General features: G+C 35.0%; 2 protein-coding genes across 8 annotated transcripts; both read right to left on the minus strand.

Moving 5' to 3' along the window:
- Positions 1 to 15,045: 15,045 nt before the first annotated feature.
- Positions 15,046 to 68,018, minus strand: LOC131146351 (uncharacterized). 7 transcript variants are annotated; one of them, XM_058095921.1, is made up of 11 exons: positions 67,856 to 68,005; positions 67,653 to 67,755; positions 67,197 to 67,523; positions 47,345 to 47,579; positions 46,917 to 47,086; positions 25,616 to 25,758; positions 25,212 to 25,389; positions 24,465 to 25,038; positions 23,933 to 24,045; positions 15,669 to 15,912; positions 15,046 to 15,484 (listed from the first exon to the last, which is right to left on the minus strand). In XM_058095921.1, the coding sequence occupies exons 3-11, from the start codon at positions 67,385 to 67,387 to the stop codon at positions 15,263 to 15,265; spliced, it is 2,070 nt and encodes a 689-aa protein (XP_057951904.1). In that variant the 5' UTR covers positions 67,388 to 67,523; positions 67,653 to 67,755; positions 67,856 to 68,005; the 3' UTR covers positions 15,046 to 15,262. The 7 variants fall into 7 exon arrangements, with proteins under 7 accessions (XP_057951904.1, XP_057951909.1, XP_057951905.1 ...); XM_058095926.1 differs by having other exon boundaries at positions 15,046 to 15,525; positions 67,856 to 67,991; XM_058095922.1 differs by having other exon boundaries at positions 67,197 to 67,513; positions 67,856 to 67,983.
- Positions 68,019 to 74,776: 6,758 nt separating this feature from the next.
- LOC131145906 (uncharacterized) lies at positions 74,777 to 75,280 on the minus strand. The gene has a single exon (XM_058095084.1). The coding sequence runs from the start codon at positions 75,278 to 75,280 to the stop codon at positions 74,777 to 74,779; it is 504 nt and encodes a 167-aa protein (XP_057951067.1).
- Between the last annotated feature and the right edge of the window lie 68,899 nt (positions 75,281 to 144,179).

Consider the following 144,179-nt stretch of genomic DNA (forward strand, 5'->3'; position numbering starts at 1 on the left):
CTTCCTCGTGAGCCATGTCAACAAACCTAATAGTTTAAAAAATCCCACTACAAACCATCGGTAATATCCTACCACATCCAAGAAAATTCTAACCTCATGCACAATCTTCAGTCTTGCCCAATCAACTACCGCTTCTATTTTGCTCGGGTCCATTGAAACACCTTTTCTGGACACTACATGTCCCAGAAATGCCACTTGCTCTAACCAAAATTCGCATTTCTTAAACTTTGCAAACAACTTTTCCCCTTAAGTACCTAAAGTACCAACCTCAAATGAGTTGCATGCTCCTCAGGACTCTTCGAATAAACCAGGATGTCATCAATGAATACCACCACAAACTGATTTAAGTATTCGTGGAACACCCTGTTTATCAGGTCCATGAATGCCACAAGACCATTGGTTAATCTGAAAGGCATAATCAGAAATTCATAGTGGCTATACCTCGTACGGAAAGCTGTCTTTAGTACATCCTCTAATTTAACTTTTACTTAATGATACCCAGATCGCAAATCGATCTTGGAAAAGACCTGTGTGCCCCGTTAATGGTCGAACAAATCATGAATTTGGGGTAACGAGTATTTATTCTTTACTGTTACTTTATTAATCTCTCTATAGTCGATGAACATCCTCATCGACCCATCCTTCTTGTTTACAAACAGCACTAGTGCTCCCCAGGGTGATACACTCGGTCAGATAAACCCTTTATCAAGAAGTTCTTACAGCTACTCCTTTAACTCCTTTAGTTCAGCTGGAGCTATTCTGTATGGAGACTTAGAAATAGACGTTGTCCCTAGAAGCAACTCAATGACAAACTCCAGCTCGCGAACAAGAGGCAATCCCAGTAAATTCTTTAGGAAAACATCTGAGAACTCCCTTACCACGGGGATATCCTCCAGTTTAAGTTCCTCATTTGATGCTTCTTTCACAAATGCTAGGTACCCCTGGAATCCCTCCAAAAGTAGCCTCCTTGACTAAATGGCTGAAAGGATTTGTGGTGCAGTGTAACGTCCCAATCCTTTACTTGGGCCCAGAGTGCTACTAAAATATAACATACACATTTCTCTGATACCATAAATAAATATAACCCGACCTAATAAGGGAAAATGGGTGTTCCATCCCCATCATCATATGCATACATAGTAGAACAATTTCTAATACATCAAACACATACCAGAGTTTCAAACTATTTCTAACTACATAGTAAATCCATATCATAATATTACAAACCCCAAAAGCATAAAAACTGCTATCTATGTCTCACCAGCACTAAGAATATCTAACAACTATATATCACCAGCCTGGTGGTATGCTAGACTCGATCCCTCTAAGGACTTGAAATATTATTTGTACGATAGGGTGAGACACCTCTCAGTAAGACGAATTACATTATTATCAATGTGTGGCTAGCATGAGTTTTGTGTAAACATATTAGTGATAACATTTAAATACATTTAACTGGCATTTTAAAATTGTACTCAATTGTACATCTGAAAATACATAATTTCTGAGTGATATACTGTTAGCTCAATATAGCCCATTCTATAATAAATATGCTCATATATGCCTAAAAGATACAACTTGAACTGTTGAATTAGTGTCATCACGTTGTCACATACTATTACAACATGCTTCCCCCCATGAGGGGTTGTGTGGCCCGTAGGCTAGACTTAACATATAGTTGGCCGACTATAGCAAATTCAAACTAAGTAGTAAGTACGATTGAGCCTACCCTATACCTGAAATTCTGCATCAGAGGGTCACCTAGAATTCTACATCGAATGGGGCCCTGGAATTCGACATCGGGGAGTACTCACAGAACTCCAATTGACTATCCAATACCAACACTCTCTTTAAGACGTGTGGTTGCACTATCTCCCAACATATAGCTATGGTACCATGATCATAACATAAAATCATATTCACAAGGCTCTAAAATCATATATGGTAATTTACATCATAAAACTGAAATCATAATTCATTTTCATAAAACTATATAAAACATATAGTGTTCGTAATTTTGTGGAATATTTATCATATAATGTTTCAGTATAAAATTGGCATATCAAACTCTGCATTTAGCCGTCATATCACATATCGGCTTATAGTCGTCATATCACATCTCGGCATCTAGTCATTACAATTCAGTATTACACAAAACCTGTTCATTCATGCCAAATAAAACTGTACTCATACCACACAATTTTCACCTGGTAAATCATAAATAAAATAACTGCTTGAGAAAATAGACATTGTACTGAAAATAGGGATATGAGTATCTCCAAGTTGTTATTTTACTAAAATATAGATACGTGGGTAAGTATAGGAAAAACAGAGATAATCAACCCTACTGCCTTTGGTTCATATTAAAACATGCCTAAGGTTTGAAATCACAAATTCCAACTGGTGAAAACGTTTAGAAAGCCCCGTACTTTAATCCAAAAAATTCATATTCGAATTTAATTGGTTGGTTTTGAGAATAACATCGGTTAATTGAACCCTAGGCTCGAAAATCCTAGAAAAAGCCATAACCATATACATATAAACATATCCTACATTTCAAACAATTAAAACTTGCAAAAGTAACTGACATAATATAATCCCCTTACCTAGCTTGCAAGAAAGCCCTAAATCTCCGCCCTACAACGTTTTGAAGATCAAACTTTTGGTTTTGGAGTGGTGCCTGAAAAGTACCAATCAAAAATCCACTCCGCTACACTTGTAGAGAATTTCTCCTAGATCCTCATAGCAGCTTTCAATCATCGAATTAGAAGAGAGAGAGAGAGAGAGAGAGAGAAACTAATTTCTTAATCACTAAGCAACCAAAAATCCTATTTATAAGTCATTAACCCAATCACATTCATCGACGAAATGGCGCTTTTGTCCACGAACTGTAGAAGAACGTACGTCGACAAAAGAAGACCTTCATCGACGAACTCTAAATCTGAAATTTTAGTTGTTCAGGATTTCTTCATCGACGACGCCCTGACTTCGTCGATGAACAACAAAAGAGCCTTCATCGAGAAAAACAGGCGATTCATCAACGAAGCCTACTGAAATTCCATTTTTAAATTTCCTTTTCTTCTTTTCTTATTTATTTCTTTATTTTTCGAGTTCGGGTGTCTACAATATCCCCCCCCCCCCCCCCCCGGTTATAAAAATTTCGTCCTCGAAATTTGCTAATTGTTTTTATCACATCCACGGAACTATCACTAATCTAACTCTGGGAAGAGCCGATTGCCACCCACATAGCAGCCGCGTCCTAAGTTTATTACCTACCCTCACTTATGGCGGAGGAATACCGTGGTTACATACAATGTCTTGGGAGATTACAATATCCATACAAAACTCTCCTAAAGGCCAAACATACACTTAACTATAAACAAACCTACTCTAAATATTATACATACAAACTGATACTTACTTACTATTTTACTCACCTGTCTAGCTCTGAGCGTCTCTAAATAACCGTGGATACTTCTGACGTATCTCTGAATCTGACTCCCACAAAGCTTCCTCCACTGCATGATTACGCAAAAGTAAATTTACTAGCGAAATCCTCTTAGAACGTAGCTTTTGCTCCTTACGATTTACGATCTGAACTGGTATCTCCTCATATGCTAATGTGTCCCTGAGTTCTAAAGACTCATAATTGATCACATATGAAGGATCTGGAACATATCTCCTAAGCATGGACACATGGAACACATCGTGGATCCTAGATAGTGCTTGAGGTAATGCTATCCTCTATGCCACCGGACCGACTCTTTCCAAGATCTCGAACAACCCAACGTACCTAGGGCTCATCTTGCCCTTCCGACCAAACCTCATCACCCCTTTCATCAGAGCAATCCTCAAAAATATTGCAGCACCTATATCAAACTCCAACTCCCATCAGCGTGTATCTCCGTAGCTCTTCTGCCGACTCTGTGATGTTTTAATCCATCCCCTAATGAGCTTGACCTTCTTAGAGGTTTGCTAAACAAGCTCTAGCCCCAAAATCTGCTGCTCGCCAATCTCATCCCAATACAATGGAGATCGGCACCTCTGACCATACAGTGCCTTATACGGTGCTACCCCGATACTGTTCTGATAACTGTTATAGTATGCAAACTCAACCAACGACAGATATTTAATCCAACTGCCCCTGAAATCCAGTACACACGCCCATGACATATCCTCTAGAATATGGATGGTCCTCTCTGATTGACCATCGGTCTGTGGGTGAAACACAGTACTGAACATGAGTTGAGATCCCAATGCTTCTTGTAGACTCTTCTAAAATCGGGAAGTAAACCATGGATTTTTATCTGACATTATAGACACCGACACCCCATGCAATCTGACTATCTCTTGAACGTAAAGTTTTTCCAGCTTATCCATGGAATAATTGTCTTTAACTGGAACAAAATGGGTAGTTTTCGTCAGTCTGTCAACAACTACCCAAGTAGCATTCTACTTGTGAAGTTCCGATGGCAACCCTATGACTAAATCCACAAAAATGTGTTCCCACTTCCATTTAGGAATAAGAAGTGGTTGCAATGGTCCCGCCAGCCTCTGATGCTTGACCTTTACCTACTGGCATGTAAGGCACTCCTCAATAAAATAGGCAATCTCTCTTTTCATATTAGACCACCAGAAAGATTCCTGCAATTCCTATACATCTTCGTACTCTCTGGATGCATAGTATAGAGCGAGCGACTTGCCTCCTTTAGAATGACCCATTTAATATCAGCATCATTCGGTACGCATATCTTGGTGTGAAATCTCAACACCCAGTCATCTGAGATATTGAAATCTAGTCTCAATCCATTCTAAACTCCCTCTATAACTTCTACCAACTCTACATCTTTCGTCTGAGCTATCTTGATCCTTTCCCGAAAGGCCGGTTGCACAACTAAGCTAGCAATGAATGCCTGGTGATTTCCTTCCACCATCTTCACACCCAACCTTTCTAGGTCCATACTGATATGATGTTGAACTCCCACTACCGAGATTGACGCATCTACTGACTTCCGACTCAAAGCATCAACTACCACATTAGCTTTTTCTGGATGGTAACTAATGGTACAATCGTAGTCCTTTATCAACTCAAGCCATCTCTGCTGCCTTATATTTAACTCCTAAGTGAAAAAGTATTTAATCCTTTTATGATCCATAGAAATCTCGCACCTTTCACCGTACCAGTAGTGTCTCCAAATCTTTAGTGCACACACTATCACTGCAAATTCCATGTCGTGACTCAGGTAGTTATTCTCATACTCCTTGAGTTGATGAGAATCGTAAGCGGTATCTTTTCTTTGCTGCATTAAGACACACCTGAGACCCTTTTTAGAGGTGTCACTATAAATCACAAATTCACCATATCCTGATGGAATGGTTAATATAGGAGCAGTAACCAGCCACTGCTTCAATTCCTAAAAACTCTGATTACACTTATTGGTCCACTCAAACTTCATGTTCTTTCTTATGAGCCATGTCAGTGGACCTGATAGTTTAGAAAAACCCGCTATGAAGTGGTGGTAATATCCTGCTAGACCCAAGAAACTTCTAATCTCATGCATATTCTTCGGTCTTGCCCAATCAACTACCGCTTCTATTTTGCTTGAGTCCACTAATACACCTTCTCTAGACACTACATGCCCCAAAAATTCCACTTGATCTAACCAAAATTTACATTTATTAAACTTCACAAACAACTTCTTCTCCCTAAGTACCTGAAGTACCAACCTAAAATGAGTTGCATGCTCCTCGGGACTCCTCGAATAAACTAGGATGTCGTCGATGAATACCACCACAAATTGATCTAGATACTCATGGAACACCCTGTTCATCAAGTCCATAAATGTTGTAGGAGCATTGGTCAATCCGAAAGGCATAACCAGAAATTCATAATGGTCATACCTAGTATGGAATGTAGTCTTTGGTGCATCTTCTGATTTCACCTTCAGCTGATGATACCCGGATCGTAGATCGATCTTGGAGAAGACCTGTGTACCCTATAACTGGTCAAATATATCATTAATTCATGGTAACGAGTATTTATTCTTCATTGTTACTTTATTAATCGCCCTGTAGTCAGTGCACATCCTCATCGACCCATCCTTCTTCTTTATGAATAGCACCGGTGCTCCCCAAGGTGATACACTTGGCTAGATGAAAACCTTGTCAAGTAACTCCTGTAACTGCTCCTTTAACTCCTTCAGTTATACTAGGACCATTCGATACGGAGCTTTTGAAATCGGTGCCGTCCCTGGAGTCAACTCAATAGAGAAATCCACCTCACAATCAGGAGGCAATCCTGGTAAGTCCTTTAGGAACATATCTGAGAACTCCCTTACTACAGGAATATCCTCCAATTTAAGCTCTTCCCTTAATGCTTCCTTCACAAATGCAAGGTACCCTTGGCATCCCTCTAGGAGTAACCTCCTCGCCTGAATAGCTGAAAGGATCTGTGGTGCAGAGCGCACACACAATCCTACAAACTTGAATTTCTACTCCCCAAGAGGCCTGAATACTACCTCCTTTCTATTACAATCGACACTTGCATAAATGACAACTAGCCAGTCCATCCCCATAATGATATCAAAGTTGTGCATATAAAAAACAATTAAACTGACTGGCAGCACTCTCCCCTAAATCTCCACTGGAAAATCTCTAATCACTCTACTACATACTACTATTGACCCTGACGATGTAGCCACCGCTAACTCAACACCTAATAATTGTGCCTTTACCCCACATAATTTGACAAACCCCCAAGAAACAAACAAATGTGTCACTCTTGAATCAAATAAACAACAGCTTTATTTGAAAGCATGTAAATGTTACCTGCCACTACATCTCCTGCATTCTCAGCATCGCCAAGAGTTAAAGAATACACCCTCGTCTGGGTTGTACCCCTTTGATATTTGCCTCCTAGTGCCTGATTACCTCCCCAATATGGCTTCTATGGGGGTGCATTGCTCCTCGGTAGGCAACAGTCTCGCGCCATATGCCTAGGTTGACCACATTGGTAGCAGACACCTAATCCATCTATGCACTTTCCTAGATGATGCTTGTCATAAGTAGGACAAGCAGGGTATAATGTGATACCCTGAGATGCACTACCACCCGTCTCTCGTCGTTGGCCTCCACCACTACCATATCTCTTCCAAGGACCCTGCCTCACACCTGTATGAAAAGTAGAAGGCATTGGCCTCTTCTTTGAGTTATGAGCCTCTACATCCCCCTGCAAGCTCGCCCCTACCATGGTAGCTTTATCTACTAGTGTAACGAACTCCTGTACCTAACGCACCACCACCTAATTTTTAATCTTTTTCTTCAAACCCCTCTCAAAATTCCAAGCCTTCGTAGACTCGTCTGCCACCATGTAGGGAGCAAATCATCACAGCCCCACAAATCGGGCAGCGTATTGTTGAACTATTAGTTGTCCCTGAGTCAGGTTCAGGAACTCCTCTACCTTCCCTTTACTGATAGAGGTTGGAAAATACTGATCAAAGAACACTTCTCTGAAATGGCTCCATGTCATAGCCATCGATACTAGTGTTTGCTCCTCTAGCAGCTTTACCGCTTCCCACCGTCTCTCGGCCTCTCCGGTCAACTTGAAAGTTGCATAGAACACTTTATGCTCATCAATGCAATGCAGAATAGCCAAGATCTTCTCAATTTCTTGAATCCAGGTCTATACTCCTGCAAAGGTAAGAGGCTTCAGTCAGGTGAATTGATCAATAGAACCTCCCAGCTCAGTGGTGGGATGGTCCTGCCCCCTAGAACTCCGCATAACCTCCACCATAAACTACTGGATGAAGTCCCGCAGTACCACCATAGAGTCACTACCAGCCTCATGGCCAGCCCCTTTAGTGCTACTCCCTCCGGCATTAGCAGTATTGTCCATGGACTCCATCCTAAAGAGACAACCGAGAAAAATTTTTAGAATCTTGATGTCCTACCTATTTGTTATTACTACAATACTATAAGACTTACTTTAATAAATTAATGTCCCTAATGATGACATACTCTGCCAACTTAATACTCCTATTATAGCTTAAGTTCCACCCCTTCACTAGGAAATAAAATCGTCAATGGATTGCCATGATTTTCTGAACCCGTCGATTGATTCCGAAAAACACAGAATTCCATTAAGGAATTTTTGCCTCCAGACTTACGAAGAAAAACTCAATATTCCTATTCTACCCATTCCTATATTTCTATATTCTGGTATGACCTCCTAACCTCGTCTAACCAACTTTACAAGACCTAACAACCTGGCTACTCTGATACCACCTGTAACGCCCCGACCCTCTACTCTAGCCCAGAGTGCTACTAAAATATAACATATACATTTTTTCTGATACCATAAATAAATGCAACTCGCCCTAACAAGGGAAAATGGGTGTTCCATTCCCATCATCATATACATACACAATGGAAAAATTTCTAATACATCAAACACATACTAGAGTTTCCAACTATTTTTGACTACTTACCAAATCCATATCACAATATTACAAACCCTAAGAAGAAAAAACTATTATATATGTCTCACAAGTTCTAACAATATCTAACAATTGTCTATCCCCAGCCTAGCGGTACGTTAGACTTGATCCCTCAAAGGACTTGAAACATGATTTGTATGATAGGGTGAGACACCTCTCAGTAAGACGGACTATATTATTATCAATGTGTGGCTAGCATGAGATTTCGTGTAAACATATTACTAATAACATTTAAATACATTTAACTGGCATTTTAAAACTGTACTAAACTGTACATCTGAAAATACATAGTTTTTGAGTAATATACTGCTGGCTCAATATAGCCCATTATATAGTAAATATGCCCATATATGCGTAGAAGATATAACCTCGACTACTGAATTAGCATTGACATGCTGTCAAATACTACTACAACATGCTTCCCTCCCATAATGGGTTGTGCGGCCCATAGGTTGGACCTAGCATATAGCCAACCGACTATAACTAAGTCAAACTAAATAGTAAGTATTATTAAGCCTACCCTATTCCCGGAATTCTACATCAAAGTGTCACCTGGAATTCTACATCAGATGGGGCCCCAGAATTCTACATCAGGGAGTACTCCCCAGGACTCCAATCGACTATCCAATACCAACACTCTCTCTAAGATGTGTGGTTGCACTATCTCCCAACATATAGCAATGGTACCATGTTCATAACATAACATCATATTCACAGGGCTCTAAAATCATATATGGTGATTTACATCATAAAACTGAAATCATAATTCATTTTTATAAAACTGTATAAAACATAAACTGTTCGTATTTCTGTGGAATATTTCTCATATACTATCTTGGTATAAAATTGGCATATCAGACTCGGCATTTAGCCATGAATGGAAGGCCATTCACACTAGTACCCCTCACATGCTACAAAAATGTGAAAATAGGCTTAATTCACTAAATGAATTTTGATTGTGACCTTTTGGTTCCTTAAGCCTATACATTCAAGGTTAAATATAAAATTATTGAAAATTGAGGGCATAAGATAATAAAGAGTTGGTTGCATTATTTAGGGGAGCAGTAGCAATTTTGAAATTCATCGAATAAACACTATAAGGCATTGTGCTTATTTTAGGAATATCTTTATGCTTTATGCCTTTGTGAGAACTGCATATCACTATCCATATCTTACTAAATGTTTAAATATATTTGATGGATGGTTAATATCGTTTACAGCATGAACTATTATTTAGATATACTAAATTGCATACTGTAGAGATTATTAGGGTACTTGCATGCTTGAGATGAATGTCATCCGCATGGCTAATGCAAATACTTGTGAATTGTATGCTGGTAGTTAACTAGGATCTTTCATGTGGTCTTGAATGATCATATACTGTCATACATGCCAACAAGTTGATCAAAGATATAACTTCATAAGATTGATTTTAAATACAAAATTATTTTGTCTTATGAAGTATCATAGTTGTGACAATGTTGAACTTATTGTTTTAACCTTAAATGGTCACTTAAACTGTTGCTTATGGGGTGGACATTAGGATTACATTTATTGAAAAATGCATGCAAAATCAATGGGATAAGTTGGTACATGTTGGATCCTATATGCTTGGCACTAAATTGAAATACATGTACAAATTTTCAAATTCTATGAATTTTCCTATAGTGCCATAAAAACTTATGCAAATTCTAAGTCTAAAAAAATCTAGTTCATGGACACCACTTGATCCAGATCTTTGGATTCTCACACTCATTGAGTATTTTGAGTTGTGTTATTTTTCGTAATTGAACCCTCACAACATAACTATTGCATAAATTCTTAAAATAAGCCTTGATTGGCTATCATACGATGGCTAAATTGCAAAATGTCATGTTTGTGTACTAAATGCATAATATTTGCTACATGCTAAAAATCCTTTGAAGGATGAATATATGATGAATGTGTGAAAATTGAACATCATGCTTGTCTGAAAATGCATTCATGTGTGCATACAAATATACAAGGGAGCTAAGCCCCATCATTAGAAAGTGAAATAGAGTTTTATTTTAGCATTCTCCTAGATTCATATGCATCATTGTTTTTGTTTTTTAGTCTTAAGCTTTAATAAAAACCATGAACATCATATCCCGCTTTTATGGATCTATAATTTGATATGGATTGTTCTTGGGATGTATGGACGTCATTGTAGGACTTAATTTCAAATTTTCTAATGCATGTGTATTCTATAGGGATTTTACTGGTCGATAAAATGGCTTAATCTTTATCTAGCAAAATATTTTAAATTTGTTGCTTATACTGTTTAAACTCTCAGTAAATTTTCACAATTAGTATCAGTATAAGTAATTAATAACATCTAAGCTAGGAGTCAAATTGAAAGGGGAAGCTTTCGAACATAAAGTTATATTTTTTTGCTCACCAAATTATATTATTATTATTTTATTGGCTTAGATCTGTATTGAGCTGTATTGTGGCATGTGCATTAAAGTATGATGATTTTTCTTAAAAATCTTGAATTAAACATATTTTTCTAGCCACAATGTCTTCAAATTTTCCATATGATCTCTGTTTTAAATTTTTTTGATATTTTTTGGATCTATATGGGTGTATTTTTCTGGTTAAAATATTTTATTTGTACGTCTACTATAAAAATAAAGCTTGCATGATCTTTAAAGTCTCTTTTTCAGTAAGCATAATCCCCAATACTTATTGATAATATCCAAAGAGAAATTTTTTTAATCTTTATGGCAAGAAATGAACCTTTAATAGATAATATTTTGTTCTCTTGTTTCAAAATTTGTAAGCTTAAATTCATCATGACATGTGCTTTTGTAATGTTCTTAATATCAATTGTGTGTCATGAAATTTTAAAATTCAAGGGCTTTATTTTTAAATTGCATTCTTATCATAGAAGAAATTTGTTAGCCCTTTTCCTGATGACAAAAGGGGGAGAAGTATTCAGAGCAAAACTAATCATATAAATTGCATCCTTTTGCCCTTTTGTAAATTACAAAATGAAAAATGAAAAATGTGCTTAATTGAATATTTTTTAAATTAGCTCCACTATAAACTAGATATTAAACTAAACTGATCTCAAATGCTCAATTTATTGAATATTATTTTAAATTATGTATTTTGTAAGGGGGAGTCTTGTCAGGCAATCCCAATTTTGTTCATGTGTTTGTCATCATAAAAAAAGAGGAGATTGTTGACTTTTTGAGTCTGATCTCTATTTTGATTATGACAAACCACAACATCTCATTTGTGTGTTTAGTCTTTGAACATATTTATAATGCAGAAGACGCAAATGAGGGATGCAAAATGGAAGCCAATTAGTACCTAATCGAACACAAATTTTGGCATATTCCATGGAGTATTAAGGAGCGGAAGCATGAAAATTTTATTTATTCTTTAAGTTGTAATAGTAATTAGGTTTCAATTTATGCATGCATAATCATATGATTTGAATTGAAGCTCTCACAAAATGACCAAAACCTTAGATTGACCTTAGGTGCATAAACTTCTCATGAAAACATTTTTCCCAAAACAAGTTTTTTTTTTTTTTAAAAAAAAACCTTCCTATTTCTTCTGTTGCATTGATGAGCACATTTCTCTATCAATAATTTTTTATCTTAAAAAGTGTCCAACATAAATGTTATGGGATTTTCCCTTAGCTTTCGGTTGATATCAAGTACGTTCAATTTGGAGTTATATAGTAAAAGTTATGTACAAAATAATGAAGGGTGTTTGCAGTAGAAAAATTTCCTTCATATTTCTTCCATCTCATTTATGTGCAATTTTATCAATAAAAAGCTTCTTATCTTAAAACATATTCAACATAAAAGTTGTGGATTGTTCTCTTAGCTTTTTTTTGATACTAAGAACGTCTAATTTGGAGTTGTATAGAAAACGTTATACTTGAAAAACTGAAAGATGTCCGCGCAGAAATCTCCCTAATGGCTGACAAACAACTAGTTTTTAAATTAATTCATATTTTAATACCCCAACAACCATAAGATGGTCATATCTCCAATTTGCCTATAAATACCAAGTTTATATACTTGGAGGAGACAAGAGAGACACTTGAAAAGCCTTGTTGAAAATTCTTTCATTTTTATTCATCTTTGTACTCTTTTTGAAGATCAAAATGTATTTTCTCCTACTCTTTCTTTTTGAAAATCTTTTTGGGAAAATTCTTTTTAGTTATACAAGTAAAACTTGAGTATATATTCTTTTCCATATATTTTTCTTGAGAGCCTTCTTGCTATTTGTTTTTAGAGGTCAATCTTGAAGAAAATATTCTTCTCCTACTCTTCATTTTGAAAAATCCTTTGGAGAAAATATTTTGAATTTTACAAGATAGCTTTGAGCAAATCATTCCACTCTTTCATTTTTACTTAAAAAATATTTTTGAGAGGAATATCCTTACTCTACCAAGTTTCAAATATTATAAATCATTTGAGAGTGCATTAAGGTTTTTACATTGTACAACTCAACTTATTGAGAAGCATTTCATTGTACGAAAAATTCATTTCTTATATCATTTGTATTTACGATTCAGATTGTGAATCGTGGTGAGGTAGCTATGCCTCATGTGGAAGCATCGGATTTTAAATAGGTAGTTACGCCTCATGTAAACAGCGAATTGTAAAGAGGTAGATACACCTCGTGTAAGCAGTGGATTGTAAAGGGAAGTTTCGTCCTGGCAAGAAGCGGATTTTAACGGGAAGCTCCATCCCAGTTTTAAGGAGCGGATAGTGGAATTCTTGGATAGTTTGCCCAAGGCGAGGACGTAGGCGGGAGTTGCCGAACCTTGTTAAAAATTTTGTGTTTGCGCTCTCTCTCCCTTCTCTCTTTATTTTCAAGTATTTGTATACTTATTTTTAAATTGTTGTGATTGTTGTATTTATTTTAAATATTTGCATACATTGATATTTGCGGTTTGAAATTTCTTAAAAAGACCTTGGGTTTGTGAAATACTGGTTGTGATTATAATTGGACATGTCCGAACTAAAAATATTTTTTTAAATACCTAATTCACCCCCTCTTGGGAATACACCATAACTCTCAAAGTAATAAACTCAAAAGAATATATATTAACACAAACCCTATATGCACTCATGCACCATTGCCAAACATCTTTGGTGGGCCTTTTGGTTCAAGTTTATCCTACTTCTAAACTTCTCAATTTTTGGATTTTGTTGTATCATGTTAAATCAAATTTATATGTATTTATAATAAAACATTTTTAACATTGTCCATAGTTCATTTTGTACGAGATAGCCCACATTTCCTTAAGGAAAAACCCTAGCTCCCCTTCCAATTTTTAATTCTAACCACCAACCCCAAGTTCAAATATCCTCTCCTCATTCTTTCTCTCCTTTCACCATTTTTGCCCCCTAATTGTAGCTTTCTATCCCTTACCACTAGCCACAACTTGAGACGTCACCATGTTTACTACATAACATTGTTACTGTCGTCTTTGTGCCACTATCATGCTTTCCCTCCCCTAGTACCCCAAGTGCGTGCAAGTAAAATAAAGCTTACATAGAATATTTGACAAGTTTGAATCTCAAGCCCAATGAGACCAAAGATACTTTGGCCTAAGACATAAAGCAAAGCAACAAATGAAAATCTTGTCTTGAGCTAAAGATGCTAATGATGTGATTGAACACAAAATAAATGAAAATAATTGAAAAGCGACCAAATACTTGACAAACTAGGCAAACAATGGGACCAACCAACATAGCATGGCCTTGGGATGAATAAACTTGTCTCCATGGTTAATTGTCCCACCAAGAAGCCTATTGTCAATGACTAATGCCTACTACTTGGAGGACGATGCACCTTCATTTAAAGGAGAAACCCAAAAAATGTTAAGCCAATCCTCAATATATTCCTTCTTGCTAATTTCATTAGTTCTTTCAATCACCTTAACCTTTTTCTTCTTCTTTTTTTTTTCAAATTATATAATAAAAAAGAAATCAATGATGTAACATTTATAAATGTTTGAAAAAGACAATTGGATTTGACTTCATTTTGTTACCTAAACATATTTCGGGAGGTCATACTACCATCACAAGGAAAGGTACGATCTATTGCATCTCTCCATCTTTTCGACCAACGCCACTGAAACCCTCCCTCCTTATTGCCGCCTTAAACACATAACATAACCTTATTTAATGTAATCTTATTTGCTCCGTCATCCCAACCACTTTCAAATTTACATTCATCATCCTAAAAAGTGCTAGTTGTCGAGATTCTCAAAACTTGGGGCACATTTGATATGTTGCCATAAAATGGTTTTCATTTCTACACATCTCCATTCCAATCTTATTCCATTTTATATACCACGAGGTTACAATTCTTAGAACTTGATGCCTGTTATAGAATAGTGTTAATTTCTACATGTCTCTATTGACATTTGTATTTCATTCCAATCTCACTTTATTCTATTCAATGTACCAAACGTGATGCTACTCCTAAAGGGATATAAAGCACGATCAATATTTAATAAATAAAAAAATTAGATAAGCAGCTAATATACAAATTATAAAAGCTACAAATCATTACCACAAAATTAAATATAATTACATGAAAAATGATAATTACAATTATAGGAGTTTTCTTCTTGGGCAAATAACTTTACCATTTATTTTAAGTGTATATTTGGGTAATCCTGTTCCGTACTTTATAAATTTAGGCTCCCACAGAATAAAGCACACACCCATCACATTACGTGCACAAATATACAAAATGTTACAGTTTCACTTTCTCTTCTTTTCTTCCTTTTCAAGAACAACGGGAGCTGCCGGAATACTGAACCACCATTCTCTCAATCTCCTCATCCATCTCTCTGTGCTTGCTTTCCTTGCAGGTGAATACCTTGTAAAGGTATCCAGAAAAATCAGTAGAACTATGCATTTACTGGGTATGAACGCCAGAATCATAGCTAGAAGCAAAAGTGCAACTGCAAACTTCTCACTTGCCTGATTTATCATATCAAAACTGGACAAGTATTAGGTGGTACCTGAATAACATTTACTGACGTAGCTGAATTAAAAATGTAAAAGGTGGTGTATTATAAAGGAGATAAATACAACAATTCAATTGCATATAATATAAATAAAGAATAAAGGAGCTGCACCAAGCATAGAATGAGCAGAACAAGACCTGCGGGAAAATGGATAACAACAGAGCCCGTAACTTGAGAAGAGTAATATTTCCATCCTGAAGAAGCACCTCAACCCGAGAAATTGCATTTTGAACTGCCAAAAGCTGATCCATTTTGGTCATTGGAGGCGGTGCAATTACCTGGAGCTCTACAAGAGGCCTCCCTTGGTTGCAGAATCGCGTTAGCACCATGAAGATTGGTATGAAGACGAGCACAACAGCAAACGCATAGTGCAGCCATCCCCTGAAAATACATAAATTTCAGGAGGCACCTACTAAATGCATGCATCTAAGGAGAACATCAAGATTATAATATCAAGCTAATTTTCTATGATTCAATTAACTATTTAATCAATGTTCCATCAAAATCACAACTACAAGGTTAAGGTGGCAAGGTAATTAGGAAAGAGGATATAATGTAGAGACCTCTTAAAAACCTATTGTTAAACAGCTCTTCCTCTTCCATAAGGCTAACAACCCTTTACCGAGCCCCCCTCCCCCTCTTTTTTTTTTCTTTGCCCTTTTTCCCTTCTCCTGTGCCCTCAAAAAGAGGTGGAACGGGCTTCTCTCTCCCTCTCTGTTGGCCTAGCTAGACTTACGACTCTTGATTTTGATGATAACAAAGTAAGGCTATCTAATTTGCTTCAAAATTGTGATATTTCAATTAATAGAGGCAAAGTGGATTTCAGATGATTAAGTGACAATCCTGAAAGCTCATGTCAAAAATCAAGGATCAAATGAAGCTCAGACCTTAAAATGACATATCTTGAAAGCTCACAAGGATCAAGGTACATGGAAGGCTCATATCAAATTAATGATCCATAAAGCTCAAAGAAGATTGAAAGATCAAGGATCAGCAACAAAGAGATAAAAAGTCAAGAAAGTCAATAGGAGATACATTGTAAGTACTTCAAATATAATTCAAGTATGGATTTTCATTTTGAAGCTCATTACACAAAGACCTAGAAATCTTGTTTTTAAATCTTGGAACATATTTTTCAAAGAAAAACAAATTGATATTCCAAGAATGAATAAGCAAACAAGAGAGAAAAAAAATATTTTAAAACAAGAAAAAATTACTTGATAGGCGACTGACTACACATGGTCAGTCTACTGTCATGTTAAGAGTTTTAAAATATATAAACAGAAACATGACAGTCAACTATCTAGGAATTGACAGGCAACTGACAGTGTATTTTGAGACGACTGACTAAGTTTTTTCAGTCAACTGTCACCCTTCTGCTTGTTTTTAAAAACTCAATTATTTAGTGACAGGCACCTAGCCCCATATTGATAGGCGACTGTCACCCTACTGCCTATATATTTTATATGAGTAATGCATTGATAGGCGACTGACTGAAACCTCAGAGTCAACTGCCGCGCGGAAAAATTTAAAATGCATAACACTTGGGGCTCAAACTTATTTAAAACTTGGGCCGTACTCCAAGTGAACTTGGGGAACAAGCTAGATACTTTTCCACTTCTATAAATACACCCAAGTTCAATTGATTTAATTACCAAGAATTAAAATTCAGCATTCAAATCTCTCTCACTTGCTCTCAAATTCTCAAAGTTCTCTCTTGCTCTCAATTTGCACAAAGCTTACTAAGTTTTTGCTGATTCTCACTCACTGATATTGTGCTACAAATACTAATTCTTTCATCCATTGAAAGAATCGCACGGTAAAATACTTTTAGAACTTCAATCTGAATTTTATATTTTAAATTGCATTGAAGTATATAGTTTTGAACTGTACTAATAAGCTCTTGTAGGAGCAATTCTTGTACATCTTGTTTCAAATATCTTTTGTAGATTCATTGACGGTTCGAGTGTTGAATCGTTGGACCGAACAAGGGTATATCGTTTGAAGAGGCGGACTCTAACCTACTTGAAGGAGTGATTGTAAAAAGTGTTGTTCCGTCCAGTAAAGGAACTAAGCTAGTGGAATCCTTTGGTGGTTTGTCAAAGGCGAGGACATAGGCTGGGGATAAGCCGAACCTCGTAAAATCTTGGTGTCTTCTCTCTCCCCTACACTTTTATTTTCTACACTGTATATTGTGAAAATCGCTGATTGCAGGGCTTAAGTAAGAATTCAGAGAAGACTCTTAATTCTAGAAAGTACGTGTTAATTAATCTTTTGCGGAAATCTTGGTTAAAATAGTGCATTACAAACATTAAAAACAAGGCTTGCATATAACCACAAGGCTATTACCAAAAGCATCAAGTGTTTGATAAATTGATTTCAATTTTGTTGATTGATTGGATTGTGTATATATATATACATGAAAAAAAAAATGCACATATAGAAAATATATAAGAATAGAAATAAAGTTTACGAAAAATATAATTAGTTACAGAGATATATATGTATATATTAAAATATTTAGAGGGAAAAATATATAAATATCCATATCATAGAAAATATATAAAAACGATTTATGTATTAAATTATCATACTAGAGCCAAGCCAAGCTGAGCTAAAACTCATCTAGCTCTATCCTACAACAGCAGCAACAGCATCAAAAACAGCACCACCACCACCACCATGCCTTAAGTCTCACTAAGTGGCATCAGTTACAAGAATCCTCTTCCATCATTGTCAATATTCTCAGAAGGTTGGAGTGTCATCAAATCGTTAGTCTTAGTCCAAGTTATTCTAGGTTTACTTCCTCCTACCAGTAGTAACAACCCACTCACCCTTCTTCAACCATGATTGGCTGTAACTAATCAAGTGCGCAAACCATCTTAGTCGCAACAACCCCCCCTTCCTCAATGGTGCCTCCTCCTCTGGCACCATTGGGTGCAGATTTGGCAAATTTGGCAGTGACTATTAATGTAGGGAATTGGGATGGATTATTACCTACTTCCTGGGTAACAGTGACGCTCCTAGTAGGCCAGAACATCAGTATCCGACACATGTAGGAAATTAATTTTGCTGTTTTTTTTATATACAAAAAAATATAAAAAAACAAATTTCAGACATATATGGACACGCCTGGAGGAGGTTAGTGCACAGGATTATAGGCGCTCAAAAACTTCTGAACGAAATGGTGGTTTGAGGAGCCTGGAGGGAATGAAGTTCAGTTGGATGGGGGCCAAGCGAAAAGCGAATAAAAGTCAGCTGGAACTGGAAAGACTTGAGAAAATGGCTTAAAGAGGGGTTTTCTAAATTAGGATTGGCTATTTTTTCACTTTTAGTTTCTTTTTTCTTTCTTTTTTTTGGATCTCTTGTTCTCTCCTAGCTCGTAATTCTCTCTTTTCTGTCTCTATATTTATTTTTCTATTAAAAAAGGAAATTTGGGAAAATTATAAATAAATAAAAAATGAAACAAAAAATACAAATGTGATATTAAAATTGCTTGCTGGTCATTTTAAGCACAAAGTTAATTTCATTGAAGTAAACAGTGCCAAAAGATAATCATAACATTACAAAGTCCAAATTATGTTCAAGACCCAAGACAGAATTCTCAATTATTTTGGAAAGCTTTAAGTTGAGGAATTATAGAGAGTCACCAAGATAAGAGCACTCCTTAATCCTTCAATATATACATTTGTTTAGTTTTGCCACACGTAGCTAACCATATCTAACTTAAATTTGCAACCCCTGGATGTGCTAACGGTTGAACAAACACTAAAGGCACACCTTTTGCTAAAAGCAGAAGCTCTAATGTACTATGTGCTTGTTTTTTTGGGATTTTTCTATTTTAGATCATTCCTCAAGGTGTTTTGGACATATCCCATTGTAAAGGGAGCCTCAATTGTGCCTAATAAAGCATTGATCTTAACTGATCAGTCTATAAAGCAAATCCTTCAAACATCAGCCAACCCAGCCCAGTTAGCCAAATGATGACCAAAGCTTGGAGAGTTTTGACATTCAAGTACAAAACACAAATGACTTTAAAAGCCCAAGTCCTCTCAGATTTTATCGCAAAATGCATGATATTAGAGGAAGAGAATCACAATGCAAAGAATGAGATCTCAGTTTTTTTGGCGGATGACTCATCCAGACGTGAGGCAAGGGAGCTGGCCTCAAATTGATTCCCTAGACCAACACACCATATGCTACTTCCACAATGATAAAGTTGACAGTAAGGCCCTCTTAGCTGGGCACAACTCATCAAGGCATACAATGACAATAAACTAGACCACCTACCATCTAATTTAGCCAAACTAAGCCAGGTCTCACAAATCTATTCTCAATTAGATGGATCTCAACTAGATGGAGAGTATGAGGAGGGATCCTGATATTCTGAACTCACTCAATATGGGCCTTTTGCTTGTTGCACCATCTGGCCTTGAGGCACCCATCCTTAGATGGCTTGGGTAGAATAGTTTGACACTGTTGGCCCATAACCTAACAAGCTTAAATTTGTAAGTAGTTGTCATGGCATCAGTATTTTGGTTCCAAGAGGTCTGGCCCAGTGTTATCTGTGTTTTCAACTGTTATGTCTGTCATAGTGCACTCTGTTCTGTTTGCATTTGTGCACTTGTACAAATTCAAAACCATTTGTCACTTCACTTACGGGACGGGGTCGCACAAGAGAGGGTGGTTGAGTAGTTTGATATAGATCTCAGCCCAAAACTTCGCAGAAGTTGTTGTTTAACAGCTTGCATCACTTACTCCACACTGACCGCTCCTCATCACAGAGGGCAAAGATACAGTAGCTCATTCAATCATGGATGGTGACTACATCTAGCACAATTTTCTTTTTGAGCTTGCGACATTCATTGGGCTCAGGAATGATTAAGGCTATTTGAGCCTTAAATGTGGTAATCTTGAATCAACATCGAATGTCCTCAACAATGAGTATGCAAGGAGCAGCCAGAGGGGGGACCTGAGCTTGCCATGGACCAATAAGTGCACTGCCCCTAACTGAGCTCAATAAAGGAAGAGAAAGAATACCTCTCAACAGTTTTGAGGACCTCCTTTTGGCCAATATCCTTTCCTTCACACCCAGTTTTTGAGGTAGCACCCTGCAAAAAAGATGCCAAATCATCTGCAGTCTAGAGATATAACTCTTGAAGAACAGGGAAAGGGAATTTCAGAACCTACATGATGCAGCTCTGGAGGAGAAGGTTTCCTTTGAAATGGTGGTAGGAATGCAAGAATAACACCAGATGAAAAAAAAATAATAATAATAATAATAATAAACCAAATTAAAACAAAAAAAGAACAAAATAAATAAAAATAGGGAATGCAGAAGACAGTAAACCTTATTTCTAGAACTCAAATGGAGTGAGATTCATTGGCAAAAGGAACACACCTCAACCAAACGAAGAAAGGAACTTCAATAGATGATTAAGGGAAGACGCATGTATTCAGAGTGAACAAAAGAGCTCTCAATGTAGAAGCCTAGGAAAAAAGATATCTTCGTTGGGTAGACAATGAACAAGCTAGATCCCTTGAGATCCAATGAATGTGATGAGTGAAGCTTCAACACATGACCAGAAGGGTGCCACACATCTTAGCGTCCTTCGGCTAGCGTGCTACACCAAAGATGTATTAATGCTTCAAAAAGCTTAATGAAAACACTAAATGAGCAAAGGGAATAGTAAGGGTATGTGTTTGGGCCTCATAACCTGAATTTATTCAACCTGATGACTTAACAAACTCCACATCAAAAGCACATTGAGTGATGTTGGATATAGAACCCAAAATAGTTTACTCCTTGGTTCCACTTGCTATGTGTCACGGAACCCCAAGTTAAACTCAATTAAAGGGCTGTGCAGCACTCATCGAGGCTCTCCCTCGACAAAGTCAGCCAACAACTAACCGTTCGAACCTGCATTTGTGAGCACCAAAGAGGTTTCGAAAGCCACTCGTAATCATGAAATATTAGTTCCAACAATATTGAATCATGAAGGCAAGCAACAATCATACTCAATGACAAGTGGAATTATTTGTTTTATTCAATCAACAAGACACCCACACAACACATCATCTGAGTAATTCGACACCCAGTATAAAAATCCCTGGCGAGGACAGGAAAAGCCATCTCTCCTGCCCATTTAACCGAGATCAAACTGTCAGCCCCTAACACTCCCCAACTCACTCTATAAACTTCCTCGTCGATGTACAGTAAGAAGTCTTCCCACTATTGCTGTTGACAACCTTCGTCATTGACTACTTGTCTACAAGGCAACATATTTAGTCTCTACTCTGTAGACTCATCCACTGTGTGAGGGAACTACGACTACCGACTTGTAAAGAGCTGAAAAGGGGCACGACTCATCCATTGTGTGAGGTCACTACGACTACGGACTTGCATAGAGCTGAAAAGGGATACGACTCATATCCACTATGCGAGGTAACTACGACTACTGACTAGTAAAGATTGAAAAGGGATACAACTCATTCGTACTATGTGAGGTAACTACGACTACTAACTTACAAAGAGCTGAAAAGGTATACGACTCATCCACTGTCTAAGGTAACTACAACTACTAACTGGTAAACAAATGCAAAGGGACACGACTCATCCACTCTAGTTGGTTGTCTTTTGGGTATTGAAATCTACCAAATCTCGCATCATACCATCGTTCAAGTCATCAGAGGCTTTCAAGTCCTTCACGATATTAACTGGCTAGAGCGTGCAGCGTTCACCTTGTCAACCCCTTTAGCACTTGGCATGGCACTCTGCCTACTCTCTTGGGTGCTTGGCATGAATCATTACCTTTTCTCTGCCATGTTGACTTACTAGAGCGTGCAACGTTCACCCTTACCTACTCTTTAGCACTTCGCGTGGCACCCTGCCTATTCTCTTGGGTGCTTGGGGTGAACCATTACCATCTCTCTTTAGTCTCTACAGGAAGTCCTTTGTCCACTTACCCAACAAATTGTCATGGATTCCTTTACATTCTTTGTAAGCGCAACATAGCAATGATCTCAATTAACTCCTGTAGGTAGGCCTCAAGCTCTATTGGCCCTACCCCTTGGGATTATAGATTGCTTCATGACCACGATGTGTTTCAACCTATTCAAGGCTTCCAACAGCTCAATTTTCTCTGACAAACCTCAAGCTCTATTGGTTTGTTTCCCGTAGGAAGGCCTTAAGCTCTATTGGCACTACTATTTGGGATTATGAATGGCATCATGCCCTCGATATGTTTCAGCCTACTCAAGGCTTCCAATAGCTCAATATTCTCTGACAAACCTCAAGCTCTATTGGTCTACTTCCCGAAGGGAGGCCCCAAGCTCTATTGACTCTACCCCTTGGGATTATAGATGGCATCGTGCCCTCGATGTGTTTTAGCCTATTCTCAAGGCTTCCAACTGCTCAATCCTCCTCTCGAAGACCTCGAACTCTGTTGGTCTTTCTCCTCCATGAGATGGGAGAGATGGCATCATGCCCTCAATGTGCTTCAACCTATTTTCGAGGCTTTCCACTACTCTGTACTAGGGATTTTTATACTCGGAGTGAATTATTCAAGTCCCACAATTCTATTTTCAAAATCAACTACACTATAGAGGTTCACTCCTAGTGTTTTCTCTTTGGCGGCTTCAAACTCTGATGGCACACCTTTCTCATTGGTCATCCCTTCACTCACATGCTTCAACATTGTCCGTCTTTACAAAATTTTCAAATTCTCATTTTACAACTCATGGTACTCATAATCATCGTGCTCTGATACCAACTGTCACGGACCTGCAAGTTAAACTCAATTAAGGGGCCGCGGCGCACTCGTCAAGGCTCTCCCTCGACAGAGTTAGCCAACAACTAACCATTTGAACCTGCAATCGTGAGCACCAAAGAGGCTTCGAAAGCCACTCGTAATCATGAAATATTAGTTCCAACAATATTGAATCATGAAGGCAAGCGACATTCATGCTCAATGACAAGTGCAACTATTTGTTTTATTCAATCAACAAGACAACCACATCATCCAAGTAATTCGACAACCAGTATTAAAATCCCTAGTGAGGACAGGTGAAGCCATCTCTCCTTCCCATTTAACCGAGATCAAACTGTCAGCCCCTAACACTATGCAAATTGCAAACAAAGGAGCAGGTGGCAACTAACATGGGATATTTCAAGCTCCCAAGAAGAGGCCATTTGCCACATGATGCCACAAGGATGTGCAGCCCAACATGGAAGAACAGCATGTGCTACAATTATTGTTCCCATGTTCTTCACTATCTCCAGGTCTTGTATAGCTAAAAAGTAACTGTCTCAAACCTAACTTACTATCATTTTTTTTATGGGAAGAATCACTCTACTAAAGACCCACACTAGAATAAATATCAACGTAGATAAGCACCTTACCTGCAGATGATGTAAGTTAAAACTGTACAGAAAACCACTGACTTAACGGGATCATCCCAGTATGCCAAATCCAGAAGCCACTTTCCAAGTTCCATAACAGGAAAAAGTAACTCCTACAAAAAGAAAGCATAAAATATTTAGCAGCTACAGCTTTAAAATTTTCATAATAGCAGGAAATAAAGTTTGGTTTGGCTAGGAATGAATTATTAGTACAATTTATGCAGCCAACCACAAATATTATAATGTAAAGAATCTTAATTTATAAAAAATCAGAATATTCATCCGATATGCCACCACTAATCAGTAAAACTAAGGAAAAAAAAAAAACTGTCTGTATCTCTATACTTTTTGTGTATGAATGCAATACGACAAGCAAATTATTTGGGTTAGTAACCTGAAAACTTGTTCCAACTTTTCAGTACATCAAATACCTGCCTCAAACAAACTCATAGAAAGAGAAAAAAGAATGGTGGATCAGAGAAGGGGATCAAACAAACTAAGAAAAAACTCCAATTAAAAATGTGAGCACCACCTTCATCACTGCTAAATTTGTATCAATGCCATCTACTTTAACTTCATTAACTGTTGCTTGTGCTAGCACCACTTTTTTATAGCTCCTTTGAGATTCTTTGACTGCTCTTTGCAACTGAGTGATATCTCCCACAGCTATCTCACCCACAAGAAGCCCAGCCTCGTTAGGAACACTTGAACTTGTTCCCAACAAAAATCCTAAGTTAGAAACCATGGCCAAGGCAGACATTGAACACATTCCATCTGGAGAATTGTTAGTCCGATCTGATTCCCTTGAGGTTGACATACCAACCAGTGTTTCCAGTATTAAATCCCCTCCAGGAAGTCGATCACAAAGACTGAACATGAGAAGAGCCTTACTGTCGAAAGAGACCGAGGAACAAATTTCTTGAATAGCTTGTAATCGCAATATTCCAAGAACAGCCTTTGAGAGTATGTCAATCCGTTCAGCTCCCTCGATCTTAAATTTCCGTATAAACCTATGAAGATACAAAACCTCTTGGATAATGGCTAGCCAATAGTCGCGACGAGTGTGTCCTTTAAGTTCAGGGAACTCAATCACAACAGGTTCTGATCTACAGGGGGGGGGGACACAACAAAGGTAAATAGCTGAGAAATCAGGAGGGAAGCCTTCAGATTACAAAGAAAGTTAATGGCAGAATAGCAGCACATGTATGAATTTGACACATGACATTTCAAATTAAAAATTTATCAACTATATAAGAAATAAATAAGCATTGTTCCTTACAAGGAAATTGATTTATATGAAACTGCTCTATCGAAAAGTCGAGTACCCCAAGGTCCAGTCAACTCAGGTTTGACTACCTGCTTAACATCATCAGATAAATCGTATCTTTTTGCCTTATCATAAGATACAAGACGAAGAGCTTCAAAGTAGAGCGCCTGATCAGTCAGGGTTAATCGACCTGCAGTTCACACATATAAACCAAAACAAAAGTAAATAAATAATATCAACACTAAATTTTTGTTTCTTAATTCAAGCATCTCAGCATCTATCGCATTTCTCCACTTGAAAATGCTGCAAACATGATCAACATAACTTTTAATTTACAGAGGATGATACTTAAAATATATGCAAACTGGAAAGAATAATAAGACAACTTAACGATAAACACCATCCCTGGAACCTACCAGGCCATGTAGAAATTCCTACATGCTGAAGAACTGGTTGGGTGGTAACTGTTCCATCCACTTCCAGAATCTTTTCTCTGCTTGATGACCGCAAGGATGCGAGAAGAGGTAACTCTGACTGGGTTCTGAATTTTTTTATTGCTCTGTAGATAACAGCAGTTCAAAATTTTGTAAGTGAATTTGCAACCCTTACCCTAAATTGACATGAATGATGCCAAAATCTACAGGACACTAAAGTAAAGAAAATGTGTCAAAATCAGACTATACCAAGGAAATCCTACAGATGTTAAAGAGGAATCAAAAACAAACTGATAACAATGGTTGTAACAATTACTTAGTAGCATTCCTTTAACCTGACAGTTAAAAAAGAGGAAAGATGATACAAATGAAAAAAACAACAAATTCCAAGGGTCTGTTAAGAATTCAAGCTGTTTGGCGCTTTAACGCTTTGTCTTCAAGTTTCTAAATTGTTTCCATTTTGAGGTTTTAAATAATGGCTGTTACATAGCCTAGTGGCCATTACATAACAGAAAATCAAGCTGCCGATACCGTTGTGGACCGCTATAGCAGTTTGGAGAAAATTCACAGCCATAACGGCCCTTACGCTTCTGTTATGGGCTGTAATGGGTCGTTACGCCCCATTACGCCAGCTGCACCTTCCTACAGCCTTTAACTCAAAACTACCTCATTTTTTCCCATTTTTTCTGCCTTCTGCTGCATTTCTCCCTTTCCCCTAGCTCGTCCAGCTTAGATCTAGTGATCTACAGCTGCAAAAATAGAAGTTTGTACTTGAAATTGCTGTCCAAGGGTCGAGTGTGTGCTTCCCCTTCCTTTTGTCAGAAATTTTATCCATTTGAGAAGAAATTTGTTGTTGTTTGTAAATGTTTTTGGGTAGATCTGAGTGAGAAATCAAGTTGGAAGCTTGAAATTTGAGTGGATCCAAAGTGGGTTTGAAGAGGTGACCGGAATCCTCCTTTTCTGGCTGCTGTGAGTACTGCCGCTGCTCTTCGTCAGTTCGTGGGTTCGTCCAGTTGACTCCAGTGTCCACTGCCAGGCTGCCAGCACGTACAATTTATTTAACCAACATTCCCCCGACAACTCTCTCCCCCGCTCCCCACCCCCCCCCTTCTCTCTTTTTCTGCTTGAGCAAGTTAAGCAGCTAAAAGCTTAAGCCTAATACCAAAAATTAATTTGATTTATTTTAGATAATCACATTTTTAAGATAATTAATACAAAATTCTAGCTAACTAGGTTTTTAAAATTTACTTATTTAACTTAGTTACTTATATTTTCATTTTTAAAATATTTAATTTCTTAATAGTTGGTGCTTAAATGCTAATTTTCTATGATTAATATTACTTATAGCTTAACTAATTAATTTGCATAATGGACCTAAATTTCATAATGCGTAATAAAATTGCTATGCTTAGTTCTTGTTATTTTGAATATTAAATTTTCAAAATTAAATTTGCTAAAAAATACAAAATAATATATATATGTAACTATTAAAAACAATGATTACAATGTATGAAGACTACTATCTATTTAGTATTAACTTACTTAATGAGCCTAAATTTCCCACTTGAATTGTAATATTATATTGATATTGTATATATGTATATTCATTTTATGTCTTTAATTTATTGGTTGTCAATTTCAATTTACATTTTTAAATTTTTTAGTCATTAAAGTAGTGATTGGTATAAAGAATATACCCTTTATGTAAATGGCGCACTGAAATTAATATAAAAATCATGTTACCTATTAAAAAAGTGTTCGTAGGTTGAATAAAAGCAGTCAAAACTCACTAAAAAACATGTTTTAAAGGATTTTATCATTATTCTTCAATTTTGACATATTTGTGCATGCAAGAAAAAAATTCACAACCGCTTCCCATTACATAACGTCTGCTTCTCCTGCATCCCGCAACACCTGCAACTGTTACGCAATTTTACCCACGACCATGATCTAAAACCATGTTCCATTTGAAGCTTCAAGCAAACTCCAGCAATATGCATAACTATTAGAAGCCTTCATGTCTGGAGCATTATGCAGTTTGCAAATCTTCATATGATTTCATACAAATATTCCCACTAATTGGAGAGACAAAGTTCCACATTTTCAAAAAATTTCCAAACTTCAGTGTCTCCATTAATTTGAGATTTTAAAACAAGATGTATAGCAGTGAAATCACATATCTTGAGCCTATTTTTGTTAATACAATATACAGTTATTCTGAAGGGGAGAATAGACACAATGGTAAAGTTATGGTCGTGTGACTTGGAGGTCATGGGTTCAAGGCCTGCAAACAACCTTTTGCAAAAATGCAAGGTAAGGCTGCGTATATAGACACCATCATGGTCTGCCCCTTCCCCAGATCCCGCATTCACAGGAGCTTTATGCACCGGGCTACCTTTTTTTTAATATATAATTATTCTGGCATACTCTCTCTCATGGTGGGAGACAAAAAATGTACAATGGTAGTCGAGAGGACGACCTTCAACCTGGTTATAGGACGCAAGATCACAACATTCTTAGAATCAAGGAATACCGTAGAGCAAGATGGAGCTCCATTTTCATGGAGTCTGAGGAGTTTGAATGGTTCCTCGTAGTTTGGTTGAACGAGGAACATGAACAAAACCTTGTCATTGCAACTGAAGACAAACAAATATGGCAAATACCTTGCCCTAATGGGGATCACCAGTATCTGGAGAATCTTGGCCTTTCCAGAAGGCTACAACTTGAAGGGTTGGGGAAGGTTCTCAGTTTTGGCTGTCGAGCTAGGTCAATGAGTGTTTCCCCGATTGAAATGAAGGCCACTGTGCACAGAAGGCTACTATCAACCAACTCTGAACCAGCCAGTGTCGGTGTATTCTTGTCCCATTGTCGTAATATTTGAAGTTAACATTGAGCAATGATCAGACACAAGACACGCAGTGGTTGGAGAAGACAATGTAGTCGCACACTCTTTTGCAAGTGTCACTGGAAAGAGAAGCAGCACTCCTGATCACTTGTTTGAATTTCCTGGGCCAGATTCAGAAAGGCCCAAAAACTTTTCTTCCTTCGCGGATGCTGAAGTGGGCCTCGAATTGGGCCCTGGCAACACAAACATGGCGGCATTTCTTTTCGGCCTCTCAACCTCAGAAATAAATATGCTGCCCAGCCCAGCTCCTTCACTTCCTTCAAACTCCAACAAGGTCCAGGCAAGGTCATGAAGAATTGGTTTGTTTCGGGGAGGCTGCTCCTCTGCAGGATCCCCCTCCCCTCAAGGCAACGGCAGCTGATGAGGAAGAGGAAGATCTGGAGCTGGAATCCTCCCAATCTCAGGCTATTGATAGAGGTCTGGCTTTGGTTCCAGCCCCCAATAACTACATAGAGGCTCTGCAAGTTAGTCCCAGCCTGGAGGATATGCAGGATAGCCCCAATATTCAAATGTTAAATGGTCTGGACCCAAACAGCACCTACTTTAAGGAGCAGGTTTCTGATTGGGTTCTCTGGAAGGTGAAGATGGTCAGTAAAGTCATCGGTGTGTCTTTTGATAGTTTCTAAGACAGGGCTTTGAGATTGTTTGAAGAGATTGAAAAATAAATAAATAAATAAAAGGCGCCAGCCATGGTCTTAAATTTCCAAGAGATTGTAAAAATTTCTGCTTTCCATCACCCTTGAAATTGAAATGGCAGTCCATTTCCATCTTATATAATTTCCATCTAAATTTCAAAGAATCATCTGAAATTTATTGAAATCCCAATATTTTAGAGAAACTTGTTGAAATTTCAATTATAGAATGAAATTTCCTTGGAATTCAAATGCAAGATTTAGACACGAAGTGAAATTTCACCCTTAATTTACCTTATTTTTTATTTATCCATTCATGTCCATATTATATTTATTTGTATAATATATAATATTTAATTAATTTATAAATTTCATTTATATTAACCAAATATTACAATATTGCACCTCATACACAACATAAATGTATTTGCAATATACTAGTCCTAAAACTTACATTATAATTTCTATCAACAATTTCTAAAGTTTCATTAAAGAATTCCATGTTTTACAACTAATATTCATTGTTTTATCAAATCAAAGTTGAATTGAAATCAGAATCAAAATTTTCATCAAAATTTTTGTACTCTTGGGGCTTTGAAATTTAAGACCTTGGCGCCAACTACTAGAAGTGATAGAAAGTTGGATATCAACAGGGAGTTAAAACAATTGGAATGTTCAGTGAATTACAAAAAAATGGGTGGATGCCCAAACGTGGTGGAGGCATGGAGCTACTGGATCCACCCAAACGTGGTGGAGGCATGGAGCTACTGGGGTCCAATTGTTAAATCATGTTTATAACTCATATCTTGAAACATGAGGGGACTCGATGACAGATCTAAACAGAGTTTAATCAAGTCCTTTCTCAAGGATTAGAGAGGCGAAATTGTTTGCTTGCAGGAAACTAAAGTGGAGATGATGGGTCAGCTCTTATACAAAGATTTACAGGAGTTGGGGCATGTGGTTGGGTTACCATTGGAGCTGAGGGCAGTGCAGGGGGTATTCTTTTCTGGTGGAAGCATAGAGCAGTGAAATTGCTGGATCACGCCATTAATTCCTACTCATTTTCATGCTTTTGTATGAATCTGGATGATAACTTTCAGTGGTTCCTTCTCGAGTGACACTCTTCACACGGCCGAAAGAAGGTGAGTATAGCTGACACTATTGGAAGTGCTCCTTTATTGAACTCTAGGCGAAGCTTCTTCCTTTCACCCGCTGACCATAAAAAGTTCCTTTCAAGAGCTTCTATTTTGTTAGTTGCTGCTGCCAGGATTTTGAAGCAGCTAAGGAATGAATTAGTCATGCCTGACATGACTGACTAGATGAGTGTAACTCTTTTGGCAAAGCTTAATAATTTACTCTCCCATTATTCGATTCTCGCTATCATTGACTTCAGGTGGTCAGCTGTGATGTGTCCACTCACTAGAGGGATACCCTGGTGGGTTTTCTCTAGTGCACTTGAATTCACGAAGAAATTCCAAATTAAGGATCGCTTTTTGTCCAATTCCGTGGCTGTTGGAGTCCATTCAAACCTCTATGAGGCTTCAAATTAGAATTCTCAATTCTCTACAATGACCTCGCGATAAAATATTTTCATAAACAAGCAAATCATAATGATTTCCGTCTGTACTTTCAGTCATCCTTTGAAAACGAAAGAAAGTCTCTTTCTACAATCACCTATAGCGTTCTTAAAGTCTTAGAAGGAGAATAGTTCTATTCTTGAAACCAATTCACTTGAGTGAGATAGTGGAGAGTGGAATTTTGTGTGTAGGGGTGAAATCCTGAGATATACGAACTCCTCATAAGCCCACAGGGACGGAGTCGATGCTCCCACATCCATAGAATGAGTAGTTAAAGCAAGTGAATGATTTGAAATTTGAGTTATTTTACGGAATAACACTCATATATATTGAGCTCGTAATGGTGTACCTCGCAATTTAAAAATCTATTCTAAATGACTTTTTAGCATTTGATTCCGTACCACTGAAGGATTGAGTCACACACTTGAAAGGTAGCCTATAAAGTCAAAGGGATGATTGGGATGCTCTTATCAGTTATCATGTTATTGCAGAAAAGAAAAACCGAATTACTCTATTTGATGTCGATTCATCCAAAGACCATTGAAAGTCTTTGATTTATCAATTATTATCATTAAGACAAAGAATATCCTTTTCTGGATACACTTGAAAAAAGGGCTAGATTATGTAATGATGAAACTGAAAAAGAATACTTCCCTAAGATATATGATCCTTTCTTGAATGGACCCTATCGTGGAACAATCAAAAAATTGTCTTCACCTTCAACCATAAAAAGAAAGTGGGTCTAATACCTCCTACCAATCCTGCGAGGCCTCTCCTTCTTCCCCCTTATTTGCCTAAATAAAAAAAAGAAGTGGCCTTTTGGGAGCAACCCCTCACTCTAGACAACCTCACCTTCTGGAAGGGGCAGATGGATACTATATTACACGACCCATTGCCGCCAAAAACACAATATCTTTGCAACCACAAAGAGCGTGCAATGAAGGTTTTGCAGGAGAACAAGGGGGCAAGGGATTTAATAGTGGAGAGACTGTTCTCTCCACCTAATCCACCTCTCTGCCTGCAGGACTGCCAGGCTATCTCACAAGACTTACTTCAAGATTACTGGCCGACATGACGCATCATAAAATTCTATGGAATCATGAAAGATTCTTTGAACCTAGTCATACTATTACATTATATCGACAATTTCAAAAAACGGTTCATACTCTAACTTCTGCAATGTCCTCCCACACCTTTTTATATTTAAAATATAAGACAAACTGAAGGAAAAGACTGACCCATTCGGTGACTTTTGTGGTCACCCACACTGAACCAACTTGAATCTGAAATACGATTCAGATCAAGTTTTACCGAAATCAGATTTCCTTTTCATGCCATATGCGCTTAGACTTTACCATACCAGACGCTCACTAATGAGTATCGCATGTTCAAAATTGTAACCTTCCCATGGCATGTGAGCGACTAATACGTTTTTTCCCAAAGCGAGTTCACCGCCAACTGTAGCGGCACCATCAGATAAAATTTGTCGCTTTTTAATGCATTTATCCCATTGAAAACACCGTAAAGATCAATTAGTGGGGTTTTGGGCCGATACAATAAAAATTGCTTACTTATGTCATGATATGAGATAAAAGTTAGGAATCAACTTATGCAATAGTCAATCCACTAAAGGTATTAAGCAGTGGTGTAGGATCAGATCCCAAAGATAGTAAGTATTTTCTTTCTTATCATGCCATAGCAAGTAAAACCATCATCCTTACAAGATAAATATCATGAAAATTTCCCAACTAAACAAGATATGAAACTATGATAACCAAAGAAACATATATGTATTATGCAGCCATATCTAGTAATTAGGATTCAACTTTACACAAGTTTCTACCCTTATTTCCTTTAAATACCCAAAATCCCTAGGTAAATAAATGAAAATTAAGAACACCTACCTTGATTTTCAGCTTCTTCAACTGAGTCTAAGTTTCCCTCTGAATTTCCTGTATTTTCTCTTGATTTTCTCTAAATTTCCCTGATTCTCTCTCTCTCTCTCTCTCTCTCTCTCTCTCTCTAGAGTTTGTGGTATTCTTTTCTATGTTCAGGTTGCTCCGCAGGGCTGGAAAAGTCAAGACAGCAACTGGACACATGGCAGGACCATAGCAGCTAGTGGCAACCGGGTTCCTGCATTGCTTGACATCTGTGCACTAAGTGTCTGCTGCTGGTTTTTCAGAACTGCCACGTGGCTGCTGCTGGTTTGTAGTGCTGCCAGGTGTCACACCTGGTTTTGGCATGCCCCATCTTCTTCTTTTTTCCCTCTCTCTGCCCCAACCCTTATGCTATTTATGTTTTAGCTTGACCCTCATAATTTGCATTCATCTAAGCCCCTCCTACCACTAATAAGTCAAATGGAATTTCCAATATCAGTTAACACAACTCAGATAAATGAATAACATGGCTAGTATGAATAAGTTTATTGCAAAACAAAGCAAGTCATGGTAATTTAACAAAGTAGTTTAAAATTACCATGGCCTAAAGGGTGTTATCACATAAACTACCCCACTTCTTTCATGAGGATAAACAAACAATGTTGGAAATATGCTCCAAAGATTCAAGGAGCATCACATCGGCTTCTAATCTCCAAGAGCTCGTTCCAGAAAAGTTGTCTATAGGGTCCTTCATGTAGGAGAAATCCAGAGTCTTACGGCTCAAATACTTTATTTATTCATCGGACAGCAAATGCTCAACACCTTATCCAGCATTGAAATTGGGTGGGAACACCTTGACTTGGAAAAGGAAATTAAACGGAGCATTTTTTATTTTTACAAAGTCTTCCATTCTGAATCTGAAGCCTGGACACAAATAGTGGGTGGAATCATTTCCTGATCTCTTAGTTCTTCTATTGCAGAGTAGCTAAATAGATCCTTTGAAGAAGCAAAAATCATGCAAACCATTAAAGATTACAATAAGGAGAAAGCGCCTGGCCAGGATGTTTTTTTTTTTTGCCTTCTTTTAGACAAACTGGAGCTTTCTCAAGCATGACATTCACAACATCTTTGAGAAGTCCAATAAATCATGCAAACTTATGACTTGTAATAATGCCACCTTTGTCAACTTGATTCCAAAGGAAGTAGAGACAGCGAACATCAAGGATTTTCGCCCAATTAGCCTGGTCGTTAACATCTATAAGATCCTTGCTAATGTCCTGGCAGCAAGGATCAAAATTGCCATTTTGGGAGTCATTGGGCAGCACCAGCGTGCCTTTGTGACTGGCAGAAAGATACTGGATGCAAGCTTGAAATAAAAAAAGCCTTTGATCACGTCAACCGGAACTTCCTTCTGTATCTACTCAGAGAATGGGCATTAGGGAGTTTTGGTGCAATTGGATTGCACAATGCATCAAAACTCCAAGCTTCTAAGTGCATATAAATGGTTGCCCATCTAATTTCTTTCACTCCTCTAGAGTCTCAAGGCAAAGGGATCCTCTATCCCCTTCTTGTTTATTTTGGTGAGTTAAGTCGCATATTAAAGAAGATTACCGAACAAGGGTTTCTTAATGGTCTCAAAGTGGGCAAGAATGGCAGGTTCATGGAAGTTTCAAATCTTCTCTTCGCGGATGATACCAACATATTTTGCAAAGGTGACCCCTTCCATATCCTCAACCTTCGATGCATTTTGGTAGGATTTGAGGTTGTCTCACGTTTGAAAGTGAATCTTGGAAAAAGTGAGCTTATTCCAATTTGGTGATGGCACGCCAAGGGGGATTTTTCTTGCCGATCTTCTGGGTTGTAAGATGGGAACATTCTCCATTAAATACCTCGGTCTCCCTTTGGGGCCAAATTCAAAGATTTCAGAAAAGTGTGGGGCCCTCATTATCAAGAAGTTTGAAAAAATTTGGCAAGCTAGAAAAGGAACTTCTTGTCAAAAGGTGGTGGACTCACTCTCATCGGGAGTACCTTGACAAACCTTCCTATCCATTCCATGTCTCTTTTCCTTTACTAGACTCAATTGCCAAGAGACTTGAGGAAATTCAAAGGAAATTCCTTTGGGGGAGCTTGGGGTAGGAATTGAGATTCCACCTTGTCAAATGGGGAATGGTTAAACAAGCTATTTGTTCAAGAGGATTGGGATCATAATCCCTCCACATTTTCAATAAAACCCGTCTTGGGAAATGGTTGAGGAGGTTCATGAAGGAAAAAAACCACCATTAGCAAGGACTCATTTCATCTAAATACAGGCTTGAGCATAACAAATGGATCACTCATGCTGGTAAAGGACCCTATAGCATGGGGTTTCAAAATTCATCAGCACTTAACAACCCTATCTAAACATTGTTTAGATTAATTGTATTAATAAAGCTATTTTTATTCTTTTCATGTTCTCCTTGAAATACTTGTAAGTGGGAACCTTTAATGGGCTGATGCTGCGCAAGAAAAGTCATGGCTTATACCATCATGGCTACATGACTTTTCATGTTAACTTTATTATGTTTACTCTTTCTTCTTATGCATTATCAATATTTCTCTCAGTTTTTTAAAGAATAAACTAATAAAAATACGTCTCGTATATATGTTGCATTTATGCGATCATTTGATATGCTTGTATTCAATTAAGAATTTTGACACCCCCCCTCCCTCCCATCACTTTCTACAAGTTAATTTGTTCTCGATAATTTTTGCAAGATGCCATTTGATTAAAATTGTAATGCAACTTATTGATGAACTTTTTTCTTTTCAATTAAGAACCATATGGTCGCACTTATGCAATTTAATTTTATTCTCTTAATTAATACAACGCCACAACATTTGTGAAGGAACACCAGAGAAAGAGGAGAGACATAAAATTACAAAACTAACACGGAATATTGAAATGGATGAGTATGACTTGATTCATTGGCGTCAATCATTTAAGAAAAAAGAAGCTCATACCCATGGGTGTTAAACTTGTTCTTACCATATCATACATAAACCTGGGCTAAAGGTTCTCATGTTCTCTGCCTCAAAAATCAAATGTGCAACTTCCCGTTTCATCCCATAAACTTTGGTATTTTTCATTCTTGGCAATGGAATCAATTGTAAAATATCACTTTTAGCATGTTAGGTGTAGTTGATTGTTCATTGTCTACAAGGGAAGGGGCATGCTTGTTGATGGTTAGAATCAATGATTATAGGAGGTTAGTTAGGAACAACAGCAAAGATGTGATTAAAGGGTATAGCTAAACAGATTAACAAATTGCAGAGGCCTTTTAATATCTAATTATTTGGGCTTCTTTCTCTATTTTCTTATTAGTTATTTTCGTTTTTTAGATGTTTTACTCTTTTCATTCTCTCATTTTCATTACAAGAGAATGAAATTATTGCATTTTTCACAAGTTCTGGTCTTTTTTTTTGGGTGGGGGGGGGGGGGGGGGGTGAACTGCTATTTCTCTATTGCTACATAGCAAACTATCTTCATGCTTCTGCTCTTCAAATGCTTTTCTTCTCTTTCCTTTTTATAAAATTCAGGCATTTTAGGTAACCAAAATGGAAGTGTCAACTCTTGTAAAACCTAAAGTGCAAGGCAACCCACTTATTTAGGTGTCTACATTGTCTTTGGATGTTTCGAGAGGAAATAATGATAATTTTGAATCAAAGGCTTTGATTGGAAAAGTATCCTATGGAAAAGAGCATTTTTATGCTTCAATCGGGAATGTTTGTTCAATGAATTTTGATATATTTACTTTGAATGATATTTTTATGTATTAACAATAATAGGCAAGTTATCTTTAGACATTATTAGGACCCATGTTTACTAGAAGCAAGCAATTATACCTTAACATGTGAAGCAAAGCTAAAATTCTTATGCCTTTTTATTTAAGAACATTAAGCACATTTTGTTGGCATCTAGTTTTATTTTGGAGTCATAATGAGTTTTTGAGTTATAAAATTATTTTGGTGAAGAATATACAGGAAAAAGAAATACAAGAGTGCTTTAATACTTTCTTCAAAACTATAAGTGGATATGTCAAATTGTAGAATGGTAATATTTTTATTTAATTTTTTATTGTTATTTTTCCTTTGAGTGTTGAGAAAACTAAGAAATACAAGCAAAGAAAAAAAACACACACACACGCTTTTTCTTGTTATAATTTCAATCCTTTCAATGGAAACAATTGCTTTACTAAATAGAAACTATTAGTAGAAAATTGTTTAATAAGCAAGCGAAATGAAATATGTTCAGCACACATCTCTATAAATCCTTGATATATGTAAAAGTTTTTCCTCTATAATTTTTTTCTTGAAAATACCCAATTTCTATGTCTCTTAGTTACAGAAACATTATTGTTTTGATGATATGAATATATGTGTGTGTGTGTGTGTGTGTGTGTGTGCATAGATATGCTCTAACATAAACTAAGTAGCATCAAAATTGCGCTAGCATTTGATTAAGAACGTGTTATATGTCAATATTCACTACACATATTTGTGTAATAGTGAATCAAAGATGCGTATTAATTTTGTATGTGATTTATTAATCAATATTAGTATTTCTTGAAAGGAAAATGCTAGTCATTTTATAATTTTTTTTATCATTTCTATTATATATTGTTATTTTTTTGTTAAAACTATATAATGTCACATATAAGTTTTTTTTAGATTAAAAAAAAATTATTATCATTCTCATCAAGATAAATTGCATTTTTGCTATCAGCACATCTTTTGGTTAGGCTTTTATGTTTAACCATATTATGTGTTCCATTCACTATTATCTTAATATATAATAGTTATCTATGTTGTTCAAAACATCAAAACAAATAAAAAGTAAAAAACCTCTTTAACTCCTAATCCCCTTTTTTCTCGGTAGGCAATGAATGTGCAAAGGTGACAAATTATTGCATTATTTCCAACCAAATTTCGAAGAGCATGTGGATTAAAAAAAAGTTCGTTGCACACTAATGAGATGAAGTTTGATAATACCCCATGCTAGTTATCATTAAAATTATTGACAAGGCATTCTCATTTTTTTATAAATTTTTTAAGGGAAATTATATAAGGCTATGTTGTTTGAGGAAAATTTTATGCCAGTTTACAGTTTGCTTGATACCCTACAAAGCAGCGGGTGAAAAGATACACACGCACACATTTAGTTGAATGAGCTGAACCAAAACAAACTCATTGACCCAAAAAAATTGAAAATTCTGAGCTAATGCCAAATCAAAGAAATAGTTAACCGATTTTTCAGTTTAGTTTTGTTTGATTTTCATATTTTCTTGTCCACCCTAATTCTTATGAATATCTCCAGAGAAATGCAGCCAGAATTTTAGTAAAAAGCATTTTCAAATTAAATCCTTTTTATTGGAATTTGACACAACAAACTAAAATGTTAAAATATATTTGTTTATATTTTAATGAAATTCTAAAGATGTTTTGAAAATTTTTTCCCGTGCTCTTGCAAGTTTGTTCTTGAGAATTACTTATACATCGGATATATTTTTTTTCTTTTAATTTCTATATTTTTTCTCATTATCTATATTATCAATACTTGATTTTGCCTTTTCTCCTCTTTTCCACCAAAGGTTTCAATTTAATAATTTAAGTTTTGTTTGGTGAATTTCATGACAGCGTATAAGAATTTTTATTGGCCAATGATTTGTCATTTGTTTACCTCTAACTAGGGTCAGAGTTGCACAATAAATGAAAATAGAATGTAGAGTTATTCCAACCTTTTTGATATTTTGTGTATTTGTGGGTAAAACTATCATTTGCATTTGATATATAAAATGATGAGGAAAAAATATTGAGAATAAGTTCCTTTTGATTTGTGTAGGTTAAGTTTAATCCCATTTTAAAGCAAAATCATCATTGAAAAGTGACATATAACCAAGTTCCAAGTTTGATTAGACCATTATACTTTGCACCATATCTTGGTGACATTACCATTTCATAATTTAATTTCCTACTTCTATTTTGAAGTATTCCCGTTAATGCATGTGTAAATTATTAATTTTGTTGGCCTTACAAGGCTTAAAATCTTGTTTTGATGATAACAAATCAGAAGAACTTAACATATTTGGTTAAGTGATGATATTTCAGAACTCAAGTATGTGAATACAAGGTCAAGTGCACACAATGACTATTGAAAGCTTATACTCCAAAGAAAGAAAATCTCATAAAGCTTATACTATTAAAGCATGGATTCAAAGATGATTTGATGAAGCTTAAAGTGAATTGAAGTTGGAAGTCAAAAAAGACTCAAGAGATGGAAAAGCATGAAGACTTAAGTGCTTAGAATGTCAAAGTCAGAAGAAGTCTTTATGTAAGTACTTCAAGCGATTTCAATATGGATTCATGAAGCTCTTAGGTTAATTACTTGGACCTAGATACCTTTTAAAATACTTGGAAAATATTTTTATCAGGTCAAAAGTTATTTCAAAATGGTTAAAATTATTTTTGGAATGAAAAGCACAAAAACAAGATTTTCCAAATTATGTTATTTTTTCTAGATCCACATTGATGTGTATTTTTCTTTATCAAAAACTCTTTATCTTAAAAAGTGTTCAACATGAAAGTTGTTGGATTTTCTCTTAGCTTATGTTGATACCAAGAACGTCTAATTTAGAGTTGTGTAGAAAAAGTTATGACCAAAATACTGAAGGATGGTTGAAGCTGACAGCACTTCAGGCGACTGATCAGGCGCCTAAACAGCAGACAGAACCACTTCAGGCGCCTCACCCTTGCAACCTCAGGCACCTAACCCTGTACTGGCTTCAAAAATACACTGAATTTCAACTTCAAGCGACTGACCTGATGAGTTCAGGCACCTGAACCTCGTAACTGCTATTTTTTAACAGCTAATAAAAGTTTTCAAAAGTGATTTCTTAGGCTCCAAACTTTCTATAAACTTGGAAAACACTCCAAGTCACTTGGAGAACACGAAATAAATTTGATTTCTCATCTATAAATAACCCCTCAAGACTAAGGATTAAACACACCAAGAAAATATAGCAATCAAACTTTCTTATTCTCAAACCTTCAAATTCTCTCAAAGCTCTCTTGTGCAATAAATTTATGAGTTTCACTACTGAGGTTTGCTGTGAATTTCTCACAAAAATTCTGAGCCTACTCCTAATTCTTTCAACCTAGAAAGAAGACTTACGGTGATATCTTCTTGAACTTCATCTTTCCATATTGTGATTTTGATTGAAGTATATAGATTAAAATTGTACTAATCTACTCTTTTGAGAGTGTCTTTGTACACCAATAATTGTTTCTTATTTTGTAGACGGTTCAGGTTTTTGAATCGTTGTTAGACCGAGCATAAGATATCGCTTGGAGAGGCGCACTCTAGTCTATTGAAGGAGCGACCGAGCATGAGGAATCGCTTGGAGAGGGGGCTCCACCCTAAAGGAGGGATTGTAACAGTTTGTTCCGCCCGTAAAGGAACGCTATAGTGGAATCCTTAAGTGGTCTTACCTAAGGCGAGGACGTAGGCTAAGTATAAGCCAAATCTCGTAAAAAACTCGGTCTCACTCTCTTTACTTTTCTGCACATATATAACTGCGTGGTTGTTTATTTCAATTCTATAAATTGTGTGAATTGGATATTAAATAAACCAAAAATTAATTTGACTTTGGGATTGCGGAAACCAAACGAGAGTACGTTGGTTATTAATACTTTTTGCGGAAACCATAAAGGAGTAAGTTGATTAATTAACACCCAAGACTCATTAATTGAAAGTTTATTTAAAATTTGAGTTTTGGAAAAGTGTTGGAATTTTCAATTGTGCTTCATTAAAACGGGGCTTTTATCAAACTCTACTTTGAGTTACTCAATTGTTGAATCTCGGAAGCTTTGTTGAATTCATTCTTTAGTGTGAATCTTGTTTTGGTTATCTTGTTGAGAAGATTGAATTATTCAAAAGCTAAAAGCTTTACATTGTGAATCATTGGTTTGTGTTGGTTGAATAAATTTATTGGTTAGGTGTTAATTGACATTACTGCAAGATCAAGTTGATTTACTCATTCTTAAAGTTTTAAAAGTGAATATTGATTTCTAACTGATATTGTAATTCAAATTATCCTTGTTTGAGTACTAAACTTACAATAAGTTGAGAATCTATAAAAGGAATTAAAAGAAACTTTTAAAACCCAATTCCCCCCCCCCCCCTCTTGGAACTACACTTTACTTTTCAATTGGTATCAAAGCTAAATTATAGAAAATCTTAATTAGAAGTTATATAAAGATCTTTATGGCACACCTAGGCGTAGCTCCCTTTGCTGAGGGTCAATCCTCATATAAACCTCTCTTTTGCAGAGACAACTATACTTTTTGGAAACAACGAATGAAGATATACCTGCAAGCCATAGATTGGAAAGCTTGGAAAATTGTCATACATGGTGACCTTGTCCCTACCAAAAACATAGATAACAAAGAAATACCTAAAGAGGAAAAAGAGTTGACTGACATTGACCATAAATTAAATTCAAGTGCTATGAATGCTTTATATTATACTCATGATGTAAATGAATTCAATAGGGTCATGACATGTAAATCAGCTAAAGAAATATGGGATAAACTAGAGGTAACCTATGAAAGAATGGTTGATGTTAAAGATAATAGAATCAACATGCTCATAAGCGAGTATGAGACCTTCAAGATGAATCCAGATGAAACCATTACTAGTATGTACACTGGATTCACCCATATAATAAGCTCTCTCAATGCCTTAGGAGAGAATTACTCAACTTATGAAATGATTCGAAAAATTCTTAGAGGACTTCCACTGATTTGGGAACCTAAGGCCACTGCAATAATTGAAGGAATAAATTTGAAAAACACCTCCCTAGATGAATTAATAGGTTCTCTACTCACTTATGAGATGGCAATAAACAAAAGAAGTGGAAAATCTAAAAACAAGGAATCCATTGCATTTAAAGCCTCAAGTGAAAGCTCTAGTGATGAAGATGAAGAAGAGATGGATGTAAATGAAATAGCTTTCATAACCAAGAAACTTGCAAAAATCCTTAGAAAGAAGAATAAATATACAAGAAAAATCCGGAACTCAAACTCAGATGAAGATGAAAAAAGGAAATCAGTAAGAAGAAAACAAAGGCTGAACTTCCAACATGTTATAATTGTAAGAAAGTTGGACACATAAAACTGGATTGTCCACAACTTAAGAAAAACTCCAAAAAAAAAAAGGGCAATGAAAGCCACTACATGGGATAATATCAGTACAAGAGATTCAGATAGTAAATAAAGTGACCAAGAGGTTGCTTGCTTTATGGCATGGGACGATGATGAAGAACAAAGCTCCTCATCCAAATCATTTAATGATTATAGTGATGATTCATCTAATGAATCCAATGATGAGAGTATGCCATCTTATGAAGAACTACAAAAGGAACTATTCAAAGCTCATAAGATTTTAGTTAAAGTAACTAAATGATATACTTCATTGAAAAATAAGAATGAAGCTGAGATAAAAGAATTAGAATATAAAAATCTTGCTGAAAGAGAAAAGGATCTAAAAATCAAGAGATTAGAAAGCAAGAATGAAAAGATGATGAAAGAACTAGAAGATTTAAGATCTCAAGCTTCGATTGAAAAAAAAAAAAAGACCTAGTCATTGATGAACTTGAAAGCAAAATAAATCAGATGACGAAAGAACTAGTAAGGCTACAAGCTAACTACAAAGGAATTAAAAATTTAGAAATACTTTGCCTTGAAAAGAAAATTGAGGATCAAAATAAAATAATTTACAACCTCACTAGAGGAAAAGAAAATCTTGATAAAATGATTCACGCACAAAGAATGTCCTTGAATAAAGAAGGTATAGGATTCAATGGAGTTGAGAATACAAGGAAAAAGAACCTCTACATTATACTTTGCAAAAGCCTCCAAAGATTATGCTAGCACCTCCTCAAATGCTTACACACATACCACATGTTTTCTATGTAAGGAGAAAGGACACATTAAGTTTGAATGTCCATTAAAAAGAAAGGGTACAAAAATCAGACAAGTTTGGAGAATAAAAGAATCAACTCTTGTTAAACCACCCGGACCCAAGAAAGTATGGGTACCTAGATAAAAAGCCTAGTTCACAAACTAAGGACTCCAAAGATATTAGGATTAGTCATTCCCTTTTTAGAAATTAAGAAGGATAAATCTATACTAAAATGAAAAGGGATGCCTCCATAGCCTACAAGATTCAAGATAGCCAATTCAAATATAAGAAGAAAATTTCTCCTTGTTCAATATATGGAAAGCTACTTAATCCAAATTTTAGGATATTGAACTAGTTGAAACGGAAAATCTTAAAGAAGAGTTTATGAGCTTATTGACGACTATAACATTGAAACAAATGAATACAAGAATGGCATTGTTGGCCACAAATCAAGAAAGCTTGGATTATACAAGGCTTAACTTAAAAGAAAAATCATCATTGAAAAGTGACATATAACCAAGTTCCAAGTTTGATTAGACCATTAAACTTTGCACCATATCTTGGTGACATAACCATTTCATAATTTAATTTCCAACTTCTATTTTGAAGTATTCCTGTTAAAGCATGTGTATAACCTATAATAATAATAATAACAATTTGTTTTAAGCACAATAAATTATTAATTTTTTTGGCTTTACAAGGCTTAAAATCTTGTTTTGATGATAACAAATCAGAGGAACTTAACATATTTGGTTAAATGATGATATTTCAAGACTCTAGTATGTGAATAAAAGGTCAAGTGCACACAATGACTATTGAAAGCTTATACTCCAAAGAAAGAAGATTTCATAAAGCTTATAGTATTAAAACATGGATTCAAAGATAATTTGATAAAGCTTAAAGTGAATTGAAGTTGGAAGTCAAGATAGACTCAAGAGATGGAAAAGCATGAAGACTTAAGTGCTTAAAATGTCAAAGTCTTAAGAAGTCTTTATGTAAGTACTTCAAGCGATTTCAATATGAATTCATGAAGCTCTTAGGTTAATTACTTGGACCTAAATATCTTTTAAAATACTTGGAAAATATTTTTATAAGATCAAAAGTTATTTCAAAATGGTTAAAATTATTTTTGGAATGAAAAACACCCAACCAGGATTTTCCAAATTATGTTATTTTTTCTATATCCACATTGATGTATATTTTTCTCTATCAAAACCTCCTTATCATAAAAAGTGTTCAACATGAAAGTTGCTGGATTTTTTCTCAGCTTTCTGTTGATACCAAGAACGTCTAATTTGGAGTTGTGCAGAAAAATTAATGACAAAAATACTGAAGGGTGGTCGAAGCTGACAGCACTTCAAGCGACTGATCAGGCGCCTAAACAACAGACAGAACCACTTTAGGCGCCTGACCTTGTACTGACTTCAAAAATACACTGAATTTCAACTTCAGGCGACTGACCCGATGAGTTCAGGCGCCTGAACCTCATAACGGCTATTTTTTAACAGCTAATAAAAGGTTTCAAAAGTGATTTCTTGGGCTCCAAACTTTTTATAAACTTAGGAAACACTTCAAGTCACTTGGGGAACACGAAATAGACTTGATTTCTCATCTATAAATAACCCCCCAAGGCTAAGGATTAAACACACCAAGAAAATACAGCAATCAAGCTTTCTTCTTCTCAAAACTCCAAATTCTCTCAAAGCTCTCTTGGGCAATAAATTTCTGTGTTTCACTACTGAGTTTTGCTGTGAATTTCTCACAAAAATTCTAAGCCTACTCCTAATTATTTCAACCTAGAAAGAAGACTTACGGTGATATCTTCTTGAGCTCTATCTTTCCATATTGTAATTTTGATTGAAGTATATAGATTTCAATTGTATTAATCTCCTCTTTTGAGAGTGTCTTTGTACACCAATATTTGTTTCTTATTTTGTATACAGTTCAGGTTCTTGAATCGTTGTTAGACCGAGCGTGGGGTATCGCTTGGAGAGGGGGCTCTACCTTAAAAGAGGGATTGTAACAGTTTGTTCCACCCATAAAGGAACACTATAGTGGACTCCTTAGGTGCTCTTACCTAAGGCGAGGACGTAGGCTGGGTATAAGTTGAATCTCGTAAAAAACTCGGTCTCACTTTCTTTCCCTAAACTCTCTTTACTTTTCTGCACATATATAACTTTGTGGTTGTTTATTTCAATTCTATAAATTGTGTGGATTTAATATTAAATAAACCAAAAATTAATTTGACTTTGGGATTGCGAAAACCAAACGGAAGTACGTTGGTTGATCAATACTTTTTGCGGAAATCATAAGGGAGTACGTTGATTGATTAACACCCAAGACTCAATAATTGAAAGTTTATTTAAAATCTGAGTTTTGGAAGAGTGTTGGAATTTTCAATTGTGCTTCATTAAAACAGAGCTTTTATCAAACTCTACTTTGAGTTACTCAATCACTGAATCTCAGAAGCTTTGCTGAATTCATTCTTTAGTGTGAATCTTGTTTTGGTTATCTTGTTGAGAGGATTGAATTATTCAAAAGCTGAAAGTTTTACATTGTGAATCATTGGTTTGTGTTGGTTGAATCAATTTATTGGTTAAATTGGTTGGGTGTTAATTGATATTACTGCAAGATCAAGTTGATTTACTCATTCTTAAAGTTTTAAAACTGAATATTGATTTCTAACTGATATTGTAATTCAAATTATCCTTGTTTGAGTACTAAACTTACAATAAGTTGAGAATTTATAAAAGGAGTTAAAAGAAACTTTTAAAACCCAATTCACCCCCCCTTGGGACTACACCTTACTTTTCGAATTTAATAATATATTAATATGTAAGATGTGACCCCATGTGCAACGCACATGACTCACACTAGTATACATAAAATTGTGTGTCCTTGACAAAAATTCACAATCGTCACATCTGATTCCTATTATGTAACATCCACTACTTGCACTTCCCACTACACCCATTACCATTACGCTATGCTACCCGCTACCCCTTTTTAAAACCATTTTATGACATAGAGTTTTGTTCTTGGGATATGAAGTCTCGTTCACTGGGAATTAAGGTAGACCATTCCAAGGTAAAAGCCATTGTGGATTGGCCACCCCTCATACCATTAAGAAAGCCAATTTGTTATCTAAATGGAAATCATATTGTCCCACTCTTCAAGTTCACAAGGTGGATCCCCAAAACAAAAGCAGGGCCAAGGAGGATCTTTTATTTGTTAGAAATGCTGATCTGAGAGGAGTTTAAAATCTTAATGTCACACCATATTCTTCAAATAAATTTCTCATGCACCATCCTAGACAATTGTTTAATGCAATGTCTAAAAACAATGCAGTCCCAAGACATTTCATAATCAACCAAATGTAGTTAATATTATATCCTGTACCCAAATAATATTAAAAAAATGTGTCTTTTATTAGCCAATGCCATGATGCATCCTGATTCCTAAGAAACGCCTTGACTGCTCTTATTGATCAATTAAAGCTGTTCAATAGTTCATTAAACAGCATTGCAATGCACGAAATTATTTCGTCCAAGCAGTAAACTCTCTTGCCTAATATATATACATATATATATATATATATATATATAATCCAAATCCTTAATAATGATATTTTGGAATACCACATAAGTTGTGTTCAATAAAAAAAAAAAAATTGACAGAAAAGTATTAATAGTTAAGGAGATGAAGATAATATAATATTGGTTATAAGAATATTGACAATATAAAAAATTTAAAACTCATACTTACTTCAAATACTCTTATGAGCACTAACCCTACATTTGATTTGCAAAATGCCTATTCCTAGGAAGAAATTATTTATAATAGTTTAATTACAATCAGTTACACAAAAAATTATGTTAATACCATAAAGCAAATAACAAATGTGAAACCTTTTATGAGTCCATAACAAGGAATAGATAAGGAATAACTATTTTCAAATTTCACCATTGGAAATGTCTGTTCCTTTCTTATTAAATCTTGAATGATATAATAAGAAACATACAAGGAATAGCTATCACCTACATTCCCAAAATTTTCACCATATTCCATCTTATTCCAGGGATAGCTATTTTGCAAACCAAACAAGCCATAAATGTTCAAAATACGCAATCCCCATGCAATGCCATATGAACCAAAGGGCCAGCACATGTAATGGACTTATATTAGATAAATAAACTACAAAAGAAGTAAAGTAAGCTATCAATTACTTGATAAATTCAGCTCCACAAAAGGAAGGGCCAAAGAAAAGGAAAATAAGGTAAGAAAAATTTACTAACCTTTCTAATGCAGTAAGATACTTCTCATAGACAGAAAAGTAAAGCCGACCACCAGTTGATGCTGTAAGCATCTCAAAAAGATTATCACTTATAATCACATTGGCAATGACAGGAACTGCTGGAGCAATTCGAGAAAAGGCCTCTATCCCAACAGTAGCATCCTCATCCACCTACAATAATGAAAACAACAAGCACAGAGACCAACATGAAGCATCCAAACACTAAGGTATTTAGGATATGGCCACATAAGGAACATCTTTTAGTAAAAAAGTTGCCAATATTGCAGCCTCATAATGCATACAAGCATATGCACAAACACATAGGGGAGGCAGGATCAGGAAAGGTGCAGAGACAGCCACTACAGCTCCAACAACAATGAAGTGTATCTGAATAAGCATGTTTCCTCCAAAAAAATAAATAGAACTTACAGTTAGCAAGGGTTGACTTGAAGCAGCTGGAGCTTCCCAAGCTAGCATCATATCATAAGTTAGACGCCGGAACTTCCTGTCAGCCAAATGACCTACTACTTGTGTACACAGAGCAAGTGCCCTGAAACAACAATATTCCAAAAGGTTCCGTGCATATTGCGATGGATGCTTTATGGAATCAGAGGCCTCTCCATCAAAGTTATCTTGAATATGACTAGTAGAAATGCCAAGGATTCTGCAACATCCATTTTTTCCCAGGGAGGGGTGCATAAGGAGACAAATAATGAATGGGAGAAAAAAAAAATACCTAGCTTATGCAGAAGAAAAATAAGAAACCACTATTCTTCCTCATATAATCCAATAATGCAGGGAAATTTAGAAAATTCTTATTACCTCAAAAGAACAATTTCTAGGAGTTTGGGTGCCATTAGTAGGATTAAACAAGGACTCTTTCATGGAATATGCGGGGATTAAGGGACGGTGGTAAGCGGATATTGCTCAAGGAGTTAGTCAATAGGGCTAGTCTTGATGTTCCATCTTTACAAGAATATAAGTTAGAAAAAGTGGATGCTTTCAAAGTTAACAGCATTTCAGATATTAGGTTTCAAAGATTGGGTTTCTTTCCCTTCTTCAAGAGCGTCAGAATGACAGCTTGTGGTTTGGGATACAAGGGGTAGCTTCGCTTAGGAAGTGTATGGCACGGTCCTTTTCTTTGACAAATTTGGTAGAAATGAGGGGTTTTGTGGGGTGGTGGTTAACATTTATTTATGGATCCCCTCTATTATATAAGGACTTCCTTATTTGAAGAGTAGCTAGTGTTTTTTTTCCTTGCAGTGCACATGGGTAGTAGGGTGGATTTCGAGCAGTAGGTTGGGAGGGACTAGGGTGACTAGTAGCATAAGGAAGTTTTGACTTCGAACTAAGGGATATTCCCTTGAACAATGGGCATTTCACTTAGGTGGAGTTCAATAGGAGGATTTGTCTTCTTTGTTAACTTTATTGGACGAAAGTAATCTTTCATTGAGGAGGGATGTTCGCTCTTGGTCCTTGGATAAGTTAACAGTGTATTCTTGTAAATCTTTTTTTGAATTCTTGATCTCTTCTAATTATTCAATTCCGCTCTTCCTATAATATGGAAGGCCAAGGCGTAGACCTGGCTAAGCAGATTAGGTCGAATAATCCGTGGCAGATTAGGCAGACTATCGAATGAGGATATTACAAGCCATATCCAACTCATTTAAGTTGCGTATTTATAGCGGTTCGAGTCGAATAATCCATGGTGGATTGTGGATAATCTGCCATTCCCATCCCTAATAATTTTTTTTACCATCCAATGAACAATTTATTTTATAACATAATAACTAAAGTTATTTTTAAAATTATAATTTGATAATAACGGATTCGAGACGTGGAAATAGCCTCTTGCAAAAATGCAAGGTAAGGCTACATACTATAGACCCATTGTGGTCCGCCCCTTCCCTAGACCCCACATACACACGAGCTTTGTGCACCAAGCTACCCTTTTTTTCATTAAACATTTAATAACTAATCACAAAATTATAAATTTTTTTTTAATTAAGAGGCTTTTGTTTTGATCACGAGAAAATGAGTATTTAGGCTTGAGTTTGAATGTGGGCATAGGGCAGACCCAAAGACGCATGCAGTAGTGCAAGAGTTGGGAGTGAACTAGGCCTTGGTCAATAGAGCTTATGCCAATTGAACTGATGCCTATAAGCATGGGAATATGGGATTATCAATGAATTTAAATATTAGTTGTTAGCGGATAGGTATATCCATCGGATAAAATCCTAAATCTGCCAATCGACTCATTTAGAGGTAGATAAAAAAAGTTTAAACCATATTCAACTCATTTAATGTACGGATCGGTTATGAGTCAGTTTAAGCAGGTCATATTCGGTTCAGATTAATAGATTTTTATCCATTTTGCGAAGTCTACCAAGGATCCCTCACAAATCAAGACTTTCACTAGGTTGGCTGTACTTAATAAAACAAATACTAACAACTTGTTGCAAATTAGAAAACCTTCGAAGGCGCTTTCTCCCAATGTTTGTGTGCTCTGTCTCAAGGACTCTGAGACAGCTTCTCATCTCCTTTTGCATTGTGATTTTGCTTGGGGGCCTTGGAATAATCTGTTTGGTATTATGGAGGAGAGTTGGGTATGCCCTGTATCAGTGGAAGACTTACTAGACATTTCTTTTCAACGTACTGATAGAAAGAAGGATAGGGCAGCCTTATAGAGATGTGGTCTATTTGAAGTTTTATGGCGGATATGGATGGAATGTAATGTATGGATATTCTTTGGGGAAAAAATTAATTTGGGAGCTAGTCTAGGATAAGATCGAGTATTTAGCATCACTGTGGTATGTCACGGTCCGCCTTTTTCACACCGTTGTGAAGGGCCGTGCGGCGCTAGCTAAAGCACTCTTGCTTAACTAGCCAGCCTTTTGTTTACCAACATTCATCCACGGAACACTTTCATTAACATTCAATCAGATAGCAGCGGAAATTATAATCAATTCATGAAAGCCGTGGCAACCAAGCAGTAAATATCGAAGCAAACGTAATTCATTAACAAATCCTCCGTTGACATGTTGTACTTAGCGAGGGAGGCAAATAGGCTAAGCACGTTGACAATTGCTAGTGAGTTTTACAATGATTGATGAACACTCACCCTCCCCCTAAAGAGCTTTCTAGGCCATTCTCACTCTAGCACTAGGAAACATCAAAGTGACCGAGGAGTCATACTGCCTTATTTGGCTTACAATGAAAGAAATACTAGAAAATAACCCTACACTAGTATTTACATGATGGAAACCCATCCCAAACACACGAGATAAGCGGTCATAGGCAAGCATAATGCCCTGAACAAGCTTAGCCCGTGACATTCTCCCCCACTTATGCGGTCGACGTCCTCGTAGACTTTTGGCGGTAGGTACACTTCAAAGTTGTCCACGAACAGTTGAATATCTTCCGCAAAATCCAGCTGATTTCTTTGTCATCAAGGCATTTCCACTCCACTAGGAACTTCTGCCGCTTCTTCCTTGAGGATATGAACATTCTGTCTGCAAGGATCTCTTCAACATCATGTCTGTCAGGTGGCACTGTCTTCAACTCTACGCTGTTTGACTGACTCCTGCTCAGGTTGTTGGTGTTGGCGTTGAATGGCTTGAGGAAGTTGACATGAAACTGCGGTCTTCTCTCCTGTTCTGCCCATTTCTTCATCTGCTTAGAAGCTTTCTCCAGATAGGCTTGGGCAAAGTCTGCATTCTGTCTCCCTTCACTGGTGAAGATGTACGCCTTAGGACTCTTTCGTCTGTACGGCTCGCCCACTGTGTGAGGTAACAGCGGCAGCTGGTCTGTAACAAGCTCAATAGGGCTCTTGTTGATAGTTGAGCGCCTTTGGGCGTTGCCACAGAATGGAGCCACATCAAGTAGTTGCACGCCATTCTTCTGGTTGTCGTTGACAAAATGGCACAAGTACTCATCTAGCAGCTCTCTGAATCTCTTCATCTGTTCGTCTGTCTGTCGATGATAACTCGAAGAGATGTCAAGGTGTGACCTGAATATCCTGAAAAACTCTGTTAAGAAGTTGTCAGCGAACATTAAATCTTGGTCACAAATAATAACTTGGGGAAAACCCCAATGTTTCACAACAGTCACAAGGAACAATTGTGTCGTCCCCTCTGCCGAACAGTACTTTGGTGCGGCCATGAAAGTACCATACTTCTTCCGCTCCCCCTTGTCTTGTTGGCAAGTGAGACAAGTTTTGGTATAATCAACCACATCATCCCGCGTGTGCGGCCAATAATACCTCCCCAGTAGTCCTGTCATTGGAGTCATTCTCCGCGAATACCCCTTAACGAACTTCCTGCAGTAACTAGTAAGGCCAAGAAAGGAACTCAACTCCTTCACTGTTGTGGGGATCTTCCGTTCTTGAATCCTCCTTACCTTCTCCATACCCCTCCGGATACGACCTTGTTCAACGACTTGACCAAGGAATTTGTTGCTCCACCGAGCGAAAGAGAAATTCTCCTTCTTTACATTCAGACTGTTTCCCTTCAGCCTGTCGAACACCTTCCGTAGATGCTCTTCATGTTTCCTCTGAAACGACACCGATACTCCCAACGGTGTTTTGGAAGGGCGAACACATCCCGCTTCCACTTCATCAAGCTGTTTCCCCAACTCTACTATCTCTCTAGGCGCAATCCAACATGGCCTTTTAGCAGGTGGTTTCACTCCTGATAACAACTTGATCTCTTGCTCCACAGTCCGTCGTGAAAGCAAATTTTGAGGCAGCTTATCCGGCAACACCTCCTTATCCTCATCCAACACCGCTTGGATGGTTGTAGGCTCCAGCTCTTGGCCTACTTCTTTGTCTACCACCACCGTGGCTAGACGTGTCTGCTCACCCTGACCCAATCCTTCATTGAGTTGTATGGCTGAAAGGGACTTCCCTTCGTCTCCTTTCGTTGCAACGACTTGCACCATGCACGAGTGATCTCCCATCAGACACAGGGAACCAGCCGAAGGCATCAGCACTGCCCTCGTTCCCATTAGGAACTCCATTCCTAGAATGACTGGATAGTCATCCAATGGCACCGCTGTGAAATTCGCGTGACCTTCCCACTGTCCAAGCTTTATCACCACTTGCTTGGCTACTCCCAGAGTAGGCTGGGCTACAGAGTTAACTGCTTTCACGCGTCCTGTATCCTTCTCTAAGGATAAGTTGAGTCTTCCTGCTTCCAACTGCGAAACAAAATTATGAGTAGCTCCCGTATCCACCATAGCGCGAGTACTCTTCCCATTTATCCTCAAGTCCACAAACATTAACCCTTTTGCTCGTGTAACTTTCGGTATTTTGGCCTGCTTTTCCAATGCGTTCACTAACCGCACTGAACCCACCCTCGGGGCTTCATCCTCTTCCCCATCGTCTTCCACTGCCTGTTCTACAATGGAAGCCTGTAAGGCATTAAGTGATGCTTTGTGAGGGCACTCAAAAACTCGATGAGGACCTCGACACAAGAAACACTCAATTTTACTTTTCCCCTTTCCATTGGGTGTGTTGAACCCTCGAGACGACGAAGCTTCCTGTGAGGTTGATGAATTAGGGTCGGCTCCCCCACTCTTGGGTTTGCCATTCTTGAAAGACTTTCCACCGTTTCCCTCTCCGCCAAACCGTTTGGACGAAGCGGTCTCATCACCAGCGTAGTCTGTCAAGCGTTCTGCAGCCGCTTGTGCAGTTGACAAGTCTTGAACCCTTTGTCTATGAAGTTCAGTTCTTGCCCACGGTTTCATCCCCTCTAGAAAATAGAACAACTTGTCCTTCTCCGACATATCCCGAATATCCAACATTAAAGCAGAAAATTGTTTCACATAGTCACTGATTGACCCCGTATGCTTGAGATCTCTCAGTTTTCTCCTTGCATTATACTCAACGTTCTCAGGAAAGAATTGGGCCTTGAGCTCTCTCCTCAAGTCTGCCCAACTATCAATCACACAGCTTCCATTTTCAATTTCTCTGTACTTGGTACGCCACCACAGTTTGGCATCACCAACCAAGTACATGGTCGCAGTATCCACCTTTGCCTGTTCTGAGGCCATCCTCACAACGCGAAAGTACTGCTCCACATCAAACAAGAAGTTCTCTAACTCCTTGGCATCTCGGGCACCCCCATATGTCCTGGGTTCTGGCACCTTGGTCTTGCTAACTCCCGGAGTGTTGGAGTTCCCCATAGCAAGAACCATCAGATTCACCTTTGCATCTAGATCAGCCATCCGGGCCTGCAAAGTTTCCACAGTGTGGTGAAAGTCCTCTGACATTTCACTTGTCAAACTTGCTTGATGTTGCTGTGATCCCATCACCTCATCAACAAGTCCCCTCAGTTGGGCCATCTCGTTGGCCATATTGTTGGTTGTCTCTTCAACCTGTGCTTCCAGTGCACCAAGTCTCTCAGCAGTGTTTGGTGCCATGGTCAACTACCAAAGCTTCCCAAATCCAATAACGAAGGCAATCGAATACACGTAGCAACTCAACCTTGGGCTCTCACCAAGTGTCACCGACTTAGCTCTGATACCAAATGTCACGGTCCGCCTTTTTCACACCGTTGTGAAGGGCCGTGCGGCGCTAGCTAAAGCACTCTTGCTTAACTAGCCAGCCTTTTGTTTACCAACATTCATCCACGGAACACTTTCATTAACATTCAATCAGATAGCAGCGGAAATTATAATCAATTCATGAAAGCCGTGGCAACCAAGCAGTAAATATCGAAGCAAACGTAATTCATTAACAAATCCTCCGTTGACATGTTGTACTTAGCGAGGGAGGCAAATAGGCTAAGCACGTTGACAATTGCTAGTGAGTTTTACAATGATTGATGAACACTCACCCTCCCCCTAAAGAGCTTTCTAGGCCATTCTCACTCTAGCACTAGGAAACATCAAAGTGACCGAGGAGTCATACTGCCTTATTTGGCTTACAATGAAAGAAATACTAGAAAATAACCCTACACTAGTATTTACATGATGGAAACCCATCCCAAACACACGAGATAAGCGGTCATAGGCAAGCATAATGCCCTGAACAAGCTTAGCCCGTGACATGGTACGTTGGAGTTGGGCTTTTTAGAGGAAATAGTTTCCAAGAGATTCAAAAAGGTTGGAGGAATGTGCTGGCTTGCTTATTTTTCTCCTTTTTCTGTAGGTTTTAGTTGTTTTTTTCTGGTTTGTTCCAAATATTCTTTGGGAGATGTCTCATTCTCCCTCTTGTAAATTCATCTCTCATTAATATAATTTCTTTTTCTATCAAAAAAACCAAAAATAAATAAATAAATTAGGTAGGCTTCTTTTTGTATTGATAGATTTTTGTTTACCAGTGTTTGGGCAAGATTTTTTCTAACGAAGTTTAGGAGGTTCTAGATGAAGCATATTTCAGATTTGGCATGCATCGTTGCATCCTTCACTCTAAGAGTTTGTCAAGGACTCAAGGAGTAAAGAGAAGGTCTTTTTCCAAGGTTGGGAGGGTTTCATATTTATGAAAAATCTGACTTTCATGAAAAAGATACTAGGAAAATGTGGAATAAAGAGGATTTTGGAAAAATTAAAGAGAAAAGAAAAAGAAATCCTTACTGACATTTAAAGTTTGGATAGGTTCAAGAAGTGTGGGTTGTTGGGTGAGGATGATAAATATAGAAGGACCCTTCTTAGTAATCATTTGGAGCAGAATCTTTTGAAGGAGGATACTAGTTGGCAGCAAATATCAAGGGTAACTTGCGTAAATGAGGGGGATTGTAACTCCAATTGTTTCATAGGGTGACCAATGGGAGTTGAAGGAAAAACTTTATAAGAGTTGGAGATAGATTTAGGTAGTATTGCGAGAGATCATTAGCAAATGGGCAAAGTGATTATGATTTTTTATAGAAAATAATATATTGAGGACCATCAGCATACATTGATGATAGGACCCAATTAGAGTCCCATTTTTTTGGGGAAGGGGGAGGGGAGTTAAAGCTCTTTGATTAAAGAGGCCTTTTCTTGTTGAGGAAGTTAACGGGACAATTTGATACAGTAAAAAAAAAAAACTGCAAGACCTAATGGTTTTAAAATTGACTTTTTCAGTCATTCAAAAGGATATACGAGGGTTTTCAATGAGTTCAATCATAACAGGGTGTGGGCAATAGTGTGGATTCTACCTTTATTACCCTCATTCCTAGCAAGGAACAATCAAGATGCGCAAGAGATTTTAAGCCTACTAGTCTATTATTAGCCTTTACAAGATACCAACAAAGGTTTAGCTGTTGGAGGGATATCCCTTGCTATTAATGAAGCTGTTGTTGGACTCGCTTTCAGGTTTTGGGGGATATAGTGACCTTAGCTCAATCTACTTTCAGTGAAGATGAAAGCAATTTTAGATGAAGAGATGTGGATAATAAGGTGGTTGAAGATGTCAAGAGGATGAGTGTAAGCGTGTCATTTTAAAATTGTATTTTGAAAAAGCCAATGTTATAGTGACTAGGTCTTTTTAGGATAAGGTGTTGAAAAGAATCATTTTGGGTGAGTTTCAAGGAAATGATTAAGGATGTTTATCTTCAACAAATATGGATTTTAATTGTGAAAGGAAAGCATAGGGAGTGGCTTAGAGCTTCTCAGGGGTTCAAGGCATTATTCTTTCTTGCAACCGCTTGTTGGGTAAGAATCATTTCGGTGTGCTTCAAGGAAATAATTAAGGATGTTTATCTTCAACAAATATGATTTAATTGTGAAAGGACACCTAGGGAGTGGTTTAGAGCTTCCCAGGGGATCAAGGCATTATTCTTGCCTGCAACCACTTGCCTAGTGCATATGGTATGGAGAACCATCATGTGAATAATAGTGTAGGTTTTATTCTTTGAGTAGGATAATGCCTCAGTCAAAAATGAGAGTATGACTCCTCAGTCAATTTGATGTTTCCTAGTATAAGAGCTAAAATAACATAGAAAACTCTTTAGGGGAGGATAAGTGTTCATCAATCATTGTAAAATTCACTGGTCATTTTAAATGTGTTTAGCCTACTTGCCTCCCTCTCTATATACACGTGTTGCATGCGGAGCTATGAATAATGAATTGTGTTGCTTTACAATTTTTTGTGCGAGTCTCTTTTGCTTTCATGTTTGCTTACTACTTCCATTTCATTTGCATTCGATGGTTGTAGATTTGCTCATGCTATGAAACTGAGGCATATTTTTGGCAAACTAGTTAAGCTAGTGTGCTAAAACTAGTGTAACACAGCCCTTCACAAGGTGTGAAGTGTTCAACCCATGACAGTTGGTATCAAAGCTTGGTTAATTGCTTTATGATTCAACTGCCTTCGCATCATGGGATTGTGTGAAGTGTCTATAAGAGAACGATGCCGCACACTAATACCAAGAGAAGTGAAACGCTAGAGGTGTAGGCTAAAACAACCAACAATGTAGCTGTAGAGATAGCCCAACTAGTTGAACATGTTAATGTATTGGAGGGATCACAAAAATATCAATAGGATTCCATTGTGGAATTGTCCAAGTAATTCCGTGCTACGATAGAAGCACCACAAAACTAGATGGGTGAGCCCGCCAAGATGAACATGATGGTTCATGCTGTCGGGAATTCCAACTCTACAGTGGTAGGGTATGGAAAAAAAAACAGTTCCAAAACCCAAAGCTATAGGGGCGCCCATGATGCTAAGGAGTTGGAGAACTTCTTATTTGACATGAAACAATACTTTTGTGTGGTGAATACTAATTTGGTGGAGGCAAAAGTATTTATGGAAACTATGCAATTGAGTGGTGATGGTACCTATGGTGGCGGACCAAGTACAATATGATTCAGAATGGATGGTGCGCAATTTGATAGTTAGGAAGACTTGAAAAGAGAGATCAAGGCCCAATTCTTTCTTAAAAATGTTAAGAGTACTTGGTGTAAATTGAGGGATCTTAAGCACACTATTACAGTAAGAGAGTATGTGAAACAATTCTCTACTTTAATGTTGAATATTCGGGACATGTCAAGGAAAGACAAGTTGTTCTAATTCATTTAAGGATTGAAACCACGGGCAATGGCTAAAGTTCACCGATGAGTTCAAATCACAATCCTTGAGTGAGAGAGATATCTCGCTCTCTCCTCTCTCTTCCTATCCCTTTTGCAATACGATTCATTTCCCCTTCACATGTTCAATCGTATGGATTTTCTCACGGTAGATTATGTTGAACGATCAATTCAAATCAAAGGTAAATCCTTCAATCTGCAATAGACAAGAATGGGGAGAATCGGTTTTTGCTTGTGGTCAAGAGTAACGTCTCTCAAACAGGTGGGTTAGGTTTTCTAGAGAAGCGGGGGTCTGGTTTGCTGATGGTTTGTCTTCTTTCAGTCAGATGCAAAGGGGAATTCATAATTTTGGCAGGAATTCATGAAGTACTAGATGTCAATAAGGAGGACAAAGGTGGGAAAGTATTTGGAATTAGGGTTGGGTTGGAAGTGAAAGAAATGTCAATGTTTATTCCTAGAGGTGCTGAAGGTGATGGGTGGCAAATCTTTGCAAGATAGCAAAGGTTTTTCATGAGGATTCAGGAGGTGATGGTGCTAACAGTTCTTCGCACCAATGGTCATTGAGTCAAGTAGTGCTGGAAGGCAAATGGAGGGAAAGAGAGGATGCAGTAGCCAATTTTATCCTGGAAATCATGGTATGTTGGCTGGAAAAGAAGGATTATGTCATCAGTGTGGAGATGCGTTGCATCTAAACAATCCTAGGGCCATTGCAAATCGATTAGAATCAATCAACCAAAGTGTGAAGGATTCTAGGCTCTCAAATGGCGTTGCAAACATATCAGAGGCGACTAGGATAGTTTTCTAGGAGGAGGCTGCAAAAAGAATTGGATCAGGCTGTATGTTACTCTTTTGGACCTAGCCCAAGTAATTGAAAAAGGAGGCTTTTCTTTTTCGACTAAATTGGTCCAGTTATTTGAACAAACCCAATATCTTGTAAAGTCTGATTCTATGGATCCAAAGGAGGGGTATCTTGATATGGGTTCCAGCGGAAGGGTCGATATGGTATTCAGGCCCAAGTGTACAGTAATAGTGACTCGAGTAGCTCCTTATTGGTTCTGGGTAAAAAGGCAGGTCCAAAACTTTGCTCCTGGATATCAGAAAATGAGTATAGGCATGGAGGACTCTAAAAATCCTCATATTGGAAATTTGGAATCCAAATCCAGCATCCAAATTCCCAAGATTTGAGTCAGAATGACCAACAAATTCAAAATTCTAGCAGCTTAGTTTCGAAACAAGATGGTGTTGTTAAATCGTGTGAAGATTCGAAGATGTATTACAAGGTGGTGTGGAAAAGAATAAAAAAGAAGAAACTGGGTTTGGGGAGAAATCTGTTGATCATCGTCTTACTGCCAATAGATTTTATGGTAATTAGGTTTATCTTCGCAGCATGGAGGCTTGTATGGGTGCTAAAATGAAGAAGGTTTTTGAAGAAAACAAAGAAATTTCAGGTCAGTGCCAAAGTTACTAAAGAGAAATTCTAAAGGAGATTTAAGTATTATGGAAGACCCCCAAATGCTAAGAAGAAGACTGGATGTAAAGTAATGATATCAGCAAAGGAAAGATGGTAAAGAAATGGGGGGATTTTTTCAGATTCAAAAAGTGATGACATTAGCAAGTTTGATTGTGGTGGATGGTTCCTATTGGACGAGATTCGAGAACAATACGGGTACATTCTAATTCCTGCGAGGAAATACAGAATTTATCATATGTTCATCCTCCCCCATTAGAAGGTTTGGCTATTTCTATTTTTTATAATGATGGGTTGGTGAACAAGTTACAGTGCAGGGATGGAATTCTACCTACATCTATGGTGGAGATTCCTAAGAAGGATTTAGAAGCACAAAATCCTATAGATAAAATGGATTTAAAATTGAGTGACATTATAGGAAATGAAGTGCGTATGGATGGTGGTAAAAGTTGAACAATGAAGTGGTAAAGGGAAATAGCAAATTTGAAGAGCTCAACAAACTATGGTGGAAGGGGTTTGTAAAGGGGATTCCTTGGCTAAAATTGTTTAGGTTTATTTTGTGTTTTTTTTTTTTTCCCTTTCCTTTTTTTTTTTTTTGTTCTACTCCTTGTTCCTGCACATTGTACCTTCTCTTTATCAAAGATATATCTTCTTTTGTTATCAAAAAAAACCTTGCCTACTTCACCAATTGCTGAGGCACACTTGACTGACTATGCTGGAAAGAGTTCCACCATGTCCAAAGAGAGTGGCACGTGGGATGGAAACAGTGGAAAGTCTTTCAAGAAGAGCAAACCCAAAAGTAGGGGAGCCAACACCAAGGCATTAACTTCAAAGGCAGCTTAGTCATCTCGGTCTTTCAACACATCTAGTTGTAAGGGTAAGTTGGTGTTCTTCTTGTATTGAGGCCCTCACAATGTTTCTAATTGCCCTAAGCCATCGCTTAATGCCTCAAAAGTTTCCATCGTGGAAGGGACACAAGGGCTAGAATATGTTGATGAGGAATCCCGAGGATGGGAGCAATGCGGTTATTCAACGCGTTAGAAAGGAAGACAAAAAGGGTTAATGTTTGTGTACTATGAATCAAAGAGAAAAGCTCCTGTTTTATGGTGTACATCAGGGCTACTTATAACTTTGTCTCATAAAGGGAAGCACAGCGACCTACCTAAACATAGAGAAAGACTCGGCACGCATGAAAGCAGTTAATTCCGCAGCTTAGCCTACTCTAGTAGCCTATCAAGTCAATGCAAAGCCTAAACGGTGGGCGGCACATGCGAATTTTAGAGTCATTCCGATGGATAATTTTCAAGTGATACTTGGACTAAAATTCTTAAAGGAGGCTAAGGTGGTACCGATATCATTTGTGGGTTCCCTTTTCCTGATGGAATATCACCCTTACATGGTGCTAGTCGTTGCAAAGAAAGGGGACAACGAGAAGTTCTTCCCAACAAAGCAGCTAAATGGATGGTGGGTGAAGAAGTAGAACATGAGCAGGTTCCATCCAAGATGTACTGGAGGAGTATAAAGTTGTAATGTCTAATAAGATACCACAAAACGTGTGCCCACAGCTAGGTGTAGAGTATGAGATCAAGTTGTTACCAAAGGCGAAGCCTCCTACTAAAGGGCAATATCAAATGGCGCCTCCAATGTTAGCAGAGTCGAGGAAGCAACTTGATGAGTTCTTGGAAGCAACTTATATACGTCCTTCCAAAAGCGCCATTTAGAGCACCGGTGTTATTTCAAAGGAAATATGATGGGAGCATGCAAATGTGTGTAGACTAACATGCACTAAACAAAGTGAATGTGTGCAACAAGTAAACAACTCCACTGATTGCTTATTTGTTTGATCAACTAAGTCAAGTACTTCACCAAACTTGACTTGCAGTCAAGCTACTATCAAGTGAGAATAGTAGATGGTGATGAGCCAAAGACAACTTCATAATACATTATGAGGCATATGAATTCTTGGTGATGCCCTTCGAATTGATGAATAAGCCAGCAACTTTTTGCACACTGATGAATTAGGTGTTTTATGACTACCTCAACAAGCTTGTCATGGTATGCCTAGATGACAGTTCTACTCTAATGGAACATGAAGAGCATCTACAAAAGGTGTTCAATGGACTAAAGGAAACAACCTTTATGTGAAGAAAGAGAAGTGGTTTTTCACATAAATAGCATCAAATTCCTTGGTCATGTGGTTGAACAAGGTCGTATCTGGATGGATATGGAAAAGGTGAAAGCTATTCAAAATTGGAAGACATCAATCAAGGAGCTACATTCCTTTCTTGGACTCGCCAACTAATATCACAAGTTCGTGGAAGTGTACTTGAGGAGGATTGCCCCATTGACACAATTGCTAAGGAGAGGTTATAGGTGGAGCTAAAGAGGAGTGCCAGAAAGCCTTTGACAACTTGAAAGAAGCCATGACACAAGATCTAGTACTTGCTTCCAAACATCATAAAGTCCTTTTAAAAACAAACAAATGCATCAAATTATGCCTTTGGTAGATTTTGGTTATCGGACGGGCATCTTATTTCATATGCTAGTCATAAGCTTAGTGACGCAGAGCGGAAGTACAAGCATGTGGCAGCATTACCTACTTAGGCTTAAGTTTGTGGTGACAAATAGGTTATTCAACTATCAATCATTTCTTTTCGCAATCGTAATTATCCCCTAAATAGGCCCGCTAGCAAGAATTTCTAACGGAGTTTAATTTATCTCTTCTGCAAAGGCAGGAAGGATGAATCGTCACAGATGCACCAAGCAAGAAGACCAAGTTGGCAGCCTCACAACTTGTAACACACTTGACATTAAGTAAGGTTTACCATGACAACACTTTAAGGAAAACCTTGTCAAAGATCCAATTCCCCAAAACCTCATGAAGTTGGTGGAAGAGGGCAAAGCACACCAATTATCAATAAAGGATGGATTGTTGTTGAAACATGGTAATCAGCACTTTGTGCCTTGAGTTGGAGACAAAGGAAGACAATGTTACGAGAGTTTCATGACACCACATGGGGAGGCCGCTCAAGATGGCATCGGACTTTGGCATCAATAAAGCATAGGTACAACTAGCCACACATGCGTCATTTGTAATGAGATTGAAATTAGGATAGCTTCCCAAGAGGGGGGTGAATTGGGAATTTAAAAACTTTCTTTTTAATCCCTTTTAAAAATACTTAACTTCTTTTATTATTTATCTAATTCTTTTACTTGTTTGTTTAATTTGTCAAACACACAATAACTTGGTTTCTTTTTTATATTCAACAACACAAGCACTTAAACAACTAAATCACCAATCAACCTTTCAATTAATCACACTATCCAAACTAACCAAACACAATTTGAAGGCAAACAAAGAAACCAAAATTAAGATATACAGTAGTAAGAAATTAGGATGGTTGTTTGTTTATGTATGCCTTATAAATATGAATCAAGCCTTGTAGTTGAATGATATGCTTGTTAAAATAAATTTGCTTCTTTCATATGATTTACAACCACACATTCACACTCCTCCCAAAATTCAAAATTCAAATAAACTCTTAGTTAATTTTCTTTAGGTGTTTTAACCAAGTAACGTACTCCCGTATGGTTTCCGCAAAGTATGGTTTAACCAACGTACTCCCTTTCGGTTTCCGCAACCCAAATCAAAATTAAACTTTAAGTTTGTTTGATTTCCAAATAAACGTAGTGTATATGATTTCAAATTTAAACCATCCACGCAATATAAATATACTGAAAATAAAGAGTAAGGGAAAGAGAGAGTGAGACACAGGATTTTACGAGGTTCGGCTTCAACACAGCCTACGTCCTCGCCTTTGGCAAAATCACCAAAGGATTCACTAAACCTCTTCCTTTACCAGGTGGAACAATACCTTTATACACTCCTTCAGAAGGCTAGAGCAGCACCTCTCTAAGCGATAATCCCTTGCCTAGCCAACGATCCAGCAAACCTAGAATCGTCACAATCTACAAGAATATAATATAAATTCAATGGTTCGTTTAAAAGAGAAATGGAATTGCAACCCAGAACCGAACTTTGATTTTTTCAATCTACCAAAGTTGTAGAATTCCTCTCCAGCAAAAGATGTGAGCAAAGAAGAGCTTCAGAAGAATTTCAGCACAAGATGAATTTCAAATTTTGTCTGATTTCTCTCTTTTCTTGTGTTTTCTAGTATTGTATTTTTTCATTACCCAAAGAGGTATTTATAGGCAATTTAAAAGATCAACTTCTACATCAAATTAGGTAAACTTTGAAAAAACATTTAATTTTGAATTTCAAAATTTTGAAAGATCAACATTCACATCAAATTAGGTAAACTTTGAAAAAACATTAAAATTGTTGACTAAATTTTGAAATTCAAAATTTTGAAAGATGTTGTCCATATTAAATTAGGTAAACTTTGAAAAAATATTAAATTGTTGATTAAATTTTGAAATTCAAAACTTTGAAAGATGTTGTCCATATCAAATTAGGTAAACTTTGAAAAAACATTAAATTGTTGATTAAATTTTGAAATTCAAAACTTTGAAAGATGTTGTCCATATCAAATTAGGTAAACTTTGAAAAAACATTAAATTGTTGATTAAATTTTGAAATTCAAAATTTTAAAAGAAGCTTCCCTTTGAGATTTAAAATTTGCTCCATGTGGCAGTCGTCTGCCATGACATGGCAGTCATCTGTCATAGTTAAAATTTAAACCCAAAATACTTTTATTAAACCCTTTAACTTGCCAGTCGTCTGTCCATAGACAGACAGTCATCTGTCAGGCGCACTGCTTATCAGAAATTCAATTTTTATTTTGAACACTTTCCTTCCTTTAAGACCTTTGTTACTTTAATTTCAAAAACATGTTTTAAGCTCTTTAAAACAAAGTGTTTCTTAGTTTCTTTTGTTTTTATAAGAGCTTCACATATCTAAATGACATTTGGTTTTGAAGTACTTACAACAGTTCTTCTAATTATGGTCTTCTTAAATCCTTCAGCCTCCTTCAGCCTTTTGAGGTTCACTTTTGACTTTGAGTTTGCTTGCCCTTAAGCTTCTTCATTTGTTATTCATTGCCTTCAATATTCTGAGGCGCTTTCACTAGATTAACATTGAGCTTCAATTTATCAACCTTGAGAGTTCTTTTACCTAAAACGCATCACTTAACATTATATGTTAAAGTGCTCTTCATTTTGTTATCATCAAAACAGGATTGAAAAGTCCAGTTAAGTCAACAGAGATGGTTGAGTATACCGAATTTGTCTCACCTGCTCGTAAAACAAGGTTGAGTGGAATAAGATCGCAAAGTTGTTGGTGCCTCTTCAAGTACCAACAAAACCATGGGAAAGTGTCTCACTTGACTTTGTCACCAACCCGCCCAGAATCAAGAATGAAAGGTAATAGGGTATACTTGTGAGTTGTGGCAAAGGAGAAAGCACAGTTGTTCTTCAAGCACATCATGAAGAGGGGTGTTCCCCAACACACTATAGAGAATTAGACACAAGATTCACAAGGAAACTTTTAGACAACTTCTCAAAATCCTCTATTCATAGCTTAACATCTCTTCGAGCGATCACTCGCAGATGAATGAGCAAATAGAGAGATTCAATGGGCTACTAGAGGAGTAATTACACCAATTCATCACGGCAACCAAAAGAATTGGGCGCAACTACTCGATGTGACTCAAATACTTCAAGGGCCAAAAGAACTCAACAAACAACAAGAGTCCTTTGAGCTTGTGACAAACCAACAGTCATGGTTATCGCACACAATGGATGAGCCATACGAAGGAAAGAATCCAAGAGTGTACATCTTCACCTAATAATGGAGACAAAATGCAGAGATTGCCCAAGCTTAACTCGAGAAAGCTTCCAAGTGGATGAAGAAGTGGGCATATCTAGAAGAAGACCATTGCACTTTAACAGGGTGACTTGTGTATGTTAAATGCCATCAAAAACAAAGTAAGCCACTACAAGGTCGAGCTAGGAGACTACTTCGCAAATACGAAATACCAATCCCCATCTTGGCCAAAATTGGGGAAGGTCTCTTACGAAGTTGATTCTTCGACTTGGATGAACGTGTTTTCTGTGTTTCATGTCAACTACCTCAAACTATTCATCGCTCAGTCTACTATAGCACCATTGAAGATATCACAACTCAACAAACAAGAAGTTGAAGAAATCCTTGTAGACATAGAATTCACATCATCAAGGACGTAATGGCATAAGTTCTCAGTGAAGTGGAATGGCCTCCAATATTAAGAAATTAGTTGGATATCAATGGAAGAAATGGAACCGTTCATGGAAAAAGTTGAAGAGTACTGAGCGTCAAAATCAAAAGAACATCGACCACATAAGTAGAGGAGAATCTCATGAGCCTTCAGGGCATTATGCTTGCTTGCAACTGCTTGTCTTGTGTACATCAGATGGTTAACCATAATGTGAATAGGAGTGTAGGTTTTATTCTTTGAATAGAATAATGTCTTAGTCAAATATAGAAGTACGACTCCTCGGTACATTTGATATTTCCTTAGTGCTAGAGCTAGAACAACACAAAAAACTCTTTAAAGGGTGAGTGCTCATCAGTCATTATGAAAATCACTAGCGATTTGCAAACATATTTAGCCTACTTGTTTCCCTCACCAAACACATGTTACCTACGAAGGTGTGAATAATAATTTTGCTGCTTTATAGTTTATCTTGTGACTCTCATTTGCTTTTACGTTTGCTTACTTCTTTTGCTGAATTTGCATTCGATGGTTGTGAAACTATTCAAGTGGTGAAACCGAAGTATACTTTCAACTCTTAAGCTATTGTGCTATAACTAGTGTTGTTCGGCCCGTGACTCCAAGAGTTGAGGCAAAGAGGATCCTTTTTTTCCTTTTATGTTTACATTGGCATTTTTTTGGGTAAAGTAGACTGATTACTCATGCTCAGAATTTGGGAGTGATAAGAGGTCTAATGGCAAATAGGAAGGAGGCAGAGGCATCTCACCTTCAATTTGCACATGATACTACATTTTTTCTTGAGAATGGTGTTCTGAAATTTTGAAAAATTCTTAGTTCATTTAGAATTTTCAGAATGTTTTAGGGTTGAAGATCAAGCTGATCAGCATAGCAAAGATTGGGGTAGCAAATATTAATACAAATCATGGTGTTTGGGAAGGTTTCAAGGCTTTAGCTAGTTTTGATTCTTTGGCTTGGCCTTTGTCTTACTCAAGTCTTCCTTTAAGGGCTGATCCTATTTCAATTTCCTAGGATCCAATAGCTAAGAGAGTGGATAAGATATTAAAGGGGCGGAAGAGGGCTATTGTCCTTCGAGGGTTGTCTTACTCTTAGTAAAGCTTTTCTTTCTAATATCCCTACTTATTTTTGTCCCCCTTTAGAGTTCCTATAAGGGTAGCTAGTGTGCTAGAGAGGCTTATAAGAGAATTTTCTTATGATCTAGCACTCGAGATAAAAAGAGGGATCAACTCATTAGTTGCGATGTCGTTAGGAGACCTAAGTGGGGGCCTTCGTAATGTGGTTTCTGAGAACATTTATTTAGTTGGGAAATGAATAAGAGGGAACACCTCATTAGTTGGGATGTTGTTAGTAGGATGTGATTAATAGACCTAAATCTCAAGGGGTTTTAGGGCTTGGTAATGAAGTTTCTAAGAACATTTCTTTAGTTGGGAAATGATTATGGAGAATCCCCTTGGATACGGATTCCCTTTAGCTCAAGGTTACTAGAAAAATATCGCATCCATCAAAATAGCTAGGATACCAAAGGGAGTTGTAATGTTTCTCAAGCAAGTCCCTCGAAGTTGGTTTCCCACGTTACCCATTGTTCTTTCCTCTCATTTTGATTTAGTTTTGGGATGATCTTTGGGTGGTTGAGGTTATTTTGGGGGTTTTAGTACTTGTCTTTTCAAATTATCATCCATTTGTGACAATCTAATCGAAGGGGGGCACTCTTTGTCAAGATTTCCACTTTCTTAGGAATCTTATTAAGAGAGAGGCTGATGAGCTCATCCCTTTATTGAGGATTTGAACTCTTATTCCTAAAAGTGATTCAAGGGTTTGGTTGGGGGGTTCATCAAGCTCTTTTCTTTTTAAGTCATTCTTTCTCCAGTCATTGAAACATTCAACCTTTTCTTCTTTTCCTTAGAATAATGTTATTCAGAATGATAAGGTTCCTTCTTTTTAAATCAGGGCTTCCATTTGGACTCTAACTCTTAATAGGATTAGTATTTAGTACAAATTACTTGTTACTAGCAAGGAGACCCTATAAGGCTATCAACCCAAATTTTTGTATGACGTTCTTAGTCTAATTAGACTAATAAGCATCTCTTCCTCCAGTGTTGGACGGCGCAACAGCAACAGTCTTACCATTTTCTCTATTTTAGGTGAAATTTGGGTAGCATCATAAATGTGGCTGAATCCTTCTTGGTGCAGTTTTGACTATTTGGAAAGAGCAAAAAAGGAGCGACCTTATGGAAGTGTGCAGTAGATGCGCTATTTATTGGAATCTCTAGACCGCGAGAAACGCAAGAATCTAAAATGCTAAAACTACTTTACACTTGCTCTGCATAGAATTATTTTTCTTGCCTCTTGGGCAATCCTTGGGGTATTTTTGGGGGAATTTCTTTGTTTGACCTCTAATGGTTGGACAGCAGCACTTTTTTGTAATTGTTTTTTGTTAATTATTAGTGGATGTCTGTCCTCCACAATTTATATTTTTGCTTCCTTTCTAATGAATGAATTTTTCTTATTAAAAAATCATTCAATATAACGAAAACAGGCAAAAAAAAAGTGAGTAAAACTACATGATATTACACACCTTGAGCATCGACAAACAGTCGTATTTGCAATTGGAGAGAGCTGCGGTATCCAATTACTGCGGGCAGATGGTGGCTTACTTGACTCCTCGAAGTCTTCATCAAATGAACTGCGACCACTGAGCAACCATTTGAATGATCCTTCTCTCACCAGACCCTCAAGCATGTTCCTTGTTTTGCTTACCATAGCCATACCTAATTTTCCTCTCTACATTAGGTCAAATTTGAAGGAACTACCCAACCCTTGAAGTCCATTCATTCACAAAATCTCGATTCTGCCAATTGTAGTTTTCACTTCAGCTACTTTTCATTCAACCGACTGCAGATTGCTGCACAACACAATTAGATTATTCGAAGCCGAAATATAAAATTCGCCAGTTAAACTTGTCCAAATAAATGCTCCAACCATGCTATTAATCTCCACAGGCATTCATAAAATCAATCACAGCACAGTATACCTTTTACGAAAGCCCAATTGTCAACTTCCTCGAGTAATAATATATCCAGACTTCGAAGAACCCAGCACGCCTAGCACACTATCTCCTCAACCCAAACCCAACTCTAAAATTTCACCAACATACTATCCGCAGTTCACTCACCAAAATACCTCCATAATCATTAAAAAAAAAAATCAATCATCAAAAACACGAAAAATTCTTACCTGGAAACGCATGAACAACCTTAAATCTAACTTTTGCACCTCAAATTCTCTCGATTTCCGAAAAATTTTATGAAACCCACTCGAAGGGAGTTTGTATCATTTATTATATAGGTTTAGGCTTATTTAGGAGTCTTCTATTTGTCGTATGGTATTTATTTTATTGGAAATTTAGGTATTTAAGAAGTCATGTAGATAATAAAAAGCAAAGATCCCCGCCATGCAGAGGATCTCAAAAATATAAATTAAATAAAATTATTTAATTTTAAGCTATAAATAATTTAAATATTAATTTTGTATGCTATTAAATCTTCAAATTCAATTATGATATTAGATATAAGCCTTGATGAAAACGTTATGAGGGTATTTGGTTCACGATATTTTTTAAGATTTTCATAATGTGATGGTTTTAACATTTGAATAAAGGTGAGAATTTGATATGCCGAATCTATTCGCATTCGTGTAAATGAAAGGATTCACATAAAATATGGACATCCTTCTCTCACCTCCTTCCATTGGTAAGTTTCATGAGAATTTCGTTTCTAAATCTTACTTTTTTTACCAAATTGCCCTCACTATTTTGAGTTTTGAACAATAATGTCGTTACAAAATTATATAAGCGCATTCTATTTTTTTAAAAGATAAATTATTAATAAAATAAGATTAAATATTTTAAATATTAAGTATTTCTAATTTGAATATATATATAATGTTAATTAAAGATATAAATTATTTTAAATGCTTATTAAAAGTGTAAATATGTATGTCAATTAACATTTTAATTGATATTGGTAATTTATTAAAGAGAAATAATATTATGATTGTATTATAATTTTTGATACGATAGTTAATATTTATACACTATACAAACCTCAATTATTTTGATTAAATCAATTATTAAGTGTTAAATGTTTTAAATTTACAATTGCTGAAAATTTTAGGATATAGATTTAATTAAGTATATAGTTTTAGTTGGTTTTTTTGTTGAAAAATTAATTGTTATTCGTACTATACACGGGTCAAGGGCATAATGGTCATTTTGTTAAAATATTTGTAAAGATTCCCATTTTAAGTACATTTTTAGAAATATTACAACATGAACCAAACAAAAATATTTTCCTGAGTTAGGCATTCTATTTTCAAGAATGAGATCGCGGCCCATAAATGTTATTGCATGAAAATATTTTTTATATTCAAGAACCAAGCAACCTTTAAATGTTGGCTTCTTTATTTAAAAATATTTTAATAGTTTGTAATGAACTAATAATTTTAGAAAAAAATTTATTAAATTTTGAAACTCATCCATAAATATTAAAAAAAATCAATCTTTTGAAATATAATATAAATTTTTAATTTAAATTTTGTGAGAACCAATATTAATAATTGAATATATTAAAATTCTTATAACTATTAATCATATTTGAATTAAAATATATTACTTTTGTGATTACAAAATTTATTAATTGGATTATTAGTATTTAGTACAAAAACATTACTTAAAATATTCTTAACATAAAAATAATATTTTAAATTTATAAAGGGGCTTTAAAATGAAAATCAACTCAATTATTATATTTATCATTCGAAAAATTAAGTTGAATTATTAATTCAAACATTATTAGTTGTTACATAAAGTATTAATAATTCAATTACTATTCATGATTGGATAACTTAAAAAATATTTATCCAATTATCATTGGTGGTTACAATAATAAAATTATAAATTTACGACAAGGATTCAAAATATTAATAATTTATTTAAGGAAATTTTGATAATACTAATTATTTTATTAATTCAATTATTGTTACATTATTAATTAAATTATTAATATAAATTAAGATAAATCAATTACAAATTTACACTATGTACATAAGAAATTGAAATACTTAAAATATTCTTAGCATAAAAATAGTATTTTAGGTTTATAAGTGGGCTTTAAAACGGAAATCCACTTATTTATGAGATGGTTTTAAACATTCATTCTTGTGTCTATTGTTTCTTAAAGTAAGTTGAATTATTAATTCAAACATTATTAATTGTTACATAAATTATTAATTCAATTATTATTGATGATTAGATAAATTATTAATTTAATTAGTTGCTAAAAAGTATTTATTCAATTAACATTGGTGGTTGAAATAATAAAAATATAAATTTATGACAAGGATTTAAAATATTAATAATTTTATTCATGGAAATTTTCACAATATGAATTATTTTATTAATTCAGTTATTGTTATATTACTAATTCAATTATTAATATCACTTAAAAAAATAAATTATAAATTTAAATTATGTCCATAAGAAATTATTTCAATTATTAGTAGCTAGTAAAAATATTAATTCAATTATTAATGGAGAGTTATTTAAGCTCGTAATTTATTAAAATGAAATAAAATAAAAAAGTATGTTTTACAAACTACTAAATGACAGGATAAATAATGTTTCCAATTTTTTTGCTTACTTTGAAATTTTTTATGATCCTTGTTCTTCGGCCCTGCTGGATGATAAGTCTATCAGGTTGCTGTATCTGATTAGGTTTATAATTCTCATATTTGGAGCTATGCTAGGAAATCCTGCTCTCTTATAAGGGAGCCTAATTTCGTTGAAGTGTCTGCATAAACACCAAGGTGTAGAGGAAGTAGCTCTAATATTGAAAAAGTTAATTTTTTATCTCATCATAAGGGCCATATATCGTTGCACCTCAATAGTTGTAGAAAATTAAGGCACCCCTTGGTTTTTTTGTGGTTGAACGTATTAGATTTCTAAATTTTTAATTTATTATTTTTCTTAAAAGCTTAAACTGTTAGGTTGTAGGCCAACAATATATATCAAGTTTTAACACAAATAATAACAATGACCCATGCAGTGCCTTTGGGATGAGGAGCCGCCCAGCCAAATAATCTTTCCTTCCATGTGTCACCCAAAAAGCTTCTTTCCCCATAATGGAGTTTTCTCTCCTATAAACAAACAATAATTCATTATGGCTGATAGTATGTGTGTCTACTATTGTTAAATTTGAATAAAGGAATTTTCTATATATTATTCAATAATACAAGTGTGTATTTATGTACACGAGTCCAGGAATAATATCCCAAAATTACTCTTAAATATTTGCTCTATAATAATTACAGAATAAATGAAAAATTGAAAGTGTATATATATTTCTAATACTCCCCTTCAAGTTGGAGCATAGAGATCCGTAATGCCCAACTTGCGTGATAAGTCGAGGAAATGTTCATGACTCAAGGCTTTGGTGAAGATATCAGTAAGCTGATTGTGGGTAGGAATATGCTTAGTGAAGAAGAGGTCAGCCCGTAACTTTTTACGAACAATATGACAATTGATTTTTATATGTTTTGCACGTTCGTGGAAAATAGGATTCTGTACAATGTGAAGAGTTGTTTGGTTGTCACAATATAAGAGGATAGGTTAGGAATGCAGTACACCAAGATCATTTAAAATGGTCTTGAGCCATGTAAGTTCACAAGTAGTGGAAGCAGGCGCCTAGTACTCAACTTCGGCGGAGGAGTGAGACATTGTAGGTTATTTTTTAGTGCGCCAGGAAATTGGACTAGTGTCCAATTGAATGAAAAAGCCAATGGTAAAGCGGCGAGTGAGGGGACAACTAGCCCAATCCGAATCAGAATAGGCGGAGACTTGAAGAGTGTTGGCAGTAGGAAAATATAAGCCATGGCCCAAAGACGCCTTAATGTAGTGAAGAACACAGAGATCAGCATCATAATGTGGTTGTCTAGGCTAATGCATAAATTGATTGAGAATGTTGACTGACAATACAATGTCGGGACAGGTGATGGTGAGATATATCAAACGTCCAACTAGTCACCGAAACGAGCTTGGATCGAAGAGAAGATCACCATTAGATTTTGTTATTAAACTTGAGATTTTGTTCCATAGAAAAATTGGTAGGACAAGCACCAAGATGACCACTATCAGTATTATTAAACTTAAGATTTTGTTCCATGGGAAAATTGTTAAGACAAGCGCCAAGATGACCACTATCAGTGAGGATGTCAAGAGCATATTTTTGTTGATTAAGAAATATGCTAGTGGGAGAGCGAGCAACTTTGAGGACAAGAAAATATTTTAGTTTGCCAAGATCCTTTAGTTTGAATTTTTAAGCCAACATGACTTTGAAAGTACTAATATCGGAGAGATCATTGTCTGCTAGGAGAATGTCATCAACATAAACAAGTAGTAGAGTAAAAGACTGACCCTGAGAGCCGGTGAAGAGAGAGTGATCGGCCTGAGATTGGGTGAAACTCTCAGCAAGTAAAATAGAAGAAAATTTAAAGAACCAATTATGAGAGGTTTGTTTAAGGCTGTAAGGGGATTTCTGAAGACGACAAACTCAAGTCTCCCCCTATTTGCAGTAACCCAATGGAGGGGTCATATAAACCTCATCATCGAGGTCACCATGGAGAAAAGCGTTGTTGAAATCCAATTAAAGGAGATGCCAGCTCCGAGCTGTAGCCACTGCAAGAACGCACCTAATAGTAACAAGTTTAGCAATAGGAGCAAAAGTGTCATAGTAATCAAAACCTTCTACCTGAGTGTAGCCCTTGGCCACCAAGTGAGCCTTGTGTCACTTTATGGATCCATCGGCCCAAAATTTTGTTTTGAACACCCATTCACAGCCAATTGGTTTTTTTTCCAGGGGGAAGGTGTTGAAGAATCTATGTATGATTGGTTTCTAAGGCTTGGATTTCAAAAGCCATGACATCACACCAATGTGGGTGTAGCACAGCTTGAGAATATGAGATGGGTTCAGGATGTTGGGACAAAACAAAAAGAAAAGCCAAATGGGGATGAGAAAAACGATGATAAGATAAAAAAGAGGAGATACAATGAACCGTACCTGAGGAAGATCTTGAAACTAGTGAAGTCGTGGTGGACTTTGGTAAAATTGGGCAGATGTAATCATCCAAGTAAGAGGGATGTGTGACAACTCATTTAGGCCGTGAAGAGATGGGCGGAGGGGGTGGTGGGGAAGGGGGTGAGGGTGTTAGGGAGAAGACCAAGGAAGAAGGAGGGATATATGAGGGGCTAAGGTTAGGTATGGTTGGTTGGTTAGGTAAGTAGGAATGGTGTATATCAGGAATAGGAAGAGGAAGGATGAGAGAAGATGAAGGGGTTGGAGGAATGAGATGATAGGGAAAAACACTTTCTTCAAAGGTGTCATCACGAGAGATGAATATTTTTTTTTGTTTTCAAGATCATAGACACGATAAACCATATGATGAGCAGGATAACCTAAGAAAACACATCGAAGAGCACGAGAAGAGAATTTATCGCGATGTTGGCGAATGTTTTGGGCATAGCATAAGCACCCAAACACTTGTAAGTGTGTATATGATGGTGGTTTCTAAAAAAGACGTTCATAAGGGGACTTATGATTGAGACTGGGTGAAGGAGTGCGATTAATTAAATAAGTGGTTATAAGAATGCATTCACCCCAAAAAGAGATGGGAAGATTAGCTTGAAAACGTAAACACCGAGCCACATTAAGAAGATGACGATGTTTACGCTCGACAACACAATTCTGTTGAGAGGTATCCACACATGTGCGCTCATGAAGAATGGCTTGATCATGAAAAAAGGTTTGAAGTGGAATGGATAGAAATTCTTTACCATTATCAATCCACACATGCTTAATGGTGCAATTGAATTGATTTTTAATCACGGTGCAAAAATTTTTAAGGCAAGTAAAAGCATCCGATTTCATGTGCATAAGATAAACCCATGTAGCACGTGAGTAGTCATCCACGATTATTAAAAAATAATATGTGCTAGAAAGTAAATTTGTAGTATAACCACCCTATATGTCACAATAAACGCGATTAAAACAAAATTTGTTCTTATTTGTGTTCAAAGAAAAGGGTAAACGAGTGTGCTTTACTCTAACTAGCACAAACATCATAAGCCAAATGAGAACAAGAAATATTTAAAGTTTTCGAAAGACATTAAATAGAAGGGTGACCAAGATGTTGATGCCAAAGAGTAGTGTTAGAAATACGCTAAGAGTGGAAAATTGAGGTGGAGAGAGGTTTGTAGTGGTAAAGTCTATCTCGTACTTCACTTGTTCCAATCAGCCTTCTCGTTGATAGGTCCTTAAAAACACAAAAGGTAGGAAAGAAGAGAGTAACACAATTGAGATCAGTGGTGAGTTTACTGATGGATAATAAATTAAATTTAAATGAAGGCACATAAAGAACATTAGAAAAAGAGAGATTAGGAGAAAAATGCATAGTGTCGGTATGAGTTATAGGAACAATGTCACCATTAGGAAGCATAATGAGACATGGCTGAGTAAGGAGTTGAACATTGTCAAAAGAAGACAAATTGCAAGTCATATGATCTGATGCACTTGAATCAACAATCCATTCAGTATTAGAAAAAGAAGCAGAATGACAAGAGGCAAGGTTACTAGCAAAGTTGGCAGAGATGGCGTTCAAAGGTGATAAAAGATCTAATAGTTGATAATATTGTTCGTTGATGAGACCAGGGACAACAATCTCAAAAGAAGGTGAATAACCTGTGACATTATTTGTAGCCATTGAAGAACCAGATTTTTTATTGGGTGTTCCACGAGATGGAGACTTGTTGTTGGGATAACCATGCAGCTTATAACATTGTGCTTTCCAATGACTATTGTGACCACAGTGGTCACATTTTGGATGACCACGCCCTCGCTCCTTATTATTAGAAAAATGAGAGAAATTACGAGGAACCGCCATGGCAGCAGATTTTGTTGGAATACTAGAGATATAAAGAAGGCGTTGTTTTTCTTCTTGATGCAAAATTGAATATACTTTGGTGACGGAAGGTAAAGGATCTATTGCCAAAATTTGGCTGCGGATGGAAGCATATGAGTCATGGGGTCCCATCAAAAACTGAAAAACTCACTCAGTGTCTTGCATTTGGATTAATTCGATTAAGGCACCACAAGTGCACTGCGGTGCGGAGGCAAGCATGGTGAGTTCATCCCAATAACCTTTAAGTGTTATAAAATACATAGAGACGATCATGGAGCCTTGGATAAGAGTAGCAATGTCATGCTTCAATTTGAAAATTTGAGGATTGTTGCTTTGAGAGAAACGATTCTCAAGATCTAGCCATACATCACTGGGACATTCATGATAGATTAGACTATGAACAATGGATGCATCAATGGAGTTGAGGATCCATGATAAGACCATATCACTGCAACATTCCCACAATTGAGCTTCTATTGAGGAGGACGTTGGTCTAGGAAGAGTACCATTAACAAAACCAAATTTATTTTTGGCATTCAAAGCCATTTTCCTAGCCCTCTTCCAGGTAGGATAATTGTCACCATTGAGAAGAGTGGAGACGAGGATGACACCTGGGTGATCAGCAGAATGGAGAAAATATGGAGAAAACATATCCAGGATGGTGGATTGGAGGAGGAGACCTCTGCCGATGTGATGTTGGAATGTCAGAGCAGTTCAGATGAACCAAAACAGATGATTCGGGTCAAATTCGAGCTCTATGAGGGATGGTTGTTGCTGCTCTCGTCGGAGAAGACGACCGGGGATGATGCCGGAAAAATGCCGCGGAAAAAAAAAAAAACCTGCAAAAATTGCCGCTAGAGTTAAGATGGCTAGATCGCTGGAAAAAAAAAAAAAATAGAGCTGAGATACTACCAGAGAAGATAGGCATTGGAGAAGAAAACAGGACTAAGATAAAAACTCATTAGTGGTTCTTAGTTAAACTAATCTTTTCATACTAAGTTGTGGTGGGTATAAGTGGTGAAATCACACAGATACGGGTTTTGGGCGAAGATCAAGGGAACATTCTCATAGGCAAAGATCAAGTGGGCAAACAAATAGGTAAAGATCAAAAGGACACTCAATTGAAAGGACTCAAGCACAACCATCAAAACAAATGTAAAGTCATATGTATAATGGGGAATGTTTGAAGTAGTATTTATTGTAACTCTTGCATGTAGTTTTGATTCGAGCAAGTTTATTTAGCAAGAGTTGAGTAAATTGCATGTGTATACTAGTTCGCTAGAGTACATAGGATATCACCAAGTCATAAGTTCAGTACTTATAACTTTTCAAAGTCAAAACAAGAGCTTTATAAAAATATCCTTTACTCAAATGTATTTTTATATGAGACAAGTCTTAAATCATATTAGTGTTATAAGATTTTAAAAGCTTGGTCTTGGTTGCGTTTAAAACCTCATTTATGCACCACTCAAATTCCTCTCTTGAATTTCCTAAAACACCCTTTAGTATTTTGAGCATAACTTTTGCCAGAGAACTCCAGAAAGGGCGATATTGGTATCTACGAAAAGTTAAGAAAAAATCCCACAACTTTAGTGTTGAAAATTGTCACAAATGAGAAGGTTTAGATAATGACCAAATAGGGTAAACCGTCGATGGTTTGGCTAGGTGCATCGACAATTTTAGACATGGAGTTAGATGGTTTTCTTGCCTGAGGAAACAGCCTTTGAGCATAACTTTTTATAAAGAACTCTAAAAAGGGCGATCTTGGTATCTAAGGAAGGCTAAGAAAAAATCTCAAAACTTTGGTATTGAAGATTTTCACAAATGAGAAGGTTTAGATAATAAACAAATAGGGCAAACCATTGATGGTTTGGCCAAGTGCATCGATGATTTCAGGCAGAAAGTTGGATGACTTTCTTGCAAGAGGAAACCATCAATGATTTGGGGAAACTGTCGACGATTTGCGTTAGGTTCTGAACCCCAACAACTATAAAATGGCTAGTTTCCAAGTTATTAATTGTTTTGTTAGCCCAACAACCATATAATGGCTAGTAACCCAATTTGCATATAAATACAAGTCCAAAGACTTGTTTAAATTGGGATCTTAGTTACTAACATCTTTAGAATATCATTCACAAGCACTTTGCATGTAGTTCATCATTGCAAGTGCCCAAAATTTTTCTTGCTCTCTAATCTTGTGTTGATTCATCACTTGAAAGATTTGTGTAAGGTATGTGTTATATCAATTATCCACTCATTCAAGGAGCTTTGTTTGCAATTCTTTTTCATCTTGTAAGGGTTCTTTGTGAACCAAGTGTTAAAGGGATTTGTTCCCTTGTTTGGGTTCTTTGTGAGCAATAGGGATTGGTTCCCATGTGAAGGTTCTTAGTGAATTGAATTGCAAAGGTTCTTGGTGATCCTTGTTGAAAGGCTCTGGATGAGCAACATATAAAGGCTTCCCCATTGGTGAAGAAGGTTGATAGTGGATTGTGGAATCCTTGAGTGTGTCTCAAGGCATGGATGTAGGCAAGAGGCCGAACTACGTTAAAATTGTTTGTCGAGTTTTTTTCCCTATTCTTTTATTTGTCTTGTGCATGTTTTAAATTTTATATATTGTGATATAATTGCTTGTATCTTGCCAAGATTTATATTTTGTAGAGAAAAGCAAAAAACACGCAAAAGAGCTTATTCACCCCCCTTTAGATTCCACTCTAGGGCCAACAATTGGTATTAAAGCAAGGAGCTTACATTGTTGGAGTAACTTCTAAAGCAAAAAGATCAATGGAGTTCAAGGTGAATACTTTTTCCCAAGGACAATCTATAGACATACCACCAAGGTTCAATGGTAACAACTATCTGATATAGAAGAATTGAATGACCATCTAGAGATGTGGCAAGTCATCATAAAGGGAGACTTCATCTTCAACAACGATAAAGAGGAAGGAGATGTCAACCACAAAAAATAGGTTAGTACAACTTAATTTTAAAACCAAAAATCCTCTTTACTATGCTTTGAGTGATGATGAATACAATTGTATTTGCGGATGTGAAACTGTAAAAAAAATATAGGATAAGCTTGAAGTCACATATGAAGGTACACCCCAAGTTAATAAGTCCAAAATATACATGCTAGTTAATGAGTATGAAATGTTTAAAATGGATGAGGGAGAATTAATCACATCCATGTTCACTAAGTTCACACACATCACAAATGGATTAAAAGCACTCGGTAGAACTTATTCTATAGAGGATAATGTACAAAAAGTTTTCTGATCTTTACTCGAGTCATGACAGCTAAATCAACTGCCATTGAGAAAGCAAATGATCTAACCAAAGTCACACTTGATGAGTTAATTAGGTCACTTATGACATATGAAATTAAGAAAAAACATGACTTTGGATCCTGAGAAGCCTAGGAAGGATATAGGTATTGCATTAAAATCATCTAGTTCAAAGTACAAAGAAATGCTAGAAGAAGATGAAGATAATGAGGATGATATAGAATCACTAACAAGAAAATTTAGGAAACTTCTAGTAAAAAGACGACAATTTGGTAAGCAAACTGGAAAAGAGGAAACAAGCAAAAATGATAGCATTATGTGCTACAACTACAGGAAGGTTGGGCATACATTAACTAATTGTCTCTTGATCAAACACAAAGGGAAATTTCGAAAAGAAGATTTTAATGCCATGAATGGTACTATTTGGGATAAAATTGATGGACCTTCCACCAATGATGAAGTGGAGGAAGAAGCACACTTGTGCTTCATGGCTAACAAACAAAAGGAGGTAAGTTCCAAAGACGATGAGCTTACCTATGATGAATTAGAGATCACATGCACTAAATTGTATGAAAAATTAGTTGTAATCAAAAGAAGGAAAAAAAATTTAGAAGATAAATTGTCAAAATGCAAACAAAAGGAACCTTGTCTTTGTTCCATCTTAAAAGAAGAAAATAGTTCCTTTAAGGGGCAAAATGAAAAGCTTATTGTAATTGCTGAAGATTTGAAAAATCAAATTAAAAATTGTTTAAAAGAAAATGCACAATTGAAAAGGAAGATTGATGATGATAGTAAGATTATTTGTAAAATCACCAATGAGAAAGAATACTTTAATAAGCCCTTAGGATTCCGAAGAAATAGATTCCACAAAAGGGGTTTGAATTATGGTTCCTCTTATAATTCCCATGGTCATATTAATTTTTATGCATCATCAAATAGGGCAAATAAGTCAAATCTCTTGCACACAAATAAAATATGTTTATATTGTGAGAGAAAGGGTCACATCCGTTACTCTTGCCCATTTAGAGGTGCCAAAAGCAAAGAAAGAAAGCTGGAATGGGTAATAAAGAAGTAAAACCATTGGGACCCAAGGAAGAATAAGTACCAAAACGAATTACGTAATATTTTAAGATTTTGCTTCCTTAAAACCTAGGATTAGTAGATATTAGGTAAATCATTGACTAAGTGAGTTTATATAATGAAAAACAAAGGAACTTGTCATATTAGAGCTCAAAGTATAAAATCCCAATTTATGCATTTTAATTGGTTGATTACTACACTGGGAACTTTAGAAAATCAAACCAATATTGATGAGTTCAAAAGTTAAAACCAATATGATCTTTTGACTGTGTAATTGGTTGATTTATTTTAAAAGTATTGGTTACAGTTAATGAGATGAAGTAGCATGCACACCCTCATAAGTTCTTTACTCAAGCTTGTTCTTTAGGAATAAATTTATGGGTGACAATAGAAAAACCTTGTATTTTTTAGATGAACAACCTAGATCATCCACTTTTAATTAAAATCTCATAAGCATGCCCTAGAAACCCACCTCTTAGAAATAAGAAATGTCTTCCCTAGTCATAATGAACACATGATGGTAAAAGTCTTGAATATGCATAATTAGCATATTTCTTTTGTTAAAATTGAGTCCTAGGGAAATTAATCTTAACTTATGGTATCTTCCCATTAGTGGTTAATCGGGAGAACATGTCTCCTATCACCAATAGCTTTTTAAGCTAAAAGAATAGTTCCTCTTTTTTTGATGATGATCAAAGGGGGAGAAGTAGGTTGGTGTTAATAGGTTGGGTACTATAGGTGGGTGTATTAAGTAAAAAACTGTAGCAATGCTTTAAATGTTTTTAATGAAAGTTCATATTTGTTACTTAATGAAAGTTCAGTTTATTTGTTGATTTGTCTTAATATAAAATGAACTTTCTAGTTTGTATAACTGTATGCTATAGCTCCAATGGATATAAAGCATCTAGTTAAATGGTTTAATTTTGACATATATGCATATAGTAAGGGGGAGAAAAAATTTATCTTATTTAACAATATGCATAAATTAAGGGGGAGCTTGCAATTATATCCTATAAGAACACCAATGGTTTGTCATCATCAAAAAGGGGGAGATTGTTAGCCTAAGTGACTACATGATCCTAATTGTCATATTTTGATGATAACAACCCATTAGTAGTTCTTAGTTAAACTAATCTTTGCATACTAAGCTATGACAGGTATAAGTGGCGAAATCACACAGTTATAGGTTTTGTGCAAAGATCAAGCAAACATTCTCATAAGCAAAGATCGAGTGGACAAACAAATAGGCAAATATCAAGAGGACACTCAATCGAAAGGACTCAAGCACAACCAACAAAGCAAATGTAAAGTCATTTTAATAATGGGGAGTGTTTGAGGTAATGTTTATTGTAACCCTTGTATTTCTGATTCGAGCAAGTTTATTTAGCAAGAGTTGAGCAAATTGCATATGCATACTAGTTTGTAAGAGTACATAGGATATTACCGAGTCATAAGTTCAGTACTTACGAGTTTTCAAAGTCAAAGCAAGAGTTTCGTAAAAATATCCTTTACTCAAATGTGTTTTTATATGGTCCAAGTTTTAAATTATATTAGTGCACCACTCAAATTCCTCTTTTGAATTTCCTAAAACACCCTTTAGTATTTAGATCATAACTATTGACCTTATAGGTCATATCTCGTTTTGATAATGACAAATATCTTTGTATCTTAGTTCTGCCCTGAGTTTGTGTACATGACCATTATTAACATGCAAGGGTAAGGATACGGTGGAGGCTATGAAGAACTCAATGTTCACATCATATGGTGGCGTTTGGAGAAGTAAAAGGAAATGAAGACCAAACATTTTTCAATTGTATTTGTTGTTTAATTCATTTGGGTTTGTAATATGGTCTGTAATAATTAATGCATCACATGCATGATAGGTTGAATAAGCTCAATGACCATAGAAAAGAATCTAGTCGACCGACACCAGATTTTTAGGCTAAATTAAAAAGCCTGGGCTATAGACTGACCATAGGTCCCCATGCACATAATGAAAAATCCCTAAAAGATTAAATACCACACTTACAATTATAGGGACAAAACTTATGATTCCAATCAGAACATACCTTATATTTTGAAAGGACTTCGGCCGACCAAACTCAGCGTGTTAAAAATGCATCGATCGACCAAATAGGTAAAGTGTTAATTAGTTGACTTGGCTCGGGCGACTGGTCCAAAATGAGTGTAGTATTCATGGTCGACCGAACATAAAAGCTGACATTTTTCACCTTCCCCGGACGTCCAAACTCTAAGTTTAAAATCACCCCGGGCGACTAAATTATGGAGTTCGACAAACCGAACTTTGCACCGGTCGACTGAATCTCGATCTTTGGAAAATCGCCTTGGCCTCAGCCAACCGAACTTTCCCTCAGGCACCTGAAGTCATAAAGTGAACTTTTCTATCTGTGTTTGTTCGAGCGACTGAAACTCTCGGGTTGCCACATTTTTACCCCGGGTAATTAAGGGTAATTGAGGTTAAAAATTGATTAAACATTTTTAATAATTCCCTTTGTATCCCAACATGTATATTTTAATGAAAGGCTATATATATACACGTTCATTTGGAAAATTTAGGGATTGATTAAGAATTTGATTATTAAAAATGTCCTCTAAAATTCCTTGAGCCCTACTTTCACATACAAGCTTACATACTCCACCCTTACTCATTCTTTTTGCAAAAACGTCTTTGATGAGTGTATCTTGAGAAAACCTACACTTTTACTACATGCTTACACTCTCATATACTTGGATTGATTTTCCTTTTTAGTGAGAGTAAGCGAAAAAGTTTTACCTGGTGATAATCAATAAATTTATTTTAGGAAAACTTTCTTAAGCTAGTGAGTTTTTGCATTCGTGTTGCAAGACTCAAAAGCTTGTCTTTTGTTGTGAAGAAAATATTTTTGACAAACTGGTTTTCAAAATATCCCGTGTGCTTATCTTTTGAAAAACATTTATGAGCTTTTTGCTTGGGTATTTCAGATCTTTGATATTGAATATTGTGATTGATATTGTTATTTTGAATCAAAGATCCCTACACTTACATTCTGACACTGTGATTGCTATACTTGCATTATCTTGAGAGTGGTTATATAATCTTCATTGAGCTTATAATATCCTATCACATTGAAGTGCATTGTTATATTGGTACAAATCTGCTTATTAGAGAAGCACGTATATTGTACACAAAATTTGTGTTTCATTATCTATCGTGTTCTAGGCCCGATCTGAAGGGGCGTTAATCTAGCCCGTAAGGATTGGCTGTAAAGGTTGAAGTCAGCCCTGGTAATTTGACCTAGTATTGTATATGGTGCAACTCCACCAGTTGAGTGAGTTTTAGTGGAATCCTCAAGCTTGCGAGCTAGGGGCAGGGGCGCAGACACTTTTGCCAAACCTTGATAACACATCTGGTGTCATCTTTATTTTATTCACTTTATTATACTATGTATGTTTGTTTAATTTATTGGAGCAAATTAATTACAGTTGTATGTATTGGCTTACTTATTATACATTCTAGAATGACCCTAAGTTTGTGAAATACTGTTGCTGGTTAATCGACTTAGGAAATAAATTTTTTAAAATCCAATTCACCCCTTTCTTGGGAATACACCAATTTCAATAATAACTTTTATTAGAGAATTCCAAAAAGGGCGATCTTGGTGTCTACGAAAAGCTAAGAAAAAGTCTCACAACTTTTGTGTTGAAGATTTTCACAGATGAGAAGGTTTAGATAATGACATTTCGCTAGTTTATATGATCATTGACCATTTATTTTGACAAATTCAGGGCTATTAAATCCTTACTATCTCATTCCAAGTTATTTTAGGTCTACCCCTACCCGTTCTTACTAACTCACTCTTCCTCATTGGTGCACTATTTGACCTATGTTACAAGCGCCCAAACCATATAGGGTTTATTCAGGATTGGACTCATAGAGTCAATAGGGTTTATTCAGCCCAGCGTGTCACCCTAGGGAGCACCGATTTTGTTTATGAGGAAGAAGGATGTGTCAATGAGAATGTGCATTGATTATAAAGAAATTAATAAAGTCACTATCAAGAATAAATACCTGCTTCCCTGCATCGATGATTTGTTTGACCACCTACAGGGGACACAGACTTTCTTGAAGATAGACCTACGGTCTGAGTACCATTAGGTGAAGGTCAGGGTGGAGGATGTTCTGAAGAGGACATTCAGGATCGGTATGAACATTATGAGTTTCTGGTTATGTTATTTGGATTAACAAATGCTCTTCCAGTGTTTATGGATCTGATGAACAGGGTCTTCCACTAGTATTTGGACCAGTTCGTAGTGGTGTTTACCGATGACATAGTGGTGTATTCAAAGAACCCTGAGGAGCATGAGGAACATCAAAGAATAGTGCTTTAGGTGATGAGAGAAAGAAAACTATATGCGAAATTCAAGAAGTGCGAGTTCTGGTTGAAGCAGGTTACCTTCCTTGGACATGTGGTATCCATGGGTGGTATTTCAGTAGAACTGAGCAAGATTGAGGCGGTAGTAGACTAGGTACAACCGAAGAATGTGCAGGAGATCAGAAGCTTCTTGGGATTGGATGGGTACTACTATAGGTTTGTTGAGGGTTTTTCTAAACTTTCAGGCCTACTGACTAGATTGACTAGGAAAGGTGTGAAGTTTGAGTGGTTTGAAGAATGCGAACGGAGTTTTTAGGAGTTGAAGCAGCAACTCATCCCTGCACCAATTTTGATGATTCCTTCAGGAGAAGAGGGTTTTGTAATTTATAGTGATGCATCACATAAAGGGCTCAGATGTGTTCTGATGCAGCAGGGGAGAGTTGTAGCATATGTCTTCCGATAGCTGAAAGAATATAAGAAGAATTATCCTACCCATGATCTGTAATTAGCCGCGGTGGTCTACGTATTGAAAATTTGGAGACATTATCTATATAGGGGTACGTGTGAGATTTTCGCTGATCATAAGAGTTTGAAATATTTCTTCACACAGAAAGAATTAAACATAAGGCAGAGGAGATGGCTGGAGCTGATAAAATATTACAACTGCACCATCAGTTACCACCCGAGAAAGGCTGATGTAGTAACTAATTCTCTGAGTTAGAAATTAGTAGGATCAGAAGTGTCAGCAGGGATGATTCAGCATTCGATTCAAATGGATTTAAAAAGACTTGGGGTAGAACTCGTAGAGGGCGATCACCAAACATTTATTGCCAATATGGTACTGCAGCCAACCCTATAGGAAAGAATTAAAGTTGCTTAGCTAAAAGATGCAAAATTAATGAAGATTATGGATAAATTATAGGATAGTCAAAATACGGAATTCAGTATCTCATATAATGGGGCTTTGAGACACCGTACTAGACTTTGTGAGCCAACTGATGCTAAAATTAAGAAAGTTATTATAAAAGAAGCACTCCGATCCCTGTATACTATACACCCTGGTAGCACTATAATGTATAGGGATCTTTGGGAATATTTTTTATGGAGCAATATGAAAAGAGAGATCGCTGAGTTTGTGAATCAGTGTGTTGACGTGCCAATAGGTGAAAGCAGAGCATCGGAGACGGGCATGATCATTGCAACCACTTTCATATTCTCGAATGGAAGTGGGAGCACATTATGATGGATTTTATCATAAAGGTTACCGCTGGCACTACATAGATGGGATGCCATTTGGGTAGTCATAGATCGACTGATAAACATTGCCCACTTCCTACCTATCAGGGTTAACTACTCCATGAGCAGACTAGAATAGTTATACATTCAGGAGATAGTTAAACTACACGACATACTAGTGTCCATAGTATCGAACCGAGACCTACGGTTCACATCTCGTTCTGGAAGAATTTGCAAGGAGCCATGGGTTCTCAGTTGTAATTCAACATAGTGTTTCATCCTTAGATATATGGGCAGACAGAGATAACGATACAAATACAGGAGGATATGCTATGAGCATGTGTGCTAGACTTTAGGGGCAGTTGGATATAGTTCATACATTAGTCGACTTTGCTTATAATAATAACTATCAGACCAGCTTTGAGATGGCACCATATGAGGCATTATATGGCAGGAGGCTACCGATCCCCGTTGTATTGGAAAGAGATTGGGAAAAGACAAATTTTGGGGCCAGAGCTGATACAACAAACTCATGATAAAGTCAAATTTATTAGAGACAAGATCAAAACAGCACACCGTCAGTAGAAAAATTATATAGACACTCGTCGACAAGAGTTAGAGTTTGACGCAGGGGGTCATGTATTTTTGAATATTGCACCGATGAAAGGGATTATGAGATTTGGGAATAAGGGTAAACTGAGCCCTAGGTTCATTAGACCATTTGAGATTCTTGAGAAAGTGGGTCCAGTGGCCTACAGGTTGGCATTACCATTGGTGTTGTCCATAATTCACGATGTATTTCACGTTTTCATGTTCAGGAAATGCGTTCAAGATCCCTCCTATGTGATCAATTATGAGGCACTAGAGCTTGGTGATACTCTGACATATGAAGAAGTGACAGCGCAGATTTTGGATCGGAAAGAATAGGAACTACGCATAAAGAAGATTCCACTGGTAAAAGTTCTATGGCGCAATCATGCAGTTGAGGAAGTTACATGGGAATTAGAGGAACAGATGTGAAAGAGATATTCACTTCTATTTAGTGGAGCTCAGAACTGAGCTAGTAAGTAAAAGTAAATAATAAGGTATGTATTTTGATTTGTATAGTGTAGTGTAGGATAGATAGCGTTTTTGATTTTAGGATATGAATGGTTTTAGGAGAATTTTCTTTGAATGATTGTAATCTCCTAGGACCGTAAATAAAACCACGATATTCCTCCGCCATAAGTGAAGGTAATTAATAAAATTGGGGTGTTTTCTTTAAGGGTGATCGAAAAGGTGATGAATAGCAAATTTCGTGGACAAAATTTTTATAAGGAGGGGAGAATGCGGAGACCCAGAAAATTTAATTAATGAAATAATAAAGGGAAAAGGGAAGAGAGAAAGAAAAGAATGAAAATGGAAATTTAAGAAGGGCATAAGTAGGGAGGGCACTCGTCGACGAGGAGATACCGAGAGCAGGAATTTTAGACTATTCAAGGTTCGTCGATGATCCCATTGTCTTCATCGATGAACTCCCTTGTTTGGCTCGTCGACGAGTACACATACCTCATCGACGATGACACATGGCCAGCAGTCTATATGTAGCCAAAAATTAATTTTTTAGCGTGGAATCTGCTTTCTCTCACTCACACACACACACACACACACACACTCTCTCTCTCTCTCTCTCTCTCTCTCTCTCTCTCTCTCTCTCTCCTTCTCTCTCTCTTTCTCTCTATCTCTCTCTCTCTCTCTAAATTTTAGCTCCTCACCCCTTCTCTCTACATTTTCAACTCGATTTTAGCCTAATTCGATGATCAGAAGCTACCACGAGGTTCATGTGAAGATTCTCTACAAATTAATTGAAGCGGATCGTTGATTTGGGGTTCCAGAACATCACCCTAAAACTAGGGTAAGTAAGGTATTTTAGGGTTTAATTGTTAATTTAGAGTATTTGGGGCCTAAGAAAATACTTAATGATACATAATTATGGGATTTAGTTGATTGAGTTAGGGAAATGAGAATTTTAGGGTTTTGAATTTCGAACGCGATGTGGCGTGGATTTAGGGTTGTTACCAAGCCTCTCAATAAGGCAGATAAGGGAAATAAATTATAATAGTCATTTTTTTTTGGAAATGACTGGTTGAGTAAATATGTGAAAATAAGAATATGATATTTTTCCTGTGATTATTATGATATGGATATCAGTTAAATTGTGTGGCATATGATTTATACACGAAATGTATTTGAAACTGGGTTATGTGATTTCATATATTGAAATGTTTTATGTAGAAATGAAGATAAGGGGAAACCCAATTATATTGTATATATTGAATTGTGATGATATGAGATTTGAAATATGGAAATGATGAAAAGTGGAATACAAAATTGTTTTATTGAGAACGATGAATTGTGATATACCAATGTGTATTTTACTGTAAAGTGATGGAATATGATATATTTGTATAGAAATGTTTTCTATGATAAACGAGGAAATAAGAAATATCGATATGTTTTATTGAGAAATGTTGTAATACGTGAAATGAGATATATACTATCATGAGATGGAATGTGTACTGATATGATAAGAATGAAACAGAAAATGATGAGAATATTACTGATGTGATGAGATGAACCAACATACTAAAATGAGAATACTGAAATGTGAATATTGAAATGTGAATACTGAAATGCGAAATGAGAACCCTGATGGACGATTGTTGGATAGAAAGCACGGTACCATTGCTAGTGAGGTGATAGTGTAACCACACGGACTCTTGGAGAGTGTGGTGTGGCAGTCGATTGAGCCAGTGAGAAGGGCAGTGTTGCCACCTGGCGTCCGACCAGGAGTTGGTAAGCCAATCGTACTATGGACAGACAGATTCCTTAATTTGATCTAACTAGGTAGACTAACCGAGGTTAGGTCTAGCCTTTGGGTCGCACAACTCAGTCATGGGGGGAAGCATGATGATGTGAATATCCTCCGGGCAGCCATGAGTTACAAATAGAATGTGTATTTATTACTGGTGGACACTCATGAGCTAGATTGTAAAATGAAAATGAGAAATGAAAGAGTGTAAATTTAATGAAAAAACTAATCAGGGCGAAGTAAAACTCTCCGCCCGAATGCTTACTGAGTGAGGTGAGTGCCTTGATAAGTATCAATTGTAGCAACACCCGAATTAATCGGGTAAGGTTATAAACGATATCAAAGCAGAGGCGCGTTACCTGTATAAGCGTGTAATCTCCCCCATCCTCGAGTACATTCGCTGATAAATATTGGTTGTATATGTATGAGTTTGAGAAATGGTATCAAAGCTTATAAAATTATGTTTTATAACTATATGATTACGAGTACTTATTTGTATATTTTCTCAAAAAGATATAATCATTAAAATGAGTGTATTATGATATAACTAAACTCATGTGCTACGCACTGTAAATAATTTATTCCGTATTACTGAGAGGTGTCTCACCCAAATATTTAAATATTTCAGGGAACGGTAATAGACCTGGAGATAGAGCTCCGAGATAGAGGGGAGTTGGTACCCTGATAGTCAGGGTAAGTGTTTTGTGTTGGGGATGTGTTTGTGTAATCCCCTAGGGTATGTTGTTGATTTTGGAGATGTTTATGTATATGTTTATATATGGATGGATATTTCTCTAGTATTTTTATTCTTGATGGTATGTAAATTTTGGCTTTCGTTGTTAGGTATTTTTGTTTGAGATAATCTGATTACCCGGTACCTTATTTCGGGGCGGGTTATGTTGATATGGTATAAAAGTTTGTGACGTAGCAGATGATTGACTTATTAATTATTGTTTATAAAAAAAATGATATGAATTTCGAGGCGTTACACCATGAAACAATAACATCGAGTTCACATTGCTAAGAAGAATTTTTGACAATGTCTACAAAGATGTTGGGAAAAAAAAGGTTCTTTGTCAATTCAGCAGGACGATGTTGCAGAAATTGTCTAATTCACAGCATCATAATGAAATTTTTTTTAATTTTTTTTTACTATTTCAATTTTTTTTTTTCACAAATAACTTACTTAAAATATTTGGTTCAATAATTTGAAGTTCATATTGAACACAAATTCAAGGGAAGTTATTTTAATTAAAAGATTCCATTATCCACAACATTATAACAGTTGATATCGTTTAAAAACTATAATTTGCTTAGTTAATTTTCTAAATAAGAGTGACTCTTTAGTTTTGAAAACTATTAATTTTTGATAATTTTGAACTTAAAAATATTATAAAATTCTTGCCACCAATTAAAAATTTTGTATGCAACTAACTAAATTTTGTATAGATCACTTGCCATTACATGATTTCGCAAGCCTATCACTATAGGGAAGATTAATAATGAATAATGTTGAAAAATGCAATAAAAATAATTTAGCCTAAGCACACAACAAGGAATATAATGCTTTAGAAAAAATAATGAATAAACATAGGGTTCACTTTTCCTTCATTTTTGAGCTTAAAAACTACAAACTAAGCCAGCTTGATCATTGAGAATTATTTTATTAATGATTCCAAAAAGTAAAATTTTAGAACTACTACACTTATCTTTTAAAATATCACACTTCTGTTCACATACTGATTTTTGCATATTGTACTATTTATATGGTATAACTAAATAAGCAATTGATAAATAAAAATGTGATATTTGATTTGTAAAAAATATCACTTCTCATAAAATTTATATAATGAAATATTTTTTGGGTAAAATTATTCCATCTTTCACATTTTCCCCCTTAATATTAATTTAATTGACTAAAGATTTACATATTGTACTATCTATATGGAAATGGGTAAAATTAATGGAGGTAAAAAGGATTGTTGTGCTGATACACATTTACATGACATGTGTTTGTAAATAACAGTCATGTGATTTGTGATAAATATTATGTTAACGTAATCATGACTCATATCTCATCAACTAAATTAAATTAATGATGAAACATATTAACGCTAAGTGGTGTTTAGTAATAAATCAATAAATAATTTGAAATTAGGATAGCTTCCCAAGAGGGGGGGTGAATTGGTAGTTTTAAAATTATTTTAATTTTGATTCTTAATTATCAATCAATCACAACAATTGAATATAAAAATAATTCAATCCACAATCAATCAAAACTCAATCACCTTGTAATAAGTTGTTGAATTTGTATAAGCCCTGTATTTATTCAAAACTCACAAGTCTTCCTTATGTTTACCTTTTAAACAAACTTTTAGATTAATAAGTTTCAGTTGATCAACCAACGTAGTCCCTTTCGGTTTCCACGATCAATGCTGATCAAACCAAAAACAAATTATCCTCTAGTCTATTTAACAACTAAACACTCAGAATTAATTAATTAAAAGCATACACGCAGATTATAAGTCTTTGCTGAAAAAGTAAAGAATAAGGAAGAGAGAGAGAGACACACACACAAGATTTTACGAGTTTCGGCTTATACCCAGCCTACGTCCTCACCTTTGGCAAATCACCAAAGGATTCACTAGTGTAGTTCCGTTGATGGGTGGAACAATACCGATTACAAAACACTCCTGCAGTTAGGCTAGAGCTCGCCTCTCCAAACGATATGCTCTCGTTTGGTCCAATGATTCTACAGCCCTGAATCATCTATGAATAAGAACAAAGATAAAGAGATTTTGTGTACAAGAAAACACTCTCACAGCAGAGTAGGTTAGTACAACAATCAGCAAAATAATACTTCAAAGTAATTCAAATATAAAAGAATTTGAAGCTCAATACTTAGTATGAATCACCAAAAAACTTTCAAAAGATGAAATATTTTGACTTTGAAAGCTTTGCTTCGAAGTATAAATCAGTAGTTTGAACACAAGAGAGTTTAAGAGCCTTTGAGAACTTTGAATGCTTAAAGATTGTTTAGTGTTTAAAACCTTTGAAGATTGGGGCTATTTATAGATATTTAGAAGCAATTCCTTACCCCCAAGGTTTCCTTAAAATAATTTCCAAGTATTTTAAAATAATTATGTCCAAAAACCTTGTTTAAAAATATCTTCCCATTAAGAGTTTTTAAGCCAACGTTCGAGTGGCAGTTGCCTGCCACGACTTGACAGTCGCTTGTCACAGAACAAACTCTCAACACAGAATACTAGCAGTCGCCTGCCAGAATCAAGGCACACAGGGGCCTGACAGGTTTAGACAGTCGCTTGTCTTGCTATTGACTTTTTAAAAAACCTCTTTCTTATTGTGGCAGTCGCCTGCCATATCATGGCAGTCGCTTGACCCTTCATTTTTTCAAAATATTTTCTTTTTCAAAAACCTTTTCTTTTCATTGATTTATGAAAATATTCTTTAGAATATATAAAAAATATATATTTATGAATTTTTGAGAGCTTCAAACCAATTTATATATGAAATTAACTTGAAGTACTTACATTTAGAACATTCTTAAAAAAATATAATTCTTTGATCTTCAATCTTATTCTTCCATCATCTTTGTGCTTTCAATCTTTTTATTGAGCTTTCACTGGTATATCTTTAATCCTCATGTTCTTTAAGATCTCTTTGTAATCCATAGGCTTCCTTATGCTTTTGAGCTTTGTCACTTCCTTCAAGCTTTGCCTTTCTCGTGAAAAACTTTCACTTGAACCATATTAAACATATCATTAATTTGTTATCATCAAAATAAGAATTGTAAGCCTTATTAGGCCAACAATATCCCCCTTTCTGATGATGACAAATCAAGAGCAAAAATAATAAGAGTTAACACTCATGGTGCCCCTATCAATAAGCACTATCAATAAGCACTATCAATAAGCATGATATAATTTTATAGGTATGATCCATACATATAAGTCTAAGGATAATCCATGAATAAACCATGCATACAAGTACAAAGCCATCTAAACCATGTATACAAGTACAAAGCCATCTATTTAGAATATTACAAACCATAAGATATGATCCATATAAGTACAAGTTTTACAAACCATAACACATATTTTTGCACTCACTTCTTTTAAACATTTCTCCCCCTTTGGACATCAATCAAAAAGGAGAAAGAAAAACAAAAATAGAGAAATGTTGTAATACAAAATACTACTTTTTAGAACATCAAGAACAGACTATCCGATAAAGCTTTAATACATAAAAGTGACAAATAACTCATATCAATCAGAAGCTTCCATAGATCCACTTTCATCATCTTCTTCCTCCTGTTCACCAGATTCATCATCACTTGAGGTAGCAGAGCTGATATTCATAGGAGATTTGCCTTTAGAAGAGCTGGCCAATTGTTGCTCAATCTTATCAACTCGCTTATCAATATTTGAACAATGAGTTTCTATAGAAGTAACCTTTTCTTGCAGAGTACCAAGTCTAGGTTTCATTCCATCACTGGAAGTCATATAATGATTAAAAAATGGAACGAACCATGAAGGAGTTTCTGGATCAAGCTGAACTGATGGTGTTGGGATGGAAGATGAAGGAGGTGGTGGAGCAGATGATACATGCCTATGTCCTTTATGAAACCATCCTTGAGAAGAGTTCTTATAGCCCATACATTTAAGAACGATATCAGAAAAAATATCATAATAAGTCTTGCTTGTGAAGTTAAATGATGGTGTTAGAATATTAAAATGAACAAAAACCATATTTAACATCCCAACATATGGTAGAATAATACAAGAAGCATCGACTTTCATGATAATCCACTGGATAATTAAACTTGGAAGATCCATCTTTTTTCCTTTCAGAATACACCACATTACAAAACAATCCAGGAATGAAATATGATTATGAGAACCAGATCGTGGTAAGATGTTGTTTGTAATGAGTTTGTACAGTATTAGAGCTTTCAGATTAAGATGTTTGTAAAGAGGAGGATGCCCAAAATTAACAGTGGTTTCAATCATGACTATAGGCAAAAAATCTTGTGGAGTAAAACCCTGAGCCATAATCCATTGTTTCTCAATAATGTGAACCTCAAAATCCCCTGGCTTGATTTGAAGAATCTTTCCCAAAGATACAGGAGTTAGATGAATATTTTGCCTAAGCATATTGGTTTTTATCCCATTATCACATCGTTCCATATTCGCATAAAAAATCCGAACAACATTGGGATAATATCCTTTAGCTTGATAGGTAATAAACTCATCCCATCCAATATCCTTAAAGAGTTCCATGATTTCAGGAAAATCTGTATTGAAGAATGTTACGTCAAGAACTTTACCTAAAATAGGTTCAGTTGAAGCAATCTGATTCTGGTAAAGTTGCTTAGCGTGTGAAGTCACTAACCACTTCTCCACCTCATCATTATTGATTCTTGTTGAAGACGAAGAACCCTTGACACCAACGAATTTGAATCAAGGCATATTTGTATAGAGGTGAAGAACAAAGAAACCCTAAGTTAGGTTCGTGATTTGGTGAGTAGGAAGGATTAGAACCTTGGTTTCAGGTTAATTTGAATGAGGTATGTGTATGGAAAAAAGGTAGAGACGAAAAATTTCAGAGAGAAAGATGAATGAGCAAGTGCCTGGTGGAAGTTAAAATAACTTAAAACAAGGTTTTAAACCCTACTCACCGCGAGGTAGTCGCCTGCTTGAATGTGGCAGGCGCCTATCTATGTGGAATCTGAAGAGTCAATAGCCTGGCACCTTGGTGGCAGTCGCCTGCCAAGCAGAGCAAAGTTTAAATTACTTCACAATTATGTAGCATGCCCAATTCTCTTCTTATAAATATAAATCTTTCTTCCGATAAAGTTTTTGTGAAAATATCTGCTAATTGATCATTTGTATTTACAAATTCTAGCATTATATCTTTGTTTTGCACATGATCTCTCAAGAAATGATGTCTTATGTCAATGTGTTTTGTTCTTGAGTGAGATAGTGGATTTTTTGAAATATTAATGGCACTTGTGTTGTCACATTTTATGGGAATAGTTTGATATTGTATTTTAAAATCTTTTAGTTGCTGTTTTATATACAATGTTTGGGCACAACAACTTCCTACAGCAATGTATTCTACTTCTGCTGTGGATAATGCTACAGAGTTTTGTTTCTTTGAAGACCATGAGACTAAAGAGTGTCCTAGAAAATGACACGTTCCACTTGTGTTTTTTCTATCTATTTTACATCCAGCAAAGTCTGCATCTGAATAACTAATCATTTCAAATTCAAATTCCTTTGGATACCATAAACCTAGTTCAAGTGTGCCTAATAAATATCTAAGTATTCTTTTGACCGTTGTTTGATGTGACTCCTTAGGGCTGACTGAAACCTTGCACACATACATACACTAAACATAATATGCGGTCTACTTGCAGTTAAATAAAGTAAGCTTCCTATCATTCCTCGGTAATACTTAGTATCAACTTGTTTCCCTTTTTCATCTTTGTCAAGACTAGTTGAAGTACTCATAGGAGTTCCTATAGGTTTACTTTCTTCCATATCAAACTTTTTTAACATATTTTAATATATTTAGTTTGATTGATGAAAGTTCCATTCTTTGCTTGTTTGATTTGTAATCCTAGAAAATAATTTAATTCTCCCATCATACTCATCTCAAACTCTCTTTGCATAGATTTAGCAAATTCATTACATAAATCCTCATTGGCTGCCCCAAAAATAATATCATCAACATAAATTTGTACTATAAGCATGCCTTTGTTTTTGGTTTCTATAAACAACGTATTATCTATCTTTCCTCTTGAGAAATTATTTTGGATTAATCACTTGCTTAGTCTTTCATACCAAACTCTAAGAACTTGTTTTAATCCATATAGAGCTTTAGTCAACTTAAATACATAATCTGGATTTTTTGAATTTTCAAAACTTGGAGGTTGTTTTACATAAACCTCTTCATTTATATATCCTTTTAAAAAAGCACTTTTTACATCCAGTTGATATAATTTGAAATCCCTATAGGCTGCATAAGTTAAGAGCATCCTAATTGCTTCCATTCTTGCTATGGGGGAAAAAGTTTCATTGTAATCAATACCTTCTTCTTGATTATATTCTTGAGCTACTAGCCTAACTTTATTTCTTACAACAACTTCATTTTCATCCTTTTTATTTCTGAACACCCATTTAGTTCCTATGATTGATTTGTCTTTGGGTTTTGGTATAAGTTCCCATACTTGACTTCTTTCAAATTGATTTAGTTCTTCTTGCATAGCTATTATCCAATAGTCATCTTTTAAAGTTTCATCAATATTTTTTGGTCCTTCTTGAGATAAAAAGGCATAATGATTACAAATATTTTTCAAAGAAGCTCAAGTGGTTATACCTTTTGAAGTTTCTCCAATTATTTGTTCTTTTGGATGAATTTTTGAATATTTCCAGTCTTTAGGTAGTTCTAGACTTTCCACAATGTTTTCATTTGAATTCTCTTTAATATTTTCTTCCTTTATTTTAAGATCTTCTTCATTTTGTGGAACATCTTCTTTTTCATCATTCTGAATTTTATTTTCATAAACATTGGATTCATCAAATGTTATGTGTATTGATTCAATGATAGTAAGAGTTCTCATATTTTAGACCCTATAGGCTTTGCTATTTAGAGAGTAGCCTTAAAAGATTCCTTCATCAGATTTTACATTAAACTTTCCTAAATCATCTTTAATGTTAGAATAAAACATTTGCACCCAAATACATGAAAGTAAGCAATATTAGGTTTTCTTCCTTTCCATAATTCATATGGTGTTTTATCTATACTTGATCTTATAGATACCCTATTTATAATATAACAAACTGTGTTTACAGTTTCAACCGAAAAGTATTTTGGTAAATTATTCTCATTAAGCATAGTTTCTGCCATTTCTTGTAGAGTTCTATTTTTTCTTTTTACAACTCCATTTTGTTGTGGAGTTTTAGGAGCTGAAAAATTGTGAGATATTCCATGTTCATTACAAAATTTATCGACTTCTTTGTTCTTAAATTCCTTTCCTTGGTCACTTCTAAAACTTGTTATATTATAGCCTTTCTCATTTTGTAATTTCTTACATAAGGAAATCAACATATTACAAGCTTCATCTTTTTAGATAGAAATAATACCTAAGTAAATCTTGAATAATCATCTACTATTACAAATGCATATTGTTTTCCTCCTAGACTTAGGGTTCTAGTTGGACCAAATAAATCTAAATGTAAAAGTTATAGGGGTCTTTTAGTAGATATATACTTCTTCTTTTTAAAGCTAGTTTTAATTTGCTTTCCTTTTTGGCATGCGTCACATATCTTGTTTTTTATAAATTTAGTATTTGGTAATCCTTTTACAAGATTTTTCTTTGATAATTTGGATAATAAGTCCATGCTAGCATGTCCTAACTTTCTATGCCATAGCCGACTTATATCATACATAGCTGCCAAACAAGTTACATTTTGATTTGTTAGATTTTCAAGATTTATACAATAAACATTATTTATCCTAAGAGTTATAAATAAGATTTTATTTTCTTTGGGATTCTGAATAATGCATTTTTATTTCTTAAAAATTATTTCAAATCCTTTGTCACTCAATTGGCTTATGTTAGCTTTACCGTGATCCCAAGAGGGGGGGTGAATTGGTATTTTTAAAATTTATCTCCTAGTTATTCCTCCTAACAGCAATATGTTCACAAGCCTATGGTCAATCTAGTGCAAATAATGTAAATATACCATAAATTAAATAAAGCAGTTTAAACAGTCACACAAGCACCAGAAAGCAGTACAGAAAAGATGACATGCAGATATGTTATCGAGGTTCGGCCAACTACCTACGTCCCCACCTTGGCTAACCAGCACGAGGATTATCACAATAACTTGCTCACTTAAACGGGTGGAGCAGCACCTATACAAGCCAGGTCAAATTACCACAGGGCTGACCTCAACCTTTACACCAATCCTTACCGGGTTGGATTACCGCCCCCTCAGGCCACGCCTGGAATCTCTCAGATATACAATCAAAAGGTACAATACAAGAGTGCTTTCACGTAAAGCAGATTTGTACCATAAATGCGCACAAACACAAACACCACAGATGATTTAAAATGCAAGCTCAGTGTGGTCTAAATAGTTTCAACTCTCAAATAGATTTTGCTATCGTTGTAATGAGTGCGTGAGAGTGCAAACCTAGATGATCTTTGTATCACAGGATATTCAATCTAAGTGCTCAAACAAAGATATTATCCAAACTTCATATATTTCAATCAACAAGTTTTCTTAATACATATATATATATATATATATATATATGAAGCTCTAGCAATGTATATGTTTGGTTTGCAAGATATATGAAGTCTTTGTATTTCAGCAGATGATATAGACTTGTATGGATATTGCTACAAAGATTAATATAACACACACACAAATACCTTTGAACAAATATGTCAATATGAACATTACAAGATATTTGAGTATGTTTGAAAGTATTTTTGCAAGCCCCAAACAAATACGAACTTCCTAAGTTATTGCAATGAGAATGCAATACTCGGGAGTTCACCACAAGTCTTCTTAGGGTAGGCTTATTGGCAAAGCCTCCTAAGAAAACTTAGGTTATGCTCTCGAAGAAAAATCGATTCAAGTATGCAACAAATGAGAGAGCAAACCTTTAAGCAGTAATACTCAATACACTTACAAATGATATAAATAGATGAAGAGGGTAAGCTTGAGTAGTTTTCAAGAGAGTATGAGCAGTGAGAAGCAAGAAATAAAGTATATTAGCTTGAGAGAGAATTTTTTAATCTTTTTTCTAATTGGTGCTTAATCCACCAAATGAAAGAGTATATATATACATACTGAAAATTTTGACCGTTGGGGACCTATTAGAGATTGTTAGAAAAGATTAATGACATTTAAATTAATTTAACCTTTTTTAAAACATTTAACCGCGGTAAAAAATAGGAGCAACCTGAGAGGTCCGGTTGACCAGAAATGGTTCGGTCGACCAGAACTCAAATGGCTCGGTCGACCAGGGGACTTTTGAACTGAGAGGGTCGGTCGACCGGAGAGGGAGATTTCCCAATTTTCTGAGTTTCGATCGACGAGGGCATTTTGAACTGCCTGGTTCGATCGACCAGACCGCTGGGTATTCTCCCGAGAACCCTTCGGTCAACTAGGTAGTTGTAGTTCAAAAGCTCTCGGTCGACCGGATGGTCAACTATTGACCCAGGAGGGTTTCGATCGACCAGGGCCTTTTGAACTGCAAGTTTCGGTTGACCGAGTGGTCAATCTTTGACCCAAAGGAGCTTCGGTCGATCAGGACCTTTTGAACTAACCTTGCTGGTCGACCGAGTGGTCAAACTTTGACCCAGGATGTCTCGGTCGACCATGCCAAAATGAACTGGCTTGGCTGGTCGATCGAAAGTGCATCGTGTGTGCATTTCGGTCCCGTATTGAAGCAAACAAGCCCTATTCAAGTGCCTAACACATATATGTGAAAGTGTGAGTGTCCTAGGAGCACTTGGGATCCTATTTGAAGACACCGAAAAAGTCCGGTGTCGGTCGACCGAAGGGTATACCCTAGGGTCTTTCTATGGTTATTTTTGGTTTGTATCTGGTTTGAGCTTACAAAATAAATCATGCATGTGATGTGTGTGCTTATTACAAACCGAATACCCTAATTACTATTACAGATAAATTTCACTAAAATTATTACAATTAAGAGCATGAGTTTGTCTTCAAACTTTGAGCTTTCACGTGCCATTGATGATATGCTAATATGAACCTGCACATGAACTGGATATTTATTAAAGACAAGAGTATTTGTCATTATCAAAACCAGGGCGTGACCTATAGGGTCAACAGCTTATGCTTAGAAGATTGTGTTTTAATCCTTCTACCAATAATACATTATCAATAGTAATAGAAGGTTCTTTACCTATTCTCCCAATGCCAATGATCTTACGTTTGGCATTATCGCCAAAGGTGACATATCCTCCATCCTTTTGTTTTAATGATGTGAACTTGGTCTTATTGCCGGTCATGTGTCTTGAACATTCGCTGTCCAAGTACCACTTGTCCGTTGATGATGTTGTCCTAAAACATACCTACAATGAAGGATTCATTTGGTTAGTTTTAGGAACCCAAATCCTTTTTACTTTCTTTATTTTGTTTTTAGATCCATTATTGGCTTTCCATTCACCTTGAATTTTAACATGCTTCCTTTTTAGTGGGCAATCAAACATTACATGACCTTTGGTCTTGCACATATAACAAATAGTATGTTCATGTTTATTGTGTGAGGAAGTGCTAGCATAGTGCTTGGCTTCCTTTACAAAATATCCCACGTATAATTTCTCATTCTTTTTGTTTAGTTTACCATTGTAACCTATTCCTTCTTTATTCCCATGTAACCTTTGCTATCCAATCATTTTTTCAAAATTATCTTTCCTTTTAGTAAAATTATATATAACTTGTTCTTTATCTTCTATTAATTTCTTTAGTTCATTTATTTCTTGATCCTTTTTACTTAAGTTTTCTTTATAAGTTTTGGTTAATTCTTGAGTTGCTTTACTTACTTCTTCTTCTAACTTCTTTATACAAGAATTCTTTTCTTCTTCAATAGTTTTAAATGATTCAAGTTGTTTCAGAATTTCTTTATTTTGATCTTTTAAGGATATATTTCTTTTGGAATTTTTTATGAATTTTTTATGTAAAGAAAATAATTCAGCTTGTAATTCTTTGTATGAAGGCATACTATCACAAGACTCATCATAAGATTCATTGCTAGATTCAGTTGAAGAGTAGTAGGAGTTTACCTCTTCATCATTCGCCATGAAGCATACGTTTGTCATCTCTTGTCCACTTGATTCATTTTCAGTTTCGCTGGAGCTTGAGTCATCCCAAGTAGCCTTCATAGCTTCCTTCTTTTTCTTCTTGTCTTTCTCGAACAAAGGGCAGTCTGGTTTGATATGTCTTGATTTCTTACAATGATAGCATATAGGAGCTTCATTTTTACTTTTATTTTCTTTTCTACTTGATTCTACCTTTTTAGTTTTTCTTTTTTGAACTTCTTAGGAAATCTTTTATTCCTTCTATAAAACTTTCCTAGCCTCTTAGTGATGAATGCTAATTCATCTTGATCCAAATCACTTGATTCACTTTCTTCTTCGCTTAAGTTGTGGCTTGAAGCTTTTAATGCAATAGATTTCTTATGCTATGGTTCAAGATTTCTTTCTTTTAGAGCCATTTCACAAGTAAGAAGTGATCCTATGAGTTCATCTAAGGAGGTAGTCTTAAGGTTCCTTCCTTCAGTAATTGCTGTAGCCTTAGGTTCCCATATTGAGGGAAGACCTCTCAAAATTTTCGTAATCATTTTATAGGTGGTATATGTTTTACCTAAGGCACTTAAGGAGTTAATTATATGGGTGAATCTTGTATACATACTTGATATGGATTCATCTGAATTCATTTTGAATGCTTCATATTCGCTAGTTAACATGTCTATTCTATTATCCCTTACATCAATGGTTCCTTATATGTGACTTCTAGTTTGTCCCATATTTCTTTTGCTGTTTTACAGGCCATTACCCTATTGAATTCATTAGCATCTAAGGCATAATATAAAACATTTATAGCACTTGAGTTTATTTGAAGCATCTTATAATCTGAATCAATCATACCCTTTTTCTATTTTGGAATATGTTTTCCATCTATTATTTTGGTGGGAACAAGGTCTCCATCTACAACTACTTCCAAAGCTTTTCAATCCATGTGTTGGAGGTAGATTTGCATTTTTTTTTTTTCCAAAAGGTGTAGTTGTGTCCACAAAAGATTGGTGGACAAGTTGAGGATTGACCCTTTCCAAAAGGAGCTACTCCTACGTTAGCCATTTAGATCTTTTTATAGCTGTTTGTTAAGAATTTGCTATAACTAGGCTCTGATACGAATTGAAATTAGGACAGCTTCCCAAGAGGGGGGAGGGGGTGAATTGGTAGTTTTAAAATTATTTTAATTTTGATTCTTAATTATCAGTCAATCACAACAATTGAATATAAAAACAATTCAATCCACAATCAATCAAAACTCAATCACCTTGTAATAAGTTGTTGAATTTGTATCAGCCTTGTATTTATTCAAAACTCACAAGTCTTCCTTATGTTTAGCTTTTAAACAAAATTTAAGATTAATAGGTTTCAGTTGATCAACCAACGTAGTCCCTTTCGGTTTCCGCAATCAATGCTGATCAAACCAAAAACAAATTATCCTCTAGTCTATTTAACAACTAAGCACTCAGAATTAATTAATTAAAAGCATACACACAGATTATAAGTCTTTGCTAAAAAAGTAAAGAGTAAGGAAGAGAGAGAGAGAGAGAGAGAGAGAGAGAGAGAAGATTTTACGAGGTTCGACTTATACCCAACCTACGTCCTCGCCTTTGGCAAATCACCAAAGGATTCACTAGTTTAGTTCTGTTGACAGGTGGAACAATACCGATTACCAAACAGTCTTGCCTTTAGGCTAGAGCCCGCCTCTCCAAACGATATTCTCTCATTTGGTCCAACGATTCTACAACCTTGAATCGTCTATGAATAAGAACAAAGATAAAGAGATTTTGTGTACAAGAAAACACTCTCATAGCAAAGTAGGTTAGTACAGCAATCAGCAAAATACTACTTCAAAGTAATTCAAATATAAAAGAATTTGAAGCTCAATACTTAGTATGAATCACCAAATAACTTTCAAAAGATGAAATATTTTGATTTTGAAAGCTTTGCTTCGAAGTATAAATTAGTAGTTTGAACACAAGAGAGTTTAAGAGCCTTTGAGAACTTTGAATGCTTGAAGATTGTTTGGTGTTTAAAACCTTTGAAGATTGGGGCTATTTATAGATGTCTTTGAAGATTGGGGCTATTTATAGATGTTTAGAAGCAATTCCTTACCCCCAAAGTTTCCTTAAAATAATTTCCAAGTATTTTAAAATAATTATGTCCAAAAACCTTGTTTAAAAATATCTTCCCGTTAAGAGTTTTTAAGCTAACGTTCGAGTGGTAGTCGCCTGCCATGACTTGGCAGTCGCCTATCACGGAACAAACTCTCAGCACAGAATATTGACAGTTGCCTACCAGAACCAAGGCAGTTGCTTATCTTGTTCACGCAGGCGCCTAACAGGTTTAGGCAGTCGCCTGTCTTGCTACTGACTTTTTAAAAAACTTCTTCTTAATGTGGGAGTCGCCTGCCATATCATGGTAGTCGCCTGGCCCTTCATTTTTTCAAAATATTTTCTTTTTCAAAAACCCTTTCTTTTCATTGATTTATAAAAATATTTTTAGAATATCAAAAATATATATTTCTGAATTTCTGAGAGCTTCAAACCAATTTATATCTGAAATTAACTTGAAGTACTTACGTTTAGAACATCCTTAAAAAAAATATAATTCTTTGATCTTCAATCTTGTTCTTCCATCATCTTTGTGCTTTCAATCTTTTCTTTGAGCTTTCACTAGTATATCTTTAATCCTCATGTTCTTTATGATCTCTTTGTAATCCATAGGCTTCCTTATGCTTTTCAGCTTTGTCACTTCCTTTAAGTTTTGCCTTTCTCGTGAAAAACTTTCACTTGAACCATATGAAACATATCATTGATTTGTTATCATCAAAATAAGAATTGTAAAATTTATTAGGCCAATATAATTCTAGGGTTAGAATTGAATTGTTCAATTCTAATTCATAGTGCTTGGTTTGTTAAAATTTCATTTTGATTCTCATGGAGGAATTGGATTCCTTCATTTGCCTTTTTTTTTTTTTTTTTAATTTATAAATATTCCAATCTCCTAGTTTGGAATCAAATTTTGATTCCTAGCAAAATTTTTTTTAAAAATTATAAATATATTATTAGCTCTCTAACAATGCTAGTATCTACATGCGTACATATGCATTGGATGTGTACATATTTATATGTATTATAGAAATATTGTATACCTATATGTATGCATATACAAGTAGTTCCATATATAATAATAATAATAATAATAATAATAATAATAATAATAATAATAATAATAATAATAATAATAATAATAATAATAATAATAATAATAATACGTTTTCAGGAGTTGAAGCAGTGACTCATAACTGCACCGATTTTGACGATTCCTACAGGAGAAGAGGGTTTCGTAATTTACAGTGATGCATCACATAAAGGGCTCAGATGTGTTCTGATGTAGCAGGGAAGAGTTGAGCGCATGTCTCTCGATAGTTGAAAGAATATAAGAAAAATTATCCTACCCATGATCTGGAATTAGCCACGGTGGTCTACTTGTTGAAAATTTGGAGACACTATGTATATGGGGGTAGGTGTGAGATTTTCACTGATCGCAAAAGTTTGAAATATTTATTCACACAAAAATATTAAACATAAGGCAGAGGAGATGGCTGGAGCTGATAAATGATTACGATTGCACCATTAGTTACCACCGGAGAAAGGCTAATGTAGTAGTTGATGCTCTGAGTCGGAAATCAGTAGGAGCAGAAGTGTTAGTAATGATGATTCAACATCAGATTCAGATGGATTTAGAAATACTTGAGGTGGAGCTCATAGAGGGTGATCACTAGACATTTATTGTCAATCTGGTACTGCAATCGACCCTACAGGAAAGAATCAAAGTTGCTCAGTTGAAAGATGTGGAATTAATGAAAATTATGGATAAAGTACAGGATGATCAAGAGATAGAATTCAGTATCTCATATTATGGGGCTTTGAGACTCCGTACCAGACTTTGTCTGCCAACTGATGCTGAAATTAAGAAAGTTATTCTTAAAGAAGCGCACCAATCCCTGTACACTGTACACCCTAGTAGCACTAAAATGTATAGGGATCTTTGGGAATCTTTTTGATGCAACAATATGAAAAAAGAAATCGCTGAGTTTGTGAATAAATTTTTGACGTGCCAACAGGTAAAAGCTAAGCATCAGAGACTGGCGGGATCATTGCAACTACTTCATATTCTCGAATGGAAATGGGAGCACATTACGATGGATTTTGTCATAGGGTTACCGTTGGCACTACATGTACAGGATGCCATTTGGGTAGTCGTAGATCGACTAACAAAGATAGCACACTTCCTGCCTATTAGGGTTAACTACTCCATGAGTAGATTGGAAGAGTTGTACATTCAGGAGATAGTTAAACTGCATAGCGTACCAATGTACATAGTATCGGACCGAGAACCATGGTTCACATCTCATTTCTAGAAAAATTTGCAAGGAGCCATGGGACCTCAGTTGTCGTTCAGCATAGTATTTCATCCTCAGATAGATGGGCAAATGGAGAGAATGATACAGATACTGGAGGATATACTACGAGCATGTGTGATAGACTTTGGGGGTAGTTGGATATAGTTCATACCACTGGTCGAGTTTTCTTAAAATAATAGCTATCAGGCTAGCATTGAGATGGCACCATATGAGGCATTACATGGCAGGAGGTGCCAATCCCTATTGTACTAGAAGGAGATTGGGGAAAGACAAATTTTGGGGTCAAAGCTTATACAAAAAATTTATGATAAAGTCAAACTTATCAGAGACAAGACTAGAACAGCACACCGTTGGCAGAAAAATTAAATAGACACTCACTGACGAGAGTTAGAGTTTGACGCAGGGGATCATGTATTTTTGAATATTGCACCGATGAAAGGGATTATGAGATTTGGTAAGAAGGATAAACTTAGCCCTAGAGTCATTAGACCATTCGAGGTTCTTGAGAGAGTGGGTTCAGTGGCCTACAGGTTGACATTACCATCGGTGCTGTCCATAATTCACGACGTATTTCACGTTTCCATGTTGAGGAAATACGTTCAAGATCCCTCCTATGTGATCAATTATGAGGCACTGGAGCTTGGAGATACTCTGACATATGAAGAAGTGACAGTGCAAATTTTGGATCGGAAAGAATAGGAACTATGCATAAAGAAGATTCCACTGGTAAAAATTCTATAGTGCAATCATGCAGTTGAGGAAGTTTCATGGGAATTAGAGGAACAGATGTGCCAGAGATATCCACTTCTATTTAGTGGAGCTTAGAACTGAGCTAGTAAGTAAAAGTAAATAATAAGGTATGTATTTTGATTTGTATAGTGTAGTGTAGGATAGATAGTGTTTTTGGTTTTAGTTTATGAATGGTTTTGGGAGAATTTTCTTTTGAATGATTGTAATCTCCTAGGACCGTAAATATAACCCCGATATTCCTCCGCCATAAGTGAAGGTAATTAATAAAATTGAGGTGTTTTCTTTAAGGATGATCGAAAAGGTGATGAATAGCAAATTTCGATAAGGAGGGGAGAATGCAGAGACCAAGAAAATTTAATTAATGAAATAATAAAGGGAAAAGGGAAGAGAGAAAGAAAAGAATGAAAATGGAAATTTAAAAGGAGCATAAGCAGGGAGGGCACTCATCGACGAGGAGATACGGAGAGCAGGAATTTCAGACTATTCAGGGTTCGTCGACGAACCCATTGTCTTCGTCGATGAACTCCCTTGTTTGGCTCGTCGACGAGTACACGTGTCTCATCGACGATGACATGTAGCTAGCAGTCAATATATAGCAAAAAATCAGATTTTCAGCGTAGAATTTGCTCTCTCTCTCTCTCTCTCTCTCTCTCTCTCTCTCTCTAACTTTTGGCTCCTCGCCCCTTCTCTTTTCATTTTGGCCCGATTTTAGCCCGATTCGATGATCAGAAACTACCACAAGGTTCGTGGGAAGATTTTCTACAAATAAATTGGAGTGGATCATTGATTTGGGGTTCCAGGGCACCACCCCAAAACCAAGGTATGTAAGGTATTTTAGGGTTTAAAGTTAATTTAGAGTGTTTAAGGCCTAGGACAACAGTGAATGATAAATAGTTCTAGGATTTAATTGATTGAGTTGGGGAAATGCAAATTTCAGGGTTCTAAGCTTCGAACGCTGTGGGGCGTGGATTTAGGGTTGTTAGTAGGCCTCTTAGTAAGCCAAGTAAGAGGAATAAATTATTACAGTCATTCTTTTTTTTTTTTTGGAAATTACTGGTTGAGTAAATATGTGAAAATGAGAATATGATATTTTGCCAGTGATTATTATGATATGGATATCAAATAAAATTGTGTGGCATATGATTTATATTGGAAATGTATTTGAAACAGGTTTATGTGGTTATCATATATTGAAATGTTTTATGCAGAAATGAAGATAAGGGGAAACCCAATTATATTTTATATATTGAATTGTGATGATATGAGATTTGATATATGGGAAATGATGGAAAGTGGAATACAAAATTGTTTCATTGAGAACGACGAATTGTGATATACCAATGTGTATTTTACTATCAAGTGATGGAATATGATATATTTGTATAGAAATGTTTTCTATGATAAATTAGGAAATAAGAAATATCGATATGTTTGTCGCAACGTCCCGGACCCGGCCTAGAGAACCAATCTCTGGTTTAAAAATGGGTTCGGCTTGCTAATTGAGAAAAATGAATGTGTATTTTGAAAATGTGAATTTTCGTGAAAAACGATGTGTGGTGGAGTCGCCACTAACCTTTTGAAGTGTGGTTAGAACACTTGATTGCTAACCCATTATGGGTAGAATCGGTCTGCGTCACCAAAGTTAGGCTCGGGAGTATGGTTACGCAAGGGGAAGGTATTAGCACCCCCTATACACCCGTTCTTACGAATGGTACCAGATTAATAAAGAGTTTTCCCGAAATAAATGTAATAAGCCTTTAAAGATCACTCCCTTTCAAAAGTCAAAAACAAAATGAAAATACTATATAGGTATTCCCTCAGAACCGGGGCAATCTAGTACTCCGAAGAGTCAATGTTCTCGTTTGCAATCATCGGGAAGGAAAATCGAAAATAGGATACAAAATACGCTCCCGGGGATTTTGAAATCTATAGGTTTTTTTTTTTTTAAGTATCAAAAATACTATTTCAGGAGGTTTTTGAGATTGGTTCGGGATTGGAATGAATTTTTCTTGTGCCTAAAAAGATATTTTTGTGATTTTTCCTAAGTGTGAAAATGATTTTTGTGATTTTTCCCAAACTTTCAAAATAACACAAATGAAATCAATTGAAACCAAAATGTGAAAATACTTTTGGAATTTTTGAAAATTTCATGATTTTTGTGAATTTTATGGATACAACAATAATATACAAGCGAAATGGAGAAAACTGGGGTGAACCAGTTTGGGAATGGTGAGCTGGTCAAACGTTGACCAGTTTGGGGGGAAAAACCAGTTTAAGGTCTTGGTCGAGACCAATGATTTTCCGGGATTTTCCAATGTCCTTCCGAATACAACAGAATTTTAGACAACAATCACGAAAGTTATGGTTTTAAAGATATGCCTTTAGAATGTATTTTTGAAAATCTTGAATGTAGGCAAACAAATCTAACCTTTGCCAAACATGTTGGAAACTTTCTTGGATTTTCTTCAAAAATTTTCAAAGATAAATAAGTTTCAAAGCTTTAAAAAGTTTTGAATTTTCTTTGAAAATTTTTCTGAATTTTTGTGTCTTTTATGAAATTTTTTTTTTTTTTTTTTTTTTTATGGGTTAAAAGGAAGCTATTTAAAGTAAAGAAAAGTGAAATAAAGTCAAATAAACCAACAGAGGCTGATTAGGGAAAGGGGGACGGAAATATAACATAAGAGGAGAAAGTTCATTGGTTTTACCTATCGTCTTTTCTCCTTCTGTCTTCTTCTCCTGTCTGTGAATCCGCAAGTGTTAGTCTACAGCGCCTTCCCGAGGGTTGTTCTTGAGCTTCGACTCGAGGCACTAAGGAGTATCTTCTTCGAATGGAGTGACCCGGTACCGGCAGGAAATGGGATCAATCGATCGCTTGATCTTCTTTCGCTTTCCTCTGCTCCAGTCTTCTTTTCCTGTTGGTGAATCTACTAGGACCGCTCTACAACGTCTTCCCGAGAGTTGTTCTTGAGCTCTGATTCGAGACACTAAGGGGTGCCTTCTTCAAATGGTGTGACTCAGCTCCGATAGGAAACGGGATTAGTCGACCTCTTGGTCTTCACTAAAAAAAAAACTAACTTCACAAACTTATAATAGAAAACTTTAATATTTGAAATCTTCTCCTTACCACCACTAGGAGCTCTCTTCCCCTTGTGCTTGGAATGAGAGGGCTATTTATAGGCTTAGCTTGGGGCAAGCATAGGAAAGAAGACATAAGGGAGTCATGATGGGGGGAACCAAGTATGGGGGGAAGAATGATGAAGGGAAATTAGCATGGGAAGAATGATAAAAGGAAGAAACATGAAATGTGGTGAGTGATGATGGAGGGAACAAAGTATGGGATGAAGAATTATGAAGGGAATATAGTATGGGAAGAATGATAAAGGGAAGAAACATGACATATGGTGAGTGATGATGGAGGGAACAAAGTATGGGATGAAGAATTATGAAGGGAATATAGTATGGGAAGAATGATAACGGAAAAAAAACATGACATGTGGTGAATGATGATGGGAGGACAAAGTATGCTTGCATTTGACAAATTAAAATAAATAATAATAATAATAATAATAATAATAATAATAATAATAATAATAATAATAATAATAAGGTTCTAGAAGCTATACGGAGCCCATCGGAAATGTGTGGGGTCCACGCACCATGTGGGGTCCACAAGCCGTTTGACGGTTACAGGAACCCGAGCTAGCAAGGCATCGGATATGTGGATCCGAGCTAGCGTACCAAAGGGGGTAACGTGTATCGGATGTAGGAATCCGAGCTAGCGTACCAAGAGAGGTGGGGCCCACCAAACATGTGGGGCCCAATGAAGATATGTGGGGCCCACAAGCCACGTGGGGTCCACGAGCCATTTGAGGGTTATAGGAACCCGAGCTAGCAGGCGCAAGCATGCCAAAAGAGGTAACGTGCATCGGATGTAAGAATCCGAGCTAGCGTATCAGAGGGGGTAACGTGCATCGGATGTAAGAATCCGAACTAGCGTACCAGAGGGGATAACGTGCATCGGATGTAAGAATCTGAGCTAGCGTACCAGAGGGTAACGTGCATCGGATGTAGGAATCCGAGCTAGCGTACCAAGAGAGGTGGGGCCCACCAAACATGTGGGGCCCAATGAAGATATGTGGGGCCCACAAGCTACGTGGGGTCTACGAGCCATTTGAGGGTTATAGGAACCCGAGCTAGCAGGCGCAAGCATGCCAAAAGAGGTAACGTGCATCGGATGTAGGAATCTGAGCTAGCATACCAGAGGGGGTAACGTGCACCGGATGTAGGAATCCGAGCTAGCGTACCAGAGGGGGTAACGTGCATCGGATGTAAGAATCCGAGCTAGCGTACCAGAGGGTAACGTGCATCGGATGTAGGAATCCGAGCTAGCGTACCAAGAGAGGTGGGGCCCACCAAACATGTGGGGCCCACAAGCAGTGTGGGACCTACAAGAATGTGTGGAGTCCACAAGCAGTGTGGGACCTACAAGAATGTGTGGGGTCCACAAGCAGTGTGGGACCTACAAGAATGTGTGGGGTCCACAACCAGCGTGGGACCTACAAGAATGTGTGGGGTCCACAAGCATTGTGGGACCTACAAGAATGTGTGGGGTCCACAGCCAGTGTGGAAAAGTTTTGACATGAGGTCTCCTCGGAAAGGCCTGGTTAAAATTGGGGTGTCGACAATGTTTTATTGAGAAATTTTGAAATACGTGAAATGTGATATATACTATCATGAGATGGAATGTGTACTGATATGATGAGAATGAAATAGAAAATGATGAGAATATTACTGATGTGATGAGATGAACCAACAAATTGAAATGAGAATACTAAAATGTGAATATTGAAATGAGAATACTGAAATGTGAATATTGAAATGTGAATACTGAAATGCGAAGTGAGAACCCTGATGGACAATTGTTGGATAGAGAGCGCGGTACTGTTGCTAGTGAGTTGATAGTGCAACCTCATGGACTCGTGGAGAGTGTGGTGTGACAGTTGATTGAGCCAGTGAGAAGGGCAGTGTTGCCACCTGGCGTCTAACCAGGAGTGGGCAGGCCAATTGTACTATGGACAGACAGATTCCTTAATTTGATCTAACTGGGTAGACCAATCGCGGCTAGGTCCAGCCTTTGGGCCGCACAAACCGATCATGGGGGGAAGCATGGCGATGTGAATATCCTCAGGGCAGCCATGAGTTACAAACAGAATGTGTATTTGTTACCGGTGGACACTTATAAGCTAGATTGTAAAATGAAAATGAGAAATGAAAGAGTGTAAATTTAATGACAAAACTAATCAGGTTGAAGTAAAACTCTCCGCCCAAGGGCTTACTGAGTGAGGTGAGTGCCCTGATAAGTAACAGTTGTAGCCGCACCCGAATTAATCGGGTAAGGTTACAAATTATATCAAAGCAAAGGGGCGTTACCTGTATAGGTGTGTAATCTCCCCTATCCTCGAGTACTTTCACTGATAAATATTGGTTGTATATGTATGAGTTTGAGAAATTGTATCAAAGCTTATAAAATTATGTTTTATAACTATATGATTCTGAGTACATATCTATATATTTTCTCAAAAAGATATAATCATTAAAATGAGTGTATTATAATACAACTAAACTCATGTGCTACGCACTGTAAATAATTTATTCCGTGTTACTGAGAGGTGTCTCACCCAAATATTTAAATATTTCAAGGAACCGTAATGGACCAGGAGATAGAGCTCCGAAATAGAGGGGAGTCGGTACCCTGATAGTCAGGGTAAGTGTTTTGTGTTGGGGATGTGTTTGTGTAATACCCTAGGGTATATTGTTGATTTTGGAGATGTGTATGTATATATATGTTTATATATGGATGGATAGTTCTCTGGTATCTGTATTCTAGATGGTATGTAAATTTTGACTTTCGCTTTTAGGTATGTTTGTATGAGATAATCTGATTACCCGGTACCCTATTTCGGGTCGAGTTATGTTGATAATGTATCAGAGTTTGTGATGTGGCAGATGATTGACTTATTAATTATTGTTTATAAAAAAAATGATATGAAATTCGAGTCGTTACACCGTGAAACAATAACATCGAGTTCACTAAGAAGAATTTTTGACAATGTCTAAAAAGATGTTGGGAAAAAAAAAGTTTCTTTGTCAATTCAGCGGGACGACGTTACAGAAATTGTCTAATTCACATCATCATAATGTAATTTTTTTTAATTTTATTTTTTTACTATTTCAATTTTTTTTCCAGAAATAACTTACTTAAAATATTTGGTTCAATAATTTTAAGTTCATATTGAACACAAATTCAAGAGAAGTTATTTTAATTAAAATGATTCAATTATCCACAACATTATAACAATTGATATCGTTTAAAAACTATAATTCGCTTAGTTAATTTTTTGAATAAGAGTGACTCTTTAGTTTTGAAAACTATTGATTTTTGATAATTTTGAACTTAAAAATATTTTAAAACTCTTCCCACTAATTAAATTTTTTGTATGCAACTAACTAAATTTTATATACTAGAGCATTAATAATGGTAACATTACATCACTTGCTATTACTTGATTTCGCAAGCCCGTCGCTGTAGGGAAGATTAATAATGAATAATGATGAAAAATGCAAAAAAAATAATTTAGCATAAGCACGCAACAAGGAATTTAATGCTTTAGAAAAAATAATGAATAAACATAGGGTTCACTTTTCCTTCATTTTTGAGCTTAAAAACTACAAACTAAGCCAGCTCGATCATTGATAATTATTTTATTAATGATTCCAAAAAAGTAAAATTTTAAAAATACTACACTTATCTTTTAAAAACTTATGTTTACATTCTGATTTTTGCATGTTGTACTATTTACATGGTATAATTATATAAGCAATCGATAAATAAAAATGTGATATTTGATTTGTAAAAAATATCACTTCTCATAAAATTTATATAATGAAATATTTTTTGAGTAAAATTATTCCATCTTTCACATTTTCCCCCTTAATATTAATTTAATTGACTAAAGATTTACATATTGTACTATTTATATGGAAATGGGTAAAATTAATAGAGGTAAAACGGATTGTCGTGCTGACACACATTTACATGACATGTGTTTATAAATAACAGTCATGTGATTTGTGAAAAATATTATGTTAATGTAATTATGACTCTCATCAACTAAATTAAGTTAATGATGAAACATATTAACTCTAAGTGGTGTTTGGTAATAAATCAGGAAATGATTGTAGGGTTAGAATTGAATTGTTCAATACTAATCCCTAGTGCATGGTTTGTTAAAATTTCATTTTGACTCTCATGGAGGAATTGGATTCCTTCATTTGCTATTTTTTTTTTTAAATTTATTAATATTCCAATCTCCTAGTTTGGAATCAAATTTTGATTCCTAGCAAAAAAAAAAAAATTATAAACATATTATTAGCTCTCTAACAATTGTACCATTTAAATTATAGAAATATTGTATACCTATATGTATGCATATACAAGTATTTCCATACATATAATAATAAGTTTTGTATATCATTTAAAGTTATACAATATAATATGTAGTTATAATATGTAGTATAGAAAGACTGATATAAATATTGATACCAATATTAAAAATATTTATATATAAATATATAATAACAAAATTTAATAATGATCATATCATTACTATAAATAATATAATATTGTTACTATTATTATTATTATTATTATTATTATTATTATTATTATTATTATTATTATTATTATTTTACAAGGTAACTTCATTAGAGGGGAAAAGACAAGCAAGCGGCTTGAAACTTTTGAAATTGAAATTATTGTTATTATTATTATTATTATTATTATTATTATTATTATTATTATTATTATTATTATATGTATTAAAAATAATATAATCTTATTATATAATAAAAATAGTGATATAATTTTTTTAGGTTATTAATTTATTATATTATTATTTTATATTAAATATTAAACTAAAATAAAAATAAAATATTGGTATTAATTTATAATATAATTAATTTTAAATATATAATAAAATTGAACAATATGTATTTATAATATAAAACAATATATAATTCTGTTGTATAGCAAAATATAATGCTATATTATGAAAAAGTTATTTTTTATTATGTTATTATCTTAAATTAAATAAAAAATTTACTATTATAATAAAATAGCTTATATTACTACTTATGTATTTGATGATTTACGTAATGATGATTGAATATAAGATAAAATGAAATAATAATAAATTTATAGAAAAATATAATGATACCCAAAAAAAAATATGCGAAATATAACAATTCAAACAATTTTAATCATATTAATATTAATACTAATTAACTATTATATAAATATTATTAATTTATGATATTATTTTATATTAAATTACATAAGTTCTTATATATAGTGGTAGCATAATTGACAAATCAAATTGATTCCAATTCTCATATTTGCTCATACCAAACATTGTAATTCAAATTGAAGTGTGTTTCATAGTCAAACCAAACGTAATAGGTAAATTTATCATTTTGGTTTTGATTCCAGTACACTTAGAGTGGATAATAAGAAAGAAAATATAAAAGGTATACAAAAGGAAACGAAGAAGAAGCAACAAATTACATAAAATTAAATGAAACAATTTTAGAAGAAACTTTAAAATATTAGACTGCATAATAAGCATTACTTATTTATATATCTCTTACATTCTTTAAGAAATCATTTATAACATTAGTTGGAAGCCCAATAGCAGATCATCATCTATTACATTATTTTATTCTTTAGATTTTGAACCTAAACCTTGCAATATTTTAACCTTAGGGATGTCTCTTAAGAGACTTTATTACATTCATGACTCTACTAATGCTGACTTATTTTAGTTTCATATCTATATCAAATGGACTTCAATATTTTAATTCAAACGTTTGACGAGAAGTAAAATAGCCTGGCATAGGGCGTCAAACTCTTTAATCTTATGTCCAAGTGGAGGCACTGATAGCTTTTCTAATAGCAGTTGTTGCGTGAGAGATGAAGTTTGATTAGTAGCTGTCGTGGCCTCCTTTAACTCTTTAGAACAATGAACGATATTTTTCACTATCTCAATTGTTGGCTCAATAGCAGCAAAGATATTCTTTGTTAACACCGCCTTTGCTACCTCACCAACTTTAAAGATCACATCAGCGAGATCCACTAGGCAATGGGTGAGGTGATTGCCCAATTTAGGGTCAAAAACATGTTGAAGTGTATCGTTAATCTCACTTCTTAGATTCTCAGCAACAGTTTTAGCATGACTTAATAAAGCTTGAACAATGTCGGTAGGATTGCCTTTTTCAATTGAACCGAAGAGGTCCTCACATGATTCCTTGTCGCTCCCAAGAAAATCACACACTTTGGTGAAGACGTCTTCCGCGATGTTGTCGGGGGTGGGTTGAGCAACAGTCTCGCGTTGTTGGAGAGTACTAAAAAATACTAAGAAGAAGAGGAGAGTTGAGATGAGGGTTGACTTCATGTTTTTTACTATCGCTTAGTCAGCCAACTAGATAGCTTGTTGTTGTAATTAGGATGTGAGTTTCTTTAGGTTGCTTAGGTTCCTTTATATACTAGAGAAGGTACTAGAAAACAGGGCTTTGGACATGCTGGCGCCACGTTGCCGATATTTGAAATGATACTGTGAATTGGCTGGGACAACATCGATGTTGATGTGCCTATGCTCTGTGTTGCCATATGTTTCGGCAATGTGAAAAATGTTTTGATTGACTTAGCTTTTTGGCAAGCATTGGGATGCGAATCCATAATATTCTTGGCAATGGTGAAACTAGGGAACAACAATGTTGAGTTCACATTACTAAAAATAATTATTTTGACAATGTCTACACGTTAGAGTTGTCAAAAACGGCTTTTGACAATGTGAAAGAGATGTTGGGAAAAAAGGATTTTTGTCAATTCAAGAGGACAATGTTGCAGAAATTGTGTCATTCATAACATCATAATTTTAAGATCATATTGAACCCAAACTCAAGGGAAGTTATTTTAATTAAAAGATTCAATTATCCATTTGATATGAAATAGAAACTATATTTTGCTTAGTTAATTTGCTGAATAAGAGTGACTCTTTAGTTTTAAGAGTATTAATTTTTGATAATTTTGAACTTAAAATTATTTTAAAACTAACATTAGATCACACGCCAGATTTCTCAAGCCTATCACTATAGGGAAGATTAGTAATGAATAATGTTGGAAAATGGAATAAACAAATTTTAGCCTAAGCATACAACAAGGGATATAAAAGTTGAAGTCTTATATAATGCTTTAGAAAAAAAATAAAAATAAATATAGGGTTCTGTTTTCCTTCATTTTTGGGGTTGCAAACTAAGCCTCCTCTCAATCATTAGGGATGATATATTTTTTGCTTGATTTTAGGCATTTAAATGGAACGAAATTATTCATGGATCCCACTATATAAAGAATTATTTTGCTAATGATTTCTACGAAATACAATTTTAGAAATACCACACTTTACTTTTTTTAAAATCACACTTTTGTTTATTTGCATATCGTACTATTTTTATGGTATATTTATATAAAGAAATGGATAATAAAAAATAAAATTGAGTTTCGTAAAAAAAATGTCACTTCTCATAAAATATATGCCATGAAATATTTTTCCCTTAATATTAACTTAATTGACTAAGGATTCTTTCTTTAATAGAGTTATGAAGGATTGTTGATACATATTTACATGGCACGTGTTTAGAAATAACAGTCAAGTGATTTGTGATAAATGTTTTGTTGATGTGATCATGACTCATTCGTCATCAACTAATTTAAATTAATGATGAAATGCATTAACTCTTAAGTGGGGTTTGGGAATTAATCCTGAAGTGATTCTAGGAGTCAGAATTGGGTTGTTCAATTCTAATACACAATGCTTGGTTTGTCCAAATTTCATTTTAATTCTCACGCCATGGAGGAAATGAATTCCGTTTTTAACCCATTTTTTTTATTAGTATTCCAATCTCCTAGAAAAATTATAAAAAGAATTATGAATACAATTGGATGTGTACATATTCATATATTTATGAATTATATATATATAATTTAAAATCTTCATCTCATTCTTGTCATAATCATTGTTACTATTATTATTATTATTATTATTATTATTATTTTTTATTTTGAAAAGATAATTTGATTAGAGGGGAAGAGACAAACAAGTGGTTGAAACTTCCGAAAGTTAAATTGTTACTATTATTATTATATGCGTAAAATTAATATAATCTTATTATATACTAAAAATAAATATATAATTTTTTAGGTTATTGATTTATTATATTATTATTTATATTAAATATTCAAATAAAATAAAATAAAATAAAATAAATGAAATGTTAGTATGAATTCATAATATAATTAATTTTAAATATATAATTAAATTGAACAATGTGTATTTATAATATAAAACAATATATAATTTTGTTATATTTTGTATTGGGAAAAATTATTTTATATTTTGATTTTTTTGGGGAGTATAATCTAGATAAACCTTCTTATTATGATTTTGAATATGACGCTCCACCTCTGAGTTTTTGAAATAACTATTAAGAAATCTTTTAAAATTTAACTTTTTTTATGTACAAAAAGAACCTTATGCTATGTAAGTTGGTAAACATTAAATTTGTCTAAAAAACTTAAAATTCAACCTTAATAAAATGGAAAATTTATATTTTTTATTTTATCGTGTTAAGGTAAATTATGAAAATGGTCTTAATTTAATATATTATTGGTAGAGCCTCTTAAAAAAATATATTACTAGCACGGACCACATGTAATGCATAGCGTATGATTCTAATAATAGCTCTTAGTGAAATTCCTAAATTATAACACTATATTAATATAAATTTTCAATTTTATGTGTTAAATCACAAAATTTTACATAATTTTAGTTACAACTCTCATAATTTTGACAACATTTTTATATAGTTCAAACATTTTTCTCAGACTAAATTTAGAGAAAATTGTAAAATATATTGGTAATTACCTTTTGTGACAACTACCCGAGTGGTGACATGTGACTCAATCTGAGGCAAGTCTCACTTGAGAGACATAGAGAAATCTGGACCGTTCGATCTGTGTTTTCCCTAAAAGGTCAAAATTATGCGACATCAGCAATTCTTGTTTAAAGGTTTCAATCAACCGGATGATGACATTTGTCAAAGTGACTTCAACATTTTCAAAAAAAAAAAAAAAAAAAAGAGGAATAAGTGGGCATTGAAACGGTGACGTAATCCTATTTTCAATTTTTTAAAAAAAAGAGATGCCACAAGTCATCACGGTAGGTTGACATGTGACACCCATTAGGTTCGACCCAGTTTCAGTCTGAACAATTTATATATATATATATATATATATATATATAATATTTAAATTTTTATTTAGTTTTAAATTTTAAAAATTAGAGAAAAATAGCCGAAAAATCTTTAAAAAAAAAATCAAGAAAAATATGGAACAATTTGAAAAAAAATATTTTTGAAGTAAGGAAAAATATTTTGTGTTACTTTGACTTAGAATTAAAAAATGAAAAAATAAAATACCAAAAAAAAAAATGAGGAAAAAACTTGAAAAAATCCTAACAAATTTTGAAAAAATATTAGAAATTTTCAGAATAATTCTACAAAGAGTTTGAAAAATATGGGAATCTATTTTAAAGTTTGTTGCGATGTCCCAGGTGTGAGGTGGCCTAGGTGGCAAGGGAATAAAAATAATGTGTGATTTAGAAAGAAATGGAATTTGAAGTCGTGACTAACCTATTTTTCCGTGGTGCGGTTAGAACGCCTAATTACTACTTTAAAAGTAATCGATCCGTGTATACCAGGGTTGGGATGGAGAGTTTTGTTATGTTAGGGGAACGTATTCGCACCACCTACCAACAACGATACCTAATTAATTAAGAATTATCCCAAAATTGAATTTAACAACCTTTTAATTTACTCATTAAAAAAAAAAAGAATAAATGTACACATTAATAGAGTATAACAAAAATAGGGTGTGATTTAGGAATACCTAATAAGACCTCCAAAAGAGGAGATCTTGTTAAAAGAAAAAAAAAAAAAAACCCCTCTTAGAGCTAATACAAGTGAGGTGTAAAATACCTCCTTGCCATTTTTTTAATCAAATGGACATACCCACACAAAAATCAAGAAAATCATCCAAAAGTATTTTTTTTTTTAACATTCTTGGATTTTAAAAAAAATATTTGTAGTACTTTTCTAAACATTTTTAAAACAAGCAATGAATAACACGCAAAATTAAAGCAAAGATAAAACATTACATGAATTTAGCCAAAACGAAAAAATTGAAACATAAAAACGAATTATTTATTTTATAAATAAAAAAAACAATGATGAAGATATACATAAAAAAAACAATGCAACACGAAAATCGTATATAAAATTAATACACTAATATAGAATAACAAAATTAAGGAAAAAAATAACACATATAAGAACACAATTAATAAAAAAAACAATATAATAAATAACAACAGAAAAATATGGAAAAAATATATTAGGCATATTGACAGAGTAAAAATTTTAAAAATATAATATAATAAAAACTACAGTACAAAAAAAAATTATTACACAAACAATAAAACAAGGCATTAAATGATACGAAATACAAAACATGATAAATACATAAGAAAAAATTAACTGAATAGTTCCAAAAAATAAATGCATTTAAAACTTGAACATAATAAAATAAAAAGCAATGCAAACATAACAAACGGAATAATATATTAGAAAAATAAGCGTAATAACATAGATATTAATAGACAAAGACAACCAAACATAATAAAAATCACGTTAGCACAAATATTACACACATATAATATAGAAAAAATAAAAGTGAAAGCAAATAAACAACAAAATAATATAAGGGATTAAATGTATGCAAACACCGAATCCCCCAGCTTGAACACTCAAGATTTTACATGGAAATTGTAGTTTTTTCCCATCCTATGTTGGTATGCCACCATCTTGATTTGGAACTGTTCTCACTTCTCTTCGACTAGATATAACTCTACCCTAACTTCCTTATTGTTCCCCTCTTTGTCAAAGTGTTGTCTTCACCGCAAGGGGATTCCCACCTCGGCTGGGGTGGCCACTTTTGTTCCAAAGGCAAGCATAAAGGGAGTCTCCCCGATGGCTATTTGTTGGGTCGTATGGTATGCTCATATTATCGAGAAGAATTCTTCCACACACCAGCATTGTGCCAATTCTAAGCGAATTTTCAAATTGTGTAGGATTGTTCAGTTCATATTCTCTAGTTGCCCATTGCTCAAGAAATGCTCTACAAACGTGAAAAGATGTTTTATGCCTAAATCGAAACAAAAAGCTTTGAAACGGTTGATATTGAATTGTCTCCCATGGTCTTTTAATATTGCCCAAGGCACTCCATATCTACAAATGGCTGAAGTCCAAATAAACTTGGTGATATTTCGTTTTGTGATGCGGGATAGTGTTTCAATCTCTACCCATTTCATGAAGTAATCCATGGCAACTATCAAGAATATCTGCTACCCAACTGCTTGGGGCAAAAAGCCCAATATGTATGCCCACTGTGCAAAGGGAAATGACTTGGTCAAGAGGGATAACACACTGGCTAGTGTGTGAGTTATGTTGACACACCTTTGATATCGGTCACACTGCTTTACCAATTCTAACGCATCTCTCCTTATGGTTGGCCAATAATATCCATGCCTTTAATCTTTGTGAGCCAAGGCCCTTCTAGTTAGGTGGTTACCACATACCCCTTTATGAATTTCTCTTAATATGCGTTCTACTTTTATTTTTTCCATACATCGTAAGTTTGGTAGTGTAAGAGATCGTCGATATAATTCTTTACTTGTTAATGTATATCTGGCTACCTTCTTTCTTAGCTTTAATGACTCCTTCCCATCATCGGGTAACTATCCATCCTTGAGATATTTTATAATTGTAGTCCTCTAGTCTTCCTCTTTTTTCCATTGTTGCTATGGTGACTTCTTTATAAGTCAGTTTTCCTACCTGCTCCAAGTAGATTGTGCTCTCCTATTTTGGCTTTGAGGCCAAGGCTAGCTTTGAAAAAGCATAAGTTTTCGCGTTCTCTACTCGGGGCACGTGTTTGATGCCAAACTCTGAAAATGCCTTGGTATACTCCAATATTTTTGTCAGATACTTTTTCATCTTTGGCTCTTTGGGTCCAAAGTCACTCTCACCTTTTCTACCACCAACTAAGAGTCACTTAAAACTTGGAGACTGAAATGATAGTACGTAAGAATTTTAAAGATATTCGTTTATTTAGAAGGAAGTTTATGTAGTGTTGTGTGTTGGTATTGTGGGCTTTTTGAGTCCGATCTCTATTTTGATGCCGACAAACACAAGTGTCTCTTATGTATGTGTTTTAATGCATGAACAAGTATAATTTAGGTCACGTATAAGATCAATAGTAGATGGAAGCCAAGACAGGACTTAAAGCTCAAATCTAGAGTATTCCAGGATGTCAAAGAGCAAAGGAAAAGAGGAAGACATAATATTTATTTTGTAATTGTATTTATTTTTATATGTTGGTCTGTAATAATGCATGCATCTGCATGATATGAACTGAATGCTCAGATAAAATCGTAGACTGAACGTAGGGAACGAAAGGTCATAGTTTGACCTTAGGGTAGACTTCGGTCGACTGACGTTAAATTGTTTGGGTTTAATTTAAAAGCCTAGGCCTTATATTGACCTCAGGTCCCTAAATATTTTATGAAAAATCCCTTGACCTAAAATGTCATACCTATATGAAAAAGGGAAACTTTTAATCAAAATATGGACCTACATCTATTTTGAAAGAGCTTCGCCGACCGAACCTAGGAGGTTATAAATGCCTCGGTTGACCGAACTAGTAAGAAGTAAACAAGTTAACTGAGGCTCGGGCAATCGAACCATATTTGAACTAACCATCCACGGTCAACCGAACCTTAAAGTTAACTTTTCCCATTGTCCCCGGACGACCGAACTTTTAGTTCAAAATCACCCTTGGCTACCGAATTGTGAAGTTTGACAAACCGAACAACTCACTAGGTGACCAAACCTTGAACGATTGGAAAATCACCTTGGCTCAGCCAATCGGACTCACCCTTGGGCACCCGAACTCAAAAATTTATCTTTACTCTTTGTGTCTGTTCGGGCGACTGGCCCTAAGGACCGGGGTCGGGCGACCGAAACTCTCGGGTTGCCAAAAATTAACTACGGTAATTAGGGTTAAAATTCAATTAAAAAAATCTAATAATACCCAGCATGTCCCAACGGTCATATTTTTTATAAAAATTATAAATACCCCCTCATTTGCTTTTATTAGTAATTTTGATTAGCGAAAAATTTTCTCTCAAATATTTTTAATTTCTTTTTAATCAAAGTTCCCCCAAGCTGATTTCATTGCAAAAATATTTTCCTTGGAGTAAATTTTTAGACTCTCCAACTCTCTTTATTATTTCTTGAAAATCATTTTTACAAGAGAGTATTTTTTATTTGGATATTTATTTTCTAGTGTTTTACTCTATTTTGCTTGCATATTTGAAAAGCATTTTTGAAAGTAAAGCTTGGGAATTTCTCCACATATTTCCATGGTAAATATGTTGTTGGAGTAACACATTTTTGCATCCATGCTTTCATTGATAGACCTTTATATTGCAAAGATCATTTGAGAAACCAAGACCCTAGGTTCTCCTACTTCTTTATTTTGAAAATATTTTCGAAGATATATTTGATTTAGAGTTTAAATCTTTGAGGTCCTTCTCGTACACATTATATTCAAAGATTGCAAAATGATTTTGAAAGCACTCTTACTCTACTGAGCATGATTTCATATCATATTAGTGGGCATGTTTTAGATCTTTAATGTTGTATATCTCTACTTGTATTTAGAAGCATTATTTTGTACAAAAATAATTTTTATTGTACCAATTGGGTTCAGTCCGAAAATTGAACTGGGGAGTCTTAGCCCCATAAATGAGACAAGTTGGGCTCAACCTTATAATTGGGTTGGGGTTTACCTCGCCTCATAAGGAGAGGTTGTAATGGCTTCTGCTCTGCCTGTTTAAGTGAGTAGGGATAGTGGAATCCTTAGGGGTTATGCCCAAGGCATACCGTGGTTAAAATTTGCTTTTTTGAAAAGTTCATTCTATAAAATTTGTTCATAACAGTGAACTTTTTCTCTTCTTTCTTTTTTTTTTTGTTCAAAAAATTTCAAATTTAGTTTCTTTATTATGTATATTTCTCTAACATACGCATAATACAAGGATAAAAAGTAATTTTTATATTATTTTTGCATAGTATATTATTTTTTGGGAAAAGAATTATTTGTTATTAAGATTTTTGTAACATAGTTCCCTTATGATAAATTTATTATAATTACAAAAAAAATCGTACATTCTTTATCTTCTCATTTTCGCTTTCATCTTCTTTTGTTTTCAAAACCCTGGAAGCAAATCATGTTTGGTAACATAAATCATTTTCAAAGTTCATTTTGAAAGCCAAATGGTAAACTATGTGTCAACAATATCAACTACAAAAAAGGAAGCTGATACAGTTCACATTCACAATGATTTTGATGAAATTAATTTCTAGGCTGCAAGATTCATAATTTTGATCTTCCGATAATGCATCAAACATAAGACATATGGGAAAGAATACATCAGGAAGCACATGATCAAAAGCACCTCTAGAACTCGATTGTCTGGTGAAATGGATCAAACTCTCCTCTTGATCATTGATCTTGTACGGATTTGATATCCATAACTCGCGATGCTCCATCGAGCCAGGCAAGAGCTGTTCATATGACTCGAGGGCCTGGATATTTTCTTCATATGTCTCCCCTTTGCCCATTCCATCTCCTTCAAGTTGTTGAATTCTCTAAGAGTAAACCAGACTTGCCTCCCCGAGTAACTCGATCATAGCAACCCTATACTCATTTAGGTAGATCTAATAGTGACCTGTGATGTTGTAGCATTAAATGAAGAAGATATGAAGATAGTAATACTACAAGATAGTGACATATTTGGAAACTAAAAAAAATATATGCTTGCATGGGTTGTCGAAAATACATTGCTTGTATATTGGAATTATTAAAAGAAATAGGTAAAATATATTCAATTGGTCATTTTGAGCATAAGAAAGTTGGCAATTCAGATATAGTCAACAACAAATGAGCAGGAGCGCAGACATACTTGGGAAAAACACATTTATGGAGATACATATACCAAACACCACCAATACCACCCCTTCTAGATTTAACATGTCTTAATTTTAGAGTCCAAGGATCACCAAATTAGCCTTGATTAACCCACTCAAGGATTCCACTAAATAATCCGCTCCTTTAGCTGGGACGGAACATCCCTTACAATCTGCTGCTTACAAGAGGCGTAGTTTCCTCCTCAATCTCAGTTCACTACTCAAACCGTGTATACAAAATGGAATTATAATTTTTGCAAAAACTTAAATGCTTCTACACAAAGTTAGTGAGTACAAGATAAATCCTAACACATAATCATATGATAAATGCTTGAAGCTCAATGTGTATGTACCAATATGATCTTTATGTTAAAAATGAAATGTTTCACAAATCTAACCTTTAATCAATATCTCCCAAAAATAATGTTGATAAATCAAAGCTTTGGAAAACTTAGGGTTTATTTTTTTTTAATTTTTTTTTACAAAGATATCATATATGATCTTTAAAGAATTATAGTCTTGAATATTTCACAGATCTAAGTTCTAGCTATCAAGACACTTATAAGATTAAATCTTTGAATAAAAATATAACTTTGAGACAAAAATATTATTTTTCTCAAAAATACTTTTTGCACTAATACAATAGATCTCCTTCAATAAAACTATAACTTTGAATATAGAAAGAGTTCAAATCTTAGAAATCAATTTTCAACAGATTTCTCAAATAAACAACTATAAGAAAATCAGTTGCTTGTTCCCAAAATAATTTTTCTTTATGCACAAATAATGAAGAAGTCTTTTTGATTAAATAATGAAAACTCAATGAAAAGTAACTCAAACCTAACCTTAGATTTATCAAAAGTGTGCTTGGATCTTGATGACGCAAATGCCAAGACAAGTATTAATTCTTTGGAGTGCAAGCAATGACGTTAGCAATGGAATCCATGGCTCTCATGAGACATTCAAAATACGTTCAATGCTTCCAATCTATGCAAAAAGTGGTGCTCTAGGGTTTAGAAAGTATATTTATATGTGTTCTCAGCCCTAGAATGAATCTTGGTCGTTGGATATATCAAAAACTCGATTTTTTGTCCATGTCCACACTGGAACGTAGGTCAGTGCCCTGACATTTGTTGACGAGTGGGTAGGTTTATTGACGAGTGTGTAACACTCGTTCGTCGACGAGGCTATGAGTTCGTCGATGAGAGCCTTTTTTGAAATTTAAGTGCTCCTACTATTTTTCCATCAACGAGACAATGTGTTCATTGCCAAGTGGCCTTCATGGGTTCGCCGACAACACCAAGGGGTTCATCGACGAGGCCTCTAATAATTTGCCTCAAAAATCATTTCAACTTAGAACTATTTCAAATAAATTTTTCATGACATGCATGAGTCCTAAAGTCAGTCTAAGATGTGATTGAACTTCAAAAAATATCATATGACATGTAAATACACCAACTCTATATACCAATTCTCATTAAAGTCTTCAACTTGGAGCTTGTTCCTTCATCCTTCTTCGCTTTTAGTTCCATGGGTTGTGCTAGATGTATATTCTTTACTCCTCATGGCTATTCACCTTTCATACATGCTAAATAATATTTCTGCTCACAAATTCAATGCACAAATCAAATACCAAGTGATTTGTCATTATCAAAATAGGATTAGACTTATATAGTCAACAGGGTTTATTCAGACTAGCGTGTTGCCTTAGGGTGCACCAGTTTTTTTTGTGAGGAAGAAGGATGGGTCGATGAGAATGTGCATCGACTACATAGAAATTAATAAAGTGACTATCAAGAATAAATTCATGCTTCCCCGCATCGATGATTTGTTTGACCACCTATAGGAGACACAGACTTTCTTGAAGATAGATCTACAATCCGAGTACCATTAGGTGAAGGTCAGGGTGGAGGATGTTCTGAAGACGGTGTTCAGGACTTAGTATGGCTATTATAAATTTCTGGTTATGTCATTTGAATTAACAAATGCTCCTACAGTGTTTATGGATCTGATGAATAGCGTCTTCCACCAGTATTTAGACCAGTTCATAGTAGTGTTTATCGATGACATAGTGTTGTATTCAAAGAACCCTGAGGAGCACACGAAACATATAAGGATAGTGCTTTAGGTGCTGAGAGAAAGATAATTGTATGCGAAATTCAAGAAGTGCGAGTTCTGGTTGAAGCAGGTTACCTTCCTTAGACACGTGGTATCCAGGGGTGGTATTTCAGTATAACTGAGCAAGATTAAGGCGCTGGTAGACTGGGTACGACCAAAGAATGTGCAAGAGATCAGAAGCTTCTTGGGATTGGATGCATACTACTGTAGGTGTGTTGAGGGTTTTTCTAAACTTTCAGGCCCACTGACTAGATTGAACCGGAAAGGTGTGAAGTTTAAGTAGTCTGATGAATGCGAATGGGGTTTTCAGGAGTTGAAGCAGTGACTCATCACTGCATCGATTTTGATGATTCCTTTAGGAGAAGAGGATTTTGTAATTTATAGTGATGGGTCACATAAAGGGCTCGGATGTGTTCTGATGCAGCGGGGGAGAGTTGTAGTGTATGTCTCCTAATAACTGAAAGAATATAAGAAGAATTATCCTACCCATGATCTGGAATTAGTTGCGGTGGTTTACGTGTTAATAATTTGGAGACACTATCTTTATAGGGGATAGGTTTGAGATTTTCATAGATTATAAGTGTTTGAAATACTTCTTCACACAGAAAGAATTAAACATAAGGCAGAGGAGATGAATGGAGCTGATAAGAGATTACGACTGCACCATCAGTTATCACTTGAGAAAGGCTAATGTAGTAACTGATGCTCTGAGCTGGAAATTAGTAGGAGCAGAAGTGTCTCCAAAGATGATTCAGCATCTGATTCAGATGGATTTAGAAAGACTTGGGGTGGAACCCGTGGAGGGCGATCACCACAGATTTATTGCCAATCTAGTACTACAGCCGACCTTATAGGAAAGAATTAAAGTTGCTCAGCTGAAAGATGCATAAATAAAGAAGATTATGGATAAAGTACAGGATGGTTGAGAGATAGAATTCAGTATCTCATATGATGAGGCTTTGTGACTCCATACCATACTTTGTGTGCCAGTTGATGCTGAAATTAAGAAAGTTATTATAAAAGAAGCACATCGATCCTTGTATACTGTACACTTTGGTAGCATTAAAATGTACAGGGATCTTTAGGAATCTTTTTGATGGAGCAATATGAAAAGAGAGATCGCTGAGTTTGTGAATCAGTGTTTGACATGCCAATAGGTGAAAGCTGAGAATCAGAGACCGACGAGATCATTGCAACCACTTCATATTCCCAAATGGAAGTGGGAGCACATTACGATGAATTTTGTCATAGGGTTACTGCTAGCACTACATGGATGAGACGCCATTTGGGTAGTCATAGATCAACTGACAAAGACTGCCCACTTCTTGCCTATCAGGGTTAACTACTCCATGAGCAGATTGGAATAGTTATACATTCAAGAGATAGTTAAACTACACGGCGTACCAGTGTCCATAGTATCAAATTAAGACCCACGGTTCACATCTCGTTTATAGAAGAATTTGCAAGGAGCGATGAGTTCTTAGTTGTCATTCAGCATAGCATTTCATCCACAGATAGATGGGCAGAGAGAGAGAGTGATACAGATACTGGAGGATATGCTACGAGCATGTGTGCTAGACTTTGGGGGCAATTGGATATAGTTCATACCACTAGTCGAGTTTGCTTATAATAATAACTATCAGGTCGGCTTTGAGATGGCACCATATGAGGCATTATATGGCCGGAGGTGCTGATGCCTGTTGTAGTGAAAAGATATTAGGGAAAGACAAATTTTGGGGCCAGAGCTAATGCAACAAACTCATGATAAAGTTAGATTTATCAGAGACAAGATTAGAACAGCGCACCGTCGGTAGAAAAGTTATGCAGACACTTACCGATGAGAGTTAGAGTTTGACGCAGGGGATCATGTATTTTTTAATATTGCACTGATGAAAGGGATTATGATATTTGGAAAGAAGGATAAACTAAGCAATAGGTTCATTAGACCATTCAAGATTCTTGAGAGAGTGGGTCCAATGGCTTACAGGTTGGCATTACCATCGGTGCTGTCCATAATTCACGACGTATTTCACATTTCCATGTTGAGGAAATACGTTCAAGATCCCTCTTATGTTATTAGTTATGAGGCATTGGAGCTTGGGGATACCCTGATATATGAAGAAGAGTCAGTGCAGATTTTGGATCGGAAAGAACAGGAACTACGCACAAAGAAGATTCCGCTGGTAAAAGTTCTATGGTACAATCATGCAATTGAGGAAGCTTCATGGGAATTAGAAGAACAAATGCGCCAGAGATATCCACATCTATTCAGTGGAGCTCAGAGCTGAGTTAGTAAGTAAAAGTAAATAATAAGGTATGTATTTTGATTTGTATAGTGTAGTGTAGGATAGATAGTGTTTTTGGTTTTAGGACATAAATGGTTTTGAGAGAATTTTTTTTGAATGATTGTAATCTCCTAAGACCGTAAATGTAAGAATGGTATTCCTCCGCCATAAGTGAGGGTAATTAATAAAATTGAGGTGTTTTCTTTAAGGATGAAAAGGTGATGAATAGCAAATTTCAAAGACGAAATTTTTATAAGGAGGGGAGAATGTAAAGACCTAGAAAATTTAATTCATGAAAAAAAATAAAGGGAAAAGGGAAGAGTGAAAGAGAAGAAGGGAAAATGAAATTTAAAAGGGGCATAAGCAGGGAGGGCACTCGTCGACAAGGAGATACCGAGAGTAGGAATTTTAGACTATTCAGGGTTCGTCGACGATCCTATTGTCTTCATTAACGAACTCCCTTCTTTGGCTCATCGACAAGTACACATGTCTCGTCGACGATGAAAGCAGTCTATATATAGCCAAAAATTAGTTTTTCAGCGTGCAATCTGCTCTCCTTCACACACACACACACACACACACACTCTCTCTCTCTCTTTCTCTCTCTCTCTCTCTCTCTCTCTCCCTCTCTCTCTCTCTCTCTCTCTAACTTTTAGCTCCTCACCCCTTCTCTCTACATTTTCGACCCGATTTTAGCCCGATTTGACGATCAGAAGTTGCCACAAGGTTCGTGTGAAGATTGTCTACAAATTAATTGCAGTGGATTGTTGATTTGGGGTTTTGGGGCATCATCCCAAAACCAGGGTAAGTAAGATATTTTAGGGTTTAATAGTTAGTTTCGAGTATTTGGGGCCTAGGAAAATACTGAATGATAAATAATTCTAGGATTTAGCTGATTGAGTTGGGAAAATGTGAATTTCAGGGTTTTGTGATTCAAACGTGATGTGGCATGGATTTAGGGTTGTTACCTGGCCTCTCAGTAAGGCAAGTAAGGGGGATAAATTATAATAGTCATTTTTTTTTTTGGTAATTACCGGTTGAGTAAATATGCGAAAATGAGAATATGATATTTTGTCTGTGATTATTATGATATGGATATCAAATAAAATTGTGTGGCATATGATTTATATTGGAAATGTATTTGAAACTGGGTTATGTGATTATCATATATTAAAATGTTTTATGCAGAAATGAAGATAAGGGGAAACCCAATTTTATTTTATATATTGAATTGTGATGATATGAGATTTGAACTATGGGAAATGATGAAAAGTAGAATACATAATTGTTTTATTGAGAACGATGAATTGTGATATACCAATGTGTATTTTAGTGTAAAGTGATGGAATATGATATATATGTATAGAAATGTTTTCTATGATAAACAAGGAAATAAGAAATATCGATATGTTTTATTGAAAAATGTTAAAATACGTGAAATGAGATATGTACTATTATGAGATGGAATATGTACTGATATGATGAGAATGAAATCGAAAATGATGAGAATATTACTGATGTGCTGAGATGAACCAACATACTGAAATAAGAATACTGAAATGTGAATATTGAAATAAGAATACTGAAATATGAATACTGAAATGTGAAATGAGTACCCTGATGGAGGATTGTTGGATAGAGAGCATGGTACCATTGCTAGTGAGGTGATAGTGCAACCACACGGTCTCGTGGAGAGTGTGGTGTGGTAGTCGATTGAGCCAGTGAGAAGGGCAGTGTTGCTGCCTCGCGTCGGACTAGGAGTGGGCAGGCCAATCATACTACAGATAGACAGATTCCTTGTTTTTATCTAACTGGGTAGGCCAACGGCGGTTAGGTCCAGCCTTTGGGCCGAACAAACCGGTTATGGTGGGAAGCATGATGATGCGAATATCCTCAGGGCAGTCATGAGTTACAAACAAAATGTGTATTTGTTACTGATGGACACTCATAAGCTAGATTGTGAAATGAAAATGAGAAATGAAAGAGTGTAAATTTAATGGCAAAACTAATTAGGGCGAAGTAAAACTCTCCACCTGAGGGCTTACTGAGTAAGGTGAGTGCCCTGATAAGTATCTGTTGTAGCCGCATCCGAATTAATCGGGTAAGGATACAAACGATATCAGAGCAGAGGGGCATTACATGTATTGGCGTGTAATCTCCTCTATCCTCGAATACTTTCGCTCATAAATATTGGTTGTATATGTATGAGTATGAGAAATGGTATCAAGCTTATAAAATTATGTTTTATAACTTTATGATTATAACTACATATCTGTATATTTTTTCAAAAAGATATAATCATTAAAATGAATGTATTCTGATATAACTAAACTCATGTGCCACACATTGTAAATACTTTATTTCGTCTTACTAAGAGATGTCTCACCCAAACATTAAAATATTTCAGGGAACCGTAATAGACCTGGAGATAGAGCTCCGAGATAGAGGGGAGTTGGTACCCTGATAGTCAAGGTAAGTGTTTTGTGTTGGGGATGCGTTTCTGTAATCCCCTAGGGTATGTTGTTGATTTTGGAGATGTGTATATATATGTTTATATATGGATGGATAGTTCTCTGGTATCTGTATTTTGGATGGTATGTAAATTTTGACTTCCGCTGTTAGGTATGTTTGTATGAGATAATCCGATTACCCGATACTCTATTTCGGGTCGGGTTATATTGATATGGTATCAGAGTTTGTGACATGGTAGATGATTGACTTATTAATTATTGTTTATAAAAAAAATGATATGAAATTCGAGGTGTTACACCGTGAAACAATAGCATCGAGTTCACATTGCTAAAAGGAATTTTTGACAATGCCTACAAGATGTCGGGAAAAAAAGGTTTTTTGCCAATTTTGCGAGACGATGTTGCAGAAATTGTCTCATTCACAGCATCATAATGTTTTTTTTTCTAATTTTATTTTTTTTACTATTTCAACTTTTTTTTTTCACAAATAACTTAAAATATTTGGTTCAATAATTTTAAGTTCATATTGAACACAAATTCAAGGGAAGTTATTTTAATTAAAAAGATTCAATTATCCACAACATTATAATAGTTGATATGGTTTAAAAACTATAATTTACTTGTTTAATTTTTTGAATAAGAGTGACTCTTTAGTTTTGAAAACTATTAATTTTTGATAATTTTGAACTTAAAACTTTTTTAAAATTCTTGCCACCAATTAAAAATTTTGTATGCAACTAACTAAATTTTATATAGATCACTTGCTATTACTTGATACTAAATTTTATATAGATCACTTGCTATTACTTGATTTCGCAAGCCTGTCACTATGGGGAAGATTAATAATGAATAATGTTGAAAAATGCAATAAAAATAATTCAGTCTGAGCACACAACAAGGAATATAATGCTTTAGAAAAAAAAAAAAAACATATTTTTGAGCTTAAAAACTACAAACTAAGCCAACCCGATCATTGATAATTATTTTATTAATGATTCCAAAAAGTAAAATTTTAAAAATACTACACTTATCTTTTAAAATATCACACTTCTGTTTACATACTGATTTTTGCATATTGTACTATTTACATGGTATAATTATATAAGCAATCGATAAATAAAAATGTGATATTTGATTTGTAAAAAATATCACTTCTCATAAAATTTTAATAATGAAATATTTTTTAAGTAAAATTATTCCATCTTTCACATTTTCCACCTTAATATTAATTTAATTGATTAAAGATTTACGTATTGTACTATTTATATGGAAATGAGTAAAATTAATAGAGGTAAAACCGATTGTCGTGCTGATACACATTTACATGACTTGTGTTTATAAATAACAGTCATGTGATTTGTGAAAAATATTATGTTAACGTAATTATGACTCATTTCTCATCAACTAAATTAAGTTAATGATGAAACATATTAACTCTGAGTGGTGTTTGGTAATAAATCAGGAAATGATTGTAGGGTTAAAATTGAATTGTTCAATACTAATTCCTAGTGCATGGTTTGTTAAAATTTCATTTTGATTCGGAATTGGATTCCTTCATTTGCTATTTTTTTTTTTAAAATTTATTAATATTCCAATCTCCTAGTTTGGAATCAAATTTTGATTCCGAGCAAAATTAAAAAAAAAAATTATAAATATATTATTAGCTCTCTAACAATGCTTGTATCATTTAAATTATAGAAATATTGTATACCTATATGTATGCATATACAAGTATTTCTATATATATAATAATAAATTTTGTATATCATTTAAAGTTATACAATATAATATGTAGTTATAATATATACTACAGAAAGACTAATATAAATATTGATACCAATATTAAAAATATTTTATATATAAATATATAATAACAAAATTTAATAATGATCATATCATTACTATAATATAATATAATATTGTCACTACTACTACTACTACTATTATTATTATTATTATTATTATTATTATTATTATTATTATTTTAAAAGGTAACTTCATTAGAGGGGAAAAGAGAAGCAAGCGGCTTGAAACTTTTGAAAGTGAAATTATTATTATTATTATTATTATAATTATTATTATTATGTGCAATAAAAATAATATAATCTTATTATATAATAAAAATAGTGATATAATTTTGTTAGGTTATTAATTTATTATATTATTATTTTATATTAAATATTAAATATTAAACTAAAATAAAAATAAAATATTGGTATTAATTTATAATATAATTAATTTTAAATATACAATAAAATTGAACAATATGTATTTATAATATAAAACAATATATAATTCTGTTGTATAGCAAAATATAATGCTATATTATGAAAAAGTTATTTTTTATTATGTTATTATCTTAAATTAAATAAAAAATTTACTATTATAACAAAATAGCTTATATTACTACTTATCTATTTGATGATTTACGTAATGATGATTGGATATAAGATAAAATGAAATAATAATAAATTTATAGAAAAATATAATGATACCAAAAAAAAAATTGCGAAATATAACAATTCAAACAATTTTAATCATATTAATATTAATACTAATTTACTATTATATATATATTATTAATTCATGATATTATTTTATATTAAATTACATAAGTTCTTATATATAGTGGTAGCATAATTGACAAATCAAATTGATTCCAATTCTCATATTTGCTCATACCAAACATTGTAATTCAAATTGAAGTGTGTTTCATAGTCAAACCAAACGTAATAGGTAAATTTATCATTTTGGTTTTGATTCCAGTACACTTAGAGTGGATAATAAGAAAGAAAATATAAAAGGTATACAAAAGGAAACGAAGAAGAAGCAACAAATTACATAAAATTAAATGAAACAATTTTAGAAGAAACTTTAAAATATTAGACTGCATAATAAGCATTACTTATTTATATATCTCTTACATTCTTTAAGAAATCATTTATAACATTAGTTGGAAGCCCAATAGCAGATCATCATCTATTACATTATTTTATTCTTTAGATTTTGAACCTAAACCTTGCAATATTTTAACCTTAGGGATGTCTCTTAAGAGACTTTATTACATTCATGACTCTACTAATGCTGACTTATTTTAGTTTCATATCTATATCAAATGGACTTCAATATTTTAATTCAAACGTTTGACGAGAAGTAAAATAGCCTGGCATAGGGCGTCAAACTCTTTAATCTTATGTCCAAGTGGAGGCACTGATAGCTTTTCTAATAGCAGTTGTTGCGTGAGAGATGAAGTTTGATTAGTAGCTGTCGTGGCCTCCTTTAACTCTTTAGAACAATGAACGATATTTTTCACTATCTCAATTGTTGGCTCAATAGCAGCAAAGATATTCTTTGTTAACACCGCCTTTGCTACCTCACCAACTTTAAAGATCACATCAGCGAGATCCACTAGGCAATGGGTGAGGTGATTGCCCAATTTAGGGTCAAAAACATGTTGAAGTGTATCGTTAATCTCACTTCTTAGATTCTCAGCAACAGTTTTAGCATGACTTAATAAAGCTTGAACAATGTCGGTAGGATTGCCTTTTTCAATTGAACCGAAGAGGTCCTCACATGATTCCTTGTCGCTCCCAAGAAAATCACACACTTTGGTGAAGACGTCTTCCGCGATGTTGTCGGGGGTGGGTTGAGCAACAGTCTCGCGTTGTTGGAGAGTACTAAAAAATACTAAGAAGAAGAGGAGAGTTGAGATGAGGGTTGACTTCATGTTTTTTACTATCGCTTAGTCAGCCAACTAGATAGCTTGTTGTTGTAATTAGGATGTGAGTTTCTTTAGGTTGCTTAGGTTCCTTTATATACTAGAGAAGGTACTAGAAAACAGGGCTTTGGACATGCTGGCGCCACGTTGCCGATATTGAAATGATACTGTGAATTGGCTGGGACAACATCGATGTTGATGTGCCTATGCTCTGTGTTGCCATATGTTTCGGCAATGTGAAAAATGTTTTGATTGACTTAGCTTTTTGGCAAGCATTGGGATGCGAATCCATAATATTCTTGGCAATGGTGAAACTAGGGAACAACAATGTTGAGTTCACATTACTAAAAATAATTATTTTGACAATGTCTACACGTTAGAGTTGTCAAAAACGGCTTTTGACAATGTGAAAGAGATGTTGGGAAAAAAGGATTTTTGTCAATTCAAGAGGACAATGTTGCAGAAATTGTGTCATTCATAACATCATAATTTTAAGATCATATTGAACCCAAACTCAAGGGAAGTTATTTTAATTAAAAGATTCAATTATCCATTTGATATGAAATAGAAACTATATTTTGCTTAGTTAATTTGCTGAATAAGAGTGACTCTTTAGTTTTAAGAGTATTAATTTTTGATAATTTTGAACTTAAAATTATTTTAAAACTAACATTAGATCACACGCCAGATTTCTCAAGCCTATCACTATAGGGAAGATTAGTAATGAATAATGTTGGAAAATGGAATAAACAAATTTTAGCCTAAGCATACAACAAGGGATATAAAAGTTGAAGTCTTATATAATGCTTTAGAAAAAAAATAAAAATAAATATAGGGTTCTGTTTTCCTTCATTTTTGGGGTTGCAAACTAAGCCTCCTCTCAATCATTAGGGATGATATATTTTTTGCTTGATTTTAGGCATTTAAATGGAACGAAATTATTCATGGATCCCACTATATAAAGAATTATTTTGCTAATGATTTCTACGAAATACAATTTTAGAAATACCACACTTTACTTTTTTTAAAATCACACTTTTGTTTATTTGCATATCGTACTATTTTTATGGTATATTTATATAAAGAAATGGATAATAAAAAATAAAATTGAGTTTCGTAAAAAAAATGTCACTTCTCATAAAATATATGCCATGAAATATTTTTCCCTTAATATTAACTTAATTGACTAAGGATTCTTTCTTTAATAGAGTTATGAAGGATTGTTGATACATATTTACATGGCACGTGTTTAGAAATAACAGTCAAGTGATTTGTGATAAATGTTTTGTTGATGTGATCATGACTCATTCGTCATCAACTAATTTAAATTAATGATGAAATGCATTAACTCTTAAGTGGGGTTTGGGAATTAATCCTGAAGTGATTCTAGGAGTCAGAATTGGGTTGTTCAATTCTAATACACAATGCTTGGTTTGTCCAAATTTCATTTTAATTCTCACGCCATGGAGGAAATGAATTCCGTTTTTAACCCATTTTTTTTATTAGTATTCCAATCTCCTAGAAAAATTATAAAAAGAATTATGAATACAATTGGATGTGTACATATTCATATATTTATGAAAAATATTGTATATACAAGTATTTCCATAAATATATATATATATATTATTTAAAATCATAAAATACAATATGTAGTTATATCTCGTCATCTTCATCTCATTCTTGTCATAATCATTGTTACTATTATTATTATTATTATTATTATTGTTATTATTTTGAAAAGATAATTTGATTAGAGGGGAAGAGACAAACAAGTGGTTGAAACTTCCGAAAGTTAAATTGTTACTATTATTATTATATGCATAAAATTAATATAATTTTATTATATACTAAAAATAAATATATAATTTTTTAGGTTATTGATTTATTATATTATTATTTATATTAAATATTGAAATAAAATAAAATAAAATAAATAAAATGTTAGTATGAATTCATAATATAATTAATTTTAAATATATAATAAAATTGAACAATATGTATTTATAATATAAAACAATATATAATTTTGTTGTATTTATATTGGGAAAAATTAATTTATATATTGATTTTTTTGGGGAGTAAAATCTAGATAAACCTTCTTATTATGTTTTTGAATATGACGCTCCACCTTTGAGTTTTTGAAATAACTATTAAGAAATCTTTTAAAATTTAACTTTTTTTATGTACAAAAAGAACCTTATGCTATTTAAGTTGGTAAACATTAAATTTGTCTAAAAAACTTAAAATTCAACCTTAATTAAATGGAAAATTTACATTTTTTATTTTATCGTGTTAAGGTTAATTATGAAAATGGTCTTAATTTAATATATTATTGGTAGAGCCTCTTAAAAAAATATATTACTGGCACAGACCACATGTAATGCATACCGTATGATTCTAATAATAGCTCTTAGCGAAATTCCTAAATTATAACACTATATTAATATAAATTTTACATAATTTTAGTTACAACTCTCATAATTTTGACAACATTTTTATATATTTCAAACATTTTTCTCAGACTAAATTTAGAGAAAATTTTAAAATATATTGGTAATTGCCTTTTGTGACAACTACCCGAGTGGTGACACGTGACTCAATCTGAGGCAAGTCTCACTTGAGAGATAGAGAAATCTGGACCGTTTGATCTGTGTTTTCTCTAAAAGGTCGAAATTATGCCACATCAGCAATTCTTGTTTAAAGGTTTCGATCACCTAGATGATGACATGTGTCAGGGTGACGTCAACATTTTCAAAAAAAAAAAAAAAAAAAAAAAGAGGAATAAGTGGGCATTGAAACGGTGATGTCATCCTATTTTCAATTTTTTTTAAAAAAGACATGCCACAAGTCATCACGGTGGGTTGACATGTGGCGCCCATTAGGTTCTACCCGGTTTCAGTCTGAACAATTTATATATATATATATATATATAATATTTAAATTTTTATTTAGCTTTTAATTTTAAAAATTAGAGAAAAATAGCCGAAAAATCTTTAAAATATATATATATATATATATATATATGGAACAATTTGAAAAAAATATTTTTGAAGTAAGGAAAAATATTTTGTGTTACTTTGACTTATAATTAAAAAATGAAAAAGTAAAATACCAAAAAAAAAAATGAGGAAAAAACTTGAAAAAATCCTAACAAATTTTGAAAAAATATTAGAAATTTTCATAATAATTCTACAAAAAGTTTGAAAAATATGGGAATCTATTTTAAAGATTGTTGCAATGTCCCAGGTGTGAGGTGCCCTAGGTGGCAAGGGAATAAAAATAATGTGTGATTTAGAAAGAAATGGAATTTGAAGTCGCGACTAACCTATTTTTCCGTGGTGCGGTTAGAACACCTAATTACTACTCTAAAAGTAATCGATCCGTGTATACCAGGGTTGGGATCGAGAGTTTTGTTATGCTAGGGGAACATATTCGCACCCTCTATGAACAACGATACCTAATTAATTAAGAATTATCCCAAAATTGAATTTAACAACCTTTTAATTTACTCATTAAAAAAAAAGAATAAATGTACACATTAATAGAGTATAACAAAAATAGGGTGTGATTTAGGAATACCTAATAAGACCTCCAAAAGAGGAGATCTTGTTAAAAAAAAAAACCCTCTTAGAGCTGATACAAGTGATGTGTAAAATACCTCCTTGCCCTTTTTATAATCAAACGGACATACCCACAAAAAAATCAAGAAAATCATCCAAAAGTATTTTTTTTGAACATTCTCAGATTTAAAAAAAAATATATTTGTAGTACTTTTCTAAACATTTTTAAAACAAGCAATGAATAACACGAAAAATTAAAGCAAAGATAAAACATTACATGAATTTAGTCAAAATGACAAAATTGAAACATAAAAATGAATTATTTATTTTATAAATAAAAAAAACAATGATGAAGATATACATAAAAACACAACGCAACACGAAAATCGTATATAAAATTAATACACAAATATAGAATAACAAAATTAAGGAAAAAAATAACACATATAACATCACAATTAATAAAAAAACAATATAATAAATAACAAAAGAAAAATATAGAAAAAATATATTAGGCATATTGACAAAGTAAAAATTTTAAAAATATAATATAATAAAATATATAGTACAAAAAGCAATAATTACACAAACAATAAAACATGGTATTAAATGATACGAAATACAAAACATGATAAATACATTAGAAAAAATTAACTGAATAGTTCCAAAAAATAAATGCATTTAAAACTTGAACATAATAAAAATCAGGTTAGCACAAATATAACACATATAATATAGAAAAAATAAAAGTGAAAGCAAATAAACCACAAAATAATATAAGGGATTAAATATACGCAAACACCGAATCCCCGAGTTTGAACACTCGAGATTTTACATGGAAATTGTGGTTTTTTTCTATCCTATGTTGGTATGCCACCATCTTGATTTGGACCTATTCTCACTTCTCTTCGACTAGATATAACTCTACCCTAACTTCCTTATTGTTCCCCTCTTTGTCAAAGTGTTGTCTTCACCGCAAGGGGATTCCCACTTCGGCTGGGGTGGCCACTTTTGTTCCAAGGGCAAGCATAAAGGGAGTCTCCCCGATGGCTATTTGTTGGGTCGTATGGTATGCTCATATTATCGAGAAGAATTCTTCCACACACAAGCATTGTGCCAATTCTAGGCGAATTTTCAAACTGTGAAGGATTGTTCAGTTCATATTCTCTAGTTGCCCGTTGCTCAAGAAATGCTTTACAAACGCGAAAAGTAGTTTTATGCCTAAATCAAAATAAAAAGCTTTGAAACAGTTGATATTAAATTGTCTCCCATGGTCTTATAATATTGCCCAAGGCATTCCATATCTACAAATGACTGAAGTGCAAATAAACTTGGTGATATTTCGTTTTGTGATGCGGGATAGTGTTTCAGTCTCTACCCATTTCGTCAAGTAATCCATGGCAACTATAAAGAATATCTGCAACCCAATTGCTTGGGGCAAAAAGCCCAATATGTATGCCCATTGTGCAAAGGGAAATGGCCTGGTCAAGAGGGATAACACACTGGCTAGTGTGTGAGTTATGTTGACACACCTTTGATATTTGTCACACTGCTTTACCAATTCTAACGCATCTCTCCTTATGGTTGGCCAATAATATCCATGCCTTTAATCTTTGTGAGCCAATGCCCTTCTAGTTAGGTGGTTACCACATACGCCTTTATGAATTTCTCTTAATATGCGTTCTACTTCTATTTTTTCCATACATCGTAAGTATGGTAGTGTAAGAGATCGTAGATATAATTCTTTACCTATTAATGTATATCTGGCTACCTTCTTTCTTAGCTTTGATGACTCCTTCCCATCCTAGAGTAACTATCCATCCTTGAGATATTTTATAATTGTAGTCCTCTAGTCTTCCTCTTTTTTCCATTGCTGCTATAGTGACTTCTTCATAAGTCAGTTTTCCTACCTGCTCCAACTAGATTGTGCTCTCCTATTTTGGCTTTGAGGCCAAGGCTAGCTTTGAAAAAGCATAAGTTTTTGCGTTCTCTACTCGGGGCATGTGTTTAATGCCAAACTCTGAAAATGCCTTGGTATACTCCAATATTTTGTCAGATATTTTTTCATCTTTGGCTCTCTAGGTCCAAAGTCATTCTCACCTTTTCTACCACCAACTAAGAGTCACTTAAAACAGGGAGACTGAAATGATAGTACGTAAGAATTTTAAAGATATTCGTTTATTTAGAAGGAAGTTTATGTAGTGTTGTGTGTTGGTATTGTTGGTTTTTTGAGTCCGATCTCTATTTTGATGCCGACAAACACAAGTGTCTCTTATGTATGTGTTTTAATGCATGAACAAGTATAATTCATGTGCATAAGATCAATAGTAGATGGAAGCCAAGACAGGACTTAAAGCTCAAATCTTGCGTATTCCATGATGTCAAAAAGCAAAGGAAAAGAAGAAGACATAATATTTATTTTGTAATTGTATTTATTTTTATATGTTGGTCTGTAATAATGCATGCATCTGCATGATATGAATTGAATGCTCAAACAAAATCGTAGACTGACCGTAGGGAACGAAAGGTCATAGTTTGACCTTAGGGTAGACTTCGATCGACTGACATTAAATTTTTTGGGTTTAATTTAAAAGCCTAGGCCTTATATTGACCTCAGGTCCCCAAATATTTAATGAAAAATCCCTTGACCTAAAATGTCATACCTATATGAAAAAGGAAAACTTTTAATCAAAATTTGGACCTAAATCTATTTTGAAAAAGCTTCGGCCGACTGAACCTAGGAGGCTATAAATGCCTTGGTTGACCGAACTAGTAAGAAGTAAACAAGTTAACTGAGGCTCAGGAAATCGAACCATATTTGAACTAACCGTCCACGGTCAATCGAACCTTAAAGTTAACTTTTCCCATTGTCCCTGGACGACCGAACTTTTAGTTCAAAATCACCCTAGGCTACCGAATTGTGAAGTTTGACAAACCGAACAATTCACTAGGTGACCAAACCTCGAACGATTGGAAAATCGCCTTGGCCCAGCCAATCGGACTCATCCTCGGGCACCTGAACTCAAAAATTTATCTTTACTCTTTGTGTCTGTTCGGGCGACTGGCCCTAAGGACCGGGCCACCGAAACTCTCAGGTTGCCAAAAATTAACTATGATAATTGGGGTTAAAATTTAATTAAACAAATCTAATAATACCCAGCATGTCCCAACGGTCATATTTTTTAGAAAAACTATAAATACCCCCTCATTTGCTTTTATTAGTAATTTTGATTAGCGAACAATTTTCTCTCAAATATTTTTAATTTCTTTTTAATCAAAGTTCCCCCAAGCTAATTTCATTGCAAAAATATTTTCCTTGGAGTAAATTTTTACACTCTCCAATTCTCTTATTATTTCTTGAAAATCATTTTTACAAGAGAGTATTTTTTATTTGGATATTTATTTTCTAGTGTTTTACTCTATTTTGCTTGCATATTTGAAAACCATTTTTGAAAGTAAAGCTTTGGGATTTCTCCACATAATTCCATGGTAAATATGTTGTTGGAGAAACCCATTTTTGCATCCATGCTTTCATTGATAGACCTTTATATTGCAAAGATCATTTGAGAAACCAAGACCCTAGGTTCTCCTACTTCTTTATTGAAAATATTTTCGGAGATATATTTGATTTAGAGTTTAAATCTTTGAGGTCCTTATCATACACATTATATTCAAAGATTGCTAAATGATTTTGAAAGCAATCTTACTCTACTGAGCATGATTTCATATCATATTAGTGGGCATGTTTTAGAGCTTTAATGTTGTATATCTCTGCTTGTATTTGAAAGCATTAATTTGTAGAAAAATAATTTTTATAATACCGGTTATGTTCAGTCTGAAAATTGAACTGGGGAGTCTCAGCCCCATAAATGAGAGAAGTTGGGCTCAACCTTGTAATTGGGTTGGGGTTTACGTCGCCACATAAGGAGAGGTTGTAATGGCTTCTGCTCTGCCCGTTTAAGTGAGTAGGGATAGTGGAATCCTTAGGGGTTATGCCCAAGGCATATCGTGGTTAAAATTTGCTTTTTCGAAAAGTTCATTCTATAAAACTTGTTCATAACAGTGAACTTTTTTTTTTTTTTTTTTTTTCTTTTGATAAAAAAATTTCGAATTTAGTTTCTTTATTATGTATATTTCTCTAACGTGCGCATAATACGAGGATAAAAAGTAATTTTTATATTATTTTTGCATAGTATATTATTTTTTGGGAAAAGCATTATTAGTTATTAGGATTTTTGTAACATAGTTCCCTTATTATAAATTTATTATAATTACAAAAAAAATCATACATTCTTTATCTTCTTATTTTCGCTTTCATCTTCTTTTGTTTTCAAAACCCTGGAAGCAAATCATGTTTGGTAACATAAATCATTTTCAAAGTTTATTTTGAAAGCCAAATGGTAAACTATGTGTAAACAATATCTACTACAAAAAAGGAAGCTGATACAGTTCACATTCACAATGCTTTTGATGAAATTAATTTCCAGGCTACAAGATTCATAATTTTGATCTTCTGATAATGCGTCAAACATAAGAGAAATGGGAAAGAATACATCAGGAAGCACATGATCAAAAGCACCTCCAGAACTCGATTGTCTGGTGAAATGGATCAAACTCTCCTTTTGATCATCGATCTTCTACGAATTTGATATCCATAACTTGCGATGCTCCATCGAGCCAGGCAAGAGCTATTCATATGACTCGAGGGCTAGTCTATGGATGTTGTGGCTTAAGCATGCTACTGTGTTCCTTGTGTTGTGGATTGGCCTGGATACTTTCTTCATATGTCTCCCCTTTGCCCATTCCATCTCCTTCAAGTTGTTGAATTCTCTAAGAGTAAACCTGACTTGCCTCCCCAAGTAACTCGATCACAGCAACCCTATACTCATTTGGGTAGATCCGATAGTGACCTGTGATGTTGTAGCATTAAATGAAGAAGATATGAAGATAGTAATACTACAAGATAGTGACAGGAAACTAAAAAAAATATATGCTTGCAAGGGTTATCGAAAATACATTGCTTGTATATTGGAATTATTAAAAGAAATAGGTAAAATATATTCAATTGGTCATTTTGAGCATAAGAAAGTTGGCAATTCTGAGATAGTCAAGAACAAAAGGGTAGGTGCGCAGACATACTTGGGAAAAACACATTTATGGAGATACAGAGACCAAACACCACCAATACCACCTCTTCTAGAGTTAACATGTCTTAATTTTAGAGCCCAAGGATCACCAAATTAGCCTTGAGTAACCCACTCAAGGATTCCACTAAATAATCTGCTCCTTTAATTGGGACGGAGCTTCCCTTACAATCTGCTGCGTACAAGAGGCATACTTTCCTCCTCAATCCCGGTTCACAACTCGAACTGTGTATACAAAATGGAATTATAATTTTTTCAAAAACTCAAATGCTTCTACACAAAGCTAGTGAGTACAAGATAAATCCTAACACATAATCATATGATAAATGCTTGAAGCTCAATGTGTATGTACCAATATGATCTTTATGTTAAAAATGAAATGTTTCACAAATCTAACCTTTAATCAATATCTCCCAAAAATAATGTTGATAAATCAAAGCTTTGGAAAACTTAGGGTTTATTTTTTTTTAATTTTTTTTTACAAAGATATCATATATGATCTTTAAAGAATTATAGTCTTGAATATTTCACAGATCTAAGTTCTAGCTATCAAGACACTTATAAGATTAAATCTTTGAATAAAAATGTAACTTTGAGACAAAAATATTATTTTTCTCAAAAATACTTTTTGCACTAATACAATAGATCTCCTTCAATAAAACTATAACTTTGAATATAGTAGGAGTTCAAATCTTAGAAATCAATTTTCAACAGATTTCTCAAATAAACAACTATAAGAAAATTAGTTGCTTGTTCCCAAAATAATTTTTCTTTATGCACAAATAATGAAGAAGACCTCTTTTTGATTAAGTAATGAAAACTCAATAAAAAGTAACTCAAACCTAACCTTAGATTTTTCAAAAGTGTGCTTGGATCTTGAAGACGCAAATGACCAGACAAGTATTAATTCTTTGGAGTGCAAGCAATGACGTTAGCAATGGAATCCACGGTTCTCAGAGATATTCAAAATACATTCAATGCTTCCAATCTATGCAAAAAGTGGTGCTCTAGGGTTTAGAAAGTTTATTTATATGTGTTCTCAGCCCTAGAATGAATCCTGGTCCTTGGATCTATTAAAAACTCGATTTTTTGTCCATGTTCGCGCTGGAACGTAGGTCAGCGCCCTGACATTTGTCGACGAGTGGGTAAGTTTGTCGATGAGTGTATAACACTCGTTCGTCGATGAGGCTATAAGTTCGTCGATAAGAGCCCTATTTGAAATTTTAGTGCTCTCAATATTTTCTCGTTGATGAGACAATGTGTTCATCGCCAAGTGGCCTTCATAGGTTCGTCGACGAGACCAAGGGGTTCGTCGACGAGGCCTCTAATAATTTGCCTCAAAAATCATTTCAACTTAGAACTATTTCAAATAAATTTTTCATAAGATGCATGAATCCTAAGGTCAGTCCAATATGTAATTGAACTTCAAAAAATATCATATGACATGTAAATACACCAACTCTAGATACCAATTCTCATTAAAGTCTTCAACTTGGAGCTTGTTCCTTCATCCTTTTTTGCTTTTAGTTCCATGGGTTGTGCTAGATGTATATTCTTTACTCCTTGTGGCTATTCACCTTTCATGCATGCTAAATAATATTTCTGCTCACAAACTCAATGCACAAATCAAATACCAAGCGATTTGTCATTATCAAAACAGGATTGGACTTATATAGTCAACAGGGTTTATTCGGACTAGCGTGTTGTCCTAGGGAGCACCAGTTTTTTTTGTGAGGAAGAAGGATTGGTCGATGAGAATGTGCATTGACTACATAGAAATTAATAAAATGACTATCTAGAATAAATACCTGCTTCCCCGCATTGATGATTTGTTTGACCACCTACAGGAGACACAAACTTTCTTGAAGATAGATCTACAGTCTGAGTACCATTAGGTGAAGGTCAGGGTGGAGGATGTTCTGAAGACGGTGTTCAGGACTCAGTATGGCAATTATAAATTTCTAGTTATGTCATTTGGATTAACAAATGCTCCTACAGTGTTTATGAATCTGATGAATAGGGTCTTCCACTAGTATTTTGACCAGTTCATAGTAGTGTTTATTGATGACATAGTGGTGTATTCAAAGAACCCTGAGGAGCAAGCAAAACATCTAAGGATAGTTCTTCAGGTGCTGA

The sequence above is a fragment of the Malania oleifera genome, chromosome 13, assembly GCF_029873635.1.
Source record: "Malania oleifera isolate guangnan ecotype guangnan chromosome 13, ASM2987363v1, whole genome shotgun sequence".
NCBI lineage: Eukaryota > Viridiplantae > Streptophyta > Magnoliopsida > Santalales > Ximeniaceae > Malania > Malania oleifera.

Coding starts and splice junctions, on each gene's coding strand:
- LOC131146351 (XM_058095919.1), bottom strand. CDS start 67,387: ATGGCTATGGTAAGCAAAACAAGGAACATGCTTGAGGGTCTGGTGAGA. Junction 25,390..25,615: donor AGGAATTTCTACATGGCCTG/GTAGGTTCCAGG, acceptor TGTGAACTGCAG/GTCGATTAACCCTGACTGAT. Junction 15,485..15,668: donor TGTTATCCATTTTCCCGCAG/GTCTTGTTCTGC, acceptor ATGATAAATCAG/GCAAGTGAGAAGTTTGCAGT.
- LOC131145906 (XM_058095084.1), bottom strand. CDS start 75,280: ATGTTTTCTCCATATTTTCTCCATTCTGCTGATCACCCAGGTGTCATC.